The following is a 144,179-nucleotide window of genomic DNA, read 5'->3' as shown; positions in this document are numbered from 1 at the left end:
TGCAACGCGCACGGCTGCAGCAACTCGCAGAAATTTCACGTGGGCTGTTAGCTTGCGCTCTGGGGCCGTCACGGGGAGCGATATCAGCTTCCTTAACAAGTTGTGCTCGTTCATGTTTCTTCCAAATTTTGCAACTTCCCGTCCTCTTTTCAATCACGTTGCAAATGGTTACGAGAAAGGTTATCGAGAAGCTGTGCTTTCATGTTCAGAAGGAGTGTTTCCTCTTCATCTTGTTCACCGAGAACACCCCTTAGTCGTGGACTCAAAATTGAGAAAAAGCTCTGCTCGTGAAATTCATCGGTTTAGACTTGCCGCAAAGTTAGTGCTGTCGCCTCTCGTGCGTCATATCTTTCGAAAAATATCGATTCTTCTCCCCTTCGCCCATTATTAAATCTAAAATAGCGTGCCTTCTACGGCTGCATCTCGTAGATTGCACGCCGATTACTAACTAACCGATCGCGAAACCACAGGGCTCAGGATCGCCTTCAGTAACCCCGTTTAACTCCTCACATACTGCATGCATGCAGTTACCCACGGGCGCAGTATTTAGGGCCGGTAGGCAAAAGCTAAAAATTGTTGAGCTCGCGTAAACCGCATTAAATGGCACAAGCAAAAACATGCTCAGAGTCGACAATTGCCCGCTGGGGGCTTTTGCTCATTCCAGAAGCGATGCAAACACGGAAAGCGAAGAAGGAAGCGCTGAAGAACAAAAAAAAAAAAAAATCCGAACATAACAGACGCGAGCAAGGCTCTTCCCCCTGTATTTAGGTAGCGCCCCACGACAGCTCGGCTCTAGACGTGATGGGCGGAATTTAATCAATCCCGCAGCGAAAAGTGCAACCTCGCCGTGGGTAATTCGTTTAGGTGAAACTTGCGTTTCTTTTTCTCTCTCCTCGACTCTTTCGCTCATATATGCATTTCTGGTTTCACGCTTTTCCCGGCGGTCATCCTGCCTGTCACTTTGTCATGTCGTCCCTCCCTGTGCTTCCGACTTCCGGCGCGAAAAGTGTCAGGCAGCGCGTCAAGTGGGCCTATGTGGGCGACACCCCCGCAGATACGCGCGCTCTGCGGCACACACACACACACACACACACACACACACACACACACACACACACACACACACACACACACACACACACACACACACACACACACACACACACACACACACACACACACACGCACGCACACGCACACGCACACGCACACACACACACACACACACACACACACGCACACGCACACGCACACACACACACACACACACACAGAGGCAAGCTGAATCGTACACACCCTAAAACACAAACAAGCATACATACATACACGTGCACACACGCGCCCACACAATATCTGGGGCGTATGCGCTCACGTCGAGTTTTGCTAGTCACTGAGGTACTCGCTAAACTGAGCGTACGAAGGAGCACGGGAGCCGAAGAGCACTACTCCAGTGTAAAAGCGATACCAATTACTTCAACAATGTCTACAATCTATAGGAGAAAGACAAATAGGAAAATAAAAATAACAGTAGCGACCTGTGCCTCTCTCCGGAACGGCGAATAGTGCTTTGACGAGTGGGCTAGAGCTTTTAATCTCATGTATGGTCCAGCGGTTAAAATTATTCTTTTGTATCTGGTTTGCTGTGTTTGTCGATGTCCCGCGTTACGTGCACAGCTGACAGAAACGAATAATTGACAAAGGGACGTGGAGTAGGTGTTTTGGACACATACAGACCCACCAGGAGGCGTGGGTGTCGTGATGTTTTTTACTTACGGGTTGCTGGTCTCTTACACCTACCGCACCATCCTTTCTTGGTTGACGTTTTGAACGCTTAGCAAACCCTCAACTTTTCTCCAAGTACTGATCACTTCGCGTAGTTCACGAACTTCACGCTGGGGGCCCTGCGTAAGCGAGCTGCTTATCTTTCTATTACTATACACGCATGATCTTGAATTTTCCTGGTGTCACCGTGCAATAGGAGATGCGCGGCGCTAGCAGATCACGTAAAGTAGGCGCTCGCTTTTGACACTGAGGTGGCGCATATAGCGTAAATGGTAGATGTAACTACGCTCCCGAGCTTATATATCTATAGCATTACAAGCCATCAAGCATGGAACGTCTCAGCACAGCTGGAGTCCGTGTTTGAGGACAGGAAATCTGTGGCACCGTAATAACGGAACGACGACCTGCAATACCTTACACGAGAATTTACCAGAACGCAATTATGAGAATTCGCACTATATGGCACTGTCTTATGTGCAAGCATTTTGTGTCATTAGACATCAACAGCCCGTATCATCTTTATACCAGTCCACGGAATATAAAGTTAAAATAACCGCCCATGATAATGCCAGGGGGCGCTCGGAGCGAAAGACGTTGAAGTGGCGCTCGGAGAAAAAGGACGAAGTGAATGGGCTCCGGACTCGCAGGACGTACCAAAAGCTTGGACCGTTAATTCCACCTGCACCGGCGCTGATAACCTAGCCCTAGTCGCCAATACCGTGACAATATGTTCCGACTGCATGCAGATATAAAATTGTTCGTTAAGGAGGAGATTGGTAGTGATCGAGAAAGGACGCATAGCCAGACAAGCCCTGATCATCACTAAAGCTGAACCATTCCAAACATACTGAAAAAGAAAAAAGAAACCCTTCTGGTTCCTCCATTTAGAACAGCGCGCTACAAAAACAAGTTTCATCATCCTGCACATGAAGCAGAACGATGTCTTGGGATCATCACCTCGTATGAAGAAGGAACGCCCTTGACAGCAGTTACCAGCGTCTTGATAACACTAGTGGACTCGAGCGTTCTAATCACGTTGATGTCCTTGAAACTGCACTCTATAAATGCGACTAGTTACGTCTGAAGAGCTTACTTGTTAAGGCGCGCATTTCGAGACATGCGATCTAGTAGACGAGCTATGTCTGTACTGATGATCCCAAGGTCGCAGCATCGAATCACACCCACGGCGGCCGCGTGCGGATAGACGCGAAATGCAAAAGCTCCTTTGTGGTGTCAGGGCGTTTTAAAGAACTCCAGGTAGTCGAAATCAACTGTGGCATAGTGTCAGATGCTGTTTTGTAGCTGTTGGTAAGAATTATCTAAGCTTATAATGGCTTTCGGTGTCTTCGGCTGACGGCACTCGTGGAGCACTGTTGTACTGCCTGACAAACCAACACTGCCAAAACTACCACAATCGCAACATTTCGCAGCATGCGCCGGCGTCTCTAGTTAGCACTAGCTCTACACACCATTTGTACGAACGTAGGATAGCTTCCGAGACAGATAATAGTCTCGGAGGTTATGCAGGAGTGCACAAAAAACTCCACCAGTGCCATCAGCCGAAGACACCATTATTCCTGCGCGCATCGAGTTAAAGGTAATAGTATACCACTCAAAATCAATGAGCTGCGTATTTCATAATAACTTGAGGCAATTGTGGAACATTGTACCACTTTCTGTATGAACATATTGACAGAAATGGTCTAGAAAAAGTTTGATTCTGAAGCTTCTCTTGCGCTCACAGAAGGTAATTAAGCTGCCATAAATAACCCTTGAGGTGTTCTGTTTTTAAACAAATGTGAGACAACTATGACATATTGTAACTTCTTATTGGACATATTGATAGAAATTACCTAAGGCCCATATGAAGAGCGCAAAATTTTGCTTTTTAAATGTGCCCTGCGCCAGCAATCAGCAACTAAGACTCTCACGGAAATCAACGTGGTGCGTTTTTGAAAACAGCAAAAAAAGAAAAACACAAAAAAGAAATCTACAAATCTGCCGAGACGGTATCTGCGCATATATCTGTTATTATGGTGCATTTATGATATGAGAAAAGAATTACATTCAGAAATATTTCCCAGAGTTTGTCCAAACTTTCTGGGTACGTGTTTCTGAATGAAGTTCTTTGTCATAATCTGCCCTCTTTCTCACGAGCAGAAGTCGGTGTAACACTATTCTGCACAACAAAGAACGATGCTGTAAATTGACAGAATGAAACAGAAACTAGGAAAGACTGTCAGTGCCGGATACCGCTCACCTTAAAAGGACATAAGAACAAGTTGAAGTTGACCTGCGTCGATAGGGTACCGCACTTCAACCACAGAGAGCATTCTCACCGCACCTTTTATGTTGATAGATAGATGGGTTTATTGATAGGAAAGGCAAAGAGGTTGGCTGGAATGATTAAAATCTAGTCTGCTACTCAACACTGGGGAATGGGAAGGGGATAAGAAAGGGGATCATGATGGGTGAGGATGTGGGAGAAGGCATATGAAAATGTATACAGGCACGGCAACTTGCGTTACAAGCGCGAGTCAAGTCCCATGTCAAACAAAAAACGGCAAAGAGCCCGCACTGCCTGGAAACTCAACAGACCTAAAGAGGTAGTGAAGGTGTCGCACCCGCCGGCCAATTTCGCAAATACAGTGAATGCGCCAACTCTGATTTGTTAAGCGGATATCGGGGGCTATCTGCTGCATCCCCACTTGCTTCAAAACGGTGGCATCCCCCGTCCTTCATGTACGAACGTCGCTCATCAGAATCGAGGGGCGGGAAGATTTTTCAATTGCATTTCCTTGGAGATAATTGTGTTTTTGATGCCAGATAAAAGTCAACACAGCCACGATGCTCATTACCGGTTAGGTTTGTGGATAAGCAAAATGAAGTGCCTGAAGATCCAAAACAATGAGAAAGACGTCACAACAAGTGAGCCGAATTTTATGCACATTTATAGGAGACAGCATGGAAACCATTGTAGCTTTAAACTGCTTGCGCTGAGCCACGTGCTAAGTTTTAGCTGCGGCGTTTGACATTTATAGTCACCGTGCTGGATCAGGAGATGGTGAAAGATAATAAAAACAAAACGGTTAAGGCCAACTTCTCTCAATTGCCCTTTAACGTGGTTTCAGTTTACGCTTCAGCAGTTCAATACGCTAACATCGTACATGCAAAAAAAAAAAAGGAAAATTTTTGCTTTCTTTCTTCTACTGGCAGCTATAAAAAGATTATGCATGTTGAATTTTGAATTAGTTTTAAAGGCACATCCAAATTGTACAGCGTTTAGAAATAGACGATGGTATAAATAGAATCTATAAAAAAAAAACGCTTCAAAATACCACTGCGCATTTCATGCTGTTTCTATAAGTACTCTAAAAATGTATGCAGATTTCTTATACCAACATTTTGGCGAAGTCTTCAAAACCTCAGAAAAAGCATGGACTGGTCCCTCTTTTCTTTAAAGAAGTTATCCCTCTCCATTTGTGGCTTTTTAATAATGATGCTCACTGCTATGTATGTCATGATGCAATGACTCGCAGTGTACCGAAGTGGGCACACATATATTGCTTTATCCGACTTGAAAACAGCAGATGAGTTCGATCCCGCAACACCTGTCGTCGTCGCAAACTTTCCCTCGCCATCCGCCTTGCATTATGGGTCACGGAAAACAAAACATCATGTGGGAGGTCGAAAAAGCGTGAAAACTTCATTGCGATGCGATTTAACGCACTGATCAGAGAATATGTGCTCTGTATTATCAAAGACAAGGCGAGTGGCGTTTTTTTGCAGCTTGCTCTGTTGCGTTCAGCATTGCACCATCGCAAGCCCCAAACGAGTTGATCGCGCCCTCTGTCGACTGAGTGCGACAAAGGGTCGTGAGACGTCAAACCGCCTCCGTGCAACACGCTCCGTGTAGATGCCCATCTTGCGAAATGAAGCCGCTTCATTTCTGCGGCTAAAATGGCGCTGCTGAGGTCATCGACTTCGTTTCGGGACCGTCATTCTGGGTTTCTTTCAGCTCTGGAGAGGGCATTCATTTCACATTGTCCCATTCAAGCCACACCTGACACAATTATTCTCGGCTCGGAATAGAGGGGGGATGCGATTGCAGAGTCAGGTTAATGTCTTTAACCTCACCAGCCATCAGAGCCTGCACTATTACATTAAGCTTTTTTTTTATTTGCTGTTTATTCGGCATGTATTAAGAGCACGCTCATTCTATGCACCAGAATAAGCTTATGGCTCAGGGTGGTGTGTTACAAGCTGGCGCGGCCGCCAAGAGTCAGCGCGTGGAGGAAATTAGAATACGAGGCTTTTCGAAATAGAGCAGCAAAAAAATTATATACAGAGAGAGAGAGAGAGAGGCGATAAACCGACTTAATGTGGAAAGAAATTCAGGGCTGTAAAACGTGGGCATTTAAGGAATTCAAAGAACCCAGACCTATTTCCTTAAAGCGAGGGGCTTTAAAGGGCTATATACGTTATATCTACTGGGTTTTCGCGCATGTTTCTTTTCCTTTTTACGTTACAAAGAATCGTTCAGTGCATCACGTATGAAACAATTTGTACCCAGCTAATTAAGCACTCCGTACGACTTGCCTGCGAAATCACACTCTTAACGCGGTGCGTACACTTCGTATACGTATCCCGCTTAAGATTTGTTTTTCTTTTTTTTTTTCAGCTTATTATTCTAATAACGCGCTTTCCACAGTCTTATGGCATACGTAGACACGACAGTGTACCGAGCGCCTACCCTTGGTATGTATTCCCTCCCTTTTTGTTTTTCTTTCTTTCACTATTTTATTCTGATCATCATTCCGTTACGTAAGCCCCAAAACAGCCCACATCTCCGTACCGCTTTTGTTCCTCACTTGACTTCAGCACACGTATGTATCTACTGTCAAACAGGCACGTGTCGCTCTGGCTGTCCATTTTCTTCACCTGTCATTCTTGTGTGCGTACGCCTGTCATCAAGCGTACGGTTTCCCGTCGTATCCGTGTTCACGGTTCCTCTTTTTGAGTGTTTGTTCCCCACTTCATTCGCTCCAAGCAACCCTCCTTGCCATCACACTCCCCACGCCACGAAGGTGTCGAGCGATGGAAAGCACACACGCCTGCTGCAGCCACCCCTGGTGCTTTCGTAAGACTCGCACGAGGCTGAAAGGAAGAAGGAATTCACGTATTCTTATGAGCAAAAGCATCTACGGTGGATCGTCCGACACGGTGCTATTCCGATGTGTCGACGGTGGCAACGCCTACTTCGCGGGCTCACCGCCGCTACCACGAAGAGATGTGGGAAAAGATTGGAGAGGAGGAAGCGGAGAAGGGACTTTTGTCATCGCTCCTTCGCGCGCGCTCTCCCAGCACGTTGGTTGGGCGCATCGTCGAAAGAGGTTCGGTAGTCTTCGCTCACACGGTAGTATGTGGTTGCCCCTTCCCCTCTCTGTGCATCGCTCTTTTTTCACCGTTCCTGTTTTAATGTTTCTTTAATTCTCCGTTCGTTCGCCAGAGGTAAGGGGCCCGCACAGTGCCGCAGCGACGACAGTGACCCGAAGGAGACAGCGCGGCTCGGTGAGGTGCGAGTCGGCGAAGTGAAGCACAGTTCTTGTGTGCTTTCTGCCGAAGACGCCAGTTGGTCGGACTCGAACTGGCTCGACGGTGTCAATTTCTAGGGCGACTTCTGAGCCATGACGAGATGTTGTGCTTTGATTATTCACACTGCTGATTGAAGGAGCGACTGCCTCTTCGTTCTCTCCCCTACGTGCCAAGGGCTCAACGTGGTTTCAGGCAGTTTCACTTGAAAGGTAGGCCTATGAACAATGTCATCTTCCTAGAGCGCTTAGCGCATCAAAATTGTTTTGAGGGTGTGTAAAAAAAAATAAAAACTAATTGATTTTATGTAAAATCAGAGCGTGTTTGGAGCTTTCTTTCTTCGTGAAAGGAAGGAGTCGGAGGTGCATTTGGCACTGAGAAACCGAAACACGCTTCCTTCACCTTGTCAAGCACTTGGCTTTGTAATCGTGATACTCGAATAGGAGATTTCGATTGCATGTTTTCTGAAAGCGTGGTAGAAATAGGCTCGAGCGAAAAAGCGACGCGTCGTTCCGTACAACTTGTTCTTGGCGCGTGACGCCACTGCAAACGCGACATTTGCGCAGATGCCAATAGCTGCAGGCGCGACGTGCGAAGGCTTTATTGGAGACTCTTGCTCCGTGTAAAGCATTCCACTTCCCTCCAACCTGTATTTAATCTCTTCCGAATTCTGGTACGGAGAAAAAATTATGATCTTTCTTTTGAAATCGCGCCAGAGTTTAGCAAGCGCCGGTTCTGACGGGGCTCCTTGATAACAATTCGAGATTTTTATTTTGCTCACTTCCCTTGTAGCCGTGCCCTGGCGGTTTGATCGCTCCACTTCGTATTTGGGAGGTACGGGGTTCTATTCCCAGCGCCGACTGATACCCAGCTGTTTTCCAATGAACATAATTTTAGCCTTGTTCTTCTCATCAGCTGCTTTGGCTAGAAATAGTTTAGAAAATTCGGTATCGTGCAGGTCAAAGTGCAGCCATTCGCAAAAATGGAAACCTCGCGGAAATGACGGTGTGGCGGACGTTTTGGAAATATGCCTAGGGTTCCCCGTTTGATATGCTTGCCCGAGCACTTTCGTCGGGCGGGCGGTTTTGCGCAGGCAAAGAGTAGTCGTAATGGTTCGCGTGGTCTCTCCATTTTCGCGCAGAACCTTACGTTATAGACTCGGTCCTATTTTTACTGAACAGCCTTTGTGCCGATAAATTTTTCCTCACCGTCGCATTTCAAGCACGCTACTGACGCATGCTGAGTATCAGGAGAAAAGTGATTAGGAACATTTATTCTCATTACAGCAAATAGGCCTCAACGGCTCTTACCTTAATTTTGGGGTGAATTAAATTGCTGTAATAAGCTTCCTATCTTATTCCATGTAGCACTACCCTAACTCCTCAAATTCACTTAAAATTTATCAACCAATCTTCGATACAAACTTCATTTTCAAATGAACATCGCTGAGTCTGAGCTTGTAAATGCAATAGAAATTGCGCCGAATGCGATGAGACCGTGTGATGTGCGTTTTTTTTTTTTTTTTGTTTTTTTTTCTCCTCTCATAGCTTTCGATGAGGTCTCATTCTTTGATTTTGAGGCGCACTTTAATGCGGCTGACGTGGCTTCTGAAAGGGCGCCTTCATCTATTTTACGCAGCGCGAATAGTAAGTAAGTGAGTCTCTGTGACGAAGACGTGTGTCTGGTTATACCGTTTGTCTCTTTTTCTCGAACATCGCTTCTGCGGGAAAATCTTCCACGCGAGGAGCCAATAGCTGTTTGCCACGTGCACTAAGTGAATTCAAGTTGGTTGTGGCTGTCTGTTCAACCTACGCTGCATGCTTTTCCGCTTATGTGCGGGTCTGTATTATAGGTCATGAAATATCCTTCGTCTGCAACTGAGTTAGACAATGGCGAAGTCTCTGTTGCACCAAGGGTGCAGTTTTCCTCATCGTGCAACCTGCATTCTGACCTTACATGGTACACCTCTGCCTCTTTTCCCCCTTTTTACTACCTTCTTCGTCACATTCCTTCTGCCCATGTGTCTACATAGGGTGAGGCAGTTACCCCACCTTTCCTCTCCTCCGCGCGAGCCTTCCGCCTGACCACAGTTTCAGCTGTTTTCGACTGCAACGATCAAATAGATTGTTCGGTTGTCCTAAGTTGTTTCTTTGTTGCAGCCTTTGTTGTGGCTTGCGCTTGTCCGACATATGGACCTGCAAAGTACGGTCGTTCTTCAGCTCATCGTGCAGCAGCGAGGCTTTGTGACCGCGTAAAACGTGTTACTGTTTCGCGTTACCCATCATGACCTTCTTTCTTCTCTCCTTCCCCTTACCCAGTGCAGAGTAGCAGGCCAGATTTGAATTATTCGGCCAACCTCTCTGCCTTTTCCTTTCAATAAATCCATCTATCTATCGCGTTGTCAAATACCGATAGTTAGACAGATATCCTTACTAACTTCTGCAGTTTCTCGGTGAAACGCTCAGGATGTCTACCTGCTTTCTCTTTAGCTGTGACAAGTTCGCTTGGTGTATTATTATTCCGCTCCGTGGAATCGGCTGTGAATTGTCTCGGGCCTGTGTACCGTTCAGAGATCAAAGCACGCTTGACTTGGTCACTGTGATCTACAAGATGGCCTGATCCGTACTGCTTGGTTTAGGTTTGGTTTATACAGTTTAATGTCCCAAAACGACTCGGAAAATAAGGAACGCCGTAGTGTAGGGCTTCGGAAATATCGACCACCTTCACTGGCACTGCATAGTACGCGGACACCTTTTCGCCTCCATCGAAAAGCGACCGTCGTGGACGGGATCGACTCCGCTCCCTTAGATTCAGCAGTTGAGAGTCGATTGTAACTACTGCGTTACCGCGGTGGGGATAATCCGAAGTGCGTTTTGAACGCAGAACTGACTATCAGCGGGCCTGGCGCACGTGATGCAGGTGGTAGTGTTGCGTGTTACTCGGGACTGAGAGTTATGAAGGAGCTTATGATGAAACGATTCCGCAAATTCGTACTTTCAGGTTAATAACACATCTAGCTGGCATGACGCGTGTGTTTGGACCGGTACCTCCCCTCTCCTCTGAAGCTCTAGGTTCTGCTCACCGTACATGAGCTCCGCTTTGTCTTTACATGCAGTGGAAGAAAGCAATTGAGATTCAATTTCCGCTCCCCTCCACTTTTTTCTACAAGCATTTATAAGAACATCCTCTATTTCTCTTCTTTCCATTCATACTATCAACCCTTGCCTGACTGTACGTCACAATCGCCACGTGTGATTCTGCAACTAACCCTGCGACATGGAGCGCTTAAACAGGATCCGCCCCTACATCGCAGTAGCGGTGCCCAAATCTACCATGCACATGATGTGAAGTATAATGCAGAGAGAGAGAGCGCGAGGTGCTATAAATTTCCGCATGTGCGCGTGACCTGAACAGCAACGATGCAATTGTGCGGGCAGACTAGCACAAAAATAGTCGTTGTTATGCGATATGCGCTGCACAGATGCAGAACACACGTTACGTTATCATCTTCTGAGCCGCATTTCAAAGGAAATCAGTCGAAACGGAAGAACAGTTCAGTTTCAAAATGAGCAAGAAAATTGCATGGAAGCGGACCGACACCGAGGGACTCCGCCGGAGAGATGGAGGGGACGAATCGTGAAGATGCGGAGCCTTGTGTGCTTGAAGTGCAGTATCGATTCTGCACACAAAGTACGCTTATTTGTGACAGGCAGCGAATAGGACGAGTGATTCTCAAATCGCTTGGAACTGAAATAAAAAATTAAAGGTTTCGCTTCGCATACTGATCCTCGGCATGACTCGGTAGAGTCTTTATGACAGGGCATTAATAAAGATAACTTCAAGTATTCGTTGGAATAGGCGGACAAAACTTGTCGAAACGTATCCGTCTCTTCTTTTACCGGCTTGAAATCCCAGTTAAGATGCAAAACCAGTTGAACTCCAATTACGCCCCTGGTTTTATTTATATACAGTTCGGTTCTATCTCAAAACGCTACTTCTATGACTGCTTGCTAGAAGTGCTATTGCTCTCTATGTCCTTGAAAGCTCCCACAGACCTTCCTGTCGCCAGGGGTCATGCGTAAACCCCTCTCCTGCTTTCAGGAGTTCGCCGCAGTGCCTTTGCAGAAAAGCAGCGCTTCAGTGCTTCTTACCTAGTTTTCTAGCTCAAGAGCCTGCTCAGACGATTTTTAGAATAATTTCAGGAAGCCCTCATTCATAGCAAGGTCAGCTCGCAGCGACCTAGCTACGACTACAAGGTCGGCGTAAAGCCCTAGTATTCGAGTGTCCTCATCATCGAGTGTCCCAGTGTCATCATCGAGTGTCAGAGTGTCATCATCGACATGCAACAAGTGCGGCAGAAGCGGGTGTATTCAGTGTTTGTTGTTCACCTTCCTAAAATAGATTGGTCCTCAGCAGGCAGCCAATTAGCCTGCCGGCCTCTTTGTGAAAACAAGGTTAGGATTTCACTCGCAGGATCGGCCCCCTTCGTCCAGAGAAGAACATGATCACATCCTTACGAAACAAAACGAACAGGTATGCATTGCGTAGAGGTTGGCCTTTCGGGCGACACGAGCGCTTGACACTTTCTCATATCCGGATATTAGGACAGGAGTGTGTGGGCTGGCCTGTTTGTCGCAAACAATGTGTTATTTTTCTCTCCGTTCGTAATCGACGTTTTTATTTTGCCGTTGCGCACCCTGGCACATTCGTAACAAATTTTGTTGTTTGCCATCAATCGCGGATCAACGCAGAAGTAACTCGTGATCTGTCGTGTTTGCGAAGCGAGATTTTGTTTTTTATTTTCCTTTACTTTCACTACGCGGTCGATAGATGCGTGAGACAGCATGAGGTCTTGCCATCTTGACAGTGAAACGGCCGCGTTGCAATGCATTTGAGAGCCGACGCTTCTTGCTGAAAGTGTGGCTATGTTGCTTTACGGCCCTTTATATGACTGATGTAACCACACAGCTTTTAGTTGCTTCATTGTCATTTATGCTAGGTGTGGCCCCGAAGCCAGGTCATGTGGCTGTGTATTTTATTTCCCTCTGTTTTTTCATCTCGGCCGCGAAAGTGCATTGGGTAAATTGCTTTTCTATAGAGCGAGATAGCAATTTTCACCACAGTCACGCGTGCGCACTCACATATATCAAGTTTATACATACAAGCAGCCAGACACGCATGAACTTACGTAGACATTGACTTAGGCGCATGATGGCCTTAGCTGCCTCTATGCCATAAAACCCAACACTACAAAACGACACACGCATGAACTTGGTCGGCATGAACTTGGTCGGTTCATGGTCGGTTAAAAATAATCCTAATCCGCATGATTCACTCTTTAGCTGTATAGACGTGCACCTATGCTGCTTAGAAAGCTCTCAAAGTCCTAATGGGTGACAACGAAATTTCTCCGAATCCTCTAGAGCTTTCGAGCTTCGCAGTTATCATAAATGCACAGCTGTGTGGTTGAAAGGCAACCGCTCGGGCCCAAGGACTTTCTACATAAGCCTTTGCCAAAAATTGAGAGATCAGGGGGCTTGCTAGTAAGCCGTGCAGTGGAACTCATGCAGCATTTCTGGAAGTCCTACCAACAGCTGGCTTAGAATCACACGCCCTAAGTCCTAAGCTTTTGCCAAATTATGTAAATATATATGCATATGTATACTAAACTGCTAAAAACAGTGTGTGTTTGTGTGTGTGCGTGTGTGTGTGTGTGTGTGTGTGTGTGTGTGTGTGTGTGTGTGTGTGTGTGTGTGTGTGTGTGTGTGTGTGCGCGCGCGTGGTGTGTGTGTGTGTGTGCGTGTGGTGTGTGTGTGTGTGTGTGTGTGTGTGTGTGTGTGTGTGTGTGTGTGTGTGTGTGTGTGTGTGTGTGTGTGTGTGTGTGTGTGTGTGTGTGTGTGTGTGTGTGTGTGTGTGTGTGTGTGCGCGCGCGTGCGTGCGCACAATTGGGGAAAATAAAAGTTAGTATGAAAGTAGCTCAATAGTGATCAATTACTTTTCTGTAAGAGTTCATTTAGTTTTGCTCTGCTCTAATTTACCAGTATATTTGGTTATGTATCACATAGAGTAATAGTAATTGCACTCGGTTAGGTATTACCAGTAGCATGTGCAGAGGCTGCCTAATACTCACAATCTACAGAATATAAACAGCGCCTGTTTTCGTGCTTAAGTTTTCTTTTCCCTGCTGCGCATAATAAACATGCAACTAATCAATTCGTCACTAACGTTTTTAATAACAAAAAAACATTTTACACAGGATGTAATTCAGTTGTAATATATTCTTAGGCGACCTCGTAGTTTGCAAAAAAATTGCGATCCTTTTTAAATATTGCAGAATGAAACAAGGTTCTATGCAGAGAAAAACTGTAAAAATGTGTAAAAGTGTAAAATATTGTACAGAAGTTTTCCATATTCGAATGGACGAAAATTGTGAATTGGCTTAACTGCATATCACAGAAATTTTACAAAGAAACATGCAGCTAGTGCAAAGCGTTACAAATCATTTTGGTTGTGCCGAATAACTAACACTATGTAGCGCCTACAAGAAATTCTTCTCAAATAAGTGGAGAGTTCTCCGATACTCGTAGAGCATTGAAAGCAACTATTGCATTCACCGTAATCTATACGATGTCGATGACGATAGCATTTGTGGCAATAGTCGTGGTGGATAAACATGGCAGGGGATGCATTTGCCGGACGTAACGATATATGAGAACATTCAGGAGCCCTATAGGGTGTTACGACCAAGCATCCGCATTTGCGCGCTCTATTGTTCGCCTGTGGGCATGGATAAGTTTTGTGAATATGTGGTGATGGTCCAATGGCTCTAAGTGAGCCTGTTTCCAGGAATCCTGTTTTGTAAGCCTGTTTTGCTTTGTGGACAACCTGCAAATGCCAAACTGACCCTGTCAAGAGAACGTCTGGAAAAACACAAAGAAACGTCCCCCTGCGGGAAATAGCAGGAAGTGCTTTCTTTCTTTTGTTCACCCTTCCAGTCGAGAAGTGCTATCCTCCAGTGATGAATGCCTCCTATCCAAAGGAGACGACAGAGTGACATGTCCGCTGACGTGCAGGACAAGAAAGGAGCATGACTCATACGGCCATTAAGTGATTTCCCGGGAATGCAGGAAAGATTTGCAATTGTCGAAAAGGGACCATGTTGGGAGCCCTATGCGGCGCCACGTGCACTCGGGTTTCTGAGAAGTAAAACCCCTTGTCAGAACCAGCCTGTGGTTTCTTTGCTGAAGAATAGAAATGTACCTCCTCTCCTCGCCGTTCCCAAGCTTTTCCCGCCAACAAGTGATCACGCCCAACGAATGAATGCCGGACCAGTCAGTGCTTCAGACCATCAGTGCAGTGATGTGTTCGATTGGATGCCGATACCTGAGGGGCGTGCCCTGGATTTGGTTGGTCAGCATCTTCAGAGAGGGGCTGGACATAGGGGGTTTTTAAGGACGCTGCAGAGCACGAAATGTCGCTCTGGGCCCTGGGTAAACGGCTCATCCAGTCGCTTCTCGCTATGAACTCTTAACGCTTGACATTTTGCTGATGTACCCTTCTTTTTCGTGTAAATAATCTTGTAAATAAGTTTCTCAAAGTGCCATTAAACCTGCTTGTACATATTTCACCAACTTCGAAGATTCAATCCTACTTCAACCCCGAGTCTCTGCACGCTACCAAGTGAAGGCCGGGTCGACGTAGCCCCAGCGTCACGACAAGGGCATATTTTAATTTATACTTGCTCGGTCTACGGAGCAATGGGCAAGCATCTGAAAGTTCGGTGATAATTCCTGTTAACTATCTCTAAGCGGGCTAGCACAATCAGGTCGTTCTATTTTGGTTCAGTTTATAACATTTCAGCAGTGCGCTAAGTCCAAATATAGAGCTGTGCTCTTCTCTGTATTATATACAGTCTATACCTGAGGTAACTGATGCCAGAACGCGATATGTGTGGTCACGTTAGGTATAACGAGACACTGATGCGCGACTTGTAACGCTTACATCCTGTCTACTGGTTTCTTGAGCGTCATATTGTAAAGGGACGACGACGACAAAATGCTGTGCTCGCGTGTGGAAGGTGGAGAACGATGAAGAGTGTGTGTGATTCGTGCTGAGCGTCGCTGGCATGAAGTTGTTCGTCTGGTCAGTTACCCCTTTGTAAATATCTGTAAATACATCCGTGTATCTACGTTACATTATTGATGGAGGTGCGGGGTAGCCTACAGCAAGCACGGAACTCCGCAGCGGTCTTCGACTTGCCGGCTCTTTAGCCATGCCCAGCGACGAGGCCACACCATCGCGTCCCTCACCCCGGCTTTCATCATTGCCCACCCTCGTGATCCCGGCACCTTCAATGGTGTGGACGGTGCTGATGTGGAGGACGGGCTCGCTATATACGAGCGCGTGAGCGTACACAACAGGTGGGACCCGACTATGAAGTTGGCTAACGTCATTTTCTACCTGACGGGCACTGCAGGGGTCTGGTTCGAGACCCACGAGGAGGAACTAACCAGTTGGGACCTCTGCAAGCGGAAACTTTCTGACTTATTTGGTAAGCCAATCGGACGTCACCTAGCCGCGCAGAAGAAGCTCGCGTGTCGAGAACAATCGTCCACAGAATCGTATGTGTCATACATTCAGGACATTTTGCCTCTTTGCATGAAAGTTGACCCCTCAATGTCAGAGAGTGCTAACTTTGGTCATGTAGTAAAGGGAATAGCAGATTACGCCTTCAACTTGCTTGTGTACAAGGACTTCGAAACGGTTGACGTGATCCGGAAAGAATGCTGCCGGTTTGAACAAGCGAAAAGCCGCCGTATTTCCTCTCAGTTTACGCGGCTGCCGAACACGGTTGCGACGTCGTCCTGCGTGGACTCTACACCACCTTGCCCTCTGCCAACATCCGACAGCCTGACACGACTTGCGCGCCGGGAGCTAGAAGCAGTGACTCCCGCAGTTTCCCAAATATCGTTACCGGACAATGCCCCTGCGGTATTCCTTATACAGGCTGTTGTCCGGCAAGAATTCGCCAATCTCGAGATCCAACGTGTATGCTCCATTAGCTCCCCAGATGCTCGCCGTGTGTCGCCGGCACTTGGTTCTGGACGTTCGTACTACCCTCGCCTCAGCCACAACCCAGATGAGTGGCAAACACCTGATAACAGGCCTATCTGCTTTAACTACTCCCGAGTCGGTCACATATCTCGACATTGCCGAACTGGCCCACCATCGACCTACCGCCGCTACCTGGATTATGTCTATTCCCGCCGCTCTTCATCGCCCTCTGAACAGCAATTCTCAAGCTCTTGCACTCAGACTCTGAGCACCAACCGTTCGTCGTCGTCCCTTTACAATATGATCTGCTCATAAAGTAGATCACCAAGTATTGTTTCGGATTTCTGCCCGCTTACTATGAATCAGATTCTTACGATCTCTCCTGATGTCGAAAGTTCGGTACAAAACACTCTGTCATCTATGCTCATATCTAAAAAGAATGGCGGAGGTTTAACATGTCGCGTAGTTACCATACTCGACCCAGGCATAGAATGGGCGCCTGTATACGAGCCATGTGCTTGAAAAATAGACAACACTGCCTTTAGAGAATGAACATTGAGGCTTCTCAAAAAAAAAAAAATTTGCAAGCACGCTCATGGGAAAAGATAAATCCGCGTGTGCTGCAGGCGGATGCATAAAAGAGGAGCTTCAAGGCCCGCTTGCTTCAAGCCACCTACCTAAGGTGCCCCGAACTGCCGAGTTTGCTTCCTTCTGCAGAACTGACTAGGCGATATTCCCCAACAAGCTCGGTGGTCTCTGCCCACCGCAGCAGCACACTTGTGACGTCACAGCTCTTTCTTAGAAGCATAAAGAAGCCCTTAAGAAAAACCACTGCCCTCAATCAGTAAAGCTCTGATTCTGGTTTTCGAATATCGCGAGCTTCTTTCTTTGTTGCTATTGTTTTCCTTAGTTATAAAGCTTGAAGTAGTGCACTCGTTCCTGCCATTTCCCTGAAGTTTCGCTTTTATTTAGGTTCCCCAGATGCTCACAATTAGATTGAGTGATTCCGGTTAGAACAGCTGCACAACTTATTGGCATCTGATGTATACCTTTCCTCGAGTGGATACTTGGAACGGTTTGCCTGGCTTCTAGATAATAAAATGCAAACAATACATGCAGCTACCGGATGAAAGGATTGTTATCTACCGATCGAGGGCGACGGCCAGAACGACGAAAGCGTTTTTTCATGCAGGGATACGCCGGAAGAATAGCCTATCAATGCTTTCCCTGCCAAGCAGCGAAATGCTCAAAGCGCATTCCTCCGGCGTATTTCTATAATTTTGTTTTCGGGACTACATTATTATGTTGTTGTTTTTTTCTTCGCCATGGTTTAGCCACTGCCGCTGCCAAAGCCTGCTATGCACTCCGCCCAGATAAGGAGATGCGGCTCTCTTGTTCTTTTCTCTGGTGCCAACTTCCCGGACGATGTTACTTAGCCACTATAGAGACTCCGAGGCTCTCTTTCGTTTTATGTCTCTCTTTCCATGCGTTCTCTGCGAAGTGCTCACGTCGACAAGTGCGCGCATCCGGTCTCCGACCTTATCTTTCAAATAAAACAGGAAAAACGCCCCCTTTTGCAGCAGCATGTTTTTGCCGGACAAGCGTTATTTTCTAAGGCCAGCAGTGCCACGAATGCGCGTGTTTTCCGCCTACATTCTTTATTGTCCTTAGTCAAAGATTCCCTTCTACGATCGGTAAAAATAGGCACAAAGAAAAGAAGAGCAGCCGCCCATGAAGTGATTAAATGTTTCAGCTGACCACCTGTATTCTTTTTTTTGTTTGTCCGACCGCGACGAAGGCTTGCCATTTTTAAAATGTCATAGTGAAAGAGCGCAAGGTGGCAATGTTTAAGAAATAGAGTAGTGGCCACCACACTTACAAACATTTCGCTGCGAATGACACCTTGTAAATGGCGGCGTGCTCCATCGCAAGTGATATTCGCATGCAGATACTTAGGTGTGCACATTTTCCTATCGCGGGCTTAAGTAACTGCAGTGTAAGGAAACTCATTTCTTAATACTGCTTTGCCATTGAGAGCCAAACGGCATTCTGTACAATATTGTCACAGGAGCGTTATTTGTTATCGCTCTGTATATTACACGAGTTCTGAAAGCGTCAGCGAGCCGCTTGCTTATTCTAGAGTCTGCAGTGAAAAGACGCGATCAATCGCAGAAGCTTTACTTTTGCACTCAAACCAGCTTAGGCTTGGTTTGTCTGTGTTTGGCATACATCGGGCGCCGCCTCAGGACGTCAACAAGACGCTTCGCCGATGAGGCTAACAAGTAATGAATTTTGCCGGGTAAAGGCGAGGGATCCGCACTTCGAGGCAAGACTTACTGGAAAGCGCAATAATTATTTAATCCATCTGTTATAATTAAACGATAAGCGAGATCTAGGCACCCCAGTCTTTATTTAGCCTGCATGTAACTGCAGCCGTCGCGTCTTAATCTTAATCAGTGACCCGTGTTCAGTACCATAGCTACATAACCAATTAATCACTGCGTCTGTTGACCCTTAAGGCGGCGTGAGAAAAAAAAAAACTTGGGAAGAGAAAATGAGGTGAATGTGGGCTGAAGGTGGGCTGGAGTTCCATTTCTGCTAAAGAAAAAAAAAGTGGAGTGGGCGCTATACATGTATATGGCGACGTATAACACCTTCAAATCGGAAACGCGCTTGGCGCGCTCCCTTTTTGCGAGACCTGGCACAAGTTCAAGTGATACATATCATTTGGTAACCTGCATTAACTAGTTGCCGAGACTGCTCCGCTTGCTAAATGGATGGGCGATAGTACGAGCTTAAAGCAAATAACCGACGCGAAAGGGCGCAGAACTGGCTTGCCTGCTTTCTTTCGCGCGCTTTCTAAACGCGCGTTTCCGTAAATTTGGCAACATGCAAGCGTTTTCCGGACAGCAGGCGTATGAAGAGACCGAGCTCGGCTGCCGTTAGTAGGAAGTAAACAACGAATGAGGTGGCTGGAAAGTCTCCTCACCGACGGTCTCTGCGTCGGACAAGCATCACCACTTAATGGGGCGCTCCAAATTCGACCTCGTTTGTTTATTGTACACATACTGAGGCATCGTAACGACACAGGCTTAAAGGCCTCCATACACACTGCGTCAGTAGTGCCCTCATAGAAGTAAACCAGGCGCTTCGAGCAACAGCAGAGAAAATAATCAGGTATGCACCTTTGAGTCTGTACAGGCTATTAGCCGTTCTGTTGCTGCGTTTCAAGGACCTTGACGGCTAAGCAGAGGCCGCTTGATCTCTTTGAACTTGAGCTCTTACTGATGTGTTTAAATTTTATTAGACATTAGACATTCACATGAGCGGCGACAAATGACCAAAACAGGAAATGCACATGATTAACAACAAAGGGAAGTGCACATAAAATACCTCCTAACGAACAAATACATCACAAATCAATATTTACATACAGAATAAAATTTGGCAGTTCGTGATGATGATATACACAATTTTGAATTGCAATGTACATGAAGGTATAGACAGTGTAGAATAATTTCCCAAATAAAATAGATATAAACATATACAGCAATCGCATGCACAGTATGTATGGCACATGTGGGTTGCGATGTGAACAGCTGTGAGTGGACATATATGTTTGCATTATATTGCAGGTACCAAGGTGTGTTAAAACTACTCGATAGACGTCCATTCGACATATTTGGATGCACATGTGTGCTGCATTGTATACAGGAGTGAGGTGGCATAAATATTTACATTATATTACAGGTCCCAAGGTGGGCTAAAAACCACCCGGACACGTTCATCCGACACGGAAACAAAAGGGCAATAAGACCCAAACTAGAATATACATGCTCTATATGGGATCCTAATCAAGTAACTTTAATTAACGGTTTAGAGTTCGTTCAGAACCGCGCCGCCCGCTTTATTGTTTCGAATGTTTCACGAACTGCAAGCGTATCAACAATAAAATGAACCTTTGGTCTTCCTGTGCTTTCTCTGCGTCTTAAATATTTTCGCTTATGTCTTTTTAATCGAATTTATTATACTAATCCTATTCTCAAAGATCAATTATTTCTTCCTCCTTCTTATATATCCTCACGCATTGATCCCAGCCTCAAGGTAGGGATCCCGTACTGCCGAACCACACTTTGTTTGAATTCATTTATTCCCGAACTGCGAATGACTGGAACCACCTCCCTGCCTTCGTCACTGCCATCACCGATGTCGAAAATTTTAGGAAGACTACGGCTGATTTTGTATGCCCCTCCTCTCTGTAATGCCTCTGGGCCTTGAGAGTATTGAAATTAAATAAATGCAGATCGAGGTTGTCACACGGTCAGCAAGCCGTGAAAAATGTAACATAATGTTAGTTGACTGCATGTTTATATGCAGTCAAGCATGATGTGTCGCATCATGGTTAGGCATTTGCTCCGCAACATAATAGGAAGCATGATCGGGAATGAGCATCGCAAGTAACGGGATACGAACACCGTAGTGAAAATATACCGGCAAACATAACATCGGCTACATCGCTTGCGATTAGTACGATGCAATATGTACTTACCTAAAGAAATCAGCTAGGAGCCTTGACATGGGATCCGTGAGACATCGCGACTAAAAAAGCATCTTTACTCGACTCTACATCATCTAGGGCACTACGCGCGTAGAAAAATAATGTTCAAAACGAAAAACATTTGTACTCTCTCCCATAACTATTCGCGTGCCTATAGGCTACTTACTCAGCAGGCGTATACAGAGTATGCTGTATTTATTCCAAAATATAGGTCAGTAAGGATAAACTGTCTTGCAGCCAACCTCGTATATATATATAAGCTTTCAATTGCATTCCATTGATCCCTCTTTATTTTGGGCTTCCCACTTCTTTCTTCCCTTTGAGTCCCGGAGGAAGCGAAAACAGCCTAGTCCTTCACGGGTTCACTCGGCTCACATCGGCACATACAAACGCTCATAATACTCGTTCGGTGGACCTGACATGCTCGTAAGTCGCGTGGTCTAACACTATAATCACCAGCGAGTTATTCGCAGCCTCGAACAGCGTAAGCTTAGCTACTTGCACCACGCAACTGCGACCGCTCTGAGCGCCCGCTGTGATTCAAAATGGCGTCGGAGCACGAAAGAAGGAGTGTGGGGCCGGTCAAAGGATGACACCACCCTGAACGGCAGCGCTAACATGCTGATCAGTAATCTAGTATCGTTGATGCTGACATCGAGGTGTCCTAGAGACGAGGTACATAACAAGGGGTTCCTCTCGGGGAACTTACCAGACGCGGTGTGCGATGGACGCGGAGAATGGACTGGCTGGACCTTTGGGTCTAAGTGCGTCGACGTTATAGCGCCGCCGCCGAACGGCGTCTGACGACCCTGGCCAACGGATGCTTCACGAAAACGCTTTGCGAGCGGATCGAGATGCCAAGCGTGCCTGCCGAGAAGGCGAAACTCTGGAGCTACACGCTGCTCGACTCGCTACGTTAGATTTAGTGTTCTCCACGTTTTCCAGTCATATGGACATAAAAGTGGGCAAAATTTGTTACATCGCAAACTACTTCAGTGACCCACCGCATTGTGTTTTCTCTGGTAAAGAAGTGTGCAAACGAAACCGAAGAGGAAGATGTGGCTGGATGTGTCGAATAAAGTCTGAATCGATCGAAGCAAGGTGCGTTAATCATAATTTAATACATTTTGTCAATATCACCAATATTTCTGTTACCATCAATACTTTGTAAATGTCCGATGCTTTTAAATATCTCCACTGACGTCACGTGCAAGCCACGTATGTAAGTGCGTGCAGTCGTTACGCAACTTAGTGGAGCACGAGTGTTTAGATCATGACAGTCAGTAGAAAAGGCGCCGGCTCGTCGAGAGGCGTATTTATGCAAGATTTGTTTCCCTGCACGAAATGAGTAATTATACCTGCCTTAACGCATCTGATGACCGGCGAGCACTCGGGTCGCGACACAAATTATGGTCATGCTTGCGCGCTGAATTCTTACGTAGCAGTATTTCTTGAATAGGACCGGGTTGGGCTCGCTTCTCTGGACTTCCCGCTAAGCAAAGAGAAGGGCGCGAGCATATCTCATGCGAACACGGGCAAGCAAGGATCGAGAAGCGTACCTTCGACGCAGTCGTCTGAGTCGGAACTGCATGGAGGGACGCGCCATCGGCGCCCTCCGATGGATTCTTCCCATACAGCTGTCACGCCTTGTTTGCCACTACCGTGACGAATAGCGGTTTCCTGGAGAACGCGCAGTCCTACTTAGGCTAGTGGTTTGTCGCACGCAGCGGTCGGCCGACGTGCCTTCGCTGAGGGGGACAAATGGACCAGCGGCCCCCGCGGAGCGTAGATGCGTGGGTGTGCTCGCCGACTGTATTTTCGAGGCGTGGCTGCGTCGCCGCGCTCGTCTATTAAGGCACTCTGCCAAACGAGTGAAGCCCGGAGTGAGAAACAATGGACGGTGGACTGCCAACACTGAACGTAGACTTGCATTCAAGAGACTCCGAACATCGCCTCAGGCCTGAGGTGCGCTACGTATGCGAAATAGGGTTAGGTGGTGGTATAAACTTTATTGGCCCTTAAAACTCAGATAGGGGGCAGAGCCCCCTCATGGCCTACGCGAAGGCCCCGTGCAACGGATCCTCCCTTGCAAATGGTGTGCCAGCCCCTGGAGGGTCATCCTGTTAGTGGCACTGGTGATCGTGAGTCGCTGATCTTGTAGCGATGAGCTCGACATGCGCTTTTCCCAGCGACGCGAATGTCATCTTCGAATTCATATTCGTCGTGCTTTGCCTTTGTTAAGAGCCAGGATCACTTTGTGCTGTAGTGTTCGTACTTCCTGATTTATCTAATTATTGCCCTCTTCAGTACTTTCATATTTACGAAATCTTTATTTATGTGAGTATTTATTTTCATTTATTCATTAATATATTAGTTTAGAAAAGTACACCGACGCCACCCTTGCTTGACTACTGCATGCGTTACAGGAGGTATATGTAAGAACATCTAAACGCGTTAGAGTACTCTGTAACTGAAAAATGCAAAGGACTACACACTTTCTGTAGCGTTTTCCAAAAATAATTGTAGTTTACACTCTGGACCCTGTCAGCATGCGGTCTGTGCAAAACTATGCAACTATCAGAACTTGAAGTGCGCGCTTCAGCGTGCTTTTGAGACCTCAGCAGAACAGTCCGTTTGCAGCGCGTTTCTGACCTCACCTGTCTGTGGCCACAAGCGATGGGCCAGATGTATTGGGAGAAACACAAAGGTCATAAAGCCCTGCAAGCCTTATAGGTGTCCGCAGGAGTACTCATTTACTGGCTACGGGGTTGCTGCAGTTATGCGCTTTTCGGGCACTTCTCATAAAAGCTATACACATACACCGTTACTAATGTCTTCGTTCTACGTCATACCAAATATGCTTACCATCTTCCTAGTTACCACCAGTTTAGGCTTTGTTAGTGCGGCACTACGCTTCGGAGCGTTCGCCATTATTTACGCCAAGAAGCGTTTACTGTCGCAAGGAAGGGCAACAGGTGAGGTCAGATCGTTTGGAGGAGCAAGAATCGTCTCTAGCTGTTAGTCCATGTCTCACCTCAATCTTAAAATCGCTATAGCAGCGCGGGTGCGATCTTGTATGCTTCTGTGCCACATCATGTAAGCAATAATAACAGCATCTTGGTACATCCATTGCCTGACAATTGCCTCTTGCACTTATCTAAAACTAGTCTTGTGTTGAACAAATACTCCTACTTCATTTCTGCAAATTTACTTACCTCCGCACTTGATTTTCTGCTGCCCTTTCCAGAGTCCCACTGATATCAATGGCTGCCAGAACTGAGACACCTGCAGCTGACTAATTGACAGGGAGAACGCACACTTTGATTTTTTTTTTCGACGAAGCGGTTTGCACATGCATTAAAGACATACACCGCGGCGGTCAGCGCTGATCGTAAGCAGCTCTTGCATGTGTGTTTAGTCTTGGTTAACATTGTGGATCTTCCTCTGGGTACGTGTTTATTTTGCTTTGTGTTCTCAAGAATTCCATGTTTCTTCTTGATTTCTTCTACTGTAAGCACATTTAAGATGTTATGTTAGATTTCGATAGATTTTATTTTGGTACATTATGATAGTGTAAGGCCTAACGTCCAAATCTGGACATCAGTTATGAGAAACGCAGTACGAAAGGCTTTACATCAATTTCGACGACCTGCGGGGTATTAACGTCCACTGGTGCCTCGCGACATATGACTGTTCTTGCATTTCGGGTAAACCGAAGTGCGCCCGCTGAGGGCGACATTGCACGATATCTCAGCAAAGCAGTTATGCGCAACTTCGACTGTCTGCGGCCAGTACGAGCGTGGCGCCCCGCAGCACACCGCGAACTGACCATCATACTTCCCATCAGTCGTGCACAGCATCTTATTGCGCTCATTACAAAAAAAAAAAAAAAAAAAACTGGGACAGTATGCTGTGTACACACAGACAGAAAATAACGGAGTCCGGGAGTTGTCCTCGCCTTTGTACAGGAATTTTTTTTCTCTCGTTGATCGTTCCCTGCTCTCAACGGCATAAATCGAGAGCTGGATAGGCACCAACATATCGTTTTCTAAAATTTCTCATCGGCCGAGTGCCGTTTTTTATACCCACCCGCTCGCTATCCCGGCCTTCGCCCGCTTTCTGTTTCAAGCGGCGCAAAGTGCCTGGAGATCAGAATCCATCCAGACGCCACCATGCTCGTTCTTTCAAGGCGGCCGCTATTTCCTCTGGACAGCCAGTTACGCTCCGTCCACGCCCTCGGATTCCTTTTTGAATGATGCGAGTCGGCAGGAGACGCTCGCCCCCTTTCCCCTATTTTTTTTTTCCTTTTTTCCCAATTTCCCGCTCGCTCTGCTCCCGCAGTCGCTCCGAGATTGCATCGTTGACGAATGCAACTTCCAGCGGACGATATTTATCGCGGACACACTACGCCGCATCGCATTTGTTTGTGCCCCGCATAAAGAAGCACCTCCCCCCTTCTATCTCTCTCACCCTGGCATCCCCTGCGTCTGCTCTTTCTTGGTCGTTGCCTTCCTTCATGTCTCCTACTGCTGAGTGTTTTTATTTTCTAGCGTTCCCTCTTTCATTTTACTTTCCTTTCTCTTTTCGTCCTTACTTTCTTTGCTCGTTCGCAGCGCAAAGCGGTCAAGTTCGCATAGCGCTGCCTTTCGTACGTTCTGTTCCTCCTTGTCTCATCCTTTTGTCGCCGGTGAGCGGAAGCTTTGGGTTTCAACACCAGACGCCTCCAGGCAAAAGCGCCGATATGAGCGCGTCATCGCTCTACGATCGAGTCTCATTTCTGTGAGAGTTCCCCCCTTTCTTTCTCTTTCTCTCTTTCCTGATTTGCCGACCTTCACCAGTCATTCCTTTACCACGGGTGAGACACGTCTTTTGTCGCGTTCTGTCGGGGGTTAATGTCAACGTAAACTCTGCAGAACGGACACTTAATTCTGTACTTAAAAGTACGACGCGTAGGCTGTACACCTGACCGCCGCTAGTCCCAGCTCAAGAACTAACGAGCTCTACCCTCAAACTGGATTAAAATTAAAAATGAATGCTAAATTAGAATATGCATCATCGCGATTAGCCAGACTATACCCACTGCAGGGCGAAGGCCATATTCCATATTCATCCTCCCATATTCCTCCAATTAAATCCGTCCTGGGCTAGTTGCATCCACTGGCCCCGGCTAACTTATTAATCTTATCCACCCACTTAGCTTCCTTTCGCCCCCTACTACGTTTTCTTTCCCTTGGTATCCAAACTGTTACCCTTTCTGACCACCAGTTATCCTCTTTTCGCACTAAATGCCTTGTTCATGCCCATTTCTTCTCTATGATTTCCGCTAGAATGACATTAACTCAAGTTATTTATTTAGTCCACTCTGCACGCTTCCTATCTCTTAACGTTACACCTATCATTTTCCGTTCCATAGCTCTCTGCATTGTCCTCAGTTTAGGTAGAACCCTTGCGTTATCCTCCACGTTACAGCACTGGAAGTGGTAGGCGAATATATCTACGTAGGACAGGTAGTAACCACGGATCCGGACCATGAAAGGGAAATACCTAGGAGAGTAAGATTGGGATGGAGCGAATTTGGCAAGTACTCGCAGATTATGACTAGCAGCTTACCGGTATCGATCAAGAGAAACGTATATAGTAGTTGCATCTTATCTGTACTCACCTACAGGGCTGAAAATTAGAATATTGGTTGATGACAATTTCCCACTTGTCCCCACATGTTCAATGCTAGCTCCTGAACATGTAGCCTATGTTGCCTGTAGTCCACTTATTGGTCAATAACGAAATATCCTGTCTGAACAATAAATACCGATGAAAGGCAGGAAACTAAACAGCACAGGAATAATTGGGATCAGCGCGGAAAATCACGGTTGCAAATTGCCCTCAAGGTAAAGGTTCCGACTACAGTAGTAGGCATGGAAAAATAGGGCTGATTTGTTTGAAAATTTACAACTGACGAACGTGGAATCGAACAGACGTGAACGCGAATGCCGGACATTCAGGCAAGTTTTTATTGAGAAAACAATACTGTGACAGTCAAAGCGAGACCTCGGGTGGCCGCAGCTACGCCGTGAAGAGGCGTAGCTACGGTTTCCTCAAAAAAAAAAAATAAAAATAAAAATAAAAATAAAACAGGTTACCATAGTCTTTGAATTCACGTTACCCCTATGCCACGGGCAAGAGCTGCCAACTCTGGTCGCTCCTTTCATACGGGAGGGTGATATCAGAATCAGCCTGGCAGAACCGTTTGCATTCTCGTTACCCCTACGACACGCAGGCACGTCCATAAGTCTTGGTTGAAGCGTGTCTTTATATGTGGGCTGGTAGCTTACGCTCTCGCGTCATACCCTTGAAGGATGAGCTAAAGTGTTCCCAATAAGGTAGCCCCTTACACTGATAGGGCGTGATAGAGAAATAATAATGTAGCAGGCAAAATAAGCTTCCGCCGTTGCTTTCGCAATTCAACTAGTGTTAACCAGAGCTAAACCACAACTATTTTTTTTTTTTGTCTACGTTAGATGCTGCCACTGTATTTACCTACACCCGTGTCATTATCAGCCAGTCTTGACGGCAACGCTGATGTCGTCGCCCCTCTCTGAGCATGTTTGTTGCAAGTAGTCCGACTTTCAACATGCGTCCAATCTGAACGATTCTTCAGCTTCAGCGAAACGTGCGCACCTTATATTCAAAGGTCGACGGGTGCAGTGATGTCGGCAATGCTAGGAATAAATTCATTGCATATGAAGCGCGTGCTTCTTTCACGCAGCAAGTGCAGTAAAGATAATTGCAATTAAGGATAACTGTACAGGAGCCATGAACGCCGACGACTGCTTTGACTCGCCTTTTTTAGAAAACAATAGCGCGAAAGTAAGTTTTCTTCAAACAAAAGAGCACTCTTGCCATATAAGGCAGACATACTGCCTAGCTAATGAACGCGCCGCGTCTTAGTTCCTGTTTCCTTTGGCGGATACAGCTGAGAGTAGCTTGAAAGGTTGCTATAAGCCTAAACATCTGACCTGAAGCCCATAAGTGCATGCAGCAAAGTTTCAAGCGGATGTGTTTATGTCCAGGGACTATTGGCGCTACAGTGTTAACGATCGCCGGTATGTCGGGAAATTTCTGATTCGTCGAAAACGATGCACGTCTCATTTGGAACTGTAGAATTGGAAAGTAACAAAACATTTCATAAATTTTGCTTGCAAGGTTTCGACATCTATCAAACGTTAATAAGACATGCAGGAGTAAATTTGTGCTGAAAATAAAGAACACGAGAGGCATGTTCGTAAGGCTTCGTAAGAATCAATGCAGGGCGGTATTTAAGCGGTAGCTTGCGGCTTTACACTGATGATTATATGTGGGATCGCATATGTAATAAATGTGAGCAGCAAGCTGCATATCGGTGAGGAGTGAGTGTACGCGACTACGATGAACGCTGAGATGTACAGTGAATGTGCTCTGTTGAGGTGTGTACAAAGCATTGGGTTATTCTGAAAGAAGAAGCAGAGCCCTTGCCTGTGTAGGCAAGACGATCCGCGGACGGGGCTCCTTATCGCTAGATCGTCCACTTAAGTTAATGACCTCTCTTGCATCAAGTTCGAACCTCTGGACTTCAAAAACTTGCATGATGATACTTAAAAATTAGACTCTGAATGTATCCGCATGTCAACGGGAAGATATGTCTTAATTTTCGTCAATTGGATTCTAAGAGCACAACCCCACGTTTAACATCGCGGGTAGAAGCAAGCAGAAAGTCGGGGGGCTTGGTTCTTGTTGTTACTCACTTGATAAAGGTTACCATGTTTTAACTTTCTCGTTTTGTTTCTCGGCTTTGTTAAGGCTTCTCTGAGCTTATAACCTACCCTTTTCTTCTAGTCTTCATAAGCGATTTTGGCCCAAGGCAAAATCGCCCTTATCGTCGTAGTTTCATTTTTTTTTTTATTTGCCAGCAAGATAATGGCGTGTTCTTGGTGTTCAGCGACGACAAGGTGTTACTATCTGCAACTTAAGCCTGTAGTGACTGCCAGAGAATCCTTCCTTGACAAAGAGCAGTACAGTATTAAAAGTTTTCTTTGTGCTTAAACAAAAAGTTAACCACTAAACAAAGTTACAATCTCAAGAATTTTGCGGCTTCGAATTTGTTCAGTGCAGTTAGCATCAAAAGGTTGATTTCGTCTTTTGTTGTGACTGATCTGCAAAATAGCACAGTACGCCGTGAAACCGTGGCCTTTTATTACCAACAGCTATTTTCTTCCTTTAAGTTGTACCTACTATTGTTCACTTTTACATCATCATCTATCAGTGCGTTATCTGTGTTAATGGCAAATCCAACCAAAGCTTGGTGGCTTTTTATGAACTTTTTAGGTAGCGTGTCCCAATACGACACCTCCGTCACGCCCGCTTCGATGAAGGAACGTCTTTCCAAAGGCAACCTTTGTTTCGAATTTTTCCTCACAAAAAGAGGCCTACTGCCTACCAGTACGTCTCAGGCAACTTCTTTGTCTTTATCACATGTCTAGCACCCTAATTACCGTCCCTCTTCTCTCTCTCCCCCCCCCCCCCCCCACACACACACACAGACTCGAACTAATTCTGTCTTTCTGAAACGGCATATAAGCGTATTTCAATGCACGGTCTTCCAAATGTATGGTGAACATACAGCACCCCTTCCCCTGATCCTTCACCATTTCAGCTACTGCACCCCTCAGCCACCTCTTAAAACAAACTGATTTCGTAACGTTCATGTGTCTGCAAAGTTCAAACCCTATAGATAAACAGCAAGTTTGTAGTTGTTTAAAAGTTACCTCATATTAAAATAAAAAAAAAACATGCTACCGATGTCGGAATTGCGAATGGCGGATGCAGGGTAGAAGTGCCGTGAACTGCGGTGCGCGCGCATGCGGTCTTACTCGGCGACTGCCTGAGCGTGAAGAGCGCAGCGGCGGCGCGCGTGATCGAGAGCGCGCAGCTGTTGCGTCTCCGCGCTGCGGCGGCGGCGTCATGCTAGCGCGTAGCGTGCGAGCGCCGGTGGTTAACGCAGCCTCACTTCTTCCCACAGGAGGAGGGCGCGCACCGAAGAGGCGACGAGCGAGCCTGGCTGCCGGGAGGAGGAGTCGGGGAGCCAGGAACCTGCGGAAAGACCTCTGCGGCCGGCAGAACACCGTGCGGCGTGGCTGGCCCGCGCTAGGCGGGCGGCCATGCCCGTGAGCGGCGGAGCGCGGCAGCGACGAGGAGGCGCGGCGGGGCGGCGGCCATGAGCAACGGCACGGCCAACCTGAGCTGGCTGGACGGCGTGGCGGCGCTGAACGCGACGCTCGAAGGCAATGGCTCGGTGGATGATGAGGCCGGCTGGCCGGCGGTGCCCGACGACCCCTGGGACGGTTCGCCTTACCCGAGCCGCTACTCGAAGCTGAGCTTCGTGGTGACAGCCTTCGTGGTCACGTGCATCATGATTCTCATCGTGGTGGGTAACATGCTAGTGTGTATCGCCATCGCCACCGAGAAGACGCTCAAGACGATCCAGAACTGGTTCATCGCCTCCCTGGCAGTGTCCGACTTCCTCATCGGGCTGATCATCATGCCCTTCTCGCTCGCCAAGGAGCTGATGGGCTACTGGATCTTCGGCGCGCTCTGGTGTGACGTGCACGCCGCGCTGGACGTGCTCATCTGCACCGCCTCCATCAATAATCTGTGCCTAATCAGCCTGGACCGGTACTGGTCCGTCACGCACGCCGTCGAGTACCTCAAGAAGCGCACAGCCTCGCGCGCCATGGCCATGATCTGCTTCGTGTGGCTCCTCTCGGCGCTCATCTCGCTGCCTCCGCTCGTCGGCTGGAAGAAGTCCCAGCAGGCCTCCGACTACCCCCAGTGCTCTGTGTCCGAGGACGTCGGATATGTGCTGTACTCGGCCCTCGGGTCGTTTTATGTACCCGCGGTCGTCATGGTGTTTGTGTACATCCGGATATTCCTGGCGGCCCGCTCGCGCGCGCGCCGGCACGTGAAGAAGCAGGCCCGGCACGTCCCAGAGCTAACGAACGATCCGGTGCGCGACAAGTCTACTACGACCACGACCACTACGTGCACCAGCTTCAGCAACCCGAGCCCGCCGGACTCCTCGGCGGCGGCGGCACATAAGATGAACGGCGGCGGCGGCGGAGGGGCGCAGCGCAGGGGCATTCTGCCCAGCGCCGCGCCGCAGATCATCATCGAGACTCCCGAAGAGCCAAGCTCTTCGCCACCGTCGCCGCCGCTGCCCCGCCGCCAGGAGGGCCTCGGGCTCAGGGCCCCGGACGTCGGCCCACGGGACGAGTCCGAGGCGGCGCCGCTGCAGGGCTCGCACGACGCACCGGGCTTGCTGAGCGCGCCGCAAGCGCGGATCGCGCGCTCTCCTTACGGCTCCACGCTGTCCCTCAACGAGCGCGACGAGGACAGCGAGCTGTGCGAGTCTTCCAACGCGGCCGGAGGCGAATCTTCGGGCGGCAGCGGCGGCAACAGGCGCGGCGGCGGCGGGGCAGCGGTGGCGGCGGCCCGGTCCGCCAAGAAGCGGCCCGTGCCCCCGCAGGGCCTCACGTACGCTGTGGCACGCCACAGCCCCACCGACGCCGAGCGCCACAAGCGCAAGCTGGCCAAGGCCCGCGAGCGCCGAGCCACCATGATCCTGGGCCTCATCATGGCCGCCTTCATCCTGGCTTGGCTGCCCTTTTTCGTCATCTACGTGCTCGGCGCCCTGTGCAAGCGCTGCGAAATCAGCGGCACGGTGTTTGCGGTCGCTTTTTGGCTCGGCTACTGCAACTCGGCCGTTAATCCCATCATCTACACCATTTTCAACCGGGACTTCCGCAAAGCCTTCCGCAAAATCCTCTTCAAGTGATCCTGCGCCGCCGCTGCCGCCATCCGGCCCGGCGCTGTCTTCCACAACGCCGCCTGGCCCACTGCCGCCGCGGCGCAGCGTCGCCCGTCGAAGGATCCCCGCAACCGCCGCAGCTTCTGAAAACCCCGCTGCCTGCTGCTGCTGCTCCTGTCCTCGCCGTACTCGTAGCAAGAGGAAACCTCCGGGAGAAGGCGCACCCCGTGGATGTGTCGTGCGCGCTCACAGCGCCCGCTCGCCATCGGAGCCCGCCTTCCGCGCGCGCCCAGGGACCTGTCCACGCCGTCTGTGGTCTGTGCGTCTCGCGCCTCGACAGTGCCAGAGTCCAACCGCGCCGCCACGCGCGCCGCACGGCGGTGGCCAACGACACCACAGACGATTACCGTGCGTGCCGCTGCCGTGCTGTGCCTGCGCTGCGCACACATGCCACGACCGCACAACTGTGTATACATGTTTGTTAACTACTTATAATACCGTAGCACCTACGCGCGCTGCCCCGCACACCTCACCGCGATCAGCCCCGCCGCGGCCACCGTATACTACACGTGGCACTCGCGGCGGGAGCAGTTCCAGGACTGACTGATGGACGATTCGTGTCTGCCGCGAACTTTCATTTTTCGCAGGTTCTTAGCTTTCTTTTTCTTTTTGTCTTGCGAAGCGTCGTGCAAGCGCCGCTTCGCTACGGTCTAAGAACACGCATAAAACACACGCAGACAAAACACAAAAGTTTGCCAGCTGCTCTCCGGGATGAAGTGAACCTGGTTGTTCATAAAGAATATATGCCCTCAGAACATGATGTCCGGGCGAAGCAGGAAGGTGACGAAATTTTCTCAGAATACACTACCAATCACCAGAATGGCAAGGGCACGGAAAGAAGACTTCGAAAATAAAATTTGGGTCCTAGAAAGCTTTCATTTTTTCGTATGTCCATATGGGGCGGCGATGTAGTGAAGAACCAGAAAGAAAGAAACCCATCACGTGGAGACCTTGTTGCGCCCAATTCGAAACTATGTGCTGCGCTTGTCCCTGCCCTCTATGCGCCATATTATTGACTTCTTTTCTTCTGGCTTTCAAGTTACGAGTGAGTCATTTGATGTCAGGGCGCTTAAATTTCAGGGAATCCATGTTTAGTGCTGTATGTAAAGTTGAATGTCGAAATGAAAGTTTCCCAAGGTGGAAAAACCACGGTACATGTTTGAATCAAGGTGCAAGGCAATTTTGCTTACCTAGCCGCAAATGTTTGTCACAGGGAAGGTGAGCAGGAAGCTTACAGCAAACGCACGCACACACAGAGTACACACAGTAACATGCACGAACATTTGTGGACGTGAAAACATGTAGCTATTACCTTCACTCAAAAAGGAATATTAAAGACAGCTTTTGAATGGTGAGAGCTCTTGTTTGCGGAGAGATATATACATATATATTACAAGCCGAGCTGTAAATAATGCTGAACAACGTGACACCCGTCACAGCACTCCAAAGCGTTTATATACAAGCCGTTAAAAAAAAGAGAGAGTGAGCTTCCGGATGACACGAACTTTGTATACTTTTTGCAATGGTGTAGTCTACTGTGTTTATTTTTATTTTCTTCTCATTCCTGTCTGTAAAGTGAAAAAAGGTTTCATCGTCTCCCTACGAGTATTCACACGCACGCACACACACGCACTCGCAATGAACACCCCCAGTCACTACGCTGTTCCCTAACACTTAAGTCGCCAGACTACACCGCATGCGTCGAAGTGCGATCAAGCAACTAAAGCAAAGGGCGCCCATCTTCCTCACCGCTATCTTGGCCCTTATCCGTAGAAAGGACATGCTCCTCCGTTTAACAGCTTGCACGACTTTCCCCCGCAATTTTTCGCAGCAGTTGCATTTCTTTGTTTCTTCCCGGAAGCAGTTCTAGTCGGGGACGACGTGCTCAAAGGGGTGACCATTTATTCTTGGACAGGGTGATGCATCTGACTAGTGGTGATTCTGCAGTTATGCTATGTGCACGGTGAGCCAGACATGAAGTGCGAAGTAGGTTTCACCATACCTGTCACTGTGGCATAGGAACATTGCTTTCAAAACTTAATATTCTGGCCTAACCACATTAGTTAAATTAAATAGCTCATCATTAGCAGTACTTGCTGAGCACGTTTCTATTGCACTGGCATGTTGAGATGTAAACGATGGAGCAAATAACTGTTGTTCACAATTTGGACTTGAAGGCAAATATCGATCACAGTTCGCTGTCGAGGATTATGTTTGGAGCAATATTTTTGCGACACTTGAATTTCTACGCGAAAGTATCTGAGTTTAAGCAGCGATGACCAGCCTTGCTGACTATGCAGCCACGCAGGGGCATGGTGAAAGTTTAAAGCAACATATGGGCCTACAGCCTTTGTTTATATTCATTCGAGGAACATGCAACAGTCGCTGCACCAACTTACCGCTAACTTTGAGAAGGAAGAAAAGCGTATTTTGTATGAGTTCTCAACCATAGCGACAAAGCGCATTTCATTCTTTTTTTTTTTTTTTGAGTCGTACTACTAGACTGATCGCGCGAGCAGTTAATGCTTATTTTAAAAAACATACACTAATATAAGAAAATTCGAAAGAAGTAAGTAGTGAGCAGTTCCACGAAATGAAAATTAACAATAAAAAGAGAATGAGAAAGACAGGGTCAGTGCAGTGTGAGGGTTAGAAACGCACGAATTGTGGATAAAAGCAGTGAATAAAACTGCCGCTGATGATGATTTTCAGTTGTCATGCGAATGCTAGAAATGGCTCACCGTCAGCACTCAGGGAAGCAATACAGCGTCTGCTGGTAGTACAGAAATAATAAAGACTTCCGCGCGCTAGAAAAAGTTTGTCAGGCACAGTTAATGTTGCCAATTAATGTTAAAAGAGTTAAGCGACTGAGTGTCCGAAAGGCGGCTTCATAAGGAAGCCCTTCAAGATCACTCATTATGTTAAGTTTATCGCTTTCTGATAATTCCGCGCTTGAATTGCGCGAATAATATGCTCATTGAGACATGTGTTATAGGTTTCAGCATACACATGGGCTGAGTTTCGAGAGCTCACTTTTGATCTTTGTCATAAAGCGTGAGGAAAATGTATGATGAGGCGGGTTGGGCAGTTCTTCGTGGATTACTGCTGTCGGAGCTGTGCAGTTGAATAGATTGGGGTCTGTGTTTATTTCAAATTATTTAAACATCTGAAGTTATTTAAGCAGATTTATGGCGGGTGCCATAACTTGCAGAAGCAGAGAAAATAGTTTTAGATTGCTTCAGAAGAACTGGCAACAGATTCATGCTTTGTGACTGTGATCTGCACACCACATAAAACAGCGCGAGCTCAATCGCCACAGCTTGCGTCGCGCAAAATTTCAAAATATGTTTTCTCTAAGGTGCGCCGAAAAAAAGAAAGAAAATAAAGACAACACTTCACCATTTGGGGCAACGGATGCGCTTTCAATAAATAAAAAAATGAAAAACGTAATGAGAGCGCTGGCCGAGTAAGTAATGTCCTTCCTCGTTTTTTTTATTTTGAGTTTCCTTATGGGAATCGTCCTTGCTCAGGTGCTTTAATAGCGATGCAGTCACTAATTAGCCAACTAGATAAGCCGAAGAGACTTGGTCGAGTGAAATGTCAGGCGAAGCGTTATGCTTGCCTTGACAAACGACCTGTGTCGTTAACGCAGGAAGCTGGCAAAGTACCGAGTTGGGCGTAGAGGAACCCAGCGTCGGCAGTGCTTCCGAGAACGACGAGACGATTTGGCCTCAAGTCATCGTCGCGCCTCCTATGCCATTACACACAGAAGCAGCGAAGTTCATGAGATGCAGCTGAGCGATAAAAAGTACTAGCCGCATTCGTAAATAAAGTAGATTAAATTGCCTCAAAGTGCAAACCACTCCGAGAGGAAAGCTTTGGCCTGAATTCAAGGCCGGTAAAAAGCAAAGCGAAGGTTGTCGTACTTGTGTACATACAGTTCACCGCTAGCAGTGCTTGCTTCAGGAAGGACAAAACTAAACGAGCATAGAAACTTGTAGTAGCTTGCTGATTGAAGATAACAGCTGGAACGTCCTTCTACTCTTGGAATTAAACGTTTCTTTTCCTATTCTTTGCGAAAATATCTGGCGTAATTAGGAGTATACAGAGAAGACTACATTCCCACCAATGATTTCTTAGCATTTCAAGATCACTGTGCAGATCAGACAGCCGCAAAAAATATTTATCATTGAGTTATTTGCGTGCCTTGAGTATTGTTCCATCGGCAGACAACACTGAGAAACTTTTTCACAGTTACCAAAGACGAATGTCACCTGCGGTTTCAATATAAGGAAAACTTTATCTGGGGGAAAGGCGGGATCCTTTCGTAGCTAAGCTTTCAAGCACTGCATAATATAGTGTGCTCCATCTGCAACATATACCTCGAACTGCTATGCCCGGTTTCGCTCAGCGTCAGTCTTATCTCGTTCTCTGACAGAATTTTTTAGAACAAGTCCTTTTTCAATTCTATTTAATATACATGGCTGCTTCCGGGAAGTGTACGTAGATAGTTAAATTTTCTTCGCTTATTCATAGACTTTGATTTGACAGTACACTGCAGGTGCCTTCATTGCCAAATGCGACCAGACGGCTTGGTTAACGTCTGAGTCGGGTACTTACGCCAACCCCGAGCTCTAAACTTGCGGTGGGACTTCGTCTCACCTTTACGGGCATTTTGGTTCTTATAGAAGCCAGAAGGACTCCACTATATGAGCGGGAAGCAAACCTTACTTTTGGCAAAGAAGGTGCGTGCGGTTAAGCGCTTTACGTTGTTGTTGGCGTTACCTGTTACTCAACGGCATCTATCGTGGCAAAAATATCCGCTGCTCCCGCCTAAACCAATGTCCCCTTGTATAAAATAATCTAGCAATACACATCCGCGTCATTGTGATGTTCCGTGGTCTCTAGAAGCATCCAATCAGCTCAGCGTTTTGTACGTAATACAGAAACTATGAGCGATATGAGCAAGAACATGAATCCAAGGCCCGCTGCCTCCGACTTATAAAAAACAAAACTTAGTCCTAAGGACTCGAATTCCAGAACTATAATTCCTCTAAAGTCCTACCACTCATTCAATATGTCACGAACTTCTAGCTCTTGCAGTCTTGCACTTTTATTGTCTCTGATTGCAGTTGATCAAAACGCTGCGAAAATTTCTTTTCGCGTCTCTTAGTCTTTCACCCTACTTTATATTGTTGATTGCGTCGACAATAAGAACTTTATTGTTAGTGAGCAGTTGTAACTGATCCAACGCATTCTAAGTATTTGCAGGACGCTTACAGTAGTGTTCTCGTCTTCTAATGTGCTACAAGGAACTAGCTTATTTCGTTATATGCATGCCGGAAGAAAGAAAAAATTGAGCCTAAAATGAAAACAGCGGACGAACGTTTACAAATGCAGAGTTATCGATGCTAGTGGCATGTGGTGCCTGCATCGCACTTCACTTTAGCTGTTCTTGGATGAAGAAACAAGGGAAGAAAATGCACTGCAAAATTACGGACAAAAATGCAGTAAGGTGCTCGGCTTGATGTTGACGCGTATAGAATCCCGCCGTCAAGCAGGTGTCGCTCTTTTATGCTTGCTTTCTTTTGCCCGCTTCACATTTTATTTCTTCTCGTAGCTCCAGCCCTTCGAAACCCCATACTCTTCCCCTCATGTCTTACTTATATACCGGGCCCGATAGCACCAAAGACTACAGCACCTTGCACGCCTCGGACTCCCGACGCCACCGAAGCACAAACACATACGCCGATACAAACACTGATAAACACATGCGCCCGACATGACATGCTCGTATGCAACCACACAAGCATGTGATCCATCTCCGCAAAATCCTCTATCAGTTACGCATATATAAGTTACACATTTATAGGGTACACATTACTTATCTCCTCACCAAATGACCCTGCTTTTTCAAAACCAATCAACTCAAGCGCTTCATTCGCAGGCACTTTTCTAAATTTTATATCGGCCCTCATCCAAGAGTGAGATTCTTATCCAAACAGCACTTTTCGAAATATACCTAACCGCGAAGGAGTATTGAAGATTAATGTCCAGTGCAAGCATATGTAACTGACGTCTTTCCTTCATATATTCTTATGAAGTGCAGATGCTATTAAACCTGTGCAAAGCCTTTTATGCCGATTTGCTCTTATAATTAAAATTCCCTGAGGGGTAAAAGTAGCAAGCGGACACTGTAGCGAATAGAATACCGCTCCGTGATTTTTTTTTTTTTTCGCTTCTTTTGTGAGAAGGCTTTGTATCCCTGCATTGCCGTGTAACATCGGTCAGGCAGCTGATATGAAACCTGGTCCAATTTGCATTAATATGGAGTAGAGTGCGGTTGTCTTCTGTGCTAGTTCTTGTTTGCTTCGGAAGAAAATGCGTGAACCTCATGCCAAGCGTCTTTTGTCATCGGCGCTCGACGTAAGGACGCTATAAACAGCGCAGTAACAAATTGTGAGGAATGGTGGTTCTGCACTGGAATGAGGAGAGTTTTTCTTTATTTTTTTATTTTTTTGGCTTCGCCTCGAAGTCGAGAATTTCATCTCCACCATTTCTGCACTTATGTTCTCCCGTTTCTCTGCGGTCTCTGAGAAGATCGTTCTTTGCGTATGTTGGGGGTTGCGAACCAATTCCTTAGAGACGGGAGCAGAACATCCTTGAAAAAATTACTTTTTTCACCGCAACCCTTTGTTCTGAGATTATATTCGTTATTAAAAATTAATTTCTTTGGACATGAATGAAACTTCATTATGCGAAATTATATCGCGTGATCATAAACGTCTTTACTATTTCAGAACGTTGCTTCCTTGAACATGTACCTCTAATTTATTCCGTTACATTCATTTATGCCCTCTTCCAACAATCACCATACTTCGGAAATACGCTAGCATTAAAAGGACAGTATACACATATTTCCCACCTGAAGTCTCATTGGAGATTGGTTTGTGCTCATGGTTATGCCAGGAGGTTAAAAGGGAGGAACACTGTATAAGACGCAATAACGCCGGACATCAACTTCGGCCCCATTCCGCTTGTCGTTGAATCAGGTAGCTTCGAAATGACAAAGATAAAAGACCCGTCAAACTAGAGTGTCACTTCTTCCAATCTCCCCACCCTCCTTTCTTGATGTCTCTTTTAGAGCACATAATTTTGCAACAAACATTCTTTATTTATCCCAGGAAGGCAACATTTCTGACAATTCTCCCTCAATGCACTCCACTGCGCTCACACTCACAAATACGACGAATGCGATGACACTTTTGACAACAGCAAGCAAACACACATTGTCTCAATGGTGCTGCAATCCGCAACAAATAAAAGGTCTTTCTACGATGAAGGAAGGCCAGCTGGACTTACTCGTTGGCTTCAAAGATAGGTGTAGTGCTTACGCAGGGCGAGAAGGAAAATGTGAGAGGGAAGATGCAGGAAAAATGCGATGCGTATAGAATTGCGTAGAAGAAGCAGGAATAGAAGCGACCGACGAAAAAAAAAAAAAGGCATATTTCTCGGTGTCTCGAGTCTCCGTGTTGTCTTCTCTGCTCGTTGTTGTTGTTGTTGTTGTTGTTGACTGGGAATGCGAGGACTGCGTGTTTATGTGTTGTTGTAACGGTCGGTTTTTGCTAATTAGTGACGCACATGCTGTGAGCGAGTGTGTTATTGGGCGAATGAATGCGTGACTGATGGGGCCTGTTGTCTGTAGCTCTCTGCACCTCGGACACTCTGGTGGAGCGAAGCCGAGCGTGAAGGCTTATGCTTTTTTTTTTTTTCAAGTGTCTTTTCTTTTCTCATTTCAACACCAGTCGCAGTGTGGGGCGTGGCATAGTTTCAAATTCCCACTAACTCTGTTTCAATTTGATCAGATTTTCGCAGCAGGTGTATACAAGAAAAAAAAAAACTATTTCCTGGTAACGACACCGCCACCAAAAATTACCCGCTCCAGCTTAATCACTTCCCTTGCGCCATTTATGATAGTCATCCAACACTGCTGTACCCAAGCGTCATGCGCCTGTTCTTTTGTGCTTTGTTTTGTAGGGCAACTTCAACTTGAACATCAGTGACCTAACATGAAACAGTGAAATGCGGTTTAAAGCACCACGATTGTAAGTGTTCATAACACCACTGCTCAATAAGGGGTTAATGATGATGCTCCAGCTGGTAGCCAAACTCACGACAGAAACGTCTCGACAATAAGAAAAAGAATGAGTTTTGAAATTACGTTTTTCAGTCTTTGATTTCGGCAGACTGAGTTCCCGTTGTCAAGAAGCCTTTTTTTTTTTTTTTTTTAGTCAAGTCAAGGTTTCAGCAAACCACCGTATCCACGAAGCTGGAAGGAAACACTCTGTGCGAAAAAAAAAAAAAAGCATAAGAACGACAATGAGTAGTCTTTTGTCATCGCTGTAGTAATTAAAGATGTGGTGCATTTAGAGCATTGAATCTAGAAACTGGGTGATTAAAGGATGGGCACACGCGACTTCACTTTATTTTACGTGAACGGCCCAGCAAGTCCTTGGGCGCACACTGCTTTTCAGCATAGATACCGTGTTGCGAACAAAGAAGCCAACGCCTGCACTCTAAGCACAAACAACCCTACAAGAGAGTAAAAAGAGAGTAACACGTCCTCTGGCGCACTCCCTATCAGACAAGTGTTGGGATGATTTCCATCTCTCAATATGTGGAATACATATGGTCAGAAATGAAGCAGATCCTCACTTCAAGACATGTGAAGCTCTCATCGTAACCAATATTTTAACCAAGATTTCAGTTTCTTCTAACTGCTAACTTCAAGACGAATAGTACCGCGTACGCACTGTTGCATAGTGCATGGTATGCACTGCTCCTGCCGACCCGTCCACAAGCACCAAGATGCTTAGGTGCGACAGAAAAAGACAGTGTAAATATTGCGGGCGATGAAGATTTTATTATTATTATTATTATTATTATTATTATTATTACTATTATTATTATTATTATTATTATTATTATTATTATTATTATTATTATTATTATTATTATTATTATTATTATTATTATTATTATTATTATTATTATTATTATTATTATTATTATTATTATTATTATTATTATTATTATTATTATTATTATTATTAAATGTCATTAGCCATTGAATATGTGAGATGTTAATGCTAATGTTAAATGAATGCTGTTTGTGGTGGAAATATATCTTTGTTGCTAACAATAGAGCGACAAAAATCTACCCCATGGTTTGAAAAGAATGCGGGAGCAGACCAGAGGGACTGTTACTCCAGTTTTACTCTTTAAAGGGCGACTCGTGTTTAGAGTCTGGGAAGCAGAACAGTATTTCAGTACTTCGGTAATTTATCTACCTTTTCACAGTGGACGTGTGCAGCCTCGCTAAACCCACTAGTTAGCCTCATCAGAACGGCTGCCGTTCAACTGCGTCCACGCAGTAGAAAAGCTCATCAGCGCCTAAGAACTAAAGCAAGAAATATGCACTGGCGGCGTTTTAGAGGCCCACTTCTTGGTCATATTAAGGTTCTAGAGAGCTGAAATCAAACACTTCTTGGAGTACTTGCTAAGCATGTAGACAAGTTCAATATGCCGAGACTTACTTGGGCACTCGGAGCCGTTTGAAATATTTGGCATTTGAAAAAGGGAACCTCATGGCATCTGTTATCATTACATGCCTTTATACTTTCGTCTTTCACAAACAAATCTCTCGTAGACCTCGAAAGATGGGCCCCTAAATATAATGCCGTAATTAAAAAAAGCATGCATATTGATTAATGGGTAGATTTTATAACTGCGCGTAATGGTGGTATAATGTTTCAAATTAATACTGGTCTAGTCGTCGCCTCGTGCGACAGTGTTGCCTATCATTCAGTTGTGGTGTGCTTGTTTTTTGTACGCGTGAGTCATGCGCAACAAGCCTACCTTAGGTTGGTACTGTTCGCTGCATTTGAATACTTGTTACCCAATGCCGAACACTGCTTCATCTGGTGACAGCGATTTGAAAAATACACGCACTGTAAAACCGGTTCATATGATGCACAGCCTCCCGGAGCGTCTGGTCTTTATTCCAACTTTTTTTAAGTTGTTGCTTGGCTATAGTATATCAGTACATGCCTATTATCGGTTGCCTGTTCCCATATTAGCGCGGTTTAAACGGCCTGCACAAATGAGCCTACGACCGTTCCTTCTGCTTTAGCGTAGCTCACAAAACAGGCGTTGTTTGCAAGCTCCCTTGTAATCACCGGACTGATGTGATTGCCTACGTAACGCATTGTGATTGTGCAATATTACTCGGCACGCAAACTGTTTACAAACTGTGGTGATCGAGTCCCTTTTGTTGTCGGTTCTCGTGATTGTTCTTGTGGTTGCAAAAAACAACTGTGGTACGTATATACATATATAAAGAATAAATATGTTATATATACATGTATGTATACTATAACACAATGCCCGTGCCGACAAGGCCGGAACTGTGACAGGACCTGCCATCTTGTGGCCCGTTCATGCCCAGCCCTTGACGAGTAATGAATGTTACACATAGTACGTTATAAGTACATACGACCATATGAAAATGCATATATACATATAAATATTATATATACACACATGAGATTCTAGATGTACTATGAACACCGCGCGCGCGCTTGACCGTAAGTGCGAGTGACGAAACGTGATGACGTATGTGCGTGTGACTGTGCGCGAGTGGTTTTTCTGTCAGTCGTGTGCGAGTCTTGCGTGCGTGGGCCAGTACAAACGTGTTCATGTTTGAATCGGTTCGACGGTAGCAAACCATATGCATACGTGATCTGTTTTTTGTACGGCACAAAAGAAAACAAATATATGCTGGAATAAGCAGTAGCAGGAACAACAATCCAAATGGCTGTTCCACGATCTTCTCCGTTTTTCTTCTTTCTTTATTTTTCTGTTTTGTTTTTATATTCATCTTGTTACAGAAAGAAACGGAGGAAAGAAAAATATCTTGAACACCTTTCGCCTTTTTATTGACTTCTTTTTTCCCAGCCATCGCTTTTTATTGTTAACTTACGCAAAGCCGGATAGCAAACGCTCCACAGAACTGAATACCATGGTGCTTGTTGAACACTGCGTTTCATACCTATGCCTAGCGTACCATGCAGCGTGGTTATGTATATTCCGCGCCAAAGCATGCCTGCGAAGCTGTAAAGATTAAAAAAATTGAGCAGAGAAAAGCAATATGAGATGGGATGGGCTGACGTGTTCAGGTTAATACACAGGTTGATGATAATTCTGGCAGCGCAGTCTGTTAAAAAATAAAATCAGAACTTTGACGCCTAAAGACGCAAACGCGACATATCAACGGCAGCATCCCAAGCTACTAACGACACGGTGTCGTACCAGCAGGGCTATGCACCGTCGGGCTTCATTTTAGCAAAACGTGTTTCACGTCTGCTTCAATTATTCTTTGTTTTAGAGCACACTTGTGGCGCCTCGGAAAACACGGCCTTTCTCATATACTGGCTTTGGCTATGCTTACTTTTCTCAACATTTACATTCCTTAACTTGGTTTCTCGACCAATGGGAGTGCTTATCACTGCAGTGCAAGTGTTAGTTACCGGAACTAGCACATTGCACATGTCCTCAGTTGCCTTTAGCGACGCGTGGATCAAACCTAAGAAGGATAAGAAAAAATATGTGCATCACTGCACGTGTACATAGGCACTCAGAACGACGTAAAACTTGTTAATTACCTCTTTCCATCACTTATTTTGTTATGTACTTGGTTCTAATGCGTCTTAGCGAGCATGTGTAAGAGTTCAACTGAGCTACGACAGCAATAACAATAATTATAACAAAAACAATAAATAATTCACCCATTCCTTGTGCGCAACGCCCAAGCTTTTATGCCTAATATGCCTGCACCGAAATGAACTTGAAACGAACTGAACGGTATCGGCGTCATCTGAAACTGGTCACGTGCAGTATGCATGTGCTTGCAACAAAAAAAAAAGTGTCCCTTTTTTTCGATTAATACGGAATGCAGGCACATAAATACTTTAAAAGGGCTATTTTTTCAACTTTGCTATATATCTGTGTATTTTCACTGGGCTGGACTTCGATGTAGCGTAAACCAAGTCAGCCGTGTTACACAAACCACCCCTCTTTACACTCCACGATAGTACGTATTGTTTCCATGGCTTAAAATTAGGTTGAACTTGAGAAAAAAAGAGAGAGATATCAATAAACGTGCCGTACCTACGCCGCCGAAGGCGCAACGTACTTGTTCTTGCTACAGTGGTAGCCCGCATGACGTCTAAGCAGTACCTACAGTAAAACGAGTGAGGAGCGAGAATGTCGAAATCAAAAATATATAGCGAACAGAAGAGAATAGGCTACGTGCAGTTTGTTCTTTACAGAGCTTCGCGCTAGGTGTACGCAAAAAAAAAAAATAAATAAAAGTGTATTTAACGTTATTTCCGCTAAAATATAACCAAATCGGAAGCCACAGCTTCTACTCACACCATGCTAACCAGTGACGTATGCGAAACGTGGGAGACTAAAGGGCGTGAAGTTAAGCTGTTCAAACTGATAATCGAAGTCACCGAGGTTAAAAGTACCAAGTGACAGTATTTTATGTGAGGAGCAGTACTGGAGAGGCTTTCGACAGAGAAAAATGCCGTCTGCCGTGGAAAGACAACAACTAAGGTTTAAAAAAAAAAACACCAGTAGGCACAAAAATCACAGTTTTCGAGTCCCATCTACTTTAGACGACGCGTTACGTAGCTTGTCGGGCTAATTTGAGTTGTTCATGACGCATCGCTTTATTATCCAATTTTTCAATTTAGCATTAAATATTTACGGTTCCGCCAACTTCAAAGGGAGGAGTCGTATTTGTCTGCTGTCGCACTGCACATTATTATCGACAACCTGTGCGCATGTTTTCATCCAGAAAACGCAGCCCTAACCCGTCTCACACAGTTCGCACGCTACAGGTTCGCCATGCAAATGCGCTTGTTGTTGTCTGAATTACAAAAAAACAAACAAACAGCGGGAGTCGAAACAAAGAGAACATAACGAACAAACTGGTACTGGAACCTAGCCTTGACGAGATGTTTTATTTGGGGGAGGGGGGGGGGGGGGGGGGGGAGGGGTAATTGCTTACGCCATGGAGGAATGAGCACGTGAGTTTTATTTATTTTCTTTTTTGCCTGAAGCGTCCCGCAGGAACAACTCACGACTGTTTGCTTTCACTTTTTGATAAAATGCAACTCTTTGCTGCCTTTGCACGCGCTTTCCAATTCACCCTCCTGTGCTCACAGTGAGATGAACAAGCGAACCTCAAAAACTTTTGGATAGCATTGTATAATAATGTGACAAAAAAAAAGAAAAAAAAAACATTGTTCAAATCGACTGTCCTAAGTGCATGTTGGAGTCTGTTGTTTGTTTTTCGCTGCGTGTGCATTGTTTGCTTATTCTGGTTCATTTCCACCCCTGTTATGCAACGTATTCTGCTGTGAATACCTTTGAGGTAAATAAAACAAAATTCAAGGATGTTTCCTCCAGAATGTTTATTTCAACCCGAGCATTGTCTCGACGTTTTGTGCAATAGCATGGTCGCCTGCATCTTAAGAGGTCATGACACCAAATTTGGAATATAAACTGTTCACTGCATCATCCAAATGTGCTAAGCAACTAAACCTCAAAGTTGAAGCTCCATTGGAGCTATGCAGATATATCTTTAAAAAAAAAAGAGATAATTTTAAAAAAATTAATATTTTCATTTCTTCGTGAACAGCTTGCTGATGTGGCCACCAGAGTAGCCGGTGACGACATAAACCGACGCCGCGTCGTCTGCTGCATGTTCTGTGCACGAGCAGTGTCAACAGCGGTTGCGCTATTCTAGAAATAACGGCTTGAGGGGCTAGCTGGTGCTGCATAATACCCAGAAATGTGGCGCAACAAACACAAACACAAGCGAAGAGACACAACACACGCGCACACTACCAACTGTAATATGGATCTGAACACACTTCCTCTTCACCACTCCTCTTCTCCTACACTCAAGTACGTCTTCTCATCATCCTCTTCTTTGCCAAGGGGATAGTGGCACTTTCTTCCCCGCAGATTTATGCAGTCATCAGTTCAGTCGTTCAGTCATGTCCTCCGGATTCCTGCGGAAAGCGCCAATTTAGTTTGCACTGATGCAGAGAGAACAGTTGCAGTTTGCGTTGAGGAGACACGAGTCATGGGATCAACCACAGATGTTGGCATAAATAGGCGGTCTCCTATTCCTGAGCTGGAGGTGGGCGGCTCGGGCATGCCGATGCAAAATTCTGGCAATGATGAACTGTGCAGGCCGAACCTTGCAAAGCAGCTGAACGTGCTCGCGAAGTCAATGACGCAAATGCGCACAGACTTGAATTGCTTGGCCGGCATGAACGCCGAGCCTTTATTGCCGACTTGGCTGAGAGCCTATGGGGCTGAAACGTGGAGGCTAACCAAGAGAGTTCTACTTAAGTTGAGGACAACCCAGAGGGTTATGGAACGAAAAATGGTAGGGGTAACATTAAGAGATAGGAAGCGTGCAGAGTGGGTCAGAAAAATAACTCAGGTTACCGACATTCTAGTGGAAATTAAGAAGAAGAAATGGACATGGGCAGGACATGTAGTGCGAAGAGAGGATAATCGATGGTCGCTTATGGTAACAAACTGGATTCCAAGGGAAGGAAAGCGTAGCAGGGGGCGGCAGAAAGTTAGGTGGGCGGATGAGGTTAAGAAGTTCGCAGGGGTCAAGTGGATGCAGCTAGCACAGAACCGGGTTAAGTGGAGAAATATGGCAGAGGCCTTCGCCCTGCAGTCGGTATAGTCAAGCTGATGAAGATGATGGCTGAGAGCGTGGCAGGCAGGCTGCGTCCACAGCGGCATAGTTCAAGCAGGGACAGCAAAACCAGTAGCGGTATCCGAGGACACAGCAGCACAGCTGGGTAGGCGAGCCGATTCCGAGCAGGAATGTTTGAGTTCGAGCGATTCTAAGATGAGCTTCGTGGTGGAAGAATGCAGTACCAGCGGTGACGAGATATATCGCGCCCCAGGCTGTGGGCAGCAAAGCAACAGCGCCGCAGTTTGAACTGAAGGATGACCTGGCCTTGGCACCCACGTGCCGACATGCGTGGCAAGCAGATCGCAAAGTTAGAGGCTCCTGAGAATGAACTGCGTGAGCTAGTCATGACAGTTCTAGAAAAACACTTTGCTTATGTCGTCGGTCAGGCTTTCGTGGATGTTTGCTGGCAGTATGCGCAATCGGCTAGCGTCTTTTGCGATTCAGGAGAGCGACAAAGCCAAGAAGCAGGACACATACCTTGCACACTGCAGCATGTCTGTGCCACGGGGCAGTCAAGGAGGTGTTGGACCCCGGCGGGTTTCACTCAACCCTAAATGTTCACAGTTTTCACCCACTCTGCCATCGATCGTTTGTGACAAGAGGAAAGGTTCCCTATCAATCAACCACGCGCGGAGACAGTGAATGAGAGTGGCGAACATGAACTATCATTCCAAGAGACTGTGAACAGAGACTGGACAGTTATTCCTGTGCGGGACGTAAGTTTTTCGTGTTTTATATACGTACTTCGAGGAGTGTTTGTTCACTGCGTAATGGGGAACATTTGTACATTTGTACAAGTGTTGCTGAGAAAGATGGAATCTCGAGCCGTTTCGAGCCGTCGTGTGGTCCCGGCGGAGGCCACGCTTGACCTTGAGCAGCCGAGGAGGATGAGGAGCAGAAGAAGAAGGCTGGTAACTTACGCTTTCGCGTCATACTCTTCAAGGATGAGCTTAAGTGTCCCCAATAATGATAGGGCGTGATAGGGGAATAATGTAGCAGGAAAAAGAAGCTTCCGCCATTGCTATCGCAATCTGACTAAGGTTAACCAGATTTAAACCACAACTAATTTTTCTAGTGCAGGGGAAGAAAGACTGCGATACGCGGTGATGGGCTTCATTGCAATTCGCACTGGTGGCGTGGGACTTCGTTGTGGACACTTCGTCCCGTCGGACTTCAAGTGCTTTGAGTATCTAAAACTTCGTGGGCATTTTTTTTTGTTTTTGTCTTTTTTTTTTTTTTTTTTGCTTGACCGCGTGCGGTTGATGGCGCGGTCTTCCCATTCAAAAGGGTAGCTAGTGTCACTCCTACCGTCACCATCAGCGCCTGAAAGAAACCCACACAAATGGCTGAGCCTCATAGGAAGCTGGAATTGAAAGGAATGGGACCAAAGAAATGAAGCCATTTGAGAGTTTTTTAGCGAGCTCCTTTAATCAGGAGAAGTGCATATACAGTGATTGGCTCGTAGGCCAAATGTTGTTTCAGCACAAATGAACTGGCGATCGCAGCCAGTGACGGCACATCGTACAGGCCAATCACAGTGACCCTATAGTACTGTACATGGTCTTCGCCCAAGTGATAGATCGTCGGATTCAAGCTTAGGCAGAACGGGAGGAAATCTTGGAAGGAATCTTGGAGGGAATCTTGGAACACCTTTCATGTGTTCGCCACCTTCAAAATCAAGCACTCCGAATTATTACTTTCAGCCCTTACCGTGCATCCGTTGTCAATTTTTATCGCACACTTAACATACTGCTATTGTCGCTACAGCTTAATTTCAGGTTGGCATCAATTATCTTTAAAACGCGTAATAATCATGTCGGTCTTAGTGGGTTTGAGTCCTCCAAGCTGTTTAACAATAATAACACCAGATTTGCTGAACATCATAATCCACTATTACCCAAAATCTGGACTAATTATGGCAAACAAACTGCCTTCCGAAATCAAATCACAGCGTACTTTTCATTCATTTCATCATTCTTTAAGGACTTACTTATTTTCTACCTTGTTTTGTTCCTCCGACTAAATATGTTTCTCTGGATCATAGGTTTCTGTGTTTACATTATTTCATTATTTTTTCAGCAAATTGCATTCTCAGATTTCAGCAATTAGTGCACTTTTGTTTCCAGTGATTGATTATTTAGAATTTTCTATACTGTTTGTAGTTTGCATTGTATTATATATTATTGTTAGTATTATAATTTGCTCTCTGCACGCCTGTATACTCTTTTCTTATAACTGCCTAGTATGTTACCCGCGAATTTTATTCATTTTGTCATAGGAGGTCCCCCGGACAGTTTTTTACTTCGGAACCTCCTTCTGTAATACTGATAACCATGTATACATGTATCTAACAATGAAAATAAATATGGAATGTGAAAATGTGAAATGAGTCCCAGAGCGATCTTCGCTCGTGGCGTCATCTGGAGGAAAATATGTTCGTGTTCACGCAGTGCGTTCTAATAGTTCACATAGAAGGACGTCAAATATGTGCAACGTTTCTCGATGTAGAAAAAGTACTAGAATTGACGATGCCCTACTTTGACGGAATCTGCTTGAAAAGGGTCTGCACCCGACGTTGGTGGAACAGCTGCGGGCGCTGTTCACAGTGGCGTCCGTGGTAAAGTAGCACGGGCTTCAATCAGAACCTGTCAGAGTAGAATTCTGCTTGAAACCGGGATGCCCTCTATCCCCACTTTCGTTCATGTTGATGCTGAGCGACTTGGATGCATGTGAAGAAGGGTTCGACTAGTCCTATATGATTGAAAGAGAGGTTAAGTCCCAGAACCCTCTGGCCCTTCTGTGTGAAGATATTACTAAACTAGTTACAGACTCAAAAGAGGGGCTGCAACAGCGTCTACAAGTGTTCCGCCCACGCGCCGGTCGTCTGAAACTGCAGTCCAGTGGCAGATAAGAGTGCAATAATGACCGAGGGTCCCCCAGGCAGCGAGGGATGGACAACCACTAAGGTCGCAGGCCACAGCCATCCCATCAGTGTCGCCACAACGATACCTGGGTATTCAGCTCACCTCAAGTTGAAATCACATCATCGCATGAGAAAAATTGACTCGCGAGAAAGCGCTGCGAGGCCCGATGGTATTGAAGACGCGTGCACTGTGGGCCTTCAATCGAACAGAAGTGGGTTGAGGGCCCATTGAAGGCAGTGAGAGTTCCTGGAGTCACTTTCGCCAGTGAGGTGATGAGCCTGTCGTCGGCTACCCGGGAGTTCAATGAGCGGCTGCGACGTGAAGTGGGAAGACAGGCTCTTGGCACGCACCGATAGACATGCAACGAGGCGGTACAATGGGACGTCAGGTGGCCTTCATTCGTGGCCCGGGAGGCAGCGGTGAAGCTTGGTTTTGAAACCTGCTCTTGGAACCTTGGTCAAGGGCGCTGGGTTAATCGGGTACAACACTACCTCGTGTACTCCGGACTGCCTTTAAGATGGAAGAAGAGAGTGCATTGACTAGCCGACTTTGTGCCCCCTAAAGGGCCCAAGCCTGAGCTGCGGCAAACTGCGTGAACTCGTTTAAGTGGCTTAGACAGAACAATGAAAGGCGACCGCTGAGAAGAAGCCGGCCCTCCACATGTATCGCGCTGGGAAGACGGAGATTAAGCAGGATCAGTTCTATGACAAATCCGTCAGAAGTTGGTTTTCCAAGCCCGCACGGGGACGCTACGTACATAGCTTTGGTCGGCGAAGTGCGGCCGACGAAATGCATACAGAACATACATGGTTTGTGCGGTGTGCCAGCAAGCAGAAGAAACCACAGAACGAGTTGTTCTGTTTTGTCCAATGTTCCAATCACAGCATACTCCGGAATCACTTTCGAACACACACTTGTATTCCCGCCTCAATGGCTGCACGATGGCGATTCGACTGCCGGGGACAAAACGTTGGTGGAAACAACCGTGAATGGTGAAAACAACAAAACGACGACTTATGTTGTGGAGAAAACTCTTCGTAAAGGTACCGTAGTAAAGGATAATACGATGGTCAAACGACGGCGGACATTGCGTGACGGACAAAGCTTTGTCACTTGAATTTTGGCTTCCGGGTCGTTGGTTTCGTTTGTGCAGCCGTTCCTGGCTGGTGTGCGGTTTCAACCTGCATTTCGTCAATAATAGCGCTCATATCGCTGGAAAAACGATGTTCTGTGTTGCCTCAAGCTGCGGCAATTCCTTTGGAATGGGATGCAGAATATTCTGAATGGCGTCGATTAATGAGCGGCAGAAACAGCGATATGCTTGCAGACCTCCGACGGCTAGCTCCACCGGCAACTCTAGGCTTTGCTTCTATCGTTTTGATAGCGGTAAGTGTTTTACTTTGTTGTGAAGGCTAGCGAATTTCGTAGTAGGTTTTCTCTCGTTCAGTACAGTACCAATTAAGTTATCGTTGGTCAACGTCAGCTATGCGCCGCAGCGGCTAGCGCATAGCCGATGTTGACAAAAGTTTTGCAAATATAAATGTGTATTCAGCCTACATCAGTACAGCGTGATTAGGCGTTACAAGCGTAAGATGCTACTCACTCCTGTGGGGGCATCGCGCAGCGGCCCCCTTGTCCGGGCAGGGCCCTCACTTCGAACACAAAAGCTCCCCAACTCCCCACTTGGGCCTGGTGGGGAGCCTACCGGAGGTACACGGAGGTGTTGAACGGATGATGGGCTGATGAGTTATGTGTGACACTGGGGCACGGCACTTCCGGGTGTCAATCCCCCTTCCAATCTGACAACGGCAGCAGTGAAATAATTTTTCGTTGGGAATTTGTGCTACATGCGAGCTCCTCGAATCAAGGCCTATATGCAGCAATATTGCTGCATATGCTATCAGCTTCTTCACGATGTAAGGTCTCGTTGCGTGACTGCAGGCCGCGGTGTCAACGAATGCTTTATGAGCACTTGTAAGATTTATACATTGTTATATGTGATAGCTTTTTCGCTAGTTTGATGCCCAATAATTAAATTGTTTCACCAGCAGATCAATCACTTTGATCCTGCTGCAAGTGTGGAGACATTACAAGGAAGGTATAATGTTACGATAAAATTTCCTGTTCGTGCGGACCCGAATATGGTGCAGTTAGGTTTATTCATGTTCTGTGTACGAAGAGATAGGGTTACAGACGAGAAGATCAAATTAGGAAGAGAAGAATCATTTACCAGCATTTTTTTAATGCTAGGATGTCAGACTCGCTTCACAAACGCGCGAATTAAAAAACATATGCCAACATTATACGGAACTTTTTCATCTATTATTGCAGTTTACATAGGAGAACTAACAGCTGAGATAAACGGTATAAAACCAAATTTTTGCTGTGTAGCCTCGGAGCCGAACATGCACATGAAAAATGATTCCATTTAGGTATATATCTTACATATGATTCATTGCACAGTACTGCACTCATTGTTTTCAGAATATTGCATACAATAAGTTTATGAGTCATTGTTTCTTGTTTCAAAGTTATTCTGCAGAGTCTTCAGAACAGCTGGAAACCGATTTCCGGCAGGCACAGCCTGCCTGATACATGTTCTGTTTGAGATACATCACTTCTCTCTTCACAATAGCAAGGCAGCAAGTTTTAGAAACAAAGAAAACACACTCCAAAAACGTGTTGTGATCTAATTAAATTATCACTGATATGGCAATTAGCTATTTCAAGAAGTGCAAATCGCCGCACGATAGGCAGAGGTCGGTCTAGCTTGTAGCTGTTGGGTCCATGAAGGTGGGAGTAGTAGTTGGTAATGCTATAAAACTGCTAGTTTTAAAAGCCTAGGAAAACACCTTTGTTCACACCTATTCCAGACTTTTTGTAATCACCACTGCCTCAGAAATGGTTATAACCAAAAATCAATAGTGCATATTCAAGCTGTGCCAAAGCGATATGCCAAAAGTTAAAATGGGCCGACTAGATGGTTCACCATTATGCCAAACTTTCTCAAAGTAAGTTGTAGCAAATGCTTAAATTAACTTGGATCAAGCTGCTGTGTGTGCTAGAAAAGCCGAAGCAAGACTTCTACCATTGTTGCAGTTTAGTATTTCTCGTTTACAGGTCTGTTTAAACTCTTTAATTTCTGTACGTTGTGCCATGCATTTTGTTGCAATTTGCTCTTTATCCCTCACTGGTCTTCTTTAGACTAATTTGTTTCATGCTATAAAAAATGTATTGTGAAACTTATGCTAAATTTCGCGAACAGACTACACTGGCTGAAATGGTCGCACTTACGCCTTTTCGCTCTTTTTTTTTTTTTTTCCAAGTATATTCCTTTGGTTGCACAGGATAATAATTCAAAGTTTCTAAGAATGCTCGGAGCATGTTGATTGAGTTCCCATGGTAAAAAGACGAGCTCAAAATTTTCCTTAGTGCACCTTTAAGGTTGCAGTATGCATTCTCATAGTATTTAGTTTAGCTTTCTGATCCATATGAATTATTAGATAAGCTCATTGTCACCGAGTCTTTTCACTTTTCATTCTCTGTGTCCCATCAGTCTTGTCGTGCACTGTTTTTCATTGAGAGGGTTGTGCAAGGAGATAGTATTGAGCAAGAAGGGAAGAATCTGTCAGGCTGCAACAGATTGCACAGAAGACAAAGAAGAGGCAATTCCTCTTTTTGTTGTTAATCACTGGTGCTTTTTTGTTTTCTTTTTTATTTGTCCTTCTTTGTAGTTTATTTTTCTGGGGTTCACTAAGCAACTGGCACAGTGCAACACATTCCAAAGTGTGTAGACCCATCAGCATCAAGGAAAGGGATTGTTTTTGGGATTTAAAGTTTACTATTGCAAAATAATGCAAGCATAATGTTTATCAACCCTGTGAAAAAATTGATTCTTTCCCCTGCTCCCTTGAAAATGTAAAAATGTGCAAGGAATGCACAAAGTGGCATTTAGTTCATTTTTAATACAGCAGGCAGCATCATGCTTCAACTTCACTCATGTAATCTTTAAGCATGAAGCCTCATGCTCTCAAAGCAGCACAGTTTTTCACCATGAGCTCTTCTTGCTTCCTTGATTAACATTAAAAATTGCTTCACTGACGGGATTTTTTGAAGCAGGAAAAGCTGCATTGAGCAATGGTTATGAATATAATGTGATCATAATTCCTAGGTCAATTTCATTCCTAGTGCAACATGACTTTCGCAGGGTGCAGGTTCAGAAAGTATTTAATTGTTTTGTTTACCTTGCTATTTTAAACCATGGTTTTGTAGGGTAACATTATTTCTGTGCAGTGTGTTTAATATTTGCATCTCATGGAATTGGCATACCTTACAAACAACAAATTAAAATATTGTGTGCAGTCAGCAGGTAAATGCCTCACTTATTTTTGTGGTACTGAGTGAAAGGACTGTGTAAAGGCCATCATCTCTGCGCTTTTTATGAAAGGTTAATTGTCGCCTGTAGGCATGCATGAAGCTGTTGCATGAACTGTTGTACGCATGAAGGTATGCAATGTGACTTCTGAATAATAAGGTGTTGGAACTGGCCATGGACCTTTTATAGCAGCTTTATTTGTAGCTGAAGAAAGTGCAATTTATTGCAGCAATTTCAAGTTTTCTGACAGGAAAAACGGCATTTTGTAGCAAACGTTCCAGCTTTTGTAGCAGAAAAAGAGTTACATTTCATAACAAAATTCGCCACCCCCCCCCCCCCCCCTTTTTTTTTTTTTTTGCAGCACAAAAGCCCCGCAATGGTGGTGCAGTGGTAAGGCGCCCGACTACTGTGCCGGAGTTCCCGGGTTCAATCCCGGCCGACGGTGGCTGCGTTTCGATGGGGACGAAGCTGGGGACGAAACGAAATGGCATACCTGTGCTGTGCAATGTCAGTGCATGTTAAAAATCCCCAGGTGGTCTAAATTACTCTGGAGCCCTCCACTACGGCCCCCTTTCACTCCCACCTTCCTCCCTTCTGGCGTAGGTGTCTGCAGAACAATTGGGACAGATACTGCGCCTTTTCTTTCCTATGAACTAATTATTATGATTATTATTGCCGCACAAAAAAGAAGGAGTTGTAGCGAAATTTCGGTTTTCGTAGCCAACAAGTTTAAATGTTCACTGTCATCACAGTGAAACAAAAAATCAAACTCCTACATCCAAAGTTTCATAGTAGCACCCTTAAAAAACTTGCAGCGAGCAAGAGTAAACAGACAAAAAGAATTGCTCAGCACGGTGTAATTTTTAATCAAGGTGAAAAAATCTATAGAAGATGCCAGAATTGTAAACTATAAACTCAAGCCTCCGCGCAGAATTTTCTTATTTGTTTTTCTTTGATGATTCTGAAGGGGCGCGAAGTTATATTGTTGGTGAAACATAATGAGACAGCTCAAGAAACAAATGAAAAGTTGGGGCTTGGGCTACAATCCAAGCGACATATTCCTAGCACATTACTTTGGAAAACCTCGAAAGCAGCACTACAAGAAGAATATAGCTCAGATGCTGCTTTCTTAGCAATGCGTAGCATGCTTAGTGCTCACTTATTCATTCCACTGTACCCAGTCCTATGGTGGGCGACAGTTAAATGAAAACAGCCATGCTTTCTGCTCAGCACATCAACAGTGCTTGACATATCTGCAGGGCTAAGCTTCGTGAGGTGAAGTTCCACGCAGAATTTTTCTTAACAGTTTAACTCTTTTACAAGGAGTGTTGGTCATATCAAGAGGTGTGTGAAATGTGCTTCACAAGAACACTGGCGGCTTCAGTTTCAGAAACCTTCAGAAAATTTTCCAAATAATGCTCGGCAGCTGTACTGTTTCTTGGGCGAGACGCGTCTCTGTCTTTTTTGCATTTCTGGCTTTGCCAAAATGAGCTAACTCCACAGCTGAATTTTATCGCTCATGCTGATGCAGTCCTATTGCATCAGTGGCATGAGCATTTATAACCATCCATCTATCCATCCAGCCAGCCATCATCAGCCAAACTATACCCACTGCAGGGGGAAACCTCTCCCATATTCCTCCAATCAACACGGCCCTGAGCTAGCTGCATACACTTGACTCCTGCAAACTTCTTAACCTCATCTACCCACCTAAATTTCTGCTACCCTCTGCTATGCTTTCCTTCCCACAGAATGCAATTTGTTACCCTTAGAGATCACTGGTTATCCTCTCTTTGCACTACATGTCCTGCCTGTGCCCATTTCTTCTTCTTGATTTCCACTCGCATGTTATTAAGTCGAGTTATTTCTCTGACCCGCTATGTACGCTTCCTATATCTTAACGTTGCACCTACCATTTTCCGTTCCATAGCTGTCTGTATTGTCCTCAACTCAAAGGCCAACAGAAACGAAATTTTATTTTGGCTGCATTGTGATCGGTAAGTCCTAAAATTAATCCAGAAGAAGGTTCATACAGGAATCTATTCCTGCAGTCAAATGCATTTCAAAGCTATGTAGCAGACGATGCATGCACCTGGCGGCATGTCGTGGAGTCGGGCAATTTACCTGATATGACATAGAAATGTGTGCTTGAGAAGCGTCCTCAACTTGGGCCCATTTTGTGTGAACAATCTGACGGCGTGTAATCAAGAGTTGAGGTTGAAGCATGGCTTGGTGGTGATAGGTTTGGTACAAAGCTGAAGTTTTTATAACTGAATAATTGATTGATTGATTGAAAACATTTTTATTTACAGAATCTTGTAGACCATGTTGGTGAGCCGCCTAGTCCAGCAGTCCACTGAATATTGCCGCTGCACTGGCCCTCCCCACCAGCCAATGTTGACGGTCAAGGTCATCGCTGAGCAGAATAGCTACCTCCCACTGCTCTTCTGGTGGGTTTGGAATTGGGTCAATTGTGGTATTGAATTGGCATGCCCACACCATGTCGTAGGGGCTAGCTACCTATCCACAGTGTGGGCATTGCGGAGAGTACAGTGTAGGGTACCACTGGTGTAACTTAGCAGGCATTGGGTATGTGTTTGTAGTCTCCTAACGGTGTTCTCTTCTAACTTAAGAAATTTTTCCCTACGATTACTGTGCTGAAAGAGTGTGCAGCTGTTAGGTGCACGAATGCCTGCGGCTTGCCAGAAACACACACGTCGAATGAATTTCAGAAGTACAGAAAACATAGGGCAAAACCAACTGTGGTCTATGTTGATGGTTGGCTTTCGTTTGCAGCGCTGTAAATTCATACGATTGATGCTCATGACTCCCATAACACCCGAATAAAATCCCTGCCCACAAACTTAGATTTCTGCAAGAAGCAACAAGCTTCAGCTGTCATTGCTTTGTAAAGTGTGCACCTCCGGGCGTCGTAAACACTTACATGGATGCAGAGCTAGTGCGGAAGCCCGCCCGATGTGCCGAGTGCTCAGTGACCCAAGACATTTGCGGGTGGGCCTCAAGCAAACTACTGTTTATTGTTCTATAGTGTATATATTTCTTTATTTTTACCTACCCTTTCCTTTCTCTCTATCGCTCACCTCTTTGATTTCCTCTACCCTTTCCTCGCTATTCCTTTATTTCCCCCGCCCCAGTTGATGTGCTTCAGATATCAGATAGCAGATACTGGGGCTGGCAAACATCTTTTCCTTTCTTTTGTATACAAATAAAATAACCACTACCACCACCACCACCAGTATGTTACAACTACAGTGCCCGAGGGCCTGATTGCACCCATTTCTGTGTCACATCTGGCTCTTAGTAGTGACTACCTTTTTTCCAGTTTTAGTTCAAGAAACGATGGTTTTTGTGAAACACTCGCTTTACGCATAGTTACGCATATTTTGCTTTTAGTGCTCTCTCGACATACCGCGAGAAAACGCTTCTATTATGGAGCAAAAAATTTCATTGCAGTTGGCATTTAAGTAGAGCCTTTTTCGTTAGCCTTCATGTTTCAGTCCCATAGGTGAGTGCAATTAAGATGCAATTGTTATATACTTTCCTCTTGATGATACCAAAGGTGCTAGTCATAATCTGTGAATGCTTGCCAAATGCACTCTAGCTCAATCTAATTCTAGTTATTTCCTAATCGTGGTCGAGATCTGCAGTTTACTTGTCCTATAAGCAGACATCGCCTACCAGATCCACTGCTTCGCTACCTATTGTAAACTGCTGTCTCTTTTCAAGGCTATTGAACATTACCCTAGTCTTTTACATATTAATTTTTGGCGAACTTTCTGCTTTTCTTGTCTAGGTCATCATTCTTCGTAATTCATCCGCTGAGTTACTTAGCAAGGCATTGGCATCAATAAACCACAGATTGCTGAGTACTAAGATATTCTCCGTCAACCCTGATTCCTAACTGCTCCTATTCCACGTCTCTGAAGACTTCCTTCAAGCAAGGTGTAAATAGCACAGGGGAGATGGTGTCTGCCTGCCTATCACCTTTCTTTATGGGAATTTACACTTTCAGCCACTGTAGATATCTTCCAGTACTTTCACATATGGCTCGTCTACACCCCGATTTCACAATGCCTGCATGACTGCTGAGGTTTCGACTAAGTCAAATGCTTTCTCATAACCAATTAACGCTATGTAGAGGGGCTGGTTATATTCTGAGAGTTTTTTTATAACTTGGTTTTTAGCATGGATATGATTGATTGTATAGTAGTGCCCTTTCCGAAAACCTGCTGGATCCTTTGATTGCTTGATTGATTTATAACCACTTGCGCGAATACAAAACTGTATTATGCAAGAGAGAGAGAGCATGAAAGCTGCACTGGTGCTGGGCACACCTGCATGGCCTTGCACTGATGCTCTTTTTCGAACTTCAGCTTTTTCTGATGTGGCTTAATAAACGAAAATTGTCAAGGATAAAAGGGATCACTACAAAATAAGCAGCTGGAGTGCTTGCGGTTTTCAGCTACAACTGCCCAGCTCACAAGCCGTTTCTGAGCACGCACATTGTTGAGATGGTAAAAGGCACTTGACCCTGGTGCCTGTGTACATCCTTTCTTAGCTTGTTTACTACATTCACAGCCAACAGTCGGTTGCATTGCATCACGATGCGGTGACGCAGACCTTGGTGCTGCACTTTTCTTTACCAGTCCATGAATGCCAAACAGCCGTGGGGGTTCTCGAAAAGTTTGTGAACAAATTTCATGAAAGTCGTCGCTATATCTCACACGATTTATTGCTGTGTTCTGGCAATGGGCCATAGGAGGAAATCACAGGTTGAATTCACGGGAGAAGCTCAAGATCGCGCATCTCACATTATATAGTGACTGAATGCTGTTTAGAAACATGACCACAATTTTTCACCGTGAGTTCTGGGAAGCAGGACTATCCATCATTTTCAGATATTCATTCTGTCTTTGAACAGAAGACACAGTACAACTGAAATCAAACAGCAGATTCTGTTTATGAACAATCCAAACTTTCCAGTATTTTTATATTACTTGATATTTGTGGAAGGATGTAGCCAGCACGTGAAAGCACTGGCTTCAGTTTTGGTTTCACTGTCGCCAAACATTTAGAGCACAGCTCCTAGGTGCCTCTTCCTTGCTTGAGCGGCATCGCCATCAGCATAAGGGGCCACCTTACTACAGGTTGCTCTGGCCATCCTTAGGCACAAGATTGCGCTGGGCCTCCGGCAACCCTGCATGGTCATCCGGAACACTGATGTCTTGGGCAGTCTGATGAGTGGCAGTGTTGGGATCCAGGGACCTATTAACACTGTTGGGTGCTACACTTAAAGCCCAACTGTAGAGGTTTTTTTCAATTATTTGAGCTGATACACAAATCGCACTTCTTTGAGTCCCCTCTTTGTGGTACAGAGAAACAGTTTTTCAAAATAACGAGTAGAATTGTTTTAAAAGAGTAATAGTTAGGAAACTGAAACTTTCTGAACGTGCATTGGAATGCATCAGTCCTCCTGTGTTTGATGCCCACGTTTCAAGACGAGAGTAGTATTCAAGCTGACCGGTCACACGAAAGGCTATATAAGGGGCTCGCGAACAATAAATTAGGCTTCCTGGGTTTAGGGCTCAGGCGCTTGTCTTACGTTTCTTTAGTGTGTCTGCTGCGACACGAGGGCAATAACGCAACAGCGCAGGCATTGAAGGCTTTCGCCTTAATATGCAAATGTGTGCTGCGCTCTCTTCAGTGCCCCATGCATGTGGCATAGCGTGCCTATCGTAGAAGGTAGGCACAGTAGAAGAAGCTGGAAATGGTGGTTGTCTTGTCTATCACTTCGCTCCAATGTGCGATCAGGACAAATTATTGGCACACACTCGTGTTCATCCCAAGAGTTAATCACCCTGTTCATGGCAATACCTGCAGTGTCAGTGGCAAAGCAAACATTCATATCATTGTGGAAGAGAGAATCAGTAGTGGGGCTAACCTGTTGGCCGCTTTATAGGAAGTGTAAAATAAGGAAGTTCACATCTTGTTTAGAACATGTCTATGTTGTCCTTTTTGCCTATAACAACAGAGCAACTGCTGTCTGACTACATTCTCGCACTCAATCCTGTGGCTTTTAACTATTTCAGGAGCACCTTGAAGGTTTTCATAGTAGACAAAGTTTGAAGCCACTGTCCCACCCAAGAGGGACCTGATTCCAGGCAGTAGAGTGCTGCCCTCAGGAACGGCCATTGATTTTTGAAGTGAGGGCAGTGGTAAAGTAGGTGGTAATCATTTTCTTTACCCTACAGGGATCTCGCGCTTCAGTTCCAGCCTAACCATTTAGACCAGGCAGAGTATCCTTAAGTGCCATACCCAACTACAGCCCCTGTATAGCAGCGTTGGCCAGGCCTCGGCCAATGACCAAGTTGCACTAAGGAGTCAAGTTTGAACAAATGGTATCTCAAAATAACGGCTTGAGGGGCAAGTTGGTGCATCATCGTATTCAGATATGTGGCGCAAATAAACACAGACACAGGAGAAGATACACAGCACACGCGCACACTACCAACTGTAAGAAGAACCGGAAAACACTTCCTCTTCTACACTCAGGCACGTCTCAACTTCCTCTTCTTCTCATTTTCCTCTTCTTTGCCCAGGGGGAGGTTTGCAGGTTAAGGTCTGCGAGGAAGTGAGTGCCATTTTCCCCCTGGGCAAAGAAGAGGAAAATGAGAAGAAGAGGAAGTTGAGATGTGCCTGAGTGTAGAAGAGGAAGTGTTTTCCGGTTCTTCTTACAGTTGGTAGTGTGCGCGTGTGCTGTGTATCTTCTCCTGTGTCTGTGTTTATTTGCGCCACATATCTGAATACGTTGAACAAATGGTGTCTAAACTTTTTTTGGAGTGCTCCATGAAGGAGAATTCATGTTGTGAGTAAGCACACACTGCTTTCTTACCTCAGATTATTTCTCCTTGAGCTGAAATATGCCTGAAAAATGTGCATTGTGTTTTGTGTGTGTCGTATGTCTGTCCAACATGTTATGTGAAAATAAGGTGATTCGTACCACATGTGTTATCACTTGTTTGTAAGAGACATTCCTGATTTAGATTGCTGTTGTTCTTTAGCCTTTTATACTGTAGAACTATGAAAGCCGGTCATCTTTTTAGGGTCTCCTGCAACAAATGAACCTTTTTGTTGAGCATATCATTACAGCATGATGCAAATGATTCTGGTCATGTCTTATGGGGTCAGTGTTTATTACTGGATAGTATTCTCGCGTGGCAAGTAATGGAGAAAATGCTGAGGACTATGTGACCTTCAGGGATGCAAGCCATGATGGTTTTAGCATTGAGCTCTAGTAGAACCCAGTTATAACACCTACACTTGTAATATATGTTTGTACCATCAAAATATGGATTAGGGTATACAGGGCATACTGTGAACAACTGTGACAGGTGACAGCAAAGCGAGGTTTCAGCAACTGAGGAGGTGCCATAATCTCGAGCTTACCAACGTGACCAACAAAGTGTTTCCCAGCTTGTGGAACACCCCCACAATCCCCTCTTGGAGAGTGTGTTGTCAGTTGACTTCAAAAAGCCAACCATAAAGACGGCATTAAACTGCTGGCTAAAATGCCGATGCTTACACATGCATCCATGCACTCGTGGTTGATATTAACCATGTGCACAAGTTTCACTTTCAATGCTGATCTTGTCTAACAGCTATCGGGCTTCTGCTTTGAAATGAAATGTCTGTGCATGGTTCTTGATCAACCACTTGCAGTGATTACAGAATATGAATGCTAGTTACATTATACCCTGAGGGCCCAGCGAGTCCTATGGTGTGCCCAATTAGTTCTCCAACTACTGCGCGCTGCTGTTTCATGGAGGCAGTGCACACACAAGAGACAATGCTTTCTATTTGGTCTGGCATCTGAGCGCACATACATTTAGAAGGGCTAATAGAGGAGTCTCTGAATGCACTTACAAGTAAAACCTGCGTGCAGTCACAATGTTTAGTGCTTTAACTTCTTGCCTTTCGTCTGTGTCATTTGCTTGCTTTTTATCTTCATTTTGAATAATGGCAGCTGTTAACTCTATATACAGTTTGTCTTGTGAAAGTTGCTAGATGACAAGTTGATTTGTGGTTATGCTGGAAGTGAAACATGCAGTTTCAATGATGTTTCTTTGGTGATTTTTGTTTATATGTACTTGCTTCAGGATTGAAAAAAAAAAAAAAGTAGCTTGATTATATTCCAAAATGTGCAGTGCTTTTGTAACATTAGCAAATTTTGCTATGTAATTGCATCCCATAACATTTACTGTACAGTTTTGTGGGGAAGCTGACTGGGCCTCTCTAGCTCCCTCAACTGCTGGGGTTCAAACAAAAATGTGACACGGGCTCTCTAATGGTCAAGTCTGCCACCGGCACAGAAATGTGAACCATGAGCAGTTGTCTAGTGCAACATAGCTCTATAACTTCCATACCAAAATGGAGACTGGTTATAACTTAACTGCTTATAGTAGAGAACTGGTTATAACGCATTTTTTTCTGGCCACCAGTCTGCCTTCCATAAAACTCGATGTAAATTCATACCGCTTAATAATGATCACACTAAGTGGAATACTGGTCATAGTACAGTTTTGAAACCAGCTCGGTAGCCACACAAAACATCAAGTGCACTTCTGTGCATGGCACGGGGGCTTCTAAGACATGCGGCTGTTCACTTCACAAAACATATGCTACAAAATATTGTGTGACAGTCTACAGTCAGTACGAGGGAGTGCAAGAGCATGGATCGTTTCCATGATAACTGGCACTCCGCCACTTGGGTTACGCGTTTTCAACTTTGGTGACTTGTGATGAAGGAAGTGCAGTGAACAAGGCAGATGGTAATGTAGACGACACCCTGGAATTCTTGTGCCAAGAAACAAATCTTTTGCTGGAAGCCTACTGCATGAGGAATGACTAATGAGATGAAGTGTTAAATTTCCCCAGCCTGTGGAAAATGAGCTGATCTGCAATGCTGTGGAGAGGCAGGCTAAAAACACAACCTTTTCTGTATGCACACGAAATACATGCTTCAAAAGGTGGTGCTTTAGCATACCACACACACCACAACCACTTTCAGTAATCCATCAATGATTTTTGAAAAGGAGGCTATACCATCTATCACATATTTTGCATGAAAATGCAATGTTTTGTTTTAGCACAGCACAATTATAGCACAGATATTCATGGCATCGATTTTATATCTTATAAGCCATCTACACTGCAGAAACTAGTAACTCGGCATGCTAACTTTATTGCTACATGAATTGATTTTTTGGGGGAGTGTGCTGAATATAGTTAATATCTGAGAGGTGAACAAAGCTATTCCTTCCTCTTAGGATAGTCTCCTATATTATCTGTGTCCGATCATTCTCTCTGGATCAGCCGTTCAAGATTGTTATCAACCAGCCTGGGATACCAGCGCCAGTTCAAAAACTTCATGCTTCAAAACGCCCATCAAAAACTAGGTGCTTACCGTGATGGGGCACTTTTCTGTAATGAGATGCTTTCACCACAAGGCTTCCCACTCTTCAATCTGCACGGCGATCTGTGCTTGCCAATCTTGCAATTCGATACATGCTCCTCATTGTGGAAAGGTATTTATTCTCATGTATTTTTCGTGGCGAGCACCTAGTTTTGTTGCTCGATGCGAAGCAGGGGTCACAGCTCAGACTGCTTACCTACCTGCTCGGGCTGCCCAATGCCCAGGGGGAAAAGCAATCTGATTCCGCCACGAAGCACATCCAGTTAGTGTTACTTTTATGCTTGGCACAGCTATAAGGACCAGCCCCAGTTCTGTAGGGTTCCTTCTGTCTCTGGTTTACTGGCCTTCACCTGGGGTTGCTTGGCACAAGGGCTCCATTTTGAGACATATATTATGTTTGCATGTTTTTTAACGACCTTTTTTACGTTAGAGGCACGTTCATTTGTAGCCCTGCACGTCTTCAGATGTGCTGGAAAATACTTTCTTTTTGCAGGGCGCGTAGCCATAGCTGCAGCAACGTACAAAGAAAGGATTTCTTTCTATTAGTCGCATGATTACGCTCTTCTTGCCATGGCTAAATGCACAAAATATTCAAGACAGCGGATCATGGTACTGATCTGCAGTTGCAGTTGAAGGGAATGCTGGAGTTGCACCTGCACATCACCATACCTTTGTCAGCTCCAGTCACACAACTAGATATTGTTGTCAGCAACGTGTGCAGTTGAACGTTACTACAGTGAAACTGATGGGGCACATGAAAAGTTTCATTGCAGGGAAACTTTTGTTGCATTGAAATCAGCCCCAAAACAGTGCCAGATTGGACTACACAGTCGAAAATATGATTCATTTACAAAAGTGCCGGTCAGCTCCTTCTACTTTCTTTCCTTTTTTTTTTTGCCATCAGTGCAGTAGTAAGATTTTTACACTGTATGAGCAATTATGTCGCAATGTTATTGTCAGGAGTACCAACAAAATTGCGGATCACATCAAATGTATCCATCCCGTTTAGTGAAGATAGTGGTGCTATAAGCTACAGGTTGATTGCAGCTCTGGTCTGGGAGAAAGCGGCAGCAGTTAATGTCATCCTAAAGCTGCCAGCCAACCGTCACCACCACCAAGCAGTGGCAGTCTTCATGTGTCCCTGAATGGGTGGTCAGTCTAGGACACAGTAGATTTAAGCGAAAGTTCTTAAGTGTACGTATTGGAGGTGACGTGGTTATTTTATTGACAACTGCATTTTTAAATCCAGCCTCACTTAGCAAAATATTCGTTGAAACAGAAATGTATCCTGAAATTTGTTTGCTGTGGCAAGAATTTTTTCCATTACTTTCCATAGTGAGCTGACAAAGAATAAAAAGTATTTTGCTGAAGCGGCATTCATTGTAACTGGGTTCGACTATATGTAGTTACTAATGACTCTTTAATTGGCCATGTGAGGCAACCTATAACTGGATATCTATATCGGCATAGCTGCTCAAGCAGATGACACGTGCCTCTGTGTTTGGAAATCGGGTTATTTAAAGATTAAATGACGTAAAAGCTCCAACCTGTTTAGAGTTGGGCGTTTAAAATATCAAGAACAGGCCTGTTTCAATGTTGTAATGTTTTACTGCTGATAGAGGTCCCAGAATTTCAGCGTGCATGCTGCTGCTCTGTAGGAATGCCAGCAGAATCACCGGAAAGCATTGCCACTTGCACATGCTATAATGATTATTAGCATATGAACATTGGCTCACTGACCAAGTCAAAAAGATGAAAATGGCGCTTCGGGTCTCGCACGATGTAGACGTAGGGGCATTCGCTGCATGTTATCCGATAAACAACTCATGGGAACATGGCACGTGGTAGCGGGTCTTCACATCAACAACTTCTGCTCGCAGCTGAATTGTTGACATGTGGACAGTGTGCACTAATCTTGGCAACTAAAAGAAACACATCGGCAAAATTATACACTTGGAATTGCTAATCGCTCAGCCTACTCGCTGAACAAGAATCAGGGCACGCTTCATCCTGATACGGAAAATGATTACGAAGAATACTGAAGTGTATATAAGCTTTCCATTCTTCCGTGACAGTCCTATTGTGAACAAGGGCCCCGTATGGGACCAGAAATGTCATTTTCATCTTTTTGACTTGGTCAGTGACCCAATGTTCATATGTTATTAATGCTTTGCACTGGCCAGACGGTATTCTGTCAAATGTTCGGCTCCATGCTATAATCATTAGTGGCACACAGTAGTGATCCCAATGTTGTGCATAGCACAGGCGTGCCAATAGAACACCTTTTTATTTCAACCGTGGCCTTGGAACGCGACGCTTGGCATTCTTTGATCTCGGCACCTATCACTGGCCATGGATAATATAGGAGGAAGGTATACCACAGCTGTAGCAAAAGTTTTTTGTTATTATCATTTATGTGTGTATGTGATGCATGTAAGCACAGTATTCATTGTTCCCATGAAAGAATGCTAACAAATGGTGGCATTTTATTTGCAGTGGTGTGACATGGATTGTCAGCAAGAAAGACAACAAAGACCACTGACGACAACTAGAGTGGGGACAAGCTGGGAGAGTAGCAGAAAGTCGTTTAGCATCTCTACATGTGCACTCCAAAGCATTTATATTTATACAGCTTTGGCCGCAAACAAAGTACAATAGCCGAGAGAGTTTCAGATGTTTTGTATTTTGTTCATGATGAGTGGAGGAGTGTTCTAATCAATTTTCGATCAGGCACACTGCAGTAAATCATTGCTGACTTGTGGTTTCAACAGTACAGCTACCTTTACTACTCACACCTACTCGATTTGGACAACATAGAATAGTATATAAGAAAAGCTTGCAGACTATATGTTCTTGTACAGCATGTATGCAGTCCCAGCATTAGAGAGCCTGACACTTGCTCTGACAAAATTTGAAAAGATCCACCTCTATAGTCACATGCACTCATTACAGAGATGATGCTTTTATTTTTGCTGCCTTTCTTTATGCATTCTTGCTAACTCTGCATTGTTGATGGCAAAATGCTTGCTCCTTTCATTATTCTCAAATATTGTGGACATTATTCCAAAACATATCCAGTTCTGTTGCTGTTGCTCATATCATGTGTCAGAGTAAATTAATGTAGTTTATGCCGCGCTAGCTGATACGTCGTTTGAAGGGTTTTCAGCGCCCAAGACGAGACTCTGAACAAGATCTGAAGCAAGATCAGTGCTGTGTTAGCCCATTTCATGCTGTCTTTTCATGTTGTGATTAATAATCAAGATCCTTAGTCTGAAACCTGAACTTGGTTGGCTGGTTATTCTTTTAACTAGTGGTGCTGTCTAATAACTGACTCGCATTATTTTTTTCTTCTCATTTTAATATTCCACTATTGAATACTGCTTTTCTTATCACAGTGCTTGGCTGTTGAGGGCATTTTGGGGAAGTTTCTCTTCTGTACCAGTATATACTTGAGATGCGCACAATAGAACAGCACATAACAAAGGTTGGCACACTGGTCTTTTTCTGAAACTGCATCATGCTTGTACTGGACACTGTATAAAGAAACATCAAAGGTTAGCTGTGAGAAAAACTTGTCAGCCATTAATGAGGACTAAAGCCATTTTATGGAAAAAAGGTAAATGCAGTGGTGCTCAAATGCATGCTACATTTTGTAACCTGTATTATCTATTTCCGGCCAGCACTGTGAACTCTTTTCTCTGTCACAAAATGAAATTGCTTGGGGCCTCTTCTGCTCTCTGGTTCATTACAGCATCTGCATAGATCTGCACACTTTCTACACTTTATACCTTGTTTCGGCAGTTGCATATATGTTGGTGGACTGCCCATCTAATCCCTTGACATTTCATTGGCCCAGTCATCAAGTGTATGAAAAGGTGGCTTTGTTGTCATTGTAACGCATGCATGTCATCTTCCTGCACAAAGTGACATTACTTCACTGCTTGTAAAGATTATTCTTTCATTGTTAGCATTGTTTGTTTCTTAAGGTACTATCCGTGTTGCATTTAGTGTTTTTGAGCATCTTTAGGTGCATTTCCTTTTTCTAAATAAGCATTTTTAATATGAGAGTTTATGCTGTGCCTTGACACATCCTTTTATATCCTCCTCACTGTTGTAACCACTCTGATGTCCGAGTTTTGCACATTCGGCCGTAAGTTAAACCACATGCTTGGTGTAGCTTGGTTGTGCATGTGAGATAGCCAACAGCATTGACTGCACAGCTCAATGGCACAGGCATATCTGAGAATGACATCACACAGGCACTGATGGAGTGATTGGAGGTTTTCAGTAATGCATTCCTGATTGAGGGCACCAGTGCAGGAAAGAAGGTTTTGTGTTCTGTAGAGTGCCATCTGGCCACAACAAAAATTTACTTTGACATCCCTTTAAACGCGAGCCATGCACAGCTTGACTTTGCAACAAAGCATCGTGCAGGTGTGGAAATAAGTAAACGGAGGATGCTATTTCATTCTAATGGTTGTCACAACTTTCCTGTTGGACATTAAGAATACTGTTTATCTATGAGAAAGCAAACTAGTGTCTTCTACTAGCATGCATGTTCCACAGTTGCTACTTTCAGTTTGGCAGGAACGCATAAGAAATGTTAAGGTAATAGCAAGCTCCATTTTCTTTTGCCTGCACTTGTACCTTTGTTAAATGCCCTGTGTGCTGAGGTGCCATTGCCGATTTTTCGGCACCTAGTGATCAGGAGTTGAATTTAGGATGTTGCCAAGTGAAGTAAATAAATGCATAACAGCATGTGGACTTCTGCAAGTGACCTTTTGCTTCAGGCCATTTGTACTTAACAGCACATATTTCTTCGTTGAAGGTGCGCCTGCCTCCAGTGGTGTCGAGCATCCTGGCATCATTGCATTGAGTCCTGAGGAGATACAAGAATTCAGGGAGAGGTATGAGGGCCACAAGGAGTACCTGTGTCAGTACTGTCCTTATACGACCGTGCACTCTTGCAATATGAAGCACCACGAGCGAACACACACTGGTGAGAAACCATACAGCTGCACTAAATGCTCCAAGAAATTCAGACATAAGAGTCACCTCCGGGAACACATGTTCATGCACACTGGAGAGAAACCATTCTGCTGCACCCTGTGCCCAAAACGCTTCACACATCGGAGTTCTCTGCCGGTGCACATGAAGGCGCACGCTCGTCAGGCCATGAGAAACCACTTGCAGCAAACTGACGCTGATGGTAAATCTAAATTGACCCATATCAACTGACTGTCTTGTTGTACCAATAAAAATGGTAGTAAAAATGTAAAATGCAACCATTGAAACCAGAGGGAGTCATCACAAGAAAGCTGCAAGGGCACCGAGCTCTTGCTTTATTGGAAGATCTCCCAAGACAAGATCCCATTGCCATTCACTTTCTGCAGGCGTTCATGTGAGCTGTCGCTTAATGTCCTGAATGTCACAAATTTGAATCACGTGGCAAAAAGAAAAGATATTTTCAGTTCTAAATTTCTCAGTAAATAGGCCTTTCTGCCTAACAAATGACAGCTGAGCCATAAAAAGCCAAGCAATGAAATTTGAATTAGATGAAGGTGTCCACAGAATCTTTTTAAATATACTATGTATTTGCATGCACTTGCATCTCTTTATTAGTAGCCAAGTAAGCATTGTTTGCTTTTCACCCCCCTTCCACAAAATAAAGAAGGGGAGGGAGGTCCTGATGATGCTGCTGCCCTTGCAACATCAGTGTATATTAAATAATGATTGTGAGATTTTGAGACATTGGTAAAGCAGGTGTCACTGTTGTTTTTCTTCACCGTGAAATATGCTGCTGTTGGTGTGCACTTAATTGTCTTCAGTTGCAGTCTGATAAAAAAAAGCTTTCTGATTTTGGGCAACTATGAGGTTTATGTCATAAGCAACTTGTGTTATATAAATAAACTTCTTATCTTTGCAACCTCATTTGATTCTGTGTATTTATTTCTTCCTCTTCTGGACCCATTGTGTATGTCAGGTATGGAGAGAAATTATTTGTATATGCCTGACATTTCATGTTTGTAACTTGGACTAGGTCAGAGTTTTTGTGAATCAAGCTTGGCATATTAACATAGCATTTATTATCTTCAGATATGATTTCACTTTTTTCTTGGATGCTGTGCACAGCTAAATTTCTCCGGAATGAATCTGACTTGAGAAAACCTCTCGGTTAAAACATTTGCAAAAGGCCTCACCAAAGCCCTTGTGTGTCTGGTACAAATGTCTTTCAGTTTATTAAATTTCAATTCAACAAACATTTTGCGAGTATGCTGGTGAATACGACCAGTTCATCATGCAATTGCTGCATTGTGTCAAAAGTTCCATGTGCACAGTGCATGCATGGAGTTTTCAATATTGCAAAATAAATTCCATTTGAATGCCTGGAGTTTACTTCAGTTCACCAAAGGGATAGGATACTCAGTTATGCTCACTCTCACTTGAGTGAACATATTTAAAGCTTTCTGAAGGTCTTTAATGTGGTACTTCACTATATTCATTGTTGCATATTAATTTTTCACTTATGTCTTGTATGTTTGTGCACAAAAAAAGCTCATGGTAAGTTTTCATGACCACATATTACACAATGAACTAAAATAATAGTGAAGCCCAATATACCTCCCTATAAATGGACTGTCATTGATTTGTACTCTCAGAAATTTTAACTGTGCAGTTTCAATCATGCCAACATTGTGATTATGAAATAGTGTCCAAACTCTCTTTACATCATCACCCGTGATGACCCTCTTCCTTTTAGTCAGTGCAGAGTAGTAGACCAGAGGTTCAACTTTCCAGCTGACCTCTCTGCCCTTCCATGCAATAAACTCTATTATATAGGTATCTTTAATTCAAACCCTTCCTAACTGAACAATTTTTTGCTGCCTTTGAGTCAAAACAGCAGTAGGCTGAGAGAGAATGGTTTTATTCTGTCAGCGCAGTATTAAGCAGTCTGCAAGTCTGTGGCTTGTTAGATCAACACCAGCTGATTGTGACATTGGTCTGCTGAATTTGTGGCACTTTCTGCTAGAAAAACTGGGTTTGGAAAGCAAAAATATAAGGCTGTGTCTACCGTCAAAGTGGATGGCTCCATATAGATTCAAGAATCACCATTTTGACATGAACATTATTCATTGAATGCAAATGTTGAACCTGCAACTTGCAGTGCACAGCTGTCCTCCACATCGGTCCTATTTAGCCTGTTTGGGATGTGGGAGCTATGTGCGCAGCTGCACGAATGGAGGATTCACATCGCCCACTGTTGTGATGGCAAAGGTGACACTTGCAGTCAGGATAAGGCCGATGACTGGAATGCATGCTTTTCATCTGCAGTGAGCTTTTGCCTTTGTCTCTGTGTTAAAGAGGAAAAGTAGCAGTTTAGACAGATGCAGGAAAAAGATTATCCAGCCTTTTGCCTTTTCAGTCCAAGCTGAGCTTGAAGCCTTAATCACCAAACATAACATTCCCATGAATTTTGCTAACTACTACACGTACCTAGCTATATATATATATTTATATAATTTGACTTGTGATACTGAGAGGCTCAATCGAAACACAAGTTTTGTTTAAAAGTTGATTTCAGTGGGCCTGCTCTGAAAGGTACATTGGGGAGCGCCTTCAGCGTTCATGAAAGTCGTTCCCGGGATACAAGGGGTAATACACACGCATACAGTCTTCTCGCCTTCAAGAGATTTGGAACTCTGGGAATGCGTTGTGAGCCACACGATATGGATCTGTCGATTGCTAATTCATCCATTTCACCCTATATATATTTTGGCAAAATAAATCATGTTGTTTTGGATACACTTGAATAATTGCAAAGAGAATTCATCATCATCATCATCAGCCTGACTATACCCACTGCAGGGCGAAGGCATCTCCCATATTTCTTAAATTAACCCGGTTCTGTGCTAGCTGCATCCACTTGACCCCTGCGAACTTCTTAACCTCATCCGCCCACCAACTTTCTGCCGCCCCCTGCTATGCTTTCCTTCCCTTGGAATCCAGTTTGTTACCCTAAGCAACCATCGGTTATCCTTTCTCCGCACTACATTTCCTGCCCATGCCCTTTTTTCTTATTTTCCACTTGAATGCCAGTAACTTGAGTTATTTCTCTGACCTGCTCTGCACGCTTCCTATCTCTTAATGTTACCCTAACCATTTTTCGTTCCATAGCCCTCTGAGTTGTCCTCAACTTAAGTAGAACCCTCTTGGTTAGCCTCCACGTTTCAGCCCCATAGGTGAGTACAGGCAAGATGCAACTGTTGTATACTTTCCTCTTGAGCGATACCGGTAAGCTGCTAGTCATAATCTGCGAGTGCTTGCCAAATGCGCTCCATCCCAATCTTATTCTTCTTGTTATTTCCTTTTCATGGTCCGGATCTGCGGTTACTACCTGTCCTAAGTAGACATATTCGCCTACTATACTTCCAGTGCTTCGCTACCTAACATAAACTGCTGTTCCTTCCCGCGGCTGTTGAACATTACCTTAGTCTTCTGCATACTGATTTTCAAGCCTACATTTCTACTTTTCCTGTCCAGGTCATCAATAATTATTTGCAGTTCATCCCTAGAGTTACTTAGCAAGGCAATGTCATCAGCAAATCGTAGATTACTGAGATATTCTCAATCAACCCTTTCCCCTAACTGTTTCCACTCAACGTCTCTGAATACTTTTTCAAGCAAGCTGTGAATTACATTGATCTGTCTCCTTGCCTCACATCCTTCTTTACTGGAATTTTATTACTTTTATATGCAGACCTATGGTTGCTGTGCAGCCTATAAATATATTTTCCAGTACTCTTACACATGGCTCACCTATACCCTGATTTCGCAATGCAGTGCATGACTGATGATGTTTCGACTCAGTGAAATGCTTTCTCGTAATCAATGAATACCATGTATAAGGGCTGGTTATATTCCGAGCATTTTTCTATCACCTGGTTGATGGTATGGATATGATCGATAGTAGAGTATCGTTTCCGAAAACCAGCTTGATCCTTTGCTTGATTGCAGTCTAAGGGGTTCCTAATTCTATTAGCGATTACTTTAGTAAATACCTTATATGTAACAGACAGTAAGCTAATTGGTGTGTAATATTTAAGGTCCTTAGAGTCCCCTTTCTTATGAATGAGGATAATGTTTGCATTCTTCCATGGTTCAGGTATCGTCGATGACACCAGGCACTGCGTATATAGGGTGGCCAGTTTTTCTAGCACAATATCCCCCCGTCCTTTAACAAATCTGTCGTTATCTGATCCTCTCCAGCTGATTTCCTCCTTTTCATAGTTTCTAATGCTTTCTTGACCTCATCCTTCATCACGTCTGACTGTTTTTCCCTACCGCCAATCTCATTACGGTCCCGACTACTTTGGCTACTGTAGAGATCTGTATAGAACTTCTTGGCTACTTTGATTATCTTGTCCATATTCGTGGTGACGTTGCCCGCCTTGTCCCTTGTCGCATACATCTAGCTGGTTTTTGCCTATGCCTAATTTCTTTACCGCTTTAAGGCTCCCCAGTTCTTTACAGCATGCTCAATTTTCTCCATGTTATACGTTCTAATATCGACCACTTTGCACTTATTGATTAACTTTGATATCTCTGCCAATTCTATCTGGTCTGTTGGACTGGAAGCTTTCATACTCTGGCGTTTCTTAATCAAATCTTTCGTCTCCGTAGACAGCTTACCGGTATCCTCTCTAACTTTCCTACTGCCTACTTCTATAGCGCACTCAGTAATGATATCTCTGAAATGTTCATTGCTTCTAGGGTAATGTCGCTATCCTCGGTTAGAGCTGAATATCTATTTTGTACTGAGATTGCTGAGATCCTGAACTCTTCCCTCCCCCTCACCGCTAATTCATTGATGGGTTTCTTTCTTACTAATCTGTTGCGTTCCTTCTTCAGATTTAGGCTAATTCAGGACCTCACCATCTTGTGGTCACTGCATCGCACTTTCCCGATTACCTCTACATCTTGCATTATGACGGGGGTTGAACACAGTATGAAGTCAATTTCATTTTTAGTCTCCCCGTTACGACTTTTCCAGGTCCATTTCCGGTTGTGCCGTTTGCTGAATAAGGTATTTATGATTGTTTAGTTATTGCGCCCTGCAAACTCAACTATGCATTAACTCCCCCCTGCTATTCCTAGAGCCAATGCCATAGTGACCTACTGCCTGGTCTTCTGCCTGCTTTTTCCCTACATTGGCATTGAAGTCGCCCATTAGTACAGTATACTGCGTCTTTACTTTTCGCATTGCCAATTCTACATCTTCATTGAAGATTTCAACTGCCCGGTCATCATAACTACATGTAGGTGCATAGGCCTGTACAATCTTCAGCTTATATCACTTACTAAGCCTAATTATGATGCCTGCCATCTTCTACCCGAACACCCGAACGTAATATGTAAAATAGAAATTGCCATTAATTCTACTTCTGCGCCAAATTGAGTTCGGACACGCTAACGATTAAGTTGAGAGGATTTTTCTTTGGTATGCTCTGAGCAACACAACATTCAATCCTGCTACGCCATCATCAGCTGGGCATTGCTGTGATACCTGATATGAATACTGACTGGTACTGACTACCTCCACTAGCGCGGTGTTGGGAAGACAGTCCAAATCATCGTTTATTTTTAAATGGCCAAAGCTAATTAATGGCTGAATGTGCTATGCAAACGTGAATGTGCTTTACGGTAAAGCAGTAACTTGACCAGTTATCACACGAGAATTGAAATATGAAACCGAAAGCAAAAACGCGCTAGCGACAATTAGTTTTAGCGGCAGTAAGCTGCAACCATCTGCAACTACGCTGCGAAGCCCGCTTTGAGGCTTCCAGTTCTCAAAATGGCGCCCGAAAAATTGTTCGTTTCAAGATGGCGTACGTGCGCGACAGCGACACGTCGTTGTGGCTACATAATAAGCTGGGAACAAGTAATGACTTGTGGTCAGGCTATTCTATCTGCTCCCAGCTAAACCAGGATGTGTTAAAAAACATCAGAGAGTGTTTCATCGACCTACAGTCGCAGGTTAAGCTCAAACTACTGCTCTCATTCCTGCACATACCACGGCGCAATGTCGAGGAGGTAAGACCACTGTGTCACTCGTTTTTTTAGCCGCATCTGAGCCTTTACAAGGGTCATACTTGCGTCTGTTTTGTCCCCTGTACTGTCTGCGGCGGTACGCTGTGGGTATCGCGGTTATGTATAGAAATGCGTGAAAGGTGTGATCTGCTGGAAGGAGCGTCAGGCGTCTGGTAAACACACCAGCTGGAGTGTGTCATACAGGGCTAGCTGGCGCAGGCAGCGCTGTCGCTGAACGCAGTGATAGCCGCTTACGTCGAGACTGCTTGTGTACGTCATAGCCGTCTTTGCACATGCTTCCGTTTGTCTTCATTGTTTATTTCGGGCATCCAGCCCCTAGCGATGCGCCAGGCTTCATGTGTCGGGCTTTTACCGCTGCTTTGCGCGCCGTGCGCTCGCGAAGTCCCCATTTCCTTAGTGGGCGCGGAACTGATGATCGCTTCCCCGCGCATGCGATCGTAACGCATCGTTGCGCGCGCGCGCGCCAGTTTTGTACAGTGTGTTGATTATAAATGAGAGGCACGAGCTGGTGTATTTTGTCAAGTGCTACGATGCATCGCAATGCATTGCCCAAAAGACCGTGTGGCGATCGATTCGCGTCACAACGGAGCAGCGTAGCATGTATAGTGTCGAACACATTGAATTCAGTGGTGCCGCTATGTTAACCAGAATAGACATTCTTGGTGCCAGAAAATGGGAGCTTTATTCACAGTCAATTCACAGACCGTGTGTGCGTAGTATGCTTTCTAGCTTTTTTCCCCCCTGCATTTTGTCTACGCTGTCAATGGTTTAACAAAACTTCAGACCCATGGACCTCTTGAGGGGTGCCGTAGCCAAGGCGTCGAGTTCAGTTCTTGCCCCCCACACTTTTGTGCACATTTATCAAAACCTACTACCAATAATCAGCAACAAGACCACCCAGCAGCTGTCGATTACTCATTTAGCCACCATATCAAATATGTAGCTAGTGTAAGAGGCTGGATGTTCTTACTTTTCTTGCTTATTTTGATTTTCTCTCTTTTTCAACACCTGCATCATAGCTTGCAAAACACAAAGGAAAATAAATTTGTATGCATAAAGTTCACCTTTTTCTCAGTGAGTGCTATGGATAGCTTCAATTGTTTTTAGCTTATCATTTAGTGTCTCAGTGCTTGTTACAGTGCACATCTTTACAACTTCTGCACATGCTTCTACAACATGTGCCTTTTACCCTTCTAAGTTAGTGGTTCAGTGTGACTTTTGGGATCAAGATGTTGGACTCCAGTTGGTCTCGTGACATGGTAGCAGATAAAACGCTTTCATCAAGTCTGGCCTTCCGTTTCCCACATAGTCAACAGACACCACATGAAGACAAAGCTAACTAATGACACATAATTTAGAGTTTGATCTTTCAAACATGTTGTCCATAAAAGTAAATTACTTACTAAGCAACGAAACTTTTTTGACATTTATCTTTGTACTTCACGCATACCTTAACAGAAGCAAGTACCTTCAAAAACCTTTCACATATGTAATAAACTTTTATTATAGCTCTCTGTTTCATTGTGATTTGAACTCTTAATGAATATATATGCGTCCTTCACATTTGTTCTTTTGGGTATGGCTATAGAGTCACTGATTTGTGGCAGTAGTGTTCCGATTGGCAGATCTCACAGAAACAGCTTATAGACCTTACGCAAAGACTGGTGCCCCGCTGCGCTGATCGTACGCCTTTCCGCCAAGCTGGAAGATTCTGAATATCGCTGCACTATACGGCAGTACAGGATTAACGATGCGAAAGTGGCATTTATCGTCGTCTAACGTACCCAAAAAATACTAGAGGCACTTTGGACCACTAAAGTGCGATGAGGCGAAAGCCTTTGTTTGAAATACCGCTGATTCCTGCTTTACTGTGCCTGCTTCTGTATGCTAAGTGGTGCGGCATCCAAAGAAGTGCCACATAAAAGGCGCAGCACAGATTTCATTGGTTATGACCAGACGTGATGTCATGCTGACGTCAGTTCTGATTTTATGCATGACTGAATGTGACGTCATGACATCATGACGTCACATTCGATTATGGCTTCACAATCTTGTAGTTTCCTGCGGAATCTCGTGAAGAAATGGAACACTTCTCACAGATGCACGCACGGACGCACATGCTGGCGAGTCATGACCCATTAAAGGCTTTCGCCTTAGGGATTGACATGTGCCCTGGATGCACGCACAGACACACTGGCTAGTCATGAGCCATAAAAGGTTTTCGCCCTAATATTGCTGTGCACCTTTATGTACACAAAAGTAGCTAAGGATAACCAAGGAAATAAAGTGTCGGTGCCATGTTCATACAGTTTTTTATTAACATACACCATTATTTTGCTCATGTGTGCCATGTATGGAATGTGTGTGAACAGAATGTGTCTTCAGTGGCTGTGCAGCTTATGTTCAGTATAATAGCCATAAGTGGTTTATATTTGGTTAGCTTATGTCAAGTATAATTGCATTTTACTAATTTTATGTTACAATTAACTTCAATTAATTAGTTAATTGGGATTAAGTAGAAATGTATGCTACATCCTTAAATCTTGTATTATTGCATAGCTTATGTCGAGTACAATTGCACTGAACTGATTGTATATCTTGATTAATAACTGTTAATTATATCTAAATTGAGCTTCACCTTACAATTTCAAGCCATATATCTCTGGATAGCTTATATCGAGTACAACTGCACTACACTAATTGTAGTTCTTAGTTCATAACTGGTAATTAGTTAAATGTGATTAACTTTAGGCTGAAATGTGGAGTATTGTTGGAAGACATCGACGAGTAGATTCCAAAATCAAACACTAAACCACGTAAAAATCATTTCAAATTGATAACACCCTGTCTTAATGCAGCTAATGTTTATCTAACTCGGTTAAAGAAACACGCAACGGGAGCGAAACAGTAGAGCTTAATGATAAGTATTAGCAGCACTTAAGGAGACTTAAGTGTCCCTCCCGGCAGCTTTTTCTCGCTGGGGTCACGATAAGATGTCAGCAGGAAGCCGCTACCAGGTGTTGGGTTCTTTTCGAGGATAATAATTGAATCGCAGGAGTTAGATTGTAGAAAAAGGCCAAAAGTGAGCTGTTTGCTTATCTTGTAATTTGCTAAGGAGCACTCTGCGGTATGCCAGCAGTTATGACGCACTGTATTAGTCGGCTAGTAATTTCTCATGTGGTGCTAATTTTGCGCCTGGTGCTTCGTTTTTGTGTGCTCGTTTTCTATCCTTATTACTCAGTTTGCTTTTATGCAAATCTTACCATTCTTCTGTTGGCAAAGTGTCACAGGAGAATGGATCCGGAGCAGACCTTCATTTAGCCTGGCGCACACAGTAGGCCTACAAATTCACCATTCACTGCACGCAGTTGGCTTTTCGGTCTTCCCCCATATTTTGCTATGATCAAATCTTCAGAAGCAGAATTATACAAGTTATGGTGTGCACCCACAGTGCATCATTGGCAGTACGGTTAGGCTGTCACTCTGCTGATCACCTGCTATTGTGGCACTGAAATGCACACAGCAATGCAAATTATCAGGCCATTCATCTGCAGAGGGTTGCAGATGAATTTTGAGCACCTGGGAATCTTTAACTTGCACCGAAATTTCGACACACGGCCATTTTAGTTTTCACTTCCATAAAAACAAAACGGCTGCTGTGGCTAGGATCAAGCCTGCATTCTTTTGCTCAGCAGCGCAAGGTCATTGGTCAACCTTAAATACACTAGCAGTCAGTAAGCTTCAACAAGGTGTACTTGTAATCGAATGTGTGATTGGGATATGGCGTTGTCAGCGCAATGTGGGCGTGGAGCATACTTGAACCTTAACGATATGATCAACACAAGAAAACAAATAACGATTGAAGAACAGTGTGATTCAAACATTTCAGAACAAAGATATTCTTGCCTAGTGCTCATCCTTGTCTTGAGCATACGACACCATTGTGAATTTCTTCGTTGCTGCGGTGCCTCTCCGATTGTTTTTTCGGTGCAGAGTAGGTACCTGCAAAGCCGCTCGGAAATGTGGATGACACAGAAAGTTCCACGGATCACTTGTTGGTCAATATTTCTTTCTTAAACCTTAAAATAAAATTATCGCCAAACCAAGAAAGCTGTTCATATGTTCCGCACTAGGCAATCACACGACTGCAATCCTCCAACATGGCGCCGCTTACTTGTTTCGGTTTTCCTCCGGTAGATGGCAGCACTTTTGCATAAGGTTGATTGGGTACCTGTGGCACAGTCCTGAATGTGTGTGCACTTAATGCCTAAAGACACATTGGGGACAAATTGAAGTTGGCATAAATAGAAGACTACTATTTCATAAAAATGAACAGTCCGTGCTAAAAGTAGCTTGTGTAAGTTAGAAAAAAAAGTGAAAAAACTAAAAGCTATTTCACGACTGCTGCTCACAGGGGACGTCATGTAAAGTCTTTTGCTGCGTTGAAAAGGAAATGAAATATTGTTAACTGAATATTAGGGTAGTTTTTGTTTTGCGATGTGCAATTTTTATTGCACAAGGCAAACAAAAAAAATTGCACGGTTTCAACGCTGCTAAATCGAGTGTAGAGTGAAAGCTTTGGCTGCAGGCGACCAAGCGTTGCATCGAACACAACCAGCGTAGTGTTCCGTTGAACGCATCAAAGTTCACCGCCATTCAAGGTGGTGGTGTTAAAGGTGTTTATTGCATCTAAATATGGGGGCACTTAATCGCCGCCTTTGAGGGTATGACGCGATAGCGTAGGCTACTTGCCAACACATAAAGCCCTGCTTTAACCAAGCCGTACGAACATGCCTTAGTAGCCTATAGGGGTAACATGAATATCAGGGTCCTGGGAGGCTGATTCTGACATACTGTCCCATGCGAAACGAGAGACTCAAGTTGGCAGCTCCTGCCACGGTGCCACGCCGACGGCTTGAAAACCTACAGTAGTGTAGCTTTCGCTACAAAAGAAAAACTGAACTTGTGAAATAGAAAAAAGAAGCAAACCTGCAGCTCCTAATATTTGAATTAGATGTGTGGGAAACGATATACTGATGACTTTAATTTCTTAGCAAGCATCTTTTGCTTTTGAAGACAGTCAAGAAAGCCTCAAAGTGCTAAGCAATTGAACTTTACTGGGAACAAAATTTAGGTGGAGTTCTTTTCAGTGTCTTGCTGCGTTAATATATGCTGTGTTGATAAATGCCACTAGGGGCTAGAAACTACTAATTTCAGGACATAGCTGTACTATACAGTGAATGCTATACATAGTTCTTGAAGCCATGTGATTGAGCTGATCCTTTGTCCTGCAGCCTGTTTTAGAAGGGATCACTGGTGCATTATTTGTTGTCCAGCTACAGTACACAAGATGATAATAATGTTAAAGCGTTTAAACACCTGAAAGCGGCTCAGACTGAGGGAAGCTCTAGTGGACGGCTGTGGATAATGTTGGCCATCTGGTTCTTTAACATGCATTTACACGTCACTGTACTAGCCTCTCTTTTGTGGTGCATGTATGTTGTCTGCACCTGAGGCAAAGTGTTTGTTACAATGTGAGAGCTCTTTGTCGAATATGCACACGTGTCCTGCATGGACATGCACACACATAGAAGATTACTTTTGATGCACCATGAAACAAGCTTATGCGAGAATGTTTGCTTACCTCTTGTGGATTTTTAGCTGAAATGTCATTTTTCTGATTTCCTGTCATTCCCTATGCTTCTATTCTCTTTCGTGCACAACACTCACATCAGTGGAAAACTGAACTGGAAGACATTCTGGAGGTGGCATCGGCCGACAGTGACCAGTGGGTCAGCATGCTTGCGGAGCTGCTGCGGTCATTCCCTGGCAGCGGCACACTCAATTTCAACATAGAGGAGAACTCTGGTGTTTTTGTTGACCTCTGCAATGACCTGCGGAAGTTCGGTATGTATTTGTTGCCTTGGGTTCTCACTATTGGGTCCTGTTTAAGTAATTATTGACTACATATCTTGTCACTGACTCACTGACTGGCATAGTTCAATCATGCCAAAGCAGTATGACAAGGTAAGACTACCTTGCATAAAGCCTTTGAAATTTTTGAAATTTAAAGCCTCCCCGTTATTTGTTCATTACTGCTTTTAAGCGCTAACATGCCGCGTGACGGGCTGAGAGCCGCCAACGCATTGCCGCTCGTCGCTGTTGCTCTGTTGCTGGGTTTTTAGAAAATTTCGCATTTCGTGTGGAAGCAGCTCGCGAGGCAGCCAATCGCAGAAAGCTTTGGGGTGCTCAACTTCCGTTCTGGCTTTTTTTGCGGGTGAAGTTTGTTTTCCTAGTTCAGTTCGGACAAAGAACCTAGTGCCTGCAGACGCTCACTTCATCTGATCTGTGTATTTTAAGCGCATCGGGACAATACAGTAAAAGCTTGGAAAGGTAGTAAAAGAAAAAAAAAAGTCTATTGTGGCTAGATATTAATAATTTTCGAAAGGAGCAGGAGAAAGTCACTGCTTGCAATGCAAGTTGGCATCGCAGTGTAGTAGCGCACCGCTGCGCTGTGAAATGTGATGCGTTACAAGAAATGTCATCAGTGTTTTATCATATTTCATGCTGTTTAGTGTTAGAAACGGGATATAGGGAGATTGCACTCCCCTTGACTGAACGACGAGGCGGCGGTAACAGAGCAACGCTTAAAATGCGGCTCTTTTTTGCTGAGCTCCGTTGCACCGTGCGGTTTGCACCAGCGGCAACGACAGGCGTTGGTGGCGGCGTTGCGCGACAGATCGCTAGGGGTTGTTGCCTCATGCGGTTACCGCTTTAAATTCATGCTCAAGCAAGTCATCATTTGAACACCCTGGCCTGTTTGGTCATCATAGGCCAAGCTAATGAACAGAATAGACAATTTCCTTGCGGATCTTGTTTTCTGTCTTGTTAGGACAGGCTTATGCTATTACAAAGCTTAGCACATTGGGCATGGAAAATAGCATTTGTGCTTGCATATTGCCAATGCCCAGTGCTTTTCATAAGATGGAAAAAGTTGTAGATGCACAAGGCTGTTATCATTCGTCTTTTATGCCTATTTGTTTAATCGGGCGGCAGTGCATGCTTCCATTTGGGCCTATTTGTTCTTCCAGTTTTGAGTAGCTTTGCTGCAGCCATATCTAGGAGGGGGCAATTGGGTAGCAATCTAAGTGACTGTATTGCACAGAGCGACATGAAAGTAGGTAGAGTTTCATTGGTCTTGGTTCCAAGACCCAATAAACCTCATTTTCTTTGTTTAGTTGGTTTGGTTCTTTTTTCTTTTACTGTTTTCTGCCTGACAACGGGTTCTTGGCTGATCCTATCCTCTTTCCGACCTCTTCAGCTGTTCATTGTGCATGGCTGCCCCGGCACTGCCCTAGCCTGTTTCCATTAATTTGTTTCTTTAGGCACAGAGCTCAAGAGTAACCATGGATAAGAGAGAGGAGCAGAATAGACAACTGGTGCTTATTTTGCCTTCAGTGCAGTGTAGAGGGAATGCACAATACTCAATGAAAGGACACCAAACAGAAGCTGCCTCTCTTTCTCACTCTGCCTTAGCCTCTTCCCATTAGATTGTCTACTCCGTCGCCCTGCTTGGTATCATTGCCAGCTTTGCGCTGTTGTTGTTTTTGTTTCTGAATGTCAACTGTTTGCACCTGTGGTCTCAGAGTTTCATTTGAGTAATTTGCACAGGTAATGCAGCACAGATCACTGTTATTTAGCTTAGGAGTTGCTGTGTAAACTGCTCTGTACCGCTGTGTACCAATTATTCTTTATTCCATGGTCCTTTTTTTTTTCTGGTACAGTGGAACCCTGCTATAGTTAATTCGGATATAGTAAATTGAAACTGAAGTCCCAGTTGATCTTCTATGGACTGCATTTTTTCTATTTATAGGAAAGACATTTTTGGTAAAAATCAGTTCTAGTAAAGTGCATTCGGCTGCGGCAACAACTTCCCACGAAATGACATTGCCACACGCGTGCTTACTAGGATGCAAGGCAATATTTGTTTTTCCGAAAAAACAAAAAATTAAGCATAATGTTTGGTTTTTGATGGCTTTACTACCAGGCTTAGAAGCACTCAGAAAAAGCCAACTTTACATAGGCCTTGGAGCCGTGTAGAAAAAAAAAAAAAGACATATCTACAAACACGGAAAGAAGGCGGCGCGGTCCATTAAGAAAGTAAAGAGAGTAAAAGGGCATCGAGAAGTAGGGAAGGGAAGAAACAACTAAACATTCGCAGCATTGTGCAGCATGAGGCACGAGGCAGCGGTGGCAAGAACTGGAGTCACGGCATGTGCAGTTTTGCAGCGCTTCACTCTCGTGTGCATTTCTCATCTATTGCGTTAAAAGACAGACAGCGGAAAAAGACAGAAACAGCGGAAGAAGACGTCGTGTTATTGCAAGACTAGTTTTCACACGAAATCAAACTTTGTTGTATTTGTAGCCACGTTGCCTTCATGCTTAAGAGCTCTTCCACAAGATGTAAAAACAGAAAATTTTATAACAAAAAATGACACAAAGAGACAGTAAGAGAGAGAGGGGGGGGGGGGGGAGGGTATTCTAGGATGTTTCTTTTCATTAAGCAACAAGTCGTGTTCAGTAAGTAGGCATTTAATTACCAGACAGCATCTTCAGGACCATGTCATCACCAACTGATATGGTAAAGACCCTGATGTAGTAAAGATTTTTTCCTGTCCTAGTGGCCTTACCATAAAAGGGGTTCTACTGTATTTGCTATGTGGAGACTTTTTTTTCATAATGAACAGATACCCGGTATTCAAACACATTTTTTTCACATATTTGGGTTCAATTACTATTTAGAAAATATATTTGCACATCCATAGTTTCTAAACTATGCTAAGCTGCTTCCCTAGTTTGGGCCTTTCCAGCCCCGCTCGCCATCATTGCTGCGTCTTTGCTGCAGTTTCACTTTTCACCACTAGTTTGTTGTTTAGGGTGAGCTTGGTCTGAAAGCTTTCTTTCCTGTTCACACAGTGGGTGCGGTGCAGCCCTCTGTAATCCAGCAGGTGTTGTTTAAGACTGGGCAGCTTGTAAACAGGGCTTTCACACTGCTTCTACCACATCATGTGCATGAGTGTATGGTCAAGTTCATTGTACTGAATCACAATGTGTCACTACATGTGTCAACTGTGCCCTCTCATTCCTTCTGCGCGTGGCTGGAAAACGTCACGTGGCAAACGGCCGAGGGTGATGCGTTAGTCTTTGGGGAAGGCGCACTGTCCAATGCATGATGTGGAATTCGATATTCCACATCATGCATTGGACAGTGCGCCTTCCCCAAAGACTAACACATCACCCTCGGCCGTTTGCCGCGTGACGTTTTCCAGCCACGCGATATATTGAACGACTGGTGAAATTGAGTTCAATATACGACGCAGCTTTCCTATACTTTTTCATGGGATTTTCAAGAGAATATTCCACGAGTTCGATGTAACAAAAATTTGAATTATCTGGGTTCAATATATCTGGGTTCAACTGTATTTCTAGCATTGCTGTGTTCTTCGTAGCTAAGCTCAGAAATTGTATTCTGCACAGGAAGTCTGTGCCAGGGATTTGCATTTAACTGTAGTTCGTATCCTAGTGTAGGTCAAGTTGGATCAAGCAGTACACATAGTGGCTTCTATGCCTCCTATCCCAACAACATGTTGCCTTGGGGAACAGGTGCTCTCAGTGTGGCAAGAGCACTCTTAGCTTGTATCCATGTGACTGTGCCATATTAAACACGCCAAAGCAAGGAATGCCATAAATCTAGTGTGTATTATTTGAGACTATATTGCTTGTGTGGCCACCCAGGCGGCAACTTCCAGCACCTTTTAAAAGCAAATTCAAACAATTTTAATGCCGAGCTTTTATTGGCAGCACTCGGGCATTGAATACAGATTTGCTAAAATGGTTATCTACTGAAGTTCTTACTGTAATGAGCGTTTACTTGATTGCAGTATCATAGTTCTTGGCTGATTTCTTTCTGTGGAAAATTATTGTAATGCTCTCGGGGGTTATCACAAGAGAAACAAACAAATACAAGGCATGTTGCATGTATTATACTTATAATGTTGGCTTAATAATAATAATTGATTCACAGAAAAGGAAAGGAGCAGTATCTGTCACACTTGTTCTGTGGACACCTGAACCGCGCTGAAAGGGAAGGCAGGAAGTTGGGAGCGAAAGTGGAAAGAGAGAAAGAGAAGCCCTAGGGGGGGCTGGGGAGTAATTTAGACTACCTGGGAATCTTTAATGTGCACTGATATCGCACAGCACACGGATTCCTCTCCATTTCCCCTCCATCGAAACGCAGCTGTCGCCTTTTGGGATCGAATCTGGGTACTCCGGCACAGTAGTCGGGCATCTTAAACACTGCACCACCGCAGCGGGGCTTAGGCTATGGCATGTTTCAATATTCCTGAGTGCCTCTTGGTAATTAGTCTGTTTTTATTATTAAGGGCTTGGGAACATTACGGCGTGGTAGACCATTGCACAAGATGCTGCTGCCTCATTGACACTGTCACCATCTCTCATGTTTCCTTGTAGTTAAGAAGCATGCCGACAAGAACATCCTTCCCCTGGAGTGCCTGTACCTCAACAAGCACGCCCTGACTGCGCTGGTTGGCCAGCTGCCTCAGCCCGTCAAGCACTTTGCACTCAAGCGCAAGCCCAAGTCAGCTGCCTTGCGTGCCGAGCTGCTCCAAAAATGTGAGTCTTACTGGTCCGGTCAAATTGCAAAACTGTGAAGAAAAACTGTCGAGTGGTTCTAGAATGCGACACTTCAGTGAAAATTGATTCTGTGGCTCTTTATGGCTGTGGTGATGTTTGTCTGCATCCCGTACCAAAATACGCATTTATCGCCGAGATAGTTGGATTTAAGGCTCTTCCCACCAGTCAATTCATGCTCGTGATGACTTACTTTTCTGAAAAGGATGGGTTGCCACTATTGTGAAATGAACAGTGCTGTCTAGAATATGTGCCTAAAAATATCAATTGACTTGTGAAATTGGTCATAACGGTGAAAGCTGTATTTCGTTTTCTTTTTCGTCTTTTCCAGCCTATAGGGAGCTTGCATGAAGCGATGCATGCTGAGTCATTGGCAGCAGATGATTGGTTCTGAGGACTAGTTTGTTGCTGTATTTTACCGATTGTAAGTCGACCCCTTTTTTAAAATTCGAAAATTTGAAGTTGGGGGGTCGACTTACAATCGAAACCAAAGCATGGCACTGTTAACAAATGCAAGATAAAAACCATATCAGGGAGGCTACGGCGGATTTGTTTGGTCTACGGCTTTAAGTGCAACTTTCAGTTACTGTGCGTGCTTCTCGAGAAGAATTTTTCTTTTTTAACTTTTACTGCGCAGCACAAACTGCAGCTGTGGGAATATCGATAGTTTACGGAAGAGCCGCCGTTAGAATCTCAGCGATGCTCCCTCTGCACGTCAGTCGCGTCTGGTCACGTTACACGGCGGCACTTCAAGGAGTGTCGATGTTTGATGGAAGAGTCGACACCGATCACTCGTTGAGTTTGCGCTCATCGCGCATTCACACTTTTGAATTTGCAACTGGCTACATGCTTTGCCACGAGCTCTCCAGTGCAAAAAGCATTCGGTGCTTGTTCTGTGTAGCGTTCAAGGAGGCGGCTATCATTTTGCCGAAGCAACAACTGCGCTTTTGTTCCATGAGCCTAGAAAGGTTTTCACCTTAATATTGTTGCCACTGTCAGCGTTGAGAATCCCCATAGTGTTCATGTAAGGAGACAACTGCTGACAATGTGCACCTTGTGCCTCTTGTGGTTTTACTTAGATTAGAGCCACATTTTTGGCACAATTCACTGTGGCTTTTTAATTCTGAAATAAAATTAGGGTATGGCTCACGCATGGATTCTGTGGAATGTGTGCAGGCAGAAGCAAGAGAAATTCACTGGTGCATTTGCTTTTTCTAAGTTGCATGAAGCTGTGTGAAAAGGTCATCCCAGATACAGCGCGATGCATTAAGAAAGAAAACTCATGCCTCCTTTCTGCCAGCAGGTCGTTTTGCGTTGAGAACCGCACTTTGTGTTGGGAACTGGCATTACCATTACAGATACTGGCTCTGCCAACTGGCCTCTTTGCAGGCAGATGTGAACTGAACTCACCGCTTCTTGTTTTCATGCTTCAATTTTTGTGCATATGCTTGTGTTTATTGATTGGTACCTTCTTCATTGTTTCAGCGCAAGATGCTCTCTCCAACGCTAAACGGAACACGTCATCTTCATCTGTGCCGATCAGATGCCGGGGGCTCACAAAGAACATGAACGATTCAAGTAAGGCTTATGTTTTGTTCTGGTTAGCAACACTGTGAAGGTGCACTGCTGAGACCTGGGCCAGTATTCCGAGTTTCTATCATTTTCAGAGGTGTTGTTTTCACCTCATCTGATTGCCAGAAACGCCGGAACCGGGAGTGGTGCCAATCGAACTGACATCCGATTCCAGTGTTTCTGCTAATGAGATGACTTGGGATGAGGAATGAAAACAACGCTTCTGAAAACGGCGTAGACTCGAAATGCGGGCTCTAGACTACCTTTGGAGCTGCTTTATCTTCAGCTGTTAATTTTTGCAGTGGTTTCTGGCAGTGTATAGACCTTATTCGAAAACTGGCACATTGCATTGACTGCGTGCATTTCTGCCAAGTTAGGGGATTCCTGAAACTGCAATATATGGCAGTATGGGATTAGCAATGTGCAAGTTGACATTTATCATCGTATAAGGTGCCCAAATATTGATCTATGCCTTTCTTTACAGAGAAAGTAATTGAGGATAACCGATTAAAGAAAGTGAAAGTGCTAGCTTTGTGCACCATTTCTTTATTTCTGTCTGGAAGCACAATGCGAGGCCGACGGGAAGCCGCTTGCGGGTATTGAGTGCTTTTCGAGAGGTAATAATGAGATTTCATAATTTAGCAGAAAAATATCCAAGATGGAGTTGTTTCCTATTTTGTATATTCGGAGAAGCACTCCTGCCTGCTACCTTTTACAGCGTACTGTGTCGGTTAGCTAGTAGTTTCTCATGCAGGATTAGCTTTACGTCTGTTGTTCAGTTTCATGTGCTCACTTTTTATCCTTAACATTCGTTTTGTAAGTCTTGTTCATTCTTTCGTTTGCGAATTGTCACAGGCAAAAAGATCTGCAACGGACCTTTGCGTAGCCCTGGTCTCAGTAAGTAGTGTACGCGGCAGGATGCGTAAATTGGTCATTTACTGCTTGTGGTTGGCTGTTCGCTACACCAAGGCTATGCAGTAGTGGAGGGTTACAAATTCACCACCTGGGGACCTTTAATATGCGCCGAAATCATGACACTTGGGTTGTTTTCATTTTTCGCCTCCATCAGACAAATGGACACTGCAGCGGGGATTAAGCCCCCTTCTTTTGGCTAAGCAGCACAGTGCCTTTGGACTGCCTTAAGCATTTTAAGAATCAGCAAGTTTCAGGAAGATGTACTTGCTGTCGTTTATATGATCGTGATATGGCCCTGACCATGCAGTGCCCGCACTGCATGGTCAGGGCCATATCACATGAACACCTTACCTTAAAGGGCAGCTCCGGTGGCTTTTTCATCATTTTGTGTTTTTAGTTGAATTACATTCCTCGGCATGTCCTGATTCCAACACAAAAAAAAAGTTTTTCGAAATTCCAATTAGAAGTATTTTTAAAAAAGAAAAACAGCAAATCGAAACCGAAACTGCTTTCACGACTAGAAACGACGTCCAGTTGTCAAAATGGTGACGTTACACTCAGTATTAGAAAAACACTTGTAGGTGCATTGGATGGTGAAAATGAAGTATGGAAATCATGACGCATTGCATAAAATGTATGAGGTAGTTCAATATAAGCCTCATAATTTCATAATCACGCGGGAAGTGCACAGTAACGCCGGTATACTGTTTGTGACATCAGAAACTCAGAGTTGCCAGCAGAAATACTCTCAACGTAAGCCATGAAAACGGCATATTTTAAAGCCGTATTGTGCGTGTACGGACTATCGTACGGCACCCAAATTTTGTAGAATGCGTCAGGATGGAGAGGAGAACCTAGGGTATAATTTCTACTAGAATATGTATTCAAATGTCAAAAAATCTCCGGAGTTGGCCTTTAGCCTCAACGGTACGATTGTCAATGCAAAAGAACAAAGCCCACAGGTGACGAATAGCCCGAGTCTGCCATTTCACAATGAAAAGTAAAGATACCCTTGCCCAGTGTACTTCCTGGTTTAACATTGTCAGGCTGACATATGGCACAGTTGTGAATTTCTTTGCTGCCAATGCTCTTCGACTGCATTTGTTAATGGGCACCTGCAAGGTTGCTTGGAGATGTGGGCAACATCAACACAGCAAGGTCCATAAATCACTCATTGCTCATTATTTCTTTAAAACTTAAGGGGGGACACCCCTTTTAGAACCATTTTTTTTTATTTATGGGCGGATTTGCACCAGGTTTACACCACTTGATCATTTTCTCGTACTCATTCCACAACTGCAGACTGTTACCTGATGCAGGTAGTTTAGATATATTAAGGAAAACTGATCTTTTGTTTTGAGGAAGCATGGTTAGTAAACATCAGATATTAAGGAGAAGATTTCGATCCTTAAATACTCTACAATCACAAGACTGCAATAAACATAAATTATTATTCTAGGATGATTTGGAGGAAATTTGCGGCTTGTTAAACTTGCCAAAGAAAAAGTTCATTTTGGAGACTGGCACAATTAGTTATTTTTATAATTTTGGCAAACATACAGTGTTTTAAAAGCGGTGTTATTGCAAAACCATGATTTTTCGGGGAAAAAAAATTTTTATAGCGATAGCTGCTATAGAAGCTGAGATATCGCCGCTCCTCCAAAATGGGGACTGTGTCCAAAATTCAATTTTGAGGAAAAGGTGAAAAATGTTTTTGGCATATTTTGTAATTACCAAGGCCAACAGCAACTCGATAAAATGATTTATGAATGGTTTTTGGTGTGAATGCACCGTTTCCCATTGAGATAAGTGCCCCTGCAACTCGGAAGGAAATTTATTTCAACAAGGTTTGCGATTCCGCATGCCGCACGTGACGCCATTTCGCAACCAACCGCGCCACTAACTTTTCAGAGTGCTCGATCTGTCACGCCCATGAAAACTGCTTGGGTATCACTTTTTCATCTGCACTGTCATGATTACGATGCTCTACGTAGCAGGAATCGACTTGAGGAAATCATTCGCTCTCCTGTCTATCGTACCGAGCACCACCGGCTACACCCTTATCGGCCCATCGTGGAGTGTCGGCGCTTCATTGCTGATTGCGGATAACAGGATGCCACGTTGCCGCGTCACCGGCACGCCTCTTATCTCTACCTTTCTTCGTTCCTTAGGCCAGTTCACGCTCGAACCTAAATAGTATGCGTTTTACGCAGTGGTCATGACGACGGAATGTCGCTAAACCAGCTAGGCTTAACTATGCGACCTTTTCAAAATGGCGCCAGGTCGCAAGCAGTCGATGCTGGCAGCCAACCAAAAGTGGTTATTTGGGTCGCATACTTTCGGAGCCCAATAACAGCACGTGTTTCATGCAATTTTGTCTCTTTGTTTTCCCCTTCGGGTGTTTGCTCACGGATGCCAATCGTGACATGGGGGAGTAGCTTGAATTACGATCTTTCAAACGAGAACAAAATGATGCCGGCAGTGCGCATATTTCTCGATCTGCAGCCGATCAAAACTCAGTGCGATTTGACCTCAATTTGAAGGGCCAAGCGTTCATATTCGCAACTTTGGAACGCTGTAATGTGCCAAATAAGTGGTATTTTTCCACCAAAATTTGCAGATAGTTGCAGAACTGTCTCAGGACCATGAAAATGAAGAAATAAAAATCCGATTTTTAGGCTGATGTTTGGTTGCAAAATATCGTATTTGCTCGAATTTAACGCTAGTCTTTTTCAAGGTTTTTGGCTTTCAAAGTTTACTCTAGCATTATAATCGAATGCGCTGCACTCGTGCACGACGGCACTGATGGCGTGTGCGCCCAGGAAGTGGAAGTGTTCTCATAGTAATATAAGTGCGCAACTAAGACGAGACAAAGAGGAGAAGTGGACAACGATGGCGCCGTCGTTGTCCATTTCTCCTCTTTGTCTTGTCTTTGTTGTGCACTTATATTGCTGTCCATCATGGCTCACCTACTCGCCCAATCAGCCGTTCTTCTATAGTGTTCTCATAGTCAGAACTTTAGCGGTCGTCGTCGTCCGGTGTATCTTCTACCGAGAGTCTCTTACTAGAGACACCCTTCTGTAGAAACTCTATTTCGGCACCACTAAACACACTTGATATCCCGCATTTCTTGAAAGTGCAACCAATGAGCTCCTTGGGAATGCAGGTCAAGCATCTGCGATCTAACTGTAGGGCATGGCCAGCATGGCTAGAGAGGTCCACGAGAGATTCATGCAAAATGCCAAGTGCTGCTTTTGCAGCACTTGGAGGTGCGTGAGGTGTGCTCGGCCTGGTTACGGTTCCTTATGCATTGCGAGCACTGTGGTCATGAGGGTTAAGAAGTCAGCATGGTGAAATGGTGTCGAAACTTAAGCCATTGACTAGTCAATCTGCACCACTGCTAGACAGCGTCTCCTCTGGCCGGAAGCCTGGTGCTGAGACCAAAACTGCGAATTTAGGCAGAAAATTGTTTGTGTTCGTGTATAATATGAGGTAGAAATCTGACATGATATAATTGTGGAAAAAAACCTTATATGGGCTTTTACGTTAACAGTTCTTAATTCAATGATGGCATCATGACTCGGGTGGTATCTTGTAACATATTCCTAGTGACAGCCCAAGGCATTTGGGATATCACCGTGGTGCTGAATCGTTATATGGCCATGTGAAATGGATTTTTATCAAGAGCACTTTACTGAAAGAGGTGCTGTATAGATCACACAAAGGAGGCTGCAGAAACCAACTGATGGTTAAGCAAAGAAGTGCCAGATTGACACTGGTAGTGATTACACAACTTGTGGTATCCAAATAGAACTTTCATTGCATGCTGTTCTGCTAGAAAATTGAAGGAATTGTGTATATCAGCTTTGAACTTGAATATCATTAAGCGTAATTTTTGGTATGTTTGGCCCATTGCTGAAAAAACAATGAAATGTAGAAAGCTTTATTAGCATAGATATGTAAACTTAATGGCAGCCATCTGTGCTGTTCGTCTTTTTTCTTTGTGGGTTTTTTCTGTTAACACAGGAAAAACAATTTGTGGCAACCAAATTATGAAATGGTAAATATTCACTACAAAACTGAAATTCTAGTTTTGTTAAACAAGCCGGAAAATGCTTGGAAAGTATAAGGCCTACCCATCACATTTAACTGCTTCCTATAACAGATTGTACGCTGTATTTATGGAAGTGCTGTAGAGTTCTTGTTGCACCACGTGAGAATGTGGTTAAAGCGCAATGGGTGTGCATTTTCTCGAGCCCTCCATCAATTTCTTGGGTCCCTTTAGGTTCAGCGTTTAACCACAGTGGTCATATTGCGACATGGTGGATAGATAAAAACACAGCGCTACATGACAGGCCTCTGTGGCATGGCTAATGGCTGGCAGGTCTTGCACGAACACATCTCTATCATCTCTCGTAGCTGTATCCTTAGTTCATTTCACATAGGTGCAATAAGAAAAATAAAGAAATTCTGCTAACCTATTATGATCCTGCAGGTCCGCTGCGTGGGATTCCGAGCAGAGTACCAACAGGTGGCTTCAAGACACCCCCCAGTGGAAACCGTCTCAGCTCTGGCACTCCGTTAAGTCGGTCCCTCACAAAGCCTCTTGGGAACAAAAAGGATGGCGGTATTAAGGTGAGTTGGCAAGGAGTAGCAAAAGGGGTGTGTACCAGTGCTGTTGGTGGTTTGCCGCCCACCACTTCGGCTGGCTGCCCATGTCTGCGACCAGATGCATGTCACTTAATGGGAGGATGTGCTTGGGCGCGATGGCACCTGACTTGACAGCGGATAATATGCAGAATTGTCCTGTACAGTAGACTTGCTAACTGCTGATAGTAACTGCAGCACTCCCCGAGTATGTGGGGTGTTGGAAGTCCTTTAAGCACAGCTGCATTATCTCTCAGAAATGCCACACTTCTGTCTGCTGTGCCAGCAAGTGGTGGTATTCTTTGTCGGTTGATTTTTAGCGTAGCAGCTTTAAGGGCCCCGTTCTGCAGAAAGTCCGGCATCGGCAGCGGGATTGAAAACTCACGGGCATGCCTCTGGCAGGTGGTAGATGGCAGGTGGCAGGGAACAAGCGATATGGTCGGGCATTTATTCGTCATCTGGTTATGTGAGGTCATGATATTACATCACTTAAACGAATTGGCAGAAATTGCCTACACGGGTTGCTCTTTGAGATGGGAATTGATCTTTCCGGAACCCTTGAACCCTTAGCCAGACATGCTACATTATTAGCATACTGTCATTAGTTCCCCGCTAAGTGAAAGATCATCTGACATAGGTATAAGGCCCCACTTTAACCAAGTCATATGAATGTTTCTGTGTGGCCTTGGAGTAACATGTCTTACTAGGAACCCAAGGGTCTCAGTGGGTTCCCATCTCACCCTTACATCTCAAAGGAGAAACTCGGAGTTGGCAGCACCTGCTATTTTATGAAGTCACACAACCTGCCAAGCAATCAGTGGCCAAGCCACGTCAATTGCCAACGACCACCTGCCGGAGCCATGCTCATGATGTTTTGCTCAGAATGTCAACAGTGCTGTACTTTCTGCAGAATGGGGTCTTTAGCGCTGTTGCATTAAAACTTGCAGCCAGACTATTTCTAGGCCTAGGGGGGCCCTATGATTGATATCATATCTGCCATTGTACACATTTCAAAGGTGTGTGAGCAAAAGCGCACCGTGAAGATCAGGCTTGCAGAAGGTTACTTACACCCTTGTTGATGGCAGCATTAACCACAGTTAAGCCAACTGTGCCTACACTAAACCGCAGTTAGCCATGTTACAAAGTGGACAAAGCTGCAGTTGTCACGAACCAAGCTTGGTGACCTTAGTTTGCATCTTAAACCAGGTTATGGCGCTCTTTAGATGGAAGATACTCATCGGTGCCAGACTGCGAAAAGTGCACGTGCTGTCTTGCTTCAGCAACATAAGGTTTTCATAAACCACGTTTCGATAGCGCATAATATAAGCCTTGTCTGGAGTGCTGTCTGCCAGCACTTTTATACAGTCTTGGAGTACGTCCAGCGGTGGAACAACTTGATAAAGCACTGGTCTGTCTTTGCATTATCGTTTTTATGGCATGTTGTGGAGGTGTTTATAATGGTAGAGAAAGTGCTGCCACTGGACGGTGCTGGAGTGCACTGCTGATGTGTCATTCGGCGACAATCCAGATGCAGCTTTGCTCTGCCATTTATCGCATCACTTTGTTGCACCAAAGGGGCGACGGTTGCCTTGAGCGCTCGTGCTAAGTCAGCCATCTTTCAATAAACGTCATGTACCATCACCATCGGTAATGTTCTGTCTCCTTTCTTCATTGGCTTGTCGTCAACATAATATTTTGGTTGGAGGCACGGGGTGCATCATTATCACTCATCATCTTGGCCCGAAGCTTCGGCGCCCTGTATGTTCTTGCGCCGTCGGCAGCGGGTTCTTGGGACAACGCATCGCCTAGCGGTTCCCCAGCCAGTCGGACCCGACGAGACATCTCCGTTGTTTACCTCCCGCCCATTCCCCCGGCCTGACCACAAGACACGAAGAATGACAAGTAGTCCGACGTTAAGACGCCACTGACCCGAGATGCCACGAACGCTCGAGAACACACCAAAAGACACACAGTGCACGACAGACCTGACCAAAGGACTCGACCGACCCAAGACGCCGACCAGACAACAAACCCACTGACCCAATGCAACACTGTACGTTAAGACATCACCCCTGCCTGTGCTGTTTGATGCGCGCCTGGGACCCAGCCATCAAATCCCGACGACCATTGCAGCAAAAGCTTCCTGGGCCATGCTTCATCGGTCATCATGGTAGCAAGCCGTTACCTTCTTTCTCTTCTGTCTTCACTGATCCACACATCATTGTCATGTCATAAACCTTGATTGACTTTAGCATCATCATCCACTCGGTGGCCCCGAGTAGGCTTACGGGTGATGAAGAAGAAGCGGGCGCTCGTGCTAGGTCAGCCATCTTTTATTAAACTTCATCTACCATCGCCATTGGTCATGTTCTGTCTCCTTTCATCGGCTTGCCACCCCGTAACAATATGGTCACTGCCATGCCATTCATACCCGAAAGTAGTCATCCACACCCATCGAAATTAACAGATGTAAACACGGCAGCATTCTGTTTAGTCAGTGTCTGGCATCTTAGACACTCATTGGTGTTTGCTGGGACCCTTTGTCACCCTTTCGCCACCCTGGCAGTCTAAATGAACGGGAACCAAATTAAACCGAATGAACTAGGTTTTACTGTAGCAGTAGTGATGCACACGCTACCTTCTTATGGGAATATGTATTCCAAGGTTTTTGTTGTATATATAAAGGAAAAGAAATCAAGCCTGACAATATGCCAGCCTACTTAGGGAAAGGCTAGGCCAATATCGGTTGTCTTTGTGTCACCTTAAAACTGGTGTGTGTACTGGCATGGTCTTCGTGCTACCATATTTGCACCAATGTTATGTTTGCTTTTTACAAAGCACAGAAATGCACTGTTTATTTTTCTTGGTTTAAATGGGCTGGAGTGAGTTGTCTTTCACCTCTTCTGATTGCCAGAGCTCTGGAGCTGCATCCCAGTCTTATTGCTTAGAGAACCCTTGCTTCTGTGTTTAATAGTGGAGAAAACCGAATTCTGCCCCACATTGTAGTGAGACATATGTGAAGGGAAACTTGATATATTTTATTGTTGATGAGCCTTTGACCGTTGCTTTCCCATGCACAGCTGCTGGACATCAACGAGCAGCCTCTTGGCTATGGAAGAGATGCCAAGCGACGGAAGAAACCAACAGGTTAGTGCCTTTAATAGGGTCCTGCACCTTCCCTGGCTTTTAAAAGGCAAAATGCCTGATTGGCTTTGGTATGTTAAACCCCATAAAGCAAACCAAAATACATAATGAGAATGTTCTTTTTTTCCACTTATACTGCTTTGCAAGGTGGCCCTCCATCATAGATGAGAAATATGTTCACCCCTTTTATTGCGTGCTTAGTGTGGGTCGCATGTGCCTTGAAATTTATGTTTTGCACAACACGCCAGAAATAGAGCCGCTCTGAATTTTAAATATGTTTTGCCACACGCACTACAAGCACGTAGGCAGGGTATTGTTCCGTCCAGGCTTCGCTTAGAACCACCGTCACTCTGTGGTGCCTGTGTAAGGCGTTCACACCATAAAGGGAGCAAAAGTACAATCGCACTGTTTGCCAGTGGCTCAAACTAGAGCGCATCCAGACTGCAGTCATGGTTCCTGTAGGGATATTTCTGCATCTGGCACACCAGACAGCAGCAGATTGGTAGCAGGCTACTTGCTGTTCGTGTCACTGGCCTAATGCACCATAAACTGTAGCCGAGTGGAAAGCACTTTAGGACTATCCACTGCTTTCCATGAAAGGTCACATCTCGTTGCCACTTGCTGCCAATGCAAAAACTGTATAGAATATGCAATAAATTTTAATAATGCTTTTATCAACAGAGCGAGTGAAAAAGCAGGCAAGGTACGAAGCCATCTCCTACAAATCACTGTGGGTTGCATGCATAGAGTCTGAGCCGTCAGTAAGGCCGTCATTGCAATATTGCATTGCTGTGTATGTGTGTCTATCCCTTAATTCCGATTTAGAGTATCTTCCCACGAGGAGACGTCTGCCATAAAATAATGTTCTCTACATGATTCTTTCATTTTGGATGGAACCTGCTGATATTTTTTAAGTAAAATCATCGATTTGATCCCCATTAATTTGGAAATTTGGATATTTCGAACTAGGACCGCGGTCTTGGCAGATGCTCATCTATGTGTATGGCATTGGCTGCTCATTAATTTTGACATCGGCAAGCTCACTGTGGTTAATGCGGATAGTTAACGCGCTCCAGTTATGTGGATTGATGCAGAGAATCACATCAAGATATGACCAATGTGGCCAGTGACCACTGAAATAGACATCCCAGAACCTGAATTGCACCAGACTGTGGTGCCCACGCATTGAATACTCGCTGCGGCAGGCACAATGACAATCAAAAGTTCCTCTCAAAGCTCAGTCACAAAGTTTTGGTTTCATACTGCTTAATTTCGGGTCATGCCATCGAGCTGCTGCGATCAGGCTCGCACATCGGCCATTTGTACCATTTCGTATGCTGCTTAGCATGTCACTGTTCTGTTATTTTAAATAGCCCAATAACGTGAAAAGCCATCTGTTGCCGTGAAGGCTCGATGGTATCCGAAAGTGATGATGGCGTCTTCATGCAGACGGCCTTCACAGTGAGGGAGGGAGAAAATGCATCGGAGGAGCAATGGATGATTATTGGTCTCAGCGCACTGAGCAGGACAGCTAGGGGAGGAGGAGGAGGATCAGAAAAACCAGTTTCGCTTTGGCGATGCCATGCTTGGCGCTGTTAGAGTAAGAGAGACACAATCCCTCTGCCATGAAGTCATCTGCTGATAGTTATCTATGCGCGATGGACTGTGAGTCATCTATAGACTGCAAACAAGGCTCCACAGGGTAGGCCTTGCTAATGCTTTGATTCTAAAGAGGCATAGCAACAGTGTAGAGAAGTGCAAGACCGCAAGAATGCAGCCTGACGTGCGAAGAGAGCAGCCTGCTAACAAGGTGCTCTCATTGTCGCCGGCCGAATGGCTTACGCGATGTGTTCATTTGGTGGCCGTGGCAGGGCAGAATAGTGCGAGCCTAGGACGAGGAATACTGGAGTCAGGAGGTGGAGACAATGTTGCAAAAGTGAGCTGAGGATGAAGAATATGAATACACTTAAAATACATTCACAGGTAAATTGCGGTCATGAAAAGTAATGCTTTCACATTCTCATAAGTAGGCAGTAAGTGTGTCTGCTGAACTATTTTTTTATTCTGGGATGGGCATCACGCTGTTCTAATGCCTACACATATCCCTTGTGTGCATCTACATGCTGCTTCCAGTGTGTAGAAACTGCACACTGGACACATGCAGTTTCTCTGCATTGCATGCTTCACCATGAAGCTTCACAGCATGGACTCTGCGGCGAAGCATCCTCAAAACGCGACGGGGCTGTATCATGACAAGGCACCATTGCTGCTGCGTCGTAGTGCGAAAACAGTATCGCAGGCCTTTATGGTTTTGGAGAACAATTCGGACAGCATACACAAAGCAAAGGACTTGAAGAAACGGCTAAAAAGGCTGTTGTTCTCACTTGGGTGTCAACTCAAATGCAGAAAATCATCTTAGAGGTGTTCATTAGATAAAATTATTGTGATGCAAGTGGTTTTCGGTAGTTTCTGCAAGCCCCTTCGACATTCGAACTTTCAGTTAATTTAAACGTTCTTCCTGATTCTTTGAAGGCCGAATATTAGGTGAATCATGTGTAATTCTGCATCGTACTATGGAAGCCGATAATCCTGGCGGTTCAATAGGTCCTCTGACTGGTCATAAAATGGTGGTCTCCATATGAACAGGGGATGCTTACAACATTTTTTTGCTGTAGTCGGTCAGCGGTTCGAGTTAAAATTTAGACATTTGATATGCGACATTAAGCTGCATGGTGATCACTACCATAAGCTAAGGACACAACTTGTGCAAACTAGGATTTGGGTTGACTCGGTTCTTATTAAACTTATCAAAAAGTTTTGGTTATGTTGTATCTCTGTGTAGCTAGTGTGGGATGGGCTGTTAAGTAGTGTAGTCAGTGGTTGCATTGTTAGGCAGCTTGCAAAAAACAGCCTTTGCCTGCTTGCTAGCCTCTCGACTGGTTCAGTTTTTTTCATGGAAGTAGGGGAGCTTAATATTTCGATAAGATGCCGACAAAGGATGTTTTCTATATTATTTGCTGTGCAGAAGAACTGCCAGAGATGCAGAAGAAAGACAAAGAAGCACCGACGACACCCACGACGTCTGCAGCACCAGTGACACCGGACTATGCTGCAGGCCTTCTTTCATCTACGCAGGTGAGAGTTGTAAGTTATTAAGGAGGTGTAACCTAGGGGGGGGGGGGAAGAAGAACAAAAAATGTCTGCTCTCGTATGCAAGATGTTAGAATGTAGCTCCCGAGTATTGTTCGCTTCATCACGATGCGCCTGAGGAGCTGGATGAGTGGGTCAGGAAAAAAAATATATAATGAGCTGTTATTGATAATGGTAAAAGCTTATGAGTTCAGTGCAAGCTCGTATTCGTCCCTGCTCTCTCATTAGGCTATGGCAATGGTAGCCCTTGCAGTTTCGCCATGGTGGGCACCGTGGAATAAATGAACACGTTTATATTTACAGTCGCTGACCGTTTTTGCGGACTTGGCGGGAACCAGGAAATGGTCTAAATAATTGAACAGTTCGAAAAATCCGTGAACTTTAAAACAAATAACATTTCTGCAAAAAAATCGGCTTTAAAAATCACAAACTTTGCTGCTCCCCATATTTCGTTTATATATGCCAATAGCATAGCGCGATTGGCTATTGTGGTCGGCTTCCGCGCGCCGGCCATGCGCACGCGCTGGCATGATTTGATATGGCGGGCGCTGCCACTTGTGCGCTCGTGCTGGCTGGTGCAGATGCAACAGATGTGCGCGCCGCCAGGAAGCATGCAGCTCACTCAAGGCGGTCACCGCGTGCGCAGGGGTGCCCCGCAGAATCGGATCATGCTAAGCTGTAACATCTTGGCCAGGCATGCTTTCGTCATGTCCACATCACTTCATGACGTACTGCGACGCAGTCTATCCTGCCACGAACGAATGCTCGCTCCGAGCGAAGCAATAACATTGTTTTCATGGTTAATGATTATAGCAAAGACTGCGAGATGGAACTCTCGAAAAAAAAGCCAGCGGAATGAGAACCTCCATGAATCAGTATGCACCGGAACCCCTTCCCCCCACTTTCCCACGGGTGGTGGCGGCAGGCGGCTTCAGAGCGAGTCGTGGCGGACAGTGCTCTAGTTCCATTTTCAGTCCGATTGCGGGTTCTTTGTAGGTTGCCGCGATGAAAAGGTCGAGCATTCGCTTATTGCTGTTGCCTCAAATGGCAATGATGAACAACGAGCCAAACTAGTCCGTCTGAATGACTGCTTCGCCTAGCTTTCACGGCCGCGCAAAACCGATTGTTTGCGAAAATGATGCTCACTTGCGTTGAAGTGATGCCAAAAAATTACCCTTCGAACAAAAAGCGATATTGCTTGCAATATCAGTCGTGAAAATATACATGCTCCTATGGGCACGTGACGGTTCCTGAATAAAGTCCGAAATATTGTGCAAGTTCGAATTATTGGAGTTTGAAATATCGGTCGGCTACTGTATACTCACTGATATGGCTAAATCACCCCCTGTCACACCTTCCCCCTCCTTGTCATAGGCAGTCACTCATTGGAAACTGGTCAGCTGGTACCCTAAACAGGGTGTTTGAACGTATGATTATTGAGGATTTTTTGTGGTGCTCCTTTCATTCCAAATGGCATTAGGCGCTAAGCCAGCACAGAAAGCTTGTGATATGAGCATGCCACTCAGGTTTGTGTGCATGTGCAAATAGAGTGCAGGCTGTAGGTGGCTAGATGATGCCTTGCCGATATGCATACCGGACTTTTCATTCTTTTTGTAGTCATTCCATTCTCTTATAGGCTCCAGCTTGCAACCTGTAGATGGGAGCTGAACCTCATGATGAGGTAATAAATGATAATGCAGGACGAGAAAGAAAATCAAACTTCGCTCTGTTGAAGTCATTCATTAAACAATGCATATAACAAAGGAATGGAAATACAGTAAAACCCTGTTAAAATGTACGTGTTTACCAAGTAGTTGCGGTTAAAATGTAGCTGTGATACGTTTCCTGCTGATGGTAGACTTTGCTGGACCAAGTAATGTTCTCTTTATCCATAAATTTGAACTAGTACTGAGGTTCAAATCATGCAAGCTTATCATACATGTTTGTGATGTCATTGCTTGTTTTGGGAACTGACAGCTGTGGAGTATAAACCTACCTCTGTGACCACCTTCTGGTTAGTGGCCGCAAATGGAAGTGGCGTCCGCATTGTGGCATCACAGTAGTGCATAGCCTTTTACAGACCAATGACGAAGGGTGTAATTTCTTCTCTTCTGGCTGGCATAAACCTAAGTGGGCCCAGTCATTCATTGTGTAGCACCTCGCGTAGTGGCGGTGATAGAGCTGTCGTGATCATTTTGCTCAGTGATTTGGCATTTCTTTGACCATATAAGCGCCGTGCCCACTAAACTGTGTCTGAAGTCTTGTTGCTTTATCTTGTTGTCATGATAATCAGTGCCACGAGGACTGCATCACTGTAGTATACAACTATGCCACAATTGTGCACCATGGCATAAATTACATGCTCATCCGTGAGCTCAATCAGTTACAGCCCATCGCTTTTTTACTTCCATCCTCGTAGCAGTGTGAAGGTACATATAATCACTACGTAAGTATTTTGTTGGACTCTAGCTCATTTACATTTGATGAGCTTATCATAACCTGTGGTGTGATCACTTTCCTTTTTTCTGGTTGTCCAAGTAAAGTAAAAGCATTTGACCCTTTGAATGTTTTTTCTGTGCGGGTACTGTTGCCAAATTTCGTCCAGCAAGGTTTTTGCTGTACGCATACTGCTCTGAGTGCTCATTTGAAATTTTGCGCCTTCAGAAGAGGCGCATTTATTGGGAGGTGCTGCCATCTTCTAGAACGTACAGGAAGTATTGAAAAATTGTTCATGTTACTATTCTGCGGAGAAAAATACAACTGACCAAGACTGTTGTGTTGCGCGCTTTTTGCGGCATCACGATCTCTGTCTTTGTTGGCACGATAGCGGCGGCCGCTGAAAACTGATTTTTATCTTTGTTGGTGCTCTCTCAGCTTATTGACACTCATCTTTTGTTATTGTTCTCCCTTTTAGTTTCTTTGATTGTGTGGCTGTAATACTCTCCTTATGTATTTTTCGCCTATTTATCCGGGCTTCCACTATTTTGTTTGTCAGAAAAAAATTTAACTCGGGGGGGACGCAAAATTTTTTCGAAAGTTTTTGGCGCTCAAAGGACCAATTCGAAGTCATCAAAACCATGAAAAATATTTAAATTACCCAGGTTATGGAGTTAACTGTGCAAGTGAAAAAAATTGGACCAAGGCAAATGTCACTCTGAGAGCTCTTCACCTTTACTTTATTTTATTATTATTATTTATAGGTACTGCGATCTGGTACAGATCATAGCAGGGTGGGAAGACCAAAAAGAAATACAAGCATATAAACGCACTCAAATTCATAAAATTTGCAGGCACTTTTCAAACATTAGTAAAGAACTGGGCAAAGTTAGTAATTGCTATGCCATATATTTGTAGCAAAAAAGTTGGCCCCCCCTCGCTCATAGCCCCTGCTGGCCATCACCGCCCCGCATTGTGCAGTATCTTCACAAAGGTTGCTATTGTATAAAGCCAGGGTGCAATAGCATGTGCTCAAAGCATTAAAAGTTTAACGATGTGATTACAAGGTCAGCAGCCCCAAGGCGATGGAGATCAAAAGCGATAAAATTTGGGGGCACTTAACCTCTGCCTTGAAGGGTATGATGTGACGTTAATGGCTCTTGTCTGTTTCTCGTATTGTGGATCCTTATTCATGTGCAAGCACTTTTTGCTCTTTACTTAATCCCTTAAGTCATGCTTTGGTTATCTCACACAGTCATTAGCGTACAGCCGCAAGCCACAACACAGTTATAAAGCCCGGCTTTACCACTTTGCCATGTGCATCAGCGAGGAGCCGTAAATGCTGTCACGTCATAAGCTTAAAAAAGCGTTTTTGCCATTTTTTTTTCTTGCTGCTTGCTCCCCACCGTGACTAAATAGTAGGGGAGTAAGGGAAAGAGAACTAGATGTGCCACGGTCTCTTTCCTGCCCAGTGCGCACCTCGTCTTCTTCACTGCAATCTTTGGCAAACCAGTGACAGCCCTTCCTGGCAATGTCGCATGGGTGTAAAGATGCTCAGAGGGGGAATTTGTGCAAATGACCTGCACTTGTGGTTGCCATGAAGTGCACAATGCAAATAAAAAAAAATATTTGCAAATTATCAGCCTGCTTCTAAGGACTTGCGTACGGCAAGTGTGTTCAGTGGCATTTGCTCTACACAGTGCAAGCATGCGATAGCACTTCTCAAACCTTCTATCAGGAACTGTTTTAAGTAATTGGAGGTGTCGATGACCTAACCCTGTAACTATGGTACACCATTCCAAAGAACAGTACCCGTTGGTGTTTTATCCCATCGCATAGTCGTGTCACAGAACCCACACTAACGCCCTGACATTACTAGGCGTGGGATGCTTCTATGGTAGCACCTCAGATGCCACTGCCTCCACTCTGGCCATGCCTTGACATTGCAACAAAGAGCATTTCACACTTCTCTTTTGCAGATGTGTGCCTTAGCAGTCCACAAGCTGTAGAATGGGCTCATTTATTGTGATAGGAGTAGCGGGGCTGAAGCGGTTTACATAGCAAACATGGGCATTGCTCTGTGGCTCTAAGAGGCCATTGCTTGTCTTGGTCCACAGTGAAATCTGGTTTGGGCATTCCTGCATATTAACCCAAATCTTCTTGATTGGGATGATGCAGATTGCCACTTTGAATTAGCTGGTCAAATTTACATTACAAATTACAGGGCTGCTGAAGTTCCTTGAATTATCCGGGATTTTGAATTCTCTGAGTTTGAATGTAGAACTCCTTTATAGTAAAGTCACTGGAACCAGCAAAATCTTTATATCAGGGTCTTTACTATATCAGTTGTTGGTGATAACATGGTTCTGAAGGTGCTGTCTGGTAGTTAAATTGGCACTTACTAAAAATGTCTTGTTGCTTAATGAAAAGGAAACTCTGAAACACCTTCCATCTCACTGTTATCATCTCTTCTTGCAATTTTTTTTTCTTAGAAATTTTCTACAGTTTGTAGAAGTACTTCTTAAGCATAAGGACAACGTGGCTATGAATGCAACTAAGTTTGGTTTCATGTGAAAACCAAAGTCTTGCATGAACATGGTGTCACTTTTTGCTCCGCAAAGTAGGCTTCTCCTGAATGCTGCTAAGTATGGTGGCAAAGTCATTTAAAGGAACACTCGGTGTTATTTTTCTGTTTTCAATTGCAAAAATCCTTTGCCTCGCAATTTTAGGTAGCGCAGGCGGTGATGCCATATCGTGGGAGTCGTCGCCGCGGCCAGGCGCACTTTACTATAACTGATTTTTACCAAAAACATCTTTACTATAAAGGAGGAAAAATGTATAGTTGTCTATGGAAAATGAACTGGGACTTCAGTTGCACTTTACTATATCCGAGTTTTTACTATATCCGAGTTTACTATAGCGCGGTTCAATTGTATTCGAGTTTACTATAGTGGGGTACTTGTTTATGGAGGTTTTCTACGTGTCATCAAATGTCATCTTTCTTTGTGTTTTTTGTCTTTCTTCTTGCCAATCTATATTCGTGCACATCCGTGCATCTAGGTGTACCCAGCGTTCATTTGCTCACCGAGTCCCTTCTTGAACTCAAGATGTGGATGGGTCTGTGTAACCACTTTTTATGGCCACTCATTGCAGTGATTTTTTATACCTTGTGCGTCTTTTTAGTTTTGCTCAGGATCATTTGCAGGCATTTTTGTGCTTGTTTCGGTGATACTCTGCAGAGAATGTGCTCGCTCACCAGCAAATGCATCAGTCTCAGCTATTTTAATGGACTAAATTAAAACAGAAATTAAGAATAAAGGAAATTAAATGTTGCGGAGGACACTTAAGGCTGCTTACATGGTATGAAAGTGACCCATTCCGTGAGGTACTATGGGCTTCTTCAATGCACTGTTTTGGCCAATGGAAAGGACTATGGTCATATTGTCGCTACCTCCTGACATCACTATCACTAGCCATCGCTGCTACTGATAGCGTGACTATTTTTGACCTGTTCCCGATTTTCCGTGACCAGTTTTTCACATGCTGGTCCACACCAGGTTTCTTTGCTGATGTGAAATGTATTGCTTTCACACTAAAATGAGGAGGATGTTAATAATGTTTGGATGATTGCTTTGCACGATAAGCCCCACTTAGTATGGGGAGGGTAATTTGTTTTGCCTGAGGCAAAGTACAATGCAACGCTTCATGGGTCTTAGTGTACTCTTAGTGCAAAATGGTTTTATTAATATATAAGCACCACTACACAAGCCAGAATAGTACCCATTGGGGTGGACTATGTTGGCTGGAAGGGATGCTAGGTTTTAACGTTTGAAAACAGTGGGTGAATTGCTGACCTGTCTGCATGCTCTGTTGCTCATTTTTTCTTCATTCTATTTTCCGTAGCTTTCCTCTGTACCGGCATCTCCAGCAGCGGCTTATGGAATCCCTGCAGCAAGCACGGCACTTCCAGCTATTGCTGCAAAAACCAATCCATCATTGCCAGGTAAGTTTTGCATGCGAGCAATGAAAGGGGTTCCTTATGACTCCCGTTCCTGTAAATACTATTGGTGTCACTTTGTGTTTCCTATCACTTACAGTAAGTGGTCTTGTCACTTAGTGATTTGTGAATAATGACCAGGGTGCGCTGAAATATTTATGATTATGTGCATCATTCTGTGATGTATGAGAGCATTGTGAATGTTTGAAGCATATTATATCGAAAGCAATGGCCATGTTGTTAATGACGTCCATAGTTTGTGCTTGCTGCTCTCACCACTGCTTATTGGTTCCTACTTGTGGGCATATGTTTTCTCAAACTGTTTCTTTTTGAAGCCTTGGGCTGTTTCATGTCCAGCCGACTGTCATCATGACCATGCGACAGCGTTGCAGTGGGAACAGTTGCCATCAGCTGCTACACCTGCTCTTCCTTGAGGAATAAAAAAACCTGAGCTCGGGTATAGTCATGTAAAGTGCCATTTTGGCACAGAGAACATAAAGCATTTTAGAAGAAAATCACTCCTCTTAAAAATCTGAAAATTATAGGTTTTTGTGAGCAGAAGGAAAATATGTTGTAAACCATTGCATTTTTTTCAGTTTATTTCTGAGCCTTTTCATTAGCTTCCAGGCCTCAGTATTGTACTTGATTGATTTGTGAAAGGAGAGAAAGAGAGTGGCTTTAGTGCAGGACTGCACATTATCTTCAGCTGCAACAGGTTGTATAATGTGTCCTGACACTGCACAGCATACAGCATGTGGAAGTCTTTTGGATATGCAGCTGGTGTGGCTTAGATTTTATCCTGCAACCTTGAGCTTGGCCATTGGTTGGGTGCCATAGCCATCGAGTAGCCGCATCTGGTGGGGACAGGCTAAAATGCACATGTATCTGAGAATACCGTAAAGCCTTTATGCTTGCAGATGCGGGGCGAACGTTCAGCCTTTTTTTTTTTTCTGCAGACTCTGTCTGGACGTTTTGTAATATGCTATTGCAGGCTTGAGGCCTATGTTTTGTATTGGTGGCTCCAAACATAGTGGCACCCTCTTGCAGCGTCAGGTGGCAGCACTCAGGCAGGGAACACCAAGCCGGGGGCAACGGCAACACTGGAGCAGAGCACGGCTACGTCAGCACAGCTTCATGAGGTGATGCCTCCCAGCAGCACGAGTGTGGATGCAAGCACAGGGTGCGTAGTAACAACCGGAATCAAACATTTGTTCTCTTGATTCTTTTTTATGTTGTAACAGACTTTTTAAACTTCATTGAGCACTTCTAGAAACTTCTGCTTTCCATTTTTCTCTCTTTCAGAAGTGCACAGCAGCAGCACTTATTAATCCTCTCACCTTTTGCAGTGCATTGTCAAACATTGCAGTTGTGTGAAATCACTGAAATGCCATTCCCTGATCCACCTTCTCTCCCTACAGTGTGATGGCATCAGTGGCATCAACAGTGGTGGTGGCCCCCGTAACAAGTGGTGTGGTGACTGTAGCGACAGCCCCCAACAACAACAGCACGGTGGTTCGCCACACGACAGCCACTATCGGAGAGCTGGGGGCCCTGAACAGCACGACAACATCTGTGCAGCACATTGCAGTGCAGAAGGTGCAGCCTGTCGTGTCACAGCAGACAGCTGTTGTGGTCACCACTCAGCCCCAGCAGCGGGTGGGGCTGTCGTTGTCGGTGAGCATGATAAGTTCATTTTCCTTTTGTTGCACAGTTGTAGGTTCGTATTTTCTCTTCGTGTTCCCGAAAGGACGAAATGTTTGAGCAATGTTCAACTTTTGAGACCTTTATAAAATGTTTGTCATTGAACCCAGATACCGTATTTACTCGAATGTAATGCGAGGGACGACTTTGTATATTGTCCAGTGGGAAAAAATAAAACCACATTAATGCGAGACAAGCACTTGGAAAAGTACCTTTAATATGTGGCCCTTCCAGTCTCATCAAAAACGCTCATTTATCATCGTAGGCCGAGTTGTTGGAAATCAAGTCTTTCACTCTTGTCCTCCCAGACAATGTCATTGTCGGAAGCCTTTGCGATCAGGCTCAAATTTCAAAATCACCTCCTGCTGCATCCGTCACCAATGTATGGCAAATTAGTTAATGTCTAGCCGTCGAGCTGCCGCAGAATTACCAATTTATTCTGCTATCAGAATGGCTTTTCGTTTGAAGCGAGCGTTGTACTGTGCATGGCACGTTGCGATCGTGCGAAATGCGGTAACAACAGAAATAACTGCTCTAATCCACCGCAAAAGATTCGACAAGCGCGGGATAAAGATGACAACGTGATACTGAGCCTGCGAGCAAAAAGCACATCAGTTTGTCTTTGGATGGATTGGGATTTGTATGATTTGGCTTCCCTGGTACACACGTAAAACTGCAGAATCTGAAACTGAGTGGTGACAGATTTAATATGGCTGCACCGCAGTGCTGCTTTAGGCCAACCAAATCGCAGTATTCGATTTTGACGCGAGGGTAGACTTTGAGAGCCATAAATCACGAAAAAAACTCGTGTTACATTAGAGTAAATACGGTATTTTGGCTTATTGGTTAATCAAAATTTTTGAAAATTTTGTGCAAAAGTATAGGAAAGTCTCATAGTAAATCGCTCATTTTGCTAGTCATTTCATATACCCAACTGCTCGCCATGCCCCTGCAAATGAAACTTCTCCAGGCAATGCTATTTGATCATTGTTTCATTTACGAATAGGGGTTAGCTGCGTGGCCTTTGACCCCTGTTGGCAGCTATAGCACCCTGAAACTGTGCTGAGGTGAACATGGGGTGCGCTCGAGGCCAGCCTTTCATCTCTGATAATCATTTGCCGACTTGACATCACTGCCATGCAGTGACTCCAACCAATCCAACCTAACTAAGGCCTAGCCGCAAGCATCTGTGACGTCTTTTGATAGGCATTGGCTAGACGCAAAGAATTGTCCTTGGCTTCGATGCAGAACAACTTACGCCTACCGATGCCTAGTGGGCGATGCACTTTTAGTGAAGCAGCAAGGGACATCTCGCTGGAAGAAGCACACTGCTAGTGTGGGTGCAATGCATTCTTGCTTGCGGGTTGCAGACAGTCGTGTCTAATGCCATTTGTTTATGTGTCAAATCGCTGATACAGCCGATCCCGAATAGTATACCAAAGTCGTCAGGTGTGCCATGTGTCTTATGGTAAAATAAACCGCTTGTTACAATGGTGTCATACAGTCGAACCCCCCATATATCGAACTCTGAGGAATTGTGAAATACAGTAAAACCTTGTTAATTCGAACTTGCGGTTAATTCGAACTGACGCTCGGGTCCCGGCATGGCCCTATGTATTTCAATAGGAGAAAACGCCCGATAATTCGAACATGCCAGTATCCACAACGGTTAATTCGAACTAGGAGCTCGTGGCTCACACAGCTCCTCGAAGTCGGCCCATACCGTGTACAATGCGCAGAAAGATTACTAAAGACGCAAAAAACAAAATCTTTCAAATCTGCCCGCGCGCGCGAGACGAGGTGCGCACTCGACAGTCACAGCGAGCATTCCGGTGCATGCCGTAGCAGGTTTTCGCTGCCGGGTGCCGCCAGGCTCCATCACACCAACGGTCCGGCTCAAGCCGTTGCAGGTTTTGGCTGCACCGCGGTTGCTGGGTGCGCTTTTGACAAGCCTTTTTTCTTTTTGTCCTGCAGTCACGTTGTGTGCACAACGCAGTTGTTGGTGTCATGCATTTGTTCGTGCCGTGGTAGTCCAAGTTTTACCGTTTTCGTTGCCTCACCGTTTTGCCAGCGACGACTCATCAATTGTGACAGCCATGGCAAACTGCGGTAAATACACGGCAAAGGAACTCAAGACGAAAATGGAGATTTTGAGTGAGGTGGAACGTGGTGTCCTATCCAAGACGGATATAGCCAAAAAGTACGACATCGAGAAGAGCACGCTGTCAACGTATCTCAGGAACAAGGAATCGATCAGTGCTGTCTTTCGTAAAGACGTTATGGAGCCCTCTCGCAAAAGGCTACGGACGTCGGCCCATCCCAAAGTGGAGAGTGCCATAATGGCATGGATAAAAGAAGTTCGCAGCCGGAACATTCCGTTAAGCGGGCCCATAATTGCTGCGAAGGCTGCAGTCTTTGCCAGCCAAATGGGCATCAGTGAGTTCGGCGCGTCGGAAGGCTGGCTGTCGCGTTACAAGGCGCGTCACAGGCTGATATTTAGAAACGTTTGTGGGGAGTCAGCTGAAGTCGACAAGGAAACGTGTGAACAGGGGGTCTCCAGTGAACTGAAGGAACTCCTCGCTGATTATGCGCTCAGTGATGTATTTAATGCTCACGAGACGGCGCTGTATTTCAAATTGCTCCCCAACAAGACCGTCACTTACAAAGGCGACACTTGTGCTGGCGGAAAGAGAAGCAAAGAAAGAATCACCGTCATGATGTGCGCAAATGCGACGGGCACGGAACAGTGCCGCTTGCTGGTGATCGGCAAGGCAGAGAAGCCTCGCTGTTTTAAAGGCATCAAGACTCTTCCTGTTGATTACACCGCAAACAAAAAGTTGTGGATGACACGGGAAATTTTCATTGACTGGCTGCGCAAGCTAGACAGGAAATTCGCTGCACAGAACAGGAATGTTCTCATGTTCGTGGACAACTGTTCAGCTCATTGTGACGTGAGTGGACTGACAGCAATCCGCTTGGCATTTTTGCCTAAAAACACGACTTCTGTGCTCCAGCCTATGGATCTTGGAGTTATTCAGAACTTAAAAACGCTTTACAGGCGCCACCTCCTAGAGAGACTTCTTCTTTATTTGGACAGTGGCAAGTCGTACGACATCGATTTGCTTGGAGCTGTCCACATGCTGGCATCATCGTGGAATACCGTCAAGCCGGAAACTATCAAAAATTGTTTCCACAAGTGTGGCTTCGGTGACGCCCCAGAAGCATGCAGCGCGGAGGTAGCGGAGGCTTCGTCTGATGGTGACTTCGTCATGCTCGACCGTGGCTACGCGGCTTTGTCGGAAGTTGTCTCCTTTGAAGCCTACGTTGACATTGACAACGGTGTGGAGACGTCTGGGCCCTTGAGTGATGAGGATATAATCGCGGCTGCATGTGCTCCACAGGGCTCACGGGTGGCGAACACGGCTGAAAGCAATGCTGAGTCCGACGAAGGCGACGATCCGGTGCCACCCCCTAGTGCATGTGAAGTAGCGTCTGCGCTCGATCTCGCACGATACTTCTCCGCCGATGAGAATTCGGATCCTGCGCTGGAACTCTTGGGCAAGCTGCAGTCGATGCTTGTGGAGTTGCGGCACAAGAAACGCAAGCAAACGCACATTACCAATTATTTTTCCGTGTAAATAAACATGTTTTGAAGCTCGCTACTCACACGAATGCATTCCGGTTCTTGTTTGCGGCGCTGACCGGCTGACCGATTAGTCCCGTTCATTCGCCGTTGCGGTTCAATTGCAAAAATTATCGGAATCGCCCTCCGTAAACGTGCAGTAGCGCTTAGCCTTCTTTACTCATGGTAATGAGTCAACATGTGGGTTCGGCCAGCACGGTGGGCCACGATGGCGCTCATTCCAGTGCCCGACTGTTAATTCCAACGCCGCTTAATTCGAAGAATTTTCTCGGCCCCTTCGAGTTTGAATTAACGAGCTTTTACTGTATTTCGATATATCGATAATTTGATATACAGAAATCAGCTTGAGACACCGCTTGCGGTTGTGAAAAATTTCTGCCGCCGAGAATTTGAAAAAAATAAAATAAAGTTAGTCGGTGGCACGTCCCTCTGTTTCGGCCGCCGCATCCACAGCTCATTTATTGGCAGCGCACCAAGATGCTGCACAGCAGTAGCATGACGGCGTGTTTATCTCTGTATGTACTTTTCATGTTGGCTTCTGCAGTGGCAGGGAGCGAACTTGGCAGAGTGCCCATGGCTGGATTCCGCAAGCCTAGTTCAATTTATCACGCCGCGCTTGGGGTGGGCAGAGTCTACTGCCACAAAATTATTGGAAAGTGTGATAGCTGCAAATGCCGTTTGAAGCGAACAACGCTAAAAGTTGGTGTCATGATCGCAGCTGACCACATACTTTCGCTGATTCATAGATGCAAGGATGGATGACTCCGGCAAAAAAAAAAAAAGAAAATGGTGCTTTTTAATGTCCGTAGCCGCCATAGCTTATGCTATGCTGCACATTCAGCACGGTGAAAAGGATAGACAACTCTCACAAAAAAGGAAAACAAAATGCAGCTTCTTAACGTCCACAGTCGCCATAGCTTACACTACGCTGCGCGTTCAGCGCGACGACAAGGATGATCGACTCTCGTAAAAAAGAAAAAAAGAAGAGGGAGAAAATCTGCCGCTTCTTAACGTCCACAGACGCCATAGGTTACGCTGTGCTGCACGTTCAGCACGACGACACGCGACGCGCATCGCAAGTCACCCGCAACGCACAGAAGGTTCACAACACACACTGGAGAAAGCTTACGACATTCTGTCTTCTACGGGCTGAACTGACTGTCGGTGCATGCGTAGTGCGTGCTGCTGCGAACGAAGACCGAGAGAAAGCTCAACAGAAGAATAGGCACACCCTTGTGCTTCACTCTATTGCATTGTTTCCTCTCTCCTGAACACCACGGCTGCATTTGCTGCGTCTGCTTCATACTGCCATTGCCGCACCGGTTCCCTCTGGTTCCTTCACGCACATGGCTTGTAAACGTCACATGCTGGAGTGCGGCAAACGATCACCGCAGATGCGTGTGCCTTTGGGGAAAGGGCGTGGCGCTGCCCTAGACCAGCCGTCGCCGAACGGTTCCCTCTCATTCCACGCGTGGCTTTAAAATGTCATGTGGCAAAAAGCCAAGGGTGATGCGATCGCCTTTGGGGAAGGCGCATCTTATCTACCAGTGCGTGGTGCAGAGCTCAATATATCGAACGACCGGTGAAATCGGAGTTCGCTCTATGACGCAGCTTTCCTTTACTTTTACATGGGATTTTCAAGGGGATATGCCATGAGATTGATATTGTAGCATGCGTTGACGACAAAGAAGCGCAGAAGTGTGAGAGGAAGAAGTGTGCTAACCTCGAGCCTGAACTCCGACGCTGTTCGTAGAGCCTTTGACACGCCTTGGACCTCGGACGCAACTATAAGGGTCGCTGTTTACGCGACATCTGGTGGAGCTGCCGGGTACGATTTTCATGAGCCGGACGCCCCCTACAAGCCCAGGACGCACCCCTAAGGTGGAGACTCCAGTACACCAGAGCAGCCGCCGACTGCAAGGTCTGCCTCCCGAGTGTGGTCCTCTCCCTGACCACAGACCAACAAGGAGCGTTTCTGTCAGCGCGATGAATCCCCCGGTATCAACAACTCCTGTCCTGCTCCACCACCAGCGGGATCCACCACATTTCCACGGCCTGCCCCATGAGGACGCTGAAGACTGGCTGGAGCAGTTCGACCGGGTGGCTGCCTTCAACGCCTGGAACGCTGACTCGAAGCTTCGCCATGTCTACTTCGCACTGGAGGATTCTGCGAGGACATGGTTCGAAAATCAAGAAGCCGGACTCCGAACGTGGGACACATTCAAGGCAGAATTCTTGCGTATGTTTACCAACACGCTTAGCAAGGAAAAAGCGCAACTGCTTTTAAGTAGCCGCATACAACATCCGAATGAAACTGTTACGGCCTACGCCGAAGAGATGAAGCGACTCTTTCGACGCGCGGACCCAACCATGTCGGAAGAGAAAAAAGTGCGCCTTTTGATGCAAGGTGTTAAAGAGCAGTTATTTGCAGGCCTGGTGCGAAGTCCACCAACAACTGTCGCCGAATTCATAAGTGAGGCGTCTACCATCGAGAAGGCACTTGACATGCGCGCCCGGCAATACCAGCGCACTACAGTGTCTATGAACGCCGCGAGTGCAGGTGAAGCCATACAGTTTTCGTCAGAATCGTTGCGTGACACGATCCGGGCGATAGTCCGGGAAGAGGTGGCCAAATACCTGCGGATTCCTCCACAGCCACAGGTTGCCACTGTTTCCGATATCATCCGTGAGGAAGTACAACAGGCGCTGGGTGTTCCCGCACCCGTCACCGTGCCCGCACCCGTCACCGTGCCCGCACCCGTCGCCGCGCCTGAACCCGTCGTAGCTACACCGCTGCCCCAGACCCTGAGCTACGCCGCGGTCACCAGCCGCTACCTGCCGCCTTCGACAGCATCCTACGAGCCTCGCGCGCCGGTCGCCCATGTGTCTTCACGGCCGAGCATACGCCGCCGAAGGACCGATATCTGGCGAACGCCCGATAACCAACCGTTGTGCTACCATTGCGGCGAAGCTGGACACCTGTGTCGCCGCTGCCCCTACAGGGAACTCGGCCTCCGTGGGTTTTCTTTTGATGCCCGTCGTCCGTTGCCTGGCCAGCAGCCACGCGAAATCGCAGAATACATTTCGCGTTCCAACACAGGCCCAAGCCGCCTCCGATCGCCGTCGCCTCGCCGTTACAGCTCTCCTGGACACCAGGAGCAACTGCAAAGTCCCCATAGGGGAAACTAGATGCAGCAGCCTCTGGAGGTGCGGCTGCTACAGTGCGAAAATTTCAAGATCCTCCACAGACCCACGACAGTTCTTCACTGCAAACTACAGTTCGTTACTTACGGCCACCAGCAGAATCAACGCCGCTACGAAATTCCGCTGATCCTCAACGTAACCACGACGCCGACATACGCCCCACCACTCCTTCAGAGCATCGAAGTCGAGACCGAACCCCACGAAGCTGTCGCCGCCCGACACAACAAACTGCCGACCTGCAGATCTCCGTTGATGGCGTAGACGTCACTGCTCTAGTCGACACTGGCGCTGATTATTCAATTCTAAGTGCACACTTCGCCAAAGCTCTCAGAAAGGTCACAACATCATGGGGTGGCCCGCAAATACGCACAGCTGGCGGACATTTAATTATGCCCACGGGAGTGTGCACGTCGAGGATCACTGTACAAGGGCAAACCTTTCTGGCGACGTTCATCGTATTGGCTCAGTGTTCCCGTGACGTCATCCTCGGTATGGACTTTTTAACTGAAAATGGCGCCATTATCGATCTGCAGAATAAGTCCGTAAGATTTTCAGTTGAGAATGCTATCGAATCCAACAGCATGCTCCCCGCTGCACTCCACATTATTGATGACCATGTTAGTGTGCCCCCACGTTCAAGCATCATGGTCTCAGTGGGTTCCCTCCCAATGCAAGATACAGAAGGTGTCGTCGAGACAAAACAGAAACTGCTTATTGAAAGAGGCATCGCCGTTGCCAGGGCAGTTGTTTTTGTTGAAAATGGCAAAGTTGATGTTCTTCTCACGAACTTCAGCAATGAACATCAACATCTGAACAGAGGGACAACTGTCGCATTTCTCGACGCCATAACTGACACTAGTTATGAATGCAATTTCACCAGCGCTTCAGCAACAGAACCCTCCGACATTACTGAACCTCTGTACGATATAAACCCGGCCTTACCTCGAAAGTATCAAGAGAAACTACGGCACCTGCTCCGTCACTACTCTAATGCATTTGCCAGATCATCACGCGTCGGTCGAACCCACCTTGCAAAGCACCGCGTCATTACAGATGAAGCTGTTCGACCACTCCGCCAGTCGCCTTATCGAGTTTCCCCTAAAGAACGTACTGCCATCCGAGACCAAGTGAAGGAAATGCTCGATAACGATGTCATTCGCCCTTCCCGCAGCCCCTGGGCTGCACCTGTGGTACTTGTGAAGAAAAAAGATGGCACACTTCGTTTCTGCGTAGACTATCGCCGACTGAACAACGTTACGAAAAAAGATGTTTACCCTTTGCCCAGAATAGATGACGCCTTAGATCGTCTGTGCAACACAAGATACTTCTCCTCCATGGATCTCAAGTCTGGATACTGGCAGATAGAGGTCGATGAGAGGGACCGCGAAAAGACTGCTTTCATTACACCTGACGGGCTATACGAATTCCAGGTCATGCCCTTCGGCCTTTGCTCCGCGCCCGCAACCTTTCAGAGACTCATGGACAGCGTTCTTGGAGATCTGAAGTGGACGACATGTCTTGTATACTTGGACGACGTAATTGTATTTGCCCCGAATTTCGAGGAGCACCTCCGTCGCCTAGACGCAGTACTAGACGCCATCCAAACGTCGGGCCTCACTCTGAAAGCCGAAAAATGCCATTTTGCTTATGAAGAGCTGAAGTTTTTGGGCCATGTCGTGAACCAAGCGGGAGTTCTGCCGGATCCTGAAAAAACAGTTGCCATCGCCAATTTTCCGACGCCGCGGGACCAGAAAGAGGTGCGACGCTTTCTTGGGCTATGTGCATATTTTCGACGTTTCGTAGAAAACTTTTCTAAAATAGCCGCCCCCCTTACACTTCTTACTAAGGCTGATATGCCGTTCACATGGGGCGACCAGCAAATGGACGCATTTCAGGAGCTTCAACGTCGCCTGCAGTCACCTCCAGTTCTAGCACATTTCGATGAAACCGCAGACACCGAACTCCACACGGATGCAAGCAATGTTGGTTTGGGCGCTGTCCTAGTACAGATACGGAATAGTGAACAACGTGTGATCGCCTACGCTAGTCGGGCTTTGTCTAGGGCTGAGACAAACTACTCTGCCACTGAAAAGGAATGCCTGGCCATCGTGTGGTCTATTTCGAAGTTTCGACCATACCTGTACGGCAGACCCTTCAAAGTGGTGACCGACCATCACGCGCTTTGTTGGCTGACAAGCCTTAAAGACCCTTCTGCGCGTCTCGCCAGGTGGAGCCTACAACTTCAAGAATACGACATCACTGTAACCTACAAGTCAGGTCGTAAGCATTTAGACGCTGACTGCCTGTCTCGTGCTCCTGTACAACCAGCTTCGGATGCCTCAGGTGACGACGACGCATTTCTGAGTGCAATTAGTTCAGACAATTTTGCCGATGACCAACGGAATGATCCCGAACTTCGCCAGGTAATCGATTTTCTTCAAGGTGCCGGCAGCATGGTCCCTAGCCCTTTCCGTCGTACTTTGTCTTCTCTGTGTCTCCGTGATGGCGTTCTCGTCAAGAAGAATTTTACAGCCAATAGTCGCCAATACCTCCTCGTTGTACCAGCAAGCTTAAGGGATGAGATTTTTCAAGCCTGCCACGACGAACCCACATCCGGCCACCTGGGAGTCACTCGAACGATATACAGAATTAAAGAACGGTATTACTGGCCTCGTTTGTCAAGCGATGTAACGCATTATGTTCGAACTTGCCGTGACTGCCAACGTCGAAAGGTTCCGCCTCTGAGGCCAGCCGGTCTTTTAAAGCCCATTACGCCACCGTCCAGACCATTCCAGCTAATAGGGATGGACTTGCTCGGACCGTTCCCTACTTCCACCTGTGGGAACAGGTGTATTATAGTAGCTACTGACTACCTGACCCGCTACGCAGAAACCGCTGCTCTTCCTTGTGCTACCGCTTTTGAAGTTGCGAAATTTTTCGTTCTTCAAATTGTCCTGAGACATGGCGCACCAGAAGTACTCATCACTGACAGAGGAGCTACATTTTCTGCAGAACTCATCCAGCATATCCTTGTCCTTAGTCGCACCAATCATCGTCGCACGACTGCATACCACCCGCAAACAAACGGCCTGACAGAACGTTTGAACAAGACCATTGCCGATATGTTGTCAATGTATGTGGACGTCCATCACAAGACATGGGACGAAGTATTGCCGTATGTAACATTTGCATACAATACCGCCGTTCAGGAAACTACCAACATGACTCCATTCAGCCTAGTTTACGGCCGACAAGTGACGACCACGCTCGACGCCATGCTGCCCCACATAGACGAAAGTCCAAATGATGATGTCGCCTCTTTTCTACAGCGTGCCGAAGAGGCCCGTCAACTTGCACGGGTGCGAATACAGCAGCAGCAAGGCCTAGATGCACAACGCTACAACCTGCGGCGGCGGACTGCAGACTATCTGCCAGGTGACCTTGTCTGGGTTTGGTACCCCATTCGACGACGCGGACTCAGCGAAAAACTCTTGCGCCGTTATTTCGGCCCCTACCACGTTCTTCGACGCGTTAGTGAACTGGACTATGAAGTCGTTCCGCACGAGGAACCAGAGCCCCGGCGTCCCAAGCGTTCTGAAGTGGTCCACGTGGTCCGCTTGAAGCCTTTTCATGCCAGATAGTAGCCCCTTTTACTCTGTCCCTCTTTCAACCTAGCATCGGGACGATGCTTTTCGCACGGGGGGGCTAATGTAGCATGCGTTGACGACAAAGAAGCGCAGAAGTGTGAGAGGAAGAAGTGTGCTAACCTCGAGCCTGAACTCCGACGCTGTTCGTAGAGCCTTTGACACGCCTTGGACCTCGGACGCAACTATAAGGGTCGCTGTTTACGCGACAATATAACCAAAATTCGAATTATCTGGGTTCGGTATGTCCGTGTTCGGCTGTATTATATTAGAGATTATAACAATCAAATATGGTCACTGGAAGTCTACAAAAACGCGGAAACGTGGCGACCACAAAAGCGTGCTTGTATCCAGAGATGCCAACAATGCCGATGCAGCGTCAATAAATAAAAAGAAAATTGGGATGAGTGCGTCGAGCCAATGTGTTGGTCAGGTGCGTTGTGGAAGCTTGCATGCCGCAGAGATGTGAGGGAGGACAGAACGCTTTCTCACGCGGAGGAGGAGGGAAAGCGTTCTTTGCTAGGCACGGCCATTCTGAGTTAGAGCTTTCAGCGCTCCCCCTCGCGTCCTCTCTGCCTCTGCACGGTGGAACAGTCCATTCTGAGGGTGCACTGACAGTGGTGCGCTGCACTATCCTCTCCTATTTGCTTTGTCCAGGCCTCCGCTTCACGGTTGCATGTTTTGTGTCAAACGTGCAGCATCGTTCGTGCACGTGTCTTTTTAGCACAGTTCTCCTAGTGTGCCATCATCGTTGCCACGGTCTTGCTGGCCCTGGATTTTCCGTGAACAGCAATGGAGGGTCCTCCTTTAGGAAGCACGGCACAAGTGGCGCAGAAGAGGAAGCGAACGGCAATACCGCTAGAAGTTAATAGGAGCATTGTACGTGAGCACAAGGACGGCGTAAAAGTGTGTAATTTGGTGCGCAAGTACAGGTGACAGTATTGAGATTCATCCGCAGCGTGGCCAAGATTGGGAACGAAAGCGATGCCAGTGCTGCCCATGCAGGGGACGAGGGCCAGAGAATGGTTCGACATGAGGCCTACAAAGACACAGAACAGGCGCTCTACCAGTGGTTCCTAAACGTCCGTGCAGCGAACCTGCCAATTAGTGGCCGATTTCAGCGAAGAAGGCGAAGCATTTCACATACCTCCTATGCAACACCATTCAAGGAGAGACATGATGGAATTGTCTACAAGGCAGTTGTGGGCTAGGCAGGATCGCTTGATGCCAACGCTAAGTGGTGGACGATGACGGTAGTGACGACGACAATGAACCGGAACCTGTGCAGGTTGCGTCTCACCAGGAGGCTTTGAGAATGATCGACTCCCTGCGAGAGTTTGTGTTTGCTAAGAACCCACCACTGCACTATGTTCAGCAGTTGGATGCCCTGCAGAAAGATGTCGGCCAGATTGCCGTGAAACAGACAACACTTACAGATTACAGGTTTCTTCCTGCTACGCAATAAGAAGTGTAAGCTACCTCGTCCTTATTAAATGTGTAGTTTATAATGTTTTCTTTGTTTCTTTTCTTTGGCCTAACACGGTTATAACAATTATTGGTTATAACAATAATGTTTCCATGGCACTTCAATAAGTGGGTTTGACTATAATATTCCAAAGAAATTTGGTGCATAGTTGTCTCTGCGGCATCTTCAGCAACACAGACTATGCGAGAGCTGCTGCAGTTCTTTGTTTAGCTTGGCTCACTTCACCGCGTGGAAACCGTATCGAACGCTGGCTTCCCTCTGTGATAGCGTTGCATTATTGAAAGGAAGCACGCTAGACTGAAGGTCATTTTCAAGTGGAATCTGCATTTACTTCATCACACAGTTTGTACCATTATTAGTGCTGCCAGCTGATCGCAAAGGTAGTGCAGCTGACACGGCTCACGCAAGGACAATCGTGGGAGTGCCATTAGGCGAAGTGTCTACAGCCGGGGTATGGCATGCAGTTTGCAAACATTTTGCAAAATATGAGTTCGAGGAACGGAACTGCGGTGCTCTTCTTTGGGGTCTTTAAGAGGTTGTATCTGAGAGTGCAGTATAAGCAATGACTGGATATTTTTGTGTTCATAATGTCCAGAATTCACTGTATATCTCGAGATTCCCTTTGAGTTCGAAATAGTATATTTGGTTTCGACTGTATTCCTTTTCAGCGCAACATACAGGCAATTTAAACTAGTGTTTTGCTCATGGCAGCCTTAGCTGCTTGTGCACTGTAAAACCCCAAAGAGTGACAAGCACGAACTGCTGGATTGTAGGGTGACAAAAAATGCTGTCCTTTGTTCGTAAACAACAAACAAATGCAGTGATCAACAGAGCAGAGGGGTGCACAGCACAGCAAACACCCTAAATTCCCCACAAGAATGCTGGGGTGATGGGCATTGCTCTTAAGGCAGCGAGAGCCCACCTGGCTAAATAGTTGGCACATGTTAACGAGAGACATTTATAGGTGATGTGGGTTGGCCACCTTCACGTGGCGCTGGTACCCACTGCAGCAGCTGCGCGGTGGCAGGATACAGTCACTGTACTGACTTGTCATGGTTTCTGTGAAAGGGGAAGATTGCTCAATGCTGAGAAAACTTATGCTCTTGGACAACTGTTGACTGTTGTGCAGTAAAACCTCGTTATTATGTACCCGCATACCAAGTAGTTGCGGCTAAAATGTAGTTGCAAGAATTCCCCGGCTGCTTAGCCACCATTGAAACCCATGTATTGGCTGACTGCTTAAAGGGGCGCTGTGACATTCGCCAGACAACTGATTTCAGCTGGCCGCTTTAGTTCTTTACACCTTCCCAATACCCCAAAGCCCAATCATAATGGCGAAATCGTAGTGCGTAATATTTTAATCCGCTTCAGTAATCCGCGTTTTGGCACAGATGTGAGCGGCACATGATGGCGAAGTTCGTTAACGGATTTTACGTTACCTTCTCTGGGGCGGTGCTTCGCTAATTGGTCAGGCACGCACTTTAGATTTTAAATTCGAATGTTCTTCAAGTTACTATGCAGAAAACAAATAAATGGTGTTTTAATTCCGTGTGGGTTCATGGAGCGCTTGTAAAGATTGGGACTGTAAACAGATAAATGCGGTGTTGTCAACAAGCGCGATGGAGCGTCTGCTTGCTGTGATGGTGGCTTTACGCGGCGGAGGCAAATATTAAAGAAAAAAGAACGGAGAAAGAAAGAAAGTCCGCCAATACGCTCTCCAGGCTCTACGGTCATAAGCACTAAGGTCACTCATACAGGCTCCTCAAATCCCAAGGCAGCTGATAGCGTTCGGATCCCGAATGTCGACAAAATCGCTGGACAAGTTTCTGCCGATGCCTCACAGATGGCGCTAGTTGTGTCGAAATCGCTCGTGAAGCACGTTCGTGAAGCAGCGTCGTTACCATGGCACCTACGCTGTCAAAAAGTGCGGCTGCAGGTTGGGTTGGACAGGCAACCATGGCGGATAGCTTCCAATACGTCTGCAGAAAGCTGCATTCCTGATAGGTTCCGCCCGAGTCGAGCACTGGGTGAGCGAAACGGGAGAGGGGCTCCCTCTCGCACCAGCTCAGACGCGCATTTTTTTTTTTCTCTTGTATTTAGGATTTTATAAATCGAATAATTCTCATTTCCATGCGCCGATTTTTGTAATTCTTTTTTACTGAAATCAGCACGGTGCAAAGAACCTAGAGGTTGGCTGGAATTAACGGCTTTACCCACGTCACTGGGCACCTTTAAGACGTAGTGGCTCACGAAGTGCCTACCGCTTAATGCGTACCTGCCGTCGCAGTTTTGCTGGCTATGCTGCGACATGAAACTTTTTCCGCTTTTCCGGAGAGCATTATCACGTGCGGACTGCTGGCGATACGACATTGCGGCCATTGTGGCCACGTTCCGACATATGCGGTGACGTCCATGCCAATAGGCAGCCCACGAAGTGTCGGCTACGCTGACGTGCACGCATCGCTGAGTAATATTGTCGCTAGCCCTAGCGCGGTAACCATCACCGTCATACTGCCGTGCTAATTTGTGCTGCTCGCTCGTGACCTCTCACTGCGGGCCTGCGGGTGTTGTTGTGTTGTGGATGTGTTGCGGACAGGTAGCGCGCGTTTTGTGGGGTCTTCTTCTGTTTGGAGCTGGTGCTGTGCGGAGCACAAAGCAGTTGTTGCATTAGTGCATGTGCGAACGGTTGGCATTATGCCAAAGCCTACTCGACCGAAGTGTCGCATACTGCAGATAAGGAAATGTTGATCATTACTTATTCTACAATAAATAGTATTACAAAGAGTGCACTAGCGTGTGCATGAAACTTGCTTACCCCCAGTCTCTGCATTTTTGAGACCGCTGTCGTCGTCGCACGACTGCCACGGCGGCAACTGAAAATTACAGATTTCTGGTCGGTAGCATACCAATAAAATTCACTAACATACATGTACCGTATAGTGCGGAGTATAGGTCGAGGTTTTTTTAAAAAAATATTGCTAAAACGCCACCCCTCAACTTATATACAGGCCCTTAGCATAACCTGTATAATTGTCTGGCAACATGTGAGAGCACGAACCTTTTGGCATCCGCATCGTTCTCGCCTCCATGCTGACCGATTCAATGCGTTGACGCTGCAGTTATTTTACTTTTTTAACCGCAGTTGTATCGACGCCATTTTCCCTTTTTGTGTTTCGCGAGAGCAAGCAAAATGAGTACTGGTACCCGACGTCAGTCCACCGCGGCGTTTAAAAATAAAGTTATAGAATATAGGGAGCTTCATGGAAACATGTCTGCCCAACGACTGTTTGGCGTCTCTGAGAAATGTGTCCGATATTGGTGAGCACAGAAAGTCAAGCTGTTGGCCTGAAACGCGCGGAAGACGACCCTGCGCGGGCGCCGTGCGATATATCCTGATATTGACGAAAAACAGCACTCTCCGAAGTCACAGACGAAAAAGCAAATTTCGGTGGCAAGGTGGCAAATTTCGTCCACGAACACCGTGCGAGATCCTTGCCAATAACAGCAGAACTCATCCGCATCAAAGCTGTTGAGCTCGCCCGCGAATCCGGGCTGTCCAGGGAGCATTTCAAAGGCTCCATTTACTGGGTTCATCGCTTCATCCGATGCAAGGGATTCACTCTTCGTCAGCGCATGTCAATCTGCCAGAAGCTGCCAGAGGCATACGAGGACAAGCTGGTGGAATTCCAGCGCTCTGTTATCCGTCTCCGGCAGTAGCATGGCTACATGCTGGGATAGATCGGCAACGCTGATGAAACACCGGTGTGGTTTGATATGCTGTCATCCACCACAGTGTGCGAATGCGGCGCTAAGGAAATGAAGCTTCTTTCAACGGGCAGCGAGCATTCGCGCTTCACAGTGATGCTTACATGCACTGCAGACGGCAGAAAGCTGCTTCCATATATCATCTTTAAGAGAAAGATGCGTCCGAAAGAGGCTTTTCCGCGAGATGTCATTCGCGTGAACGAAAAGTGCTATATGGACGAGGCCTTAATGTTGGATTGGATCCGCACTGTGTGGAAACGGCGACCCGGCGCACTCCTGCGGTGTTCCAGCATGCTGGTACTGGATGCTTTTTGCGGGCACTTGACCGTAGGCGTAAAGCAGGCGCTCTGCGATGGGAAAACGGACCTCGTTGTCATTCCAGGGGGCATAACATCAACGCTCCAACCGCTGGACGTCGTCCTGAACAAGCCGTTTAAAGACCACGTCTGTGAACTGTACAATCAGTGGATGGCCGGCGACAACCCAAAAACGGCAACCGGTCAGCTGCGCAGCCGCCTCTTGCCACTGTGGCCACATGGGTGTCGCAGGCATGGGGCTCGCTGCCCGACGATATGGTCGTGCGGGCATTCAAAAAATGCTACATTAGCAACTCGCTGGACGGCACCGAGGATGACATGTTGTAGGACGCAGCTAGTGAGAAACAGTCATCTTCGGACGAGAGTTCGGACAGTTGTGAAGAATGAGCAGGCGAGGAGTCTGGTGGCACGTGAATGAAACGTCAAGTTTTGTGCTTATGATTTTTATGTGAGTTTTTTGCTTCAAGGTAAGGGGGTCAACCTATATTCCGCGTTATATGGTATTAATGGAAAATTTGCTGTGCCTGAATTTTTTTTATTTCAGAGTGTGAATGATGTCAAATTTGGACTGGTCGTTTAAGATGCCCTACCGGATAGTGCATACTTTTCCCGCGTCTCCGCCAACTACATATTAACGGGGCTTTACTGTAGTTGTGCAGCGTGTCAGAAAATGGGCAAATTAAGGTATTGTGGGAATAAAGTGATGGTAGTCTTGATGCCTGCTTGTTATTTTCTTATGTTTTTTGATGCTGCCTGTCACATAACATGCCCTGGGTCTCAAAATTGTTTATTGCCCTCTCCTTGTTGCATCAGCTGGACCAAGTTTCTGAAGCACAGGAAATGTTCAAGAACTCCAACAAGGTCTCCCGTTCAGAGAAGGCGCTCATCTTGGGCTTCATGGCTGGTTCTCGAGGTAAACACAGTACAAGGATGGTGCCATGTGGGATATGTTGGAAATACATTTGGAGATGACCCTTGACCCTTCACTCAGCTTATAGTGAGGATGTGCCTGCTCAGTGTGTTGCGTTGTCAGGGGATGCCTTTATTCATCTAATGCTCTACTATATCTAAAGGTTTCGGGGCCTGTGGTCACCAATACAAGTTCCATTCAGACATTGATGCCTTGATGCACTTGCCATGACGCTTTGATACACTTGCACTAGGCTTTAGCTTCTGATATAGACAAGTGTGGAAATTGGGAACGGTTGCCTGTCGGTAGGCTGTGATGTTTATTTAGTTTTCCTCTCTCTTCCAATGACTAAACTTCACAAACTGTGAATTTGACCGTAGCAGACACTCGGATGCAATAGTATAAATTTAGGAGATAATTTGGAGGTTCGCATTTTCGACAGTGGGCTTTTTGGCAGTGCAGTCGAACCTCACTATAACGAACACGGATATAGCGAAATGACGGATAAAACGAACTAAAATCAAAGTTTGGTTGATCTAGGGTTTATTTCTATAGGAGTTCTTCCTGTATAACGAAACAAATTTCAAAATTTGACGCTAGATCGGTTCTAAAAATGCAGTTTTTTTGCATTAAATGGCAAACAGTGCGTAAAGGAGCCAAAAACACTTAAAAAAAACGCAATGTTTTAATAAATTGAATCGCCCACTGGTGAAGTGTGTTTGAATAGTCGGTGCGTTCGCATGCTGCGTCATTTAGTGGCGGCAACAAAAACTATCGCCAACGGCCTATGACCTCCGAGATCACACCCCCGCGCGCACTGATCTCGGAGGTCACAAACAGCCACAGCTGAATTCGAGCGGACCCGCTCAAGTGTGTTTAAATCATGGAGGAAAAAAAAAACTGAGGGAATACGCAGTAATATTCTTTAAGCCTAGTCATAAAAAAAAAATAAAAGAGAGCGAGTCAGTATCCACGTAATTAGGCCATATGATAGCGTGCAGTGATCTACTACCGCTGCGCGCGCGCATGCGGATGTACGTACAGGTTTTAAGAGGTGATCATGAGTATGGTGTAGCGGTGAAATTGTCTTTGGTGTGCACAAACTGCGGAAGCATTTTGTTAGGCTGGAGTTCACCTCTTGTGCGAGGCAGTCAAAAGATAAATCCGTTTGCTGTGAGCATTCTTTTTGCACGAGCTATGCAAACTACGGGGAATAGGCAAACTGGGCCGGGAATGAGCAAACCCAAATACTGAATGTGCTCAGTATGAACCCAGGCCTCCATAACATCAGAAGGACGGCTGAAAAGGACAGGCGTCGAACAGCAGCGACAATCGCTTAGAACGATTAGATTTTTAGGTTTTCTCAATATTGTTATAAGTGGACTGCATTGTATACTGAACTGGTCAGCATGGAGCAACTGGTAGATGAAGAGATCATTGAACAAATAAAAAGTGCCCGTTGAGTAGGATAACACAGAGGGTAAAGTAGACACTGTCACTGAGAAGTTTACCACCGCCAACGCACTACGGTCTATCTTATGCCTGCAGTCCTATTCTGAACAAAATGTTTGGCCTGTTTCCTTCTCAACTTTTCGTTGCACATTTACCGCCTTTAACTTTCTCGATGGATTTAGCCACCTTTCTTCCACATTTGTAACCATGTTTACTTCTTTATTTTTTCGTATGCACCACATGCTTTGCCTCATGGTTTTAAGGCCCCTGCAAAGCTGGCTTGTCCTCAAAGCTGTTGAGCCTGGTGGTTAAGCACCTGTAAAAGCACCATTTTATTAGTATTTTTATGCCTGTGAAAAAAAAAAAAAAAGAGAAACTGGCCTTGTGATTCTAGTTTGCGTGCATGCTGCGATGGCATTCTGTGTGGGAAGGGCTTTGTGGCAGCCAGACGCTCTTTACTATGACTGCTTATTTGTTCAAAAATGTTTCTACGAAAACAAGAAAAATTGATGTGCAGTCATCTATTAAAGGCAACCTGGGACAACAGTTGAATTTTGCTATATTCGAGATTGCTATTTTATGGTCCCACTTTAGTGTCAAAATCTATTAGTGTCTCTGTTCAGCCTAAGGAGACCAACTTTTGTAGAAGTACTAAATATTCAGTAAAGCATTTCTTTTCAGCAAGTGTACACATCTTGTAATTTAATCTATTTACTATAGGCTCTTGCAGTCTTGTATGATGGTCTGTTGTAACAGTATTCTGCAGATGCAGACTTTTCCTACAACTGACAGTAATCTTGGGCGCTATCGAGGTCCATTAGAGTGGGACTATGCCGTGCTTTTTTGAAATTGCCAAATATTTGACCAAACCTACAGTTTTATATTAGTGTGATTGCTCTTACCTGTAAGAGTACTTGTGGTTAAGAGTGTTTAGCTGTGTGAAATACTTTTGCAGCCAATCCCTGTCCTGAGGTACTCTTACCTGTAAGAGTACTTGTGGTTAAGAGTGTTTAGCTGTGTGAAATACTTTTGCAGCCAATCCCTGTCCTGAGCTGGGCAACCTGATCACCATCCGGCTGAGTGAAAACAAGGAAGAGATCATCCAGCCCAATGGTACCGTGAAGCAGGCCATTGTGGAGACACATTTCCAGATGAACTACACAACGGGCGAGTGGAAGCGTGTGCGGAAAATCAGAGAAGTTGAGGACTGAAAAAAGCCACTTCTCTCACAGGGCTCTTGGGTCAGGCCATTTGTGCAGCAAAGTTGGGCGGGATGGGAAGAGTCTATAACCGCATGACAAGGATGCGGGACAGAGTGCATTTTTTGACATGGCTGTGTGCAATGTGCTGTATATTAAATGAGGACTGCCTAGATGGCAGAGTTTGCTCTTGAAGACGTGCATTCTTTTTTGAGAGTTACTCTTTCTGTTCCTCTCCCTTTGGCTTCTTTCGTTTTGCCTCTTTCTATTGGTCTGGTAGCAGACTGCAGCTGCATAGCTTCCCATTGTCTTAGTAGGTACTGTTATTTACTTTTTTTTGCTTTCTGTTTTTCTCTGTTCACTTGTATTTCTGCATATGCTTGAAGCTATCACGAAAATGCGAGTAACATATTTTAATGAAATCACTGCATCATACTAATCCTCTGATGCAGTCTGTCAGCATTTTTAATTTTTTCTCGCACAATTTGAACACCATGAATTTTCTTTTGCACCAATTTAATGGGAAATGCAGTTAGTTACACCTGCCTTTGATCTCAGGGGTGCCTTAAGTTGGCAGCATTGTTTTATTGAACTTTTGAGTTGGTGAGCAGCCACTCGTGGAGTGTGCTGTCCACTGGTTTCATAACTTGTGACCGCAAAGAACACTGGTTAAAACCGATTGCACTTTCTAACTCTTGTCCATCTCACAAAACATTTGGGACGCTTGCATCGTATTCTAATGCAAAAGTATTGTAGTATTATACTTTTTTTTTTTTTCAACTCCTTGCGTCATTTTTCAAGTGTTGTTAGCCTCGCAAGTGGGAGGCTCTAATAAAGCATTCATCTTGATGTTTTGAATCTTGTACATATGCCCTTTGATCACTGTGAAAAGTTATTGATACCTGTTACAATTTACAGACCATGGCACTGGCACTTGGGTTTGTATGTTTACTGGTGGGGAAGGGGCGGGGGGGGGGGTGAGAGTTCATTTGCATATGCCTGTGTATCATAGTTGCTCTGCATGTCTGTTCAGTGTAAATACCCCTGTGCATTGTTTTCGAGACAAATGATTTGGTGTGTTCATTTCAAAGATATGCAATCATTTTTGGTGCTCTACTGCAGTATGAGCTTAGTTGAATTTAAAGAGGTGGAACTCTCTAATTTGCAATGGTGTACAAGATGTTTTATTTATTTTTGATTTAGTATCTCATTCTTCAACAGTGGAGATGCCTGAAATGTTTGTGCAAGAGGCATTGCATGCTTTGACTGTGACAAATGATACACTTTATGATGGTGGCAGGGGGTGCACATTTGTTCTTCAGGTGAGATGGCACAGAATGAGGCATGCCTATGTAACATTGCTGCTTTTTCTCTCACTATATAATGTGCACCATATATCAGTCACTGTCTGAAACGGAAGGTCCCATGTTTGGAAAAGGAAATATACAAAAAATAAATATTTTCACAATGTTCCAATCCCAATGTGGCACTTTACATTGGAGTAGAATGTCTTACACGGGGTGGGTGAAGGGGATGGTGAAGGGGACCGAAAGGGATGGCTCCAGAGTAATTTCGACCACCTGGGGATCTTGAACGTGCACTGATATGGCACAGCACACGGACGTCTCTTCGTTTCGCCTCCATCGAAACGAAGCCACCGGCGGTCTGGATCGAACCCGGGAACTCCGGCACAGTAGTTGGGCACCTTGCCACTGTACCACTGTGGCAGGGCGCCCATTACTTAATAAGTGATCCACATGAAAGGAAATATACGCAGTATCTGCCACACTTGCTGTGGACACCTGAACCGCACCGTAAGGGGAGGGAGGAGGGTGGGAGAGAAAAGGGTGCTATAGTGGAAGGCTGCGCAGTGATTTCGAACACCTGGGAATCTTAACGTGCACTGACATCCATGTGCACAGCACACGGACGCCTCATCATTTCGTCTCCATCGAAACGCAGCCGCCGGCGGCCGGGATCGAACCCGGGTACTCCGGCACAGTAGTCGGGCAGGCGAGTCCGATAATGTAATAATGATAATTAGTTCACAGGAGGGTAAAGGTGCAGTATCTCTCTTGTTTCCGTGTACACCGGACCCGAGCCATAAGGGAAGGCAGGAAGGTGGGAATGAAAGTGGATAGAGAGAAAGCAGAGCCGTAGTGGAGGGCACGGAATAATTTCGACCACCTGGGGATCTTTATCGTGCGCTGACATCGCACAGCACGCCGACGCCTCTTCGTTTCGCCTCCATCGAAACGCAGCCGCCGCGGTCAGTTTGAACTCGGCGGGGAAGACCCCTGATGGGGCTGGGGCAGTTAGGTCACCCCGCTTGCGGCGGGGGCTAGCCTGCCACCGAATTTTTATTTGTTGTAGGCCGTCATTGCACCCGCCACCGCCTGGGTGGGTGGTGGACGACGGCTGTTGCGACGCGCGTCTTTCTTTCCCCTCTTCCTTTTTTTTTATTCTCTCATCTGTCTGCACGAGGCAGCGGAGGTGACTCAGCTACAGAGCCAGTAGCAGGCCCTTCCATTTTCTTTTCCTTCCTACAGCCACAACAACAGCGAACCCGGGTACTCCGGCACAGTAGTCGGACGTCTTACCACAGCACCACCCCGGCGGGGCATCCAAGTAATATAATAATATATTTGTATAACATATAACGTGTGCTGTGCGAGTAGCAGGCCCTTCCATTTTCTTTTCCTTCTTCCTACAGCCACAACAACAGCGAACCCGGGTACTCCGGCACAGTAGTCGGACGTCTTACCACAGCACCACCCCGGCGGGGCATCCAAGTAATATAATAATATATTCGTATAACATATAACGTGTGCTGTGCGATGTCGTTGTTGTGACTGTAGAAAGAAGGAATAGAAAATTCACGGGCCTGCTACTGGCTCTAAGCTGAGCCACCTCCGCTGCCTCGTGCAGCCAGAAGAGAAAATAGAGAAGAAAGAAAAGGTTGGTTGGTTGGTTTGTGGGGTTTAACGTCCCAAAGCGACTAAGGCAATGAGAGATGCCGTAGTGGAGGACTCCGGAAATTTCGACCACCTGGGGTTCTTTAACGTGCACTGACATCGCACAGCACACGGACGCCACTCCGTTTCGCCTCCATCGAAACGCAGCCGCCGAGGTCGGGTTCGAACCCGGGTACTCCAGAGGAAGATAAAGACGCGCGCCGCAACAACAGCCGTCATCCACCACCGAAACGGTGGTGGGTGCAATGAAGGCCTACTACTGATAAAAATTCTGTGGCAGGCTAGCCCCCGCCGCAAGCGGCAGTAACTACCTGTCCCAGCCCCATCAAGGGAGTACCCGCTGCGCGATGTCAGCGCGCGTTAAAGATCCCCAGGTCGTCGAAATTACTTCGTAGCCCTCCACTACGGCTCCCCTTTTTCTCTCTACTTTCAGTGGTCTTTCAGTGGTCATGTCGGGCAAGTAAATTTAGTTACTTATACACCTCGCTCACGCCACTAATTTGCATACTGAATCAATAATTAACCGCCAGGTAAGCGCAACCATAACCATATGCACGTGCGTCTACCGTATAAACTCACAGCTGACGCTTCGCTTATGGGCTTCTGCCTAAGCCAAGCTTTATCCACTATGGTCGATTGCGCATGCCTATATAAAGAGTAACGTGAATGTAAGGGTGATTGCGATGCTTCTGAAGCGTTTTATGGAAACAGGATGGGTCCAGAGGGTTCTTTACTGCCATTGGCAAAACGGCCGTGCCTAACGCATACCAATCGCGTGTAGATACAAACGGCAAAGCGAAATGCCTTCGCATGTTTAATGCAGAATGTGAAATTCACAAACTGGCTAAGCAGACGCACCGTGCGCAATGCTCAAGTCACGTTCAAATCGTATCGTAAAGTGCCCCACAAATTTGGGTAACCATAAAGAGAGCATTGAGTTTGCGCTGAAAACGCTAGTGCCTGCATACCGCAGCCTCACACGGCTCTCATGCAGTTTTTTAACTTCTCTTTTACGCAAATCATTTTGAGAAACAAGCTCCCCATTTAGTCTTTTGTTGCTTAATGGGACATAAAGTGGTCTCCTTCGTTTTTTTGGTAGGCAGGCTACAGTACGTGCGCCGATTTATTATATATGAAATGGTTTTGCTTTGGTTTATGGGGTTTAATGTCCCAAAGCGACTTAGGCTATGAGAGACGCCATATATGTGGTGGGCTCCGGAAATTTCGACCACCTGGGGTTGTTTACCGTGCACTGAAATCGCACGGGACATGGACGCATTGCTTTTCGCGTCCACCGAAAAGTGGCCGCCGCAGCCGGGATTCGATCCCGCATCCTTGGGAAAAGTTGCCGAGCGCCTTAATCATTGCGAAAAAGCGGCGGGGCAACGTATAAGAAAGGATGCACTGTGAATTGGACCGCGTAATAAAGTGTGTTTAGGCTAGGCTTGATTTGTGAAATTTAAATATATATTTCAGGAGGAGTGAAATTGTAGTGAAAATCATGCCGTGATTCCATTAGTGCACAATCTGGCTGATGCAGTTACTGTAGCTAACAATTCTTAAACATTAAAATGAGAGCCCTAAAAGCTCTAGATCTACCGCCGAAAAATGAAAGGCACTTAGGAAGATAAACGTTTTCACCTTCGCTAAAGTGTATGTCAGCCAGCAGGAACACGGAGATTTTGATGTTTAGTGAGGGCACGTGCTTTGAACCTCGCTCGCCACGCAGTGACGCACCTCAGCGTAAAATTAAAAAAAAAAAAAAGTACTATCGACTAACATCTAGGATTCATGCACACTCATTCAAACTAATACCTTGGGCTCATGCGTGTATGCTTTCGGTTAAGCACGTAACGATAGTGCTGTGAGGAATGGTTAAGAAACAAAGTTTTCTCATCAAATTTCGGTAACTTACGCCTTATATAGGAGGCACAATGCAATAGGTGTGGATGCTAATTTTGTTAGTTTAATGCACACCATCATTATTATCAAGACATTGGGAATATGTCTTCAAAATGGACAGGGAAATGTTGGAAGCTTGAACCAGGGAATTTCAGTTCAGAACGAGTATAAGTTCCCAGTTGGGGGCAGTAGATTGCTGCTGGAACAAATGGAACTAGTAAGCGCCCTTAAGTTATTCAACTGACGGTTCCTGCAGGGTACATTGGAAAAGCAGCAAGTTCTGCTGTTGGAAAAGAGTCTAACCCCAAAGCAAGATTCTTGCTGGAACAAGTTTGAAGTTCGAAGTTTGAAGTTCGAGTTTATTTTCATTTCAAGAAGAAATGAGGGACCCGAGACAAAAAGTGAACGTTAATTCACTTAACGGCGCTCGGCCCCATTACATGGCAACAGCGAGGTTTTAGTGCCAACAATCTCGCTGGATCTAAAATTCAGACTGTGATTCAGTGTGGTCGGTGATTTCAAACAAGAGTTACAAACATCGTCTTTCTTAACCTACATAATTCAGTCTGCGGAAAGACTCAATATAACTGCACAACATGAAAAATGATCAGGATAAGTGAATACCAACAAAATGAATTCAGTATGAAATCCAGAAAATATAAAAGAATGAAACAAAACACAATAGCATATTTACATCTGTGACATAAAAAAAAATAAATGTACTGTTTTCTTATTAACCTTTTCAATATCAACTTTATTTTAGCGAATATAATTTAACAGAGAGGGCAGAACATATGCGAGCATTTGCTGCTCAAATGTTGTTCTGGCAAAAGGCACAATCCAAGTATCTGTAGAACGTGAAGGGTATGTTTGTGTAAGCGCTCTTAAATTGGCAATCGAAAGTAATGTAGACTCAGAGGTAGCTATGTGCTGTTTGTGGCGAACGGCTAAGTTGTACGAGTCAGTCTAGTTTGCAACCAGCGAGGTTCCTGTTGGAACTAGCTGAAATAACAAATGCCAGCATAAACAACAGGAAATTTTCACCTAGGAAACAGAAGGTAATTAGACGCATCCTATAGACCATGGAGATACGCAGACGACCTGATCTTGCGTAAATATCTAGATTGTGAATGAGCCAACATGCAGACAGTGGTGGAAGACACAAAATGCCACGGGGATCGATAAAGATGAACTCAGGTGCCTTTGCTGTGCGAATGACAATGTCACAGCCTCGTCCACACGGAGCATACAAACAACTGCAGTTGTCAGCGCTGTGATTCATAACGCGAGTCTTCGAAGCGAGCGACAGAATTAAAAACAATGAAGAAAACAAGACCCGACACAAAATTATGTGGGTGCCGGGGCACATTGCGGTGGCAGGGAACCAAGAGGCCGACAGGATAGCTCGAGCATGCAATACTTTCCGAGCATCCGATGAGTCCGCGGAACTTTTCCCAGCACCCAAGGCATACTCGGCCATACTAGAAAACTATAGAAGCAGAAGAATGCGATATTCCCCACCGCACAGTTCTCTCAACAGAGAGGAAGCTTTCAATTGGAGACAATTACAGACGGGTTCATACCTACACATACAAAACAAAATGCACCCTACCATATAAGCGGACAGATGTCCGTGGTGCGTTGAAAAACCCACACTGTATCACATCACATGGGCCTGTCAAAACATAGACGTGGTCCCCAAAATTTGAAACCCGAGTGCGGAGCAATGGGAGACTGCTGTCCAGCGGCCGTTGCGAAGACCAGCAAAGTCTGGAGCTTGAAGGGCGGCAGTAGCTAGCGGAGCCCTGTACTGAGGGCAACCGACCATTATGTAGAAGTGGACGAGACCGACGGAGAAGATTCTTGTGGCTGCAACAAGCAGACATCTCTGAAGAGGTCCCAAAAACCGCTAAAATAATATAGGGCTAAATAGAGTTTTTCCTTCCTTCCTTCCTTCCTTCCTTCCTTCCTTCCTTCCTTCCTTCCTTCCTTCCTTCCTTCCTTCCTTCCTTCCTTCCTTCCTTCCTTCCTTCCTTCCTTCCTTCCTTCCTTCCTTCCTTCCTTCCTTCCTTCCTTCCTTCCTTCCTTCCTTCCTTCCTTCCTTCCTTCCTTCCTTCCTTCCTTCCTTCCTTCCTTCCTTCCTTCCTTCCTTCCTTCCTTCCTTCCTTCCTTCCTTCCTTCCTTCCTTCCTTCCTTCCTTCCTTCCTTCCTTCCTTCCTTCCTTCCTTCCTTCCTTCCTTCCTTCCTTCCTTCCTTCCTTCCTTCCTTCCTTCCTTCCTTCCTTCCTTCCTTCCTTCCTTCCTTCCTTCCTTCCTTCCTTCCTCTTCCTTCCTTCCTTCCTTCCTTCCTTCCTTCCTTCCTTCCTTCCTTCCTTCCTTCCTTCCTTCCTTCCTTCCTTCCTTCCTTCCTTCCTTCCTTCCTTCCTTCCTTCCTTCCTTCCTTCCTTCCTTCCTTCCTTCCTTCCTTCCTTCCTTCCTTCCTTCCTTCCTTCCTTCCTTCCTTCCTTCCTTCCTTCCTTCCTTCCTTCCTTCCTTCCTTCCTTCCTTCCTTCCTTCCTTCCTTCCTTCCTTCCTTCCTTCCTTCCTTCCTTCCTTCCTTCCTTCCTTCCTTCCTTCCTTCCTTCCTTCCTTCCTTCCTTCCTTCCTTCCTTCCTTCCTTCCTTCCTTCCTTCCTTCCTTCCTTCCTTCCTTCCTTCCTTCCTTCCTTCCTTCCTTCCTTCCTTCCTTCCTTCCTTCCTTCCTTCCTTCCTTCCTTCCTTCCTTCCTTCCTTCCTTCCTTCCTTCCTTCCGTCCGTCCGTCCGTCCGTCCGTCCGTCCGTCCGTCCGTCCGTCCGTCCGTCCGTCCGTCCGTCCGTCCGTCCGTCCGTCCGTCCGTCCGTCCGTCCGTCCGTCCGTCCGTCCGTCCGTCCGTCCGTCCGTCCGTCGCGAGTGGACTTCGTAGTCTGCGTGCGCGCGTGCGTGCGTGCGTGCGTGCGTGTGATTTAACGACGGTGTGTAATATTTTGTCTGGTGTGCCTGCTGGAAAACAAGCCCGTTTTCAGGAATGTTTGAAATATGGGCCATAGTTAAGGGGTAGCCATGCGCTATTTTAATAATTCTTATTGCCATGTGTACTGGAGATAAGTAGCTATCGTAGATGGACAAGGCAGTCGAGCAGCAAGCAGCACGCAGACTGCATTGCACTGCAGGTCGGGACTCGCCGCTCTCCCTTTCCCCCTTGAGAAAATTTTGAGCAGGCAGGTACTGACGATAAAAAACGTCGCCTTTCGAGTTGCTATGGGTTCATCGTAACCACACATCGGTTACTGTATACTTAAATAGGAAATATGACTTACATAGGCATAAATCGGCGCATTCTCTCTTGAGTGCACTTATGTCCACTCATTCATCTCACATTTTTTGTGTGTGAGTGAGTGGACGTGAGTGTTAGTGCGAGTAAGTGGGGGTGAGTGGACATGATTTGGAGTGGTGGTGTGTGTAAGTGGACATGGATGCGACGCGTCGGGATCATTGCTAGTGTGCGTGGAGGTATGTCTGAGCACTAGAGAGTGGAGATGAGCGGATATGAGCGATTGTGAGTTTCGTTAGTGGATGATTGCTTTCTCCTGAAATGGGAAAACAAATAGTAGCACCTGAAGGGTGAATTTGAATAGGTCAGGTTGACGTTGCGCCCATACAAGGCCTAATCCTTCGTAAGGCCGCCTAAATGGCAAAAATTTCTGCTATTGCGGAGGGCCTCCAGTAAGACCAGGCTGTATTAAAAGATGGATCGTAAATACCCTCCGCGTTATCCTCTCGCCTCTTGTTTGCAGAACAACTAGTGAGTACTTGGAGGTAACTAGTGTAATATGTCGAAGGGAAACTCCTAATAGCATGAAAACGAGGGATGGTCAACCTGCAATCGTAACTCAAATGACCAGAGTTATTTCAACCGCTTGCTTCGTTTGCGAACGTAGAGACCCAATGAACTAAAAGTATAAAGTGCCAAATAGGGCCGGGACCCAGATCTATTTCGGAGCAACTGTAGAAGACTCGGCACAGGTAACGTTTCTTTGAATCGACACATTTGCATTATTAACCTTTCTGAATTCGAAGCAAAAGGGCTGAGAGGTTTCTATACTGACTTATGAAGAATTGTCTTGCTCGAGGCTGCCTGCGGAATTCTAAAAACTCATCTGAGGCTCTTTCGTTTGCAACATTTCAGAATGTTCGAACTATGGTGTAAACGGGGAAATTAAAAGATGTTTGTGCATTATGCGACTCAAAGCCAGGGAACTTAAACTCTCACCAGTGAGAATAAAAATTTCCCCGTTGTTCACGTGCAGTTCTACATATCACATTGAGGTGCGAAGACATCAACGAGACAATAGAGCTCTTCATCACTGAAAACTGGATAGGAGGTCCCCCGGACAGTTTATACTTCGGGACCTCCTTCTGTAATACTGATAATCCATGTACATGTACCTCACAGTGAAAATAAAGATGATGATGATGAAAGATGATGATGATGATTATTATTGACTCTCAAAAAGCGCACGTGACTAAATTAGTGAATGAACAAGGTACTAAGGTCTATCCTCAATCGCGCATAACGTTTACCTCTACTGAAAGAACAGAGACGTACTTTTACTACGAAGACGATCTTGCATCTTGGAAGTAATAATTTGTACCGAAAGTGGGGTCTGTAGAATTGTCAATGCTAGGCGCTTGTGTTGGTAGCCAGTAAATCAAACACCAATGTCGTCTGCATTTACCGATGGTCATATCTGCTTTTTTTTTTTTTTTTTTGCAGTGTCTAGGGAGTATCAGCTGCCTCAGTGTTAAATTTAGAGCGTACGTAAAAGAACACTTCCCTGATGCACACCTCACGATATACAAGTATTCGCTAACCACACTCGAAATGAATGATCACAGATGATTGATTGAGTAAATCGCAGAAAATATCCCGGTATACCAATGCCTTGTAAACTATTTACCTAGTTTGTTTTTTCGGCCCTTCCGACTGTACAGACGAGACCTGTAACACCACAGCGTTGCAGCTATCTGCATCTGAGCTGAACTGCACTCCAGAATGGCTGCCGCTTTACTGAGCAATGCGCACAATTGCGACCTGGCTGGAAAAGACCTGATTTCAGTCTTACGTGCACCTGCTATATTTGCTGCTATGTTTGACCATATGTATGTTCACGAAAGGCGGCTCTCTGTGTATGCGATGACTACGCACAGGCAGAAATGTCCGCATTAACTTGGGAGCAAAAGCTGTCACCGCGATGCTTCGCACAGGTACTAAACCAGGCTCGCTCCAGGCTCGAGGATGACGGGAAGCCCCCAAAACACTTCGCACCGAGGCAGGATATTGAATCTCGAGGCGTCGCCGGCAGGACCGCGTTATTGGGGCACCTTCAGTCGTTGCCTGCTCAGAGACAAAACGAAAGGCCACAGCCAACGAACTCTGTACCCGGGGGCAGCTTGAGCAAAGAAGAAAAAGAGAAAAAATGCTGCCCCAGGTGTTGACGACAGGCACACGAGGTAAGCAGAGCGAACTGAGAAAAGAAATAAAGCGCTGTAGGCAAGTACAATTTGTCGCCGGGAATTGCGTGTGAAATAAGAAGATGTCGGAGAGAGGTGGTCTCGAAGCTCGATCTCTGCAGCCCAGAACTCGCTCTGTGAACCACAGATGGAGGCAACCGCACCAAGAACAGAGCATGCCAGGTGGAGCTTTGTCGCCAGGTCTAGCTGATGAATTTGTATACGAATTTCTCTAGAGGTGACAAGGTATATCGTGGCAGAGAGATGAGCCGTCAAAGCATTCAGCCTGAAATGAATATGTACCTTATAGCCGATTTAATATAGCAAAGTAACTTTTACATCCGCCTCGTAAAGTTTTCCATGCGGCAAACCAAATAGAAAAAAAAAAATCTCTCCAATTGCGCACCTTCTTAGAACCCTGAGCATATAGGCTCGCTGTTATTTTGGAACATCTAGTGATTTCTAGGTAGTAATTTTTTTAATCGTTTACAAACTTTAGTGAGTGGCACGTCTTTGTAGTTTGTGCAAGTGGGTTTTGCAGCAAGGCGGAGATCACGAACATGATAAGAGTTTAATGGTTACATTGATAATTAACTAAATTATTTAACCAATTTCTACTTCTTAGCTTAAGATACCTGTTTTATTGCGACACTGAACGTGTGTCAACGTCTAAAGTGAGCCCCATTTCTAAGCATTGTTAATGTGCAGTGTGGCCAGAATTACTGAATGTCAAAAATTTACATATCATAGCTCGTTGAGCGTGCTTTTCAGCACAGCTTTATTATATAATGATGTCGTTACGCATGGTAATGTAACTAAAGCAATATAAACTCATGCAACATTATCAAATACGGAAACGGCATCGTTATTTCTTAGGTATGAATGGCAGTAGATGGCATTTTATTAATCTGCAATGCCTGAAAGTCAACTCAACAGACATTGTAATTCCTATTTTTGGCCCTCGATCATCGGATCACACTGTTGAATAAGAAAATTTGAACGCTGGCTCACCTTTGATGTTGATGGCCTTCCATTTCGTAACATAATACTTCCATTTAAAACCGAAAAATTTACGAGAGCACTGCAGAATCTGTAGTGGAGAAATGAGAAAGCCTGAGCGTTGCTGCCGCACATGGTACATCGCCCGAGCCTGGTTGAACACAACCAGCGTTTTGTTGAACGCATTAAAGTTAACCGGTGTTCTCTAATCGGTTTACAGGAAAGGAAAGGCGCCGTAAATATCTGCCATTCGTGCAGTCTCGCTGACAAATCTCCCGAGATTTTGACACTCATTACACACTTCTAATCACTATCACGCATTTATTTAGCTCATTAAGCTAAATAAATCCACATCCACTTCTGATTGGCGTGACGTCACATTCCTTGGACGTCGACATTAATCATTGGCTTTTCGACGTCTGATTTGGTTTACTTTTACATTTTTGTTTTCTAATTAATTGAGTACTCATTCTACTGGCATAAATTTTTTTCTGCAGCCTACTCACATCATCCTCTATCGATAACATCCATACGTTTGATCGTAACTCTCCTGAGAACGACACAGCGGCTGCTGACACTTTCTGTACACATGACTCCGCCGACATAGCCTAGTAATGCTTTCGCATTAATAAAACGATTATTTAGGTTTAGGTGATTATTCGTGTATCATCCGGCTCTACCACGTGAATGATGACAGCCTTGCTGCAAAACCCACCTAAATAAATCAATCAAACAAACAAACAAACAAACAAACAAACAAACAAACAAACTAAAGTGCCATCTTGCGGTGAGACTGTGCCCTTGTTGATGTGTATCGTATAGGTTTCACAATCTCCAGAGGTCCCCGAAATAAAAAACAATGCTCCCGGGGATCATCTCCAACGATGGGGTATTAGCTTTTGTCACTAGCTGGTGCTACAGTGTTTCGTATTTTTTGTATAAAGCGGTAACCACGATCCTCGAAACCTAGAGAATAGCTAATTAATAATGATGAAAACATGTCTGATTACTGTCTAGCAGATAATATAATAACCACGATCCTCGAAACCCAATCCTCGACGAGGCGTATGTAATTATGCCGTAACAACTATCAGCATCAGAACCGAAAGAGAGGCTACTTGATAATAATTAAAAGATGTCTGAATACCGTCTGGCGGATGAGATATATAGGTTTTCGGTACATCCTTTTTGCTGACGTGTGATTGTCATCACGACCACTGATCGCGGCTTCCAGCATTGGTATACATAAAACTTACGCGTGCATTGATTCCAGAATTGTCGGTAGAAATATTAATTTGCGCTTGGTAGAAACTTGCAGAGTCGAGCAATTTCGACAGCAAGCTTTCTGTTGTGTCGAAAGTGGTTTGGTTCGTGGGGTTTAACACACACACACACACACACACACACACACACACACACACACACACACACACACACACACACACACACACACACACACACACACACACACACACACACACACACACACACACACACACACACACACACACACACACACACACACACACACACACACACACACACACACACACACACACACACACACACACACACACACACACACACACACACACACACACACACACACACACGCACGCACACGCACACGCACACACACGCGCACACACACACACACACACACACACACACACACACACACACACACACACACACACACACACACACACACACACACACACACACACACACACACACACACACACACACACACACACACACACACACACTGCCAATTCGTGTCTCTCTTTTCATGCGGGAGGGTGTAAGAATCAGCCTGCCACATTCTACCACGCCCTTGCATTCTGAGTCAGACACGTTAACCCTAATGCACGTTGATGCGGCTTGTTTAAAAAGGGGCTTTATAATATGTGTCGGGTGGCAACCTTCGCTTTCGCATCATAATTTTAAGACAAATATGTTTAAGTGTCCGCTATCATTTCTTTTTCGTTTTATCGCAACAGTGATCCTGTTGTTCAACCCTTGATATCAAATGTTTACTTGTTGATATCTGCAGATAGTTTCCCTCCGTCACAAAATAATTTCTGTATGGTTTTTCAAAGTCAATCTGTTGTTACAACAGGAGGTTTCGCAGTAACATTAGAATTTTATGTAGTTAAAGCAGAAAAGTACAACTACAGAAATGTATTACACAAAACATTACAGAACTACAGAAAAGTATGGCATTACGAAGGAGCTACAGAATATAGTTTTTTGTATTTTTGACATGGTTTTGTAGTTTTTTGACTGGGATATTATTGTATCTTAGCACATATGGAGGATTATTAGCGTTATCAGTATTTGCGGCTTAACGTTCAGTAATTGATCGATATAGATAGTGGATGCACCCTATATTTGTAACGTATACGGTGACCAGGCTAGTCGATTGTAAGCCGCCGAATAAGAAAATAAAAAAAGGGAGGCTAACGTGTGGAAATAATTAGCAGCAAGTAATTCTCAACATTGCATGTCCGAACTCGTAAGTGCGAGGGAAGAACTACAAAACATTTGTTCTAAGCTCATTTCTCTCAGCGCAGCGGTCAGCAATCGGTCAATGTCACGCAAAGCAGGGCATAATACATGAGGTTTTTGTACTGAACATCCCCGCGCAGTTTCGCTTAATTGCGTGGATCCGTCAGGAGGAGCTATATAGCGAAACGTGATTGATTATGGTCTTAAAGCGAATTCTCAGTACTCGCAAAGCTGCGGTAACAATCGTGTATTTCTTTTTGTTTCGAGCTATGTCTGCTTTGTACAGAACGTCATCTAGTACGTCGAGGGAGGACTGAAGAATGGACGTATATATAGACAAAAAGGGAGATAGATAGTCACACCTTGTTATTTCTAGATGACTTATTACTAGATAATGGAAATTACAGAATAGCTAATCCTATTGGAGGCTCCCTTAGAAACTCATGTATTTGAGGTATTATTTTTACTAATTAAAACTTTTCTGCGACATGATATAATGCGCTTTAAGAAAAGTTAACAATGTGCCACATTTTTGCATCCATTTGATACAGCAAGTTGAAATTACTTCGTATAACCCGCTCTTGAGCACCGGACAAATTATTACTCGCATATTGAAGGCACTTTATTTTCAGATAGGTACAAACGTAGTTCTTTAGGGATGTGCGGAGGCGCATTGAAAAAGAATTTAAAGAGGTTCGAAACATTGCGGAAATTGAAGTAATTAAAATGGCACATAGATGATAGAATAAAAACTTTGTCGGATATGTCTAAAAAAATAAAACAAACCAGCTCGGTTTCTGTGTTTCAAAGATTGTCGGCTTATCGAGGGTTGTTATCTTGAAGAGGCGCTCATATTAACAAAAAAAAAAAAATAAAATTATAAGTATCAGCAAAACTGTACTCGGTAGATCTCTTTCTCATTTAAAAGTTCTCGGCAGCCTGTGCGGCATGGCTGCAGTCTGTCTTCAGTGAGATGCTTTATATGTGTACGGCGTTTTTACGTAGTTCAAGGGAAGGATCGCCGCAGATGGAACTTCATGAAGACGACTATCTTCAATGCACAGAGCGAGAATGTTTTGCAGGTGGAACCTCATGAAGACGACGATGTTTAAGTATATATATATATATATATATATATATATATATATATATATATATATATATATATATATATATATATATATATGAAGGAAAGAAGCCAACAGTCGGCGAGGCCGAGGAAAGCGTTGGGGATGTTACTTTATGTCATTTTTTTAAAATGTTTTCTTGGATAATCACAGAAATTAGTAATGTCATCTGTTTAGGGGAAAGATAATTAGACACAAAGTAGAAGAAAAAACAACGTGCCGATGGTGGGATCCGAACCCACGACCTCCGAATAACGCGTCCGGTGCTCTTCCAACTGAGCTACATCGGCCGCTGTCCCCTCTGCTACTTTCTTGGGTATTTATGTTGTCTGTATACGAACCTTGAGAGTGTTCACCAGCGCCACCCTCAGCCATAGCGGCGGACGTGCGACGTCCTTTGTTACCGCCAGCGTCACGTAGAACGTGATCAAGAGCGGGGGCGAAAGCTGTGCTAGAACCCTCTTACGCTACCTATGGCTTCAAGACTGCCAGAACCGAGACCCCCGTAAGCTACAAGCAGATTAATCAAGGGGAAATGAGGGTGCTCGTTATAATACATGAAGGAAAGAAGCCAACAGTCGGCGAGGCCAAGGAAAGCGTTGGGGATGTTACTTTATGTCATTTTTTTTAATGTTTTCTTGGATAATCACAGAAATTAGTAATGTCATCTGTTTAGGGGAAAGATAATTAGACACAAAGTAGAAGAAAAAACAACGTGCCGATGGAGGGATCCGAACCCACGACCTCCGAATAACGCGTCCGGTGCTCTTCCAACTGAGCTACATCGGCCGCTGTCCCCTCTGCTACTTTCTTGGGTATTTATGTTGTCTGTATACGAACCTTGAGAGTGTTCATCAGCGCCACCCTCAGCCCACCATCGGCACGTTGTTTTTTCTTCTACTTTGTGTCTAATTATCGTTCCCCTAAACAGATGACATTACTAATTTCTGTGATTATCCAAGTAAAAATTAAAAAAAAGACATAAAACATAATCCCCAATGCTTTCCTTGAACTCGCCGACTGTTGGCTTCTTTCCTTCATGTATTATAACGAGCACCCTCATTTCCCCTTCATTAATCTGCTTGTAGCTTACGAGGGTCTCGGTTCTGGCAGTCTTGAAGCCATAGGTAGCGTAAGAGGGTTCTAGCACAGCTTTAGCACTCGCTCTTGATCACGTTCTACGTGACGCTGGCGGTAACAAAGGACGTCGCACGTCCGCCGCTATGGCTGAGGGTGGCGCTGGTGAACACTCTCAAGGTTCGTATACAGACAACATAAATACCCAAGAAAGTAGCAGAGGGGACAGCGGCCGATGTAGCTCAGTTGGAAGAGCGCCGGACGCGTTATTCGGAGGTCGTGGGTTCGGATCCCACCATCGGCACGTTGTTTTTTCTTCTACTTTGTGTCTAATTATCTTTCCCCTAAACAGATGACATTACTAATTTCTGTGATTATCCAAGAAAACATTAAAAAAAAATTACATAAAGTGACATCCCCAACGCTTTCCTTGGCCTCGCCGACTGTTGGCTTCTTTCCTTCATGTATTATAACGAGCACCCTCATTTCCCCTTGATTAATCTGCTTGTAGCTTACGGGGGTCTCGGTTCTGGCAGTCTTGAAGCCATAGGTAGCGTAAGAGGGTTCTAGCACAGCTTTCGCCCTCGCTCTTGATCACGTTCTACGTGACGCTGGCGGTAACAAAGGACGTCGCACGTCCGCCGCTATGGCTGAGGGTGGCGCTGGTGAACACTCTCAAGGTTCGTATACAGACAACATAAATACCCAAGAAAGTAGCAGAGGGGACAGCGGCCGATGTAGCTCAGTTGGAAGAGCACCGGACGCGTTATTCGGAGGTCGTGGGTTCGGATCCCACCATCGGCACGTTGTTTTTTCTTCTACTTTATGTCTAATTATCTTTCCCCTAAACAGATGACATTACTAATTTCTGTGATTATCCAAGAAAACATTAAAAAAAATGACATAAAGTAACATCCCCAACATTTTCCTTGGCCTCGCCGACTGTTGGCTTCTTTCCTTCATGTATTATAACGAGCACCCTCATTTCCCCTTGATTAATCTGCTTGTAGCTTACGGGGGTCTCGGTTCTGGCAGTCTTGAAGCCATAGGTAGCGTAAGAGGGTTCTAGCACAGCTTTCGCCCTCGCTCTTGATTACGTTCTACGTGACGCTGGCGGTAACAAAGGACGTCGCACGTCCGCCGCTATGGCTGAGGGTGGCGCTGGTGAACACTCTCAAGTTTCGTATACAGACAACATAAATACCCAAGAAAGTAGCAGAGGGGAGAGCGGCCGATGTAGCTCAGTTGGAAGAGCACCGGACGCGTTATTCGGAGGTCGTGGGTTCGTATCCCACCATCGGCACGTTGTTTTTTCTTCTACTTTGTGTCTAATTATCTTTCCCCTAAACAGATGACATTACTAATTTCTATGATTATCCAAGAAAACATAAAAAAAATGACATAAAATAACATCCCCAACGCTTTCCTTGGCCTCGCCGACTGTTGGCTTCTTTCCTTCATGTATTATAACGAGCACCCTCATTTCCCCTTGATTAATCTGCTTGTAGCTTACGGGGGTCTCGGTTC

At 45.3% G+C, this 144,179-nt stretch overlaps 2 protein-coding genes and 2 long non-coding RNA genes across 4 annotated transcripts; 3 read left to right on the top strand and 1 right to left on the bottom strand.

The window, feature by feature from the left end:
- Positions 1–29,969: 29,969 nt before the first annotated feature.
- Octalpha2R (alpha2-adrenergic-like octopamine receptor) lies at positions 29,970–34,351 on the top strand. The gene has a single exon (XM_084600817.1). The coding sequence runs from the start codon at positions 30,237–30,239 to the stop codon at positions 31,851–31,853; it is 1,617 nt and encodes a 538-aa protein (XP_084456943.1). The 5' UTR covers positions 29,970–30,236; the 3' UTR covers positions 31,854–34,351.
- Positions 34,352–50,806: 16,455 nt separating this feature from the next.
- LOC146190341 (uncharacterized) lies at positions 50,807–56,467 on the top strand. Its single transcript, XR_014706312.1, has 3 exons — positions 50,807–51,050; positions 54,401–54,638; positions 56,352–56,467. It is a non-coding gene; the product is annotated as an uncharacterized LOC146190341 (long non-coding RNA).
- A 13,974-nt stretch (positions 56,468–70,441) lies between these two features.
- Positions 70,442–75,022, bottom strand: LOC146190340 (uncharacterized). The gene is made up of 2 exons (XR_014706534.1): positions 74,683–75,022; positions 70,442–70,883 (listed from the first exon to the last, which is right to left on the bottom strand). It is a non-coding gene; the product is annotated as an uncharacterized LOC146190340 (long non-coding RNA).
- Positions 74,392–128,005, top strand: Nelf-A (Negative elongation factor A). The gene is made up of 12 exons (XM_084600816.1): positions 74,392–74,623; positions 80,377–80,548; positions 85,172–85,333; positions 86,837–86,929; positions 92,334–92,473; positions 95,566–95,632; positions 98,655–98,764; positions 105,119–105,218; positions 106,260–106,392; positions 106,631–106,886; positions 123,786–123,885; positions 126,370–128,005. Exons 1-12 carry the CDS (start codon positions 74,414–74,416, stop codon positions 126,543–126,545), a joined length of 1,719 nt encoding a protein of 572 aa, XP_084456942.1. The 5' UTR covers positions 74,392–74,413; the 3' UTR covers positions 126,546–128,005.
- Positions 128,006–144,179: the final 16,174 nt, after the last annotated feature.

Source organism: Amblyomma maculatum, chromosome 4 (assembly GCF_055883805.1).
Source record: "Amblyomma maculatum isolate TAMU_Amacu chromosome 4, ASM5588380v1, whole genome shotgun sequence".
Taxonomy (NCBI): domain Eukaryota; kingdom Metazoa; phylum Arthropoda; class Arachnida; order Ixodida; family Ixodidae; genus Amblyomma; species Amblyomma maculatum.
The sequence above is the reverse complement of the archived record's forward strand: the minus strand, read 5'-3'. Positions and strand labels throughout refer to the sequence as shown.

Bases quoted from the DNA above. Each gene is read 5' to 3' on its own strand.
- Nelf-A (XM_084600816.1), top strand. From the start codon at position 74,414: ATGGCGTACGTGCGCGACAGCGACACGTCGTTGTGGCTACATAATAAG. The intron at 74,624-80,376 runs GTAAGACCACTG...CACTCACATCAG, and splicing joins CACGGCGCAATGTCGAGGAG to TGGAAAACTGAACTGGAAGA. The intron at 92,474-95,565 runs GTGAGTTGGCAA...TCCCATGCACAG, and splicing joins AAAAGGATGGCGGTATTAAG to CTGCTGGACATCAACGAGCA.
- Octalpha2R (XM_084600817.1), top strand. From the start codon at position 30,237: ATGAGCAACGGCACGGCCAACCTGAGCTGGCTGGACGGCGTGGCGGCG.